Source organism: Dipteris shenzhenensis, chromosome 2, assembly GCF_047967505.1.
Source record: "Dipteris shenzhenensis isolate YYH24624 ecotype China chromosome 2, Dip_SZ_1.0, whole genome shotgun sequence".
Lineage (NCBI taxonomy): Eukaryota > Viridiplantae > Streptophyta > Polypodiopsida > Gleicheniales > Dipteridaceae > Dipteris > Dipteris shenzhenensis.
The window spans coordinates 62959894-63068843 of NC_141597.1; the positions used below are offsets into that span (position 1 = coordinate 62959894).

A 108950-nucleotide genomic window follows, 5' to 3' on the forward strand; every position below is an offset into this window, starting at 1 on the left:
ATGGAGGACTTATACAAATTGTTGAAGGGATGATATGCCATGCAAGTGATGTGCAAATATTGTTTGTAAGTTATAATTTTCCCATTGATGATGTATAAAGGAAGAGGAACTTCACTGTATGCATTGCCTCAAAATGTATAAAGGAAGAAGAACTTCACTGTATGCATTGCCTCAAAATGTTTTTGTCATGCCTTCTCTTGCATCAACATAATTTGATTTGCAAATAGATTTCATTTTGGAAGCATTGGCCATTGAGTATGGGCTATATTCTAGTAAGTTTAATTTGCTTCCTATGTTATCTCACATTTGTGGAAATTTATAGGAAGAGAGAGTTTAAGATTTCCAAGAAGCAACTTGGCTTTTGCAAGGCTTTGAAAGTATGGTTTTAGTTATTGCTTGGGCTTAGTTTGAATGGTTCAAGCACATTCTCTTTCATTTCCTATAGTGAGGAAAGTGGGGCAGTAACCAAAAGACCAACATCATGTCTTTGAGAGACCTCTCCAAGGAAAAAAATTTAGAATTATTTTGTCGGAAACTCGTTTATCTATATACTCTCTACATATTCTTTTTATTAATTGTATTTCTTTTATCATCGTGGTATGTGGTAGGAATAATAGAAGTAGAACAATGAGCATTTGTGGTGGATGGCCTTCTTTAGGTAGGACTAGGATGAATGATTACAAACCTTAACCAAGCAAACTAGCCATAAAATGATTACAAACCTTAACCAAGAAAACTGGTTAAGGTTTGTAATCTCAAAGTAGTGGGCACATATTCAAGGAAGAGTAGACTATCAAGACATCCATACATAGATTCAAGAACAAGAAGAGATCCCAGAAGTAGTGGACCCATATTCAAAGGGAGAAGACTATCAAGAGATACAGGGTGGATCGTTTGTAAGAATGAAGCCTACAACACCCAAGGTAGTTGGTGATGGTGGCCATGTGTATAGATTGTGAGGCTATATGGTTTACCAATAGGCCAATTGAAAGGCTATGCATTGCTACTCTTGTAATTGACCTCCTCCACCCTTACGTGCATGTGTGTGTGTGTGTGTGTGTGTGTGTGTGTGTGTGTGTGTGTGTGTGTGTGTGTGTGTGTGTGTGTGTGTCTGTGTGTGTGTGTGTGTGTGTCTGTGTGTGTGGTGCACATGCACATGTGAGTGTGTGTGCACTCTATGCTTGTGATAACTCTTGTGCATGCATCATGTGCTTGTAGTGGACCTCTATTTTAAGTTTCATGTTTTGGAAAACACAATGCATTGTAACAAATCAATAGAATCCTTATGTAGAGAATTGTAACATTTTATTAAATTTGGAATGTTAAGCCTTGTCTAAGAAATTAAATTTGACATTTTTGGTGTTCTTTTGAGAGTCAGCTTTCTGAGATCAGCTTCTTTGATCTTGCATCAATGTGTCCATCATTGTTGATCATGTAACAAGTAATATAGGGAGGACTCTATTCAATGGTATGCCCTCCAAGAAACCTTTAGTTGTAGCTATGGTTTGCCTCTTATAGATTGAGACATTGATTTGTTTGTTTTAACTTTGTAAGAGGTGTAATTTACAATGGATGCCATGTTTTAGATTGTCACAAGGCTTCTCATTTGCCAAGGACTCATGAACAAGAAACCACCTTTCCCATGTGCTTCTTTCATCCTACATTCTTTACATCCATTTGCACTTTGTTTCTTTCTTTCCTTGGGAAGGTAAATCCCTAGTCTCATGTTTCATTCCTATATAATGCTATTAGACATGGATCTAGTCATGTTTGTACATATCTATCAAATTTTGGTAATGTTTATACATACCTATCTATGGCATTTTTATGCATTTATCCTCAATTCGGTAACACTACCACTATGCATTGGGCACTATAACATGAGCTAGTCGAGTGGAGTGCCATACTCACCCATGTTCATCAAAGATTAAAGACTAGGAAATAGCTAGTGGAGACAAGTTCCTCCACTCTCTCAAGATTTAAAATATAGTTGTCATTATATGGCCTCATTATTGGAGTTGTGTTGTGTGTATGTGAGCTTTCCTCCTTCCTCCTTTTGTGATGACCTTTTGTGGTTGTGGTTCAATCTTCACCACTTGGCGTATTGGGCTTTTAGTTGCCCGTTTTGAAAATTGCACCACTTCGAGCCATGAATACAAAAATATCAAAAAAGTACACATTTTACCTTTAATATAGAAATAAATTTACTTGTTAATGTTTATCTATATTAAAACCATTTTATGTTAATAGAAATTATGCATACATTAATAGAAATGAAACACACAAGATACCTTAATGTACAAAATCATACATAAAATATTAAACAAAAGAAAATGCCTGCACAACAAGTAAATATGACACAAAGCTATATATCATTTACAAAATTGGTTGTAATAAATGGATATGAAATGTCAAAATGCTCTCATGGATGGACACCCATCATCCATAGATGAGAAATGGAACTATAAAATATTATCAAAGAAAAAGAAGAAACATCCAATAAATGATTTTACATATACTGTGATAAAAAAACTAAAGCTTGGTGAAACTAGAGAAAACATATAATCATAATATATGTAAGCATGAACTATCTACACACATTGTACAAACACAACAAACCCACGAAATAGGAAATATATGTGGCAAACAAGATGTGCATCTATAGGATCTACAAGCAAAGAAGGTATGCATCTACTTTCATGAAAGGATCATCCATGATGTTGGATCACTAGAGATAGGCTTGATCATCCAATTGGAGACTCTTTCCCAAGTGAAGGATATATTTTTGGAAGGCTACTATTAGTAAGATTGATGTGTTGGTTTTAATTGAGTAGCATAGATGAGTTTTAATAAGTCAAGTTTTAACATAGAATTAGGATGATTATGATTTGATTTTACACTGCAGACCAAAATGACTAGACACATATAATGTGTAAAATCTTACATATCATCATAAATGATGCAAATTCTTGAACTAAATAGATGAGGCTTAGGAGGGACGATGTTATATCTATAGCTAACCCTGATTACCTAGTGACTCATTGTAAGCATGTCATGTTTATTATCTAGAACAATCTGGTCTCCCTTCTCTTTGTTGCACATGCTTAGGCAAAGTGTAGGGCCTTAAATATTAAAGCACAGAGATAGGTTGCAATAGAAATTTATAGGAGCCTTTGTGATTCAACATAGCAACCAGTAGCAGCAAAAGACAAGGTTCAAAATAGCCTACAACTATAGGGGGCACATTCTGGTTATAGTATGTGTGACACCTGAGACCATTATAGGCTATTTAGAATAGCCTTGGTCTACATAAACTACTACATAAAGTAGTATAAAACTACCTTGAATTCCCTAGGACTACTAATACCATAATTGGTTGATCTCCCTTGGCTTTGGTAGGTCTCACATGGGCATAGCTTGATATTCAATTGATTTGGGGACTTGAAAAGCATAAGAGGCTCATGAGCATTAGAGGCTCTCCTACATTGCTTGAAGAGTTCAATGTATAATTAAGAGGTAAGTATTAGCCTCTCTATTATTTGAATTCAAGCTTACCTCTACAGTTTCAATTTCTTTGCAGTTTTTTAAGCCTCTGTAGCAAAATAAATTAAAGCTTATCTAAGTTTTAATTTCTTTCAAGTTAAACCTCCTTTCTCTCTTTCTTTCGGTTTAATTTTTATAGGAATAAACATGAAATTTGTTTTGAATAACAAATTCAATCTACCATAAAGAAACACAAAAATCATATTAATTTACATTTTTCATTCTCGTAGAGTGAAATGTCAAACAATCAAGAACATCCCGAGGATGATCTAGAAATCAAGGAAAAAGAAGAGCATACTAAGATTACAAAACTTAAAGCAGAAGGTCAAAAACTAAAAGAAACGATTACCCTTCTTAATGCTAACCAACAGTTGCAAGACGTAGTTGGCAATCCCTCTTTTGTCCTAGCAATGTATGGCATGGAGAAGAAAGAGGACATGTAGGTCACATCAAGATGTGGTTGAATAGATGGATGAGTCATTTTGACTTGTACAACATTAATGAGCAAAGGAGATTAACCATTGTGCAAGGGTATTTGAAGGGAAGAGCCCTTAGATGATGGTAGGACTCAAATGCTAAATGTCTCACATGGGATGAATTCCAAAGAGTTCATCTAAGAAGGTAATGAATTCTATAACTTTAATAAGTTAGAAGGATTGTAGATGAGATCATAAGGCTTGGATCATTATATCTAATAGTATAGAGTCATGAATGCTAAGGGACCAAAGATGGATCCACTTATGATTTGAAATATGTTCATCATACGAGGGATTCCATAGGATTACCCAAATGAAATCCAAATAAAATATCATCATTAAAGTGATGCAATACATTTTGCAAAGATTTATGCTGATATGATTGTGACCACCTACAAATCTTCTAGTCCCTTGAAAGAGAAAAATAATGGAGGTTTGAATAAAAAATGAAACTTTTTCTCTATCTTCAAGAAAGAGAACTCGAACACTATGCATTTGAAGGAAAATTTTGAGTTTGCAAAGTTTTATAAGGCATACAAAGGGGGATTAGGTTTTTGATGTATGCAATGGGGATGCAATGCAACCACTTGAGTAAATACTGACCTACAAAGGGTAGTAAGATTGTTAAGATGGTGGAAGTCATAGCAGCAATAGTTGAGTCGATGATTTCTTGAGTTGGAGAGCTTCATTTAGAGTCTTCCAATTGTTATGTTTGTATGATTAGTCAATTTTTGTTATACCTTATGATTTGATCATTGCAAAATTTGAGCCAAGTTCCACTCATAGCTTTAGTGATCATAAATTGGTATAGGGCATTGAATCCTAGTTATCATTGGTATTGTGCAAATGGTGGCATCAGAATTAGCACAACAATTTAGTGGGAAACTTTTTAGACTTTTGGGTTTGCTTAGTGACATAGTCAGTGATTGAAACTCGAAATGTATTGGACACTTGGAAAATTTCAAGAAATTGGAAACTAATTTAAGCTTGATGTTGGTTAGGAGAGGTACCTCCCAATAATGGAATTTGCCTGCAATAATACTAAGCTTTTGGCTATAGGTTTTATTCCATTTATGTTTATGTATGAATACCAACCTATATCATTGATCACCTTGGGCCTTAAGAATATGAAGGTACTGATAGGTAGAGATTTCTTGACAAATATGCAAGAAATGTTAGCACAAGCTAAAGATTCCATAAAAAATGTACTCAAGATGATAGAGAAAAATTTTAAGTGGATCAGAATGGTACCCATAGGATTCTCAAGGAAGGCACGTGAGTATAACTAATAATTCTAAAAGATTATAAGAATTTGAGGACTGGGAAATTTCTGAAGATCTCCCACATGTATTGCAGTCCTTTTTTTACATCATTTAAAAAATCAATGATGCATCTTATGATTTAGGACTCCCTTCCAATGTCACGGTTCATCCAATTTTCCATGTGCGACTCAAGGAGAAACTATGGAAACACTTTGGTATGTCCTAAAGAACTAGTAGAGTTAGAGGATTTGACCTAGATGAGCTTGAAAATGTTCAAGGTAAAATGCAAAAACAACACAAGAATAGGATTATCACACTGAGCATTGTATTAAATGGAAAGATAGGCTATGAAGATTCAACTAGGAAGAGAGTTTCTCATTTAAGGGAAAGCTTCCTTGGTGTTATTTTTTAGGGCATAAATACTTGAAGGTGGGAAGAATGCAACAATCCTTACTAGCCCCATCTAGCTGGTCACCCACCTATGGGTTGGGGTAGATCCTAGTACATGGAGTCAAGAGGTTAGGATGAGTAATCCTAACTAGAGTAATATATATGGATGGAGGTCTAGAAGGGGATAGGGGATATATGCAAATCATGCTAGTACCTAACCAACTAGTTTGATGCATCCCTTTTGGTGGGGCTTGACACAAGATTAGACCATGTGTCTTCCCTATGACCTCCAATGCTTGGGGATGAGTGTATTTCTCTATGGTTGGGTGATTTGTTCCACATGATGCAATCTATGGTTCGGTTCCTAAAACATGGTTTGGTAAAGATGATATTTGTAGTAGACTCAACATAGGAGTTGTCTCAACCGAAATATAAAATCATGCACATGCATGCAACAAAATCCATCAATGGAGAAGGTTGAGATATAAAAATGTGTACACGCATGTGGAAGACATTTATTGTGCATTCACATTGTGATCTAAATGTAAATCTACACATAGACACACTTAGCAAAGCAAGAAGAATCAAAACACATAGACTCATCCCCACATCATTTGCATAGAATTTAAACTTATGTATCTACTCTAGATTATCCTTCAAAATTTGAAATTTTAGTGTGATGTCTATTTGACAAATGGCCACAAATGGAGGCCATTGACAAACGGCTGCCGAAATGTTGGGGGTTGATCGACGGCCATTCTTGAGTCTCTCAAGAACACCATCGCTATCTCACATGTGTCTCCTTACTCTAGTATTGCATGTGTGTTGGTGCAGGGATCATGTCCTCTAAGATAGAGTATGACTTCTGCATTTTTATGGTGACCATTAAGTCAAATGGGATATTTATGGAGTGTCATGAGATGATGGAAGCTACAGCCTGGCTGACAGTATACATAGCCCAAGCTTATGGTGCAGGGCTTTCAAACATTGTAAGATAATGTTGGATCACTAGGTGGTGCCTGATATTGAATGTAAGCCTTCCATGGATTCACACAGCTCGTTTTGATTGATGTAACATGGCCCACTTGGATCCCAACATATCAGTGCGTTATCTAGAAGTAAAAACAATAATATAGATTAGTGGTCCAAGGGGTAAAACTCGTTCATTATATGTTTCGCCATGACCTAGGCAGTATATATTGGCATGAGTGCTTGGGCCATTGGTATTCACTTATATTGTAGATCTTGGCCATTGATGTCTATGGTATGGAATGTGGATGTCTATTGGACTAGGGTCAAGCCATAACATTTCTCATGATTCTATGTGCTCAAGGCTGAGCTAGAAGAGGTCTATGGTTGGGAGGTGAGTTTCTATGGTGATTCATGCAATTTGGCTCTCTAACTTTATGCAGATGATCATGGTAGCTAGCTCAAAAATGGAGTCATCTCAATGGCATCAAAGTGGAACTTTGTCACAAGAATTAAAATGGAATAGATAAAGCTTTATAGTTGTGAGTGGTTGTGTTCTTATTGGTTGTTCTTATGCTTTAAGAACGGTAAGAAACTTTGAAAGATGTGCTTTTCCATTATGTAGTTATTTCTTGTCACCTTATTCGTAGCCATGAAGAAAAGGGTAAACATGCAATTTTTATTGTTTTGGTGCATATTTCAAACAAGCAGTCTTGGCTTTGGTTGCAAACCTATAAATTTCATAATAGTGGCTAGGCTGCACATGAATAGCCAACAATCAACTACGTAGTCTAAACACAAATCAAACCTCCAAAGCCACAAAGCCTTGGTAGTCTATACGTGTGATATTCAAGGAGTTAATGGAAAATAAATTGTTTCACACCTAAAGATCACATGGCATGTGCTTGTAATAGAAATATTTTATAAGCTTTGGATACTTGACTATTGGTGATGACATTTACTATGTCATAAATAGTGGAGGTAGGGGCATTTATGAGGAGTCTACATGCATGGACACTTGATAAAGTAGTCTTAGATTACATGACCCTGTTGTCTTGACACCCAAAACCTATGCAAGCCACGTGCTATAAATGATAGACAAACATCAAGCAAAATAGCATATCCATGAGCTTTAGAACTAGCAAAGATTGCCAAAGCTTAGATATGACCATGATATAGTATGATATTGTACAATAAAGCCCTTGTGCAATAGATAAGCACATTAAGTCTTTAGATCCTAGAGATATGCAAGTTCAATAGAAGTGATAGGATTGCAGATTATAGGTGTGCAAAGGGCACAAAACTATAGGCATCCAATGACTTTGTGTAAGGTAGAGTGGTAGTGTGGTTAGCATCATCGTATGTTGCGTGACAGTAGTCTTTTTTTAGCCACAACCGTAGCTTCAAATTGGACAGACTATGGGATCAGAGAACTAGATATTATCCTATGCATGTAGAGTCTAAACTTTGGGTTCTTCAAATTTTTTATAGAGTTTGAGCATAGGTAGACTATGCAATTGACATAGCCTAGCACAAATACATGGGAAAATTTGATTTAAATTGGAGCATTGAGACTATAGTTGCTATGCAGTTGATTTAAGCAGTCACACCTTTATTATTATAGATTTTGATTGAGGACAACTAGGAGCCAATCCGACAGACCACTTGGTAGAGACTAGATTGTGGTTCGGGTAGCACATAAGATGCCTCAAAATCTAGTACAAGCCTATTAGTCTAGTAGAGTAGAGGCTAAAGCATTATAGGATTTGAGGTGGATTTGATTTAGGTAGGATGGAGCCTAAAAGTTGTGTGACACCATGGAAAATGACATGGATAATGCTTAGTGGACTATGTGAAGCTTTTCAAAGCAAATGGTTAGAGTTGCAAATAAGCTAGAGTGATTGGAAACTATGTATGTTAATGCCTTAGATGTAGATCTTGTAATGTAGCTAAAAGAGTCTTGAGATACATCAGAGATACAAGAATAGGAAAGATCACCACCTTGCTCCTGCGAGCCTCCCCTCCCCCCCCCCCTAGCTCTACCTCCCCCCCCTTAGCTCCTCCTCCTCGCCTCGACCACCCCCACCCCCTGCCTCTCTGCCCTCACCCCCCCCTCACCCGCCGCCTCACCTCACCGTGCCCCTCGCCTCCGCTCTCACCCCCCCTCGCCCCCCTCCGCCCCCCCTCGCCTCTCTGCCTCATCCCACCCCTCTCCGCTCCCCTCCCCCTCGCCCCCCCTCTGCCTCACCTCGACTCACGCCGCCCCCCCCTCGCTTCACCTCACCCCCCCTCTCGTCGCTCTGCCTCACCTCCCCGCCCCCTCGCTTCACCCGCCCCCTCACCCCCAATCCGCTCCTCCCCCGCCCCCCGCTTCACCTCCCCGCCCCCTCGCCACACCACCCCCCCTCCCCTCCCGCCCTCCGCTCCTTCCCGCACCCTTCACCCCGCCCTTTCGCCCCCGAACCTCCTGCCCCCTCACTCCGCTCCGCCCTGCCCCTCCACCCTGCCACCTCCTGCCCTCCCGCCCCGCCTTGCCTCTCCCCCGCTCCCGCCTCCTCACTTCACCCACTCTCCGTCCCCACTCCCCCACCCCGCATCACCTCCGCCTCCCGGCCTTCCGCTTCGCCTCCTCTGTCCTCCGCCGTCCATTCTCCCCACTTTCCGCCTCCGCAACCGTCCTCTTCACGCCCAGGCTCCACCCTCCCGCTTCTATCCTCCCTTTTTTGGGTGGCAGCCTTTTCTTCATTGGAAGCCTCGCAGTTTGTCTTGGCAGTATGGCAGCTCCCTGCCTGGAACTGGAGGCCCAGTCGGACCCTCCCTCTCCAGATGCCTACCGCGTTATCCTGACAGAGCAACAATCATCTCAGGTTCAGGAGGTTGCCAATGACTTTGCCCGTACCTCTGTTTACGGCAGAGTCATTGGACACTCCCCCTCCAGATCAGCCATTAGGGACTGGCTCCAGTCCACTCTCATGCTAGAGGATGGCCATATTGAGGAGGTGGCCCTTATGGGAAGGGGCATCTTCTGGCTCAAACTCTCCAATGCGAAAGCTGCGAGCAACTTGATTGCTGGTTCCCCCACGTCGGTGGATGGAAAGATTATCATGATAGTCCCGTGGTACCGTGGATTCAGCGCAGCGGATTTTGATGTTCAGTTCCATATACCTCGCCATCCAGTGACGCTAGTTTTTCCAGGTCTTGCTGCTGAGCTGCGGCCGATTGTCAGGGACCTGGACTCCCATTTTGGCTGGGTTCTGCACGACACTTTCGCCGATGCGGTGACTATGGCAGGAGCCCCCCGAGTCCGTGTGGCTGTGGCGGATCCTGTGAATCTCCCTGTAGTGATCGAGATCATGATAGATGCCGGCAGTATCACCCAGAGCATGGTAGTCACCGGACAGCCAGGCCAGTGCCTGAGGTCCACGGCTTTGGGCACTTGGCGGCTGCTTGTCCACGTTTCGCCAGCTCTTCTCGGCCTCCCGCCCCCGCCCCCGCCCCTCCGCCCCCTCCCCCCCCCTCCGGACAGCCACGTCAGGAGGAGCTGAGGCAGCCGGAGTCCGGTCTAGAGTTAGTGGGCGGTTGGACTGAGGTTAGAAGGAAAAGAGGAAAGAACAAGAAGATTTCTGATAAAGGCAAGGAGGCAGAGGTTACCCTTCCTGCAGCAGCACCTTAGAGACCTGACAGGCAGTCGCCCCAGGGACTTGGGAGAGCTTCTTCTTCGACGGTAGCCCACCCTTCATAGCCTCAGATCCCCCTCTCTTCCGCTCCCCCGCCCCTTTCCACTCAGTCCCAGCCCCTTCCCCAGTTTCACCCCCCTTCTCCCGACCCACAGCTTCAGCCCCCGCCTCTTCCTCCTCAGTCTCCTCCTCCTCCTTCTCAGCCTCAGTTCCAGATGCATCCCCATCCCCCTCCCCCCGCCTCTCTCGACTCTCCTGCAGAGTTAGTTGCACCGACGGCTTCCCAGCCGAGGGCAGCCCCCACTCCTCCTCCTCCACCTCCTCCGCTAGTCGCCTCTGTGGAGTCTGAGTCGCCTACCCCCCAGCCTCCTCCCCCCCCCCTCCACTGGCAGGACACCCGGAGTCTACACCACCACTGGAGTAGACTTCCCTGTCTGCTAGCCCCTCAGTGGCAGACTTTGATGGGTCTCAGCTTCAGGAGAGAGAGCTTCCTTGAGACTTTTGCAGATCTGGCCCCTGGGACTACTTGGATGTGGCCGACCTCGGGACCTTCTCGGCTTGTCTCGACATCAGTATCTTCTTGCTCCACAAAGGGGCGGATGGGAAGATTGCCGCCTTGGCCCCTAGGGATGGCCCTAGCTTTGCTTTCATGTTCCTCAGCGACGGCACCGAGACCTGGATAGACGACTCGGTCTGGGAGGCTCTCAGAGAGCAGACGCACACTCAGGTTTGCTCCTGGATAGGACCGTCCGGAGGGCAGCTTCTCAAGACTCAGTGGTCCGAGGGCGACGTGCGCCTGCGATGGTGTTGCGCCGCCAAACGCTTTCGACTGATTGTGATCCTCAGGCCCCCCCTGTCATGGCCCCTACCCCAGGATGTCAGAGCCTGGTCCCCTTAAAAACTCCGAGCCTTCTATGGGATGACTACTTCAAAGATCTCGAGCTGGCTCGAGAAAGCATTTGCTCATGGCACCAAAGGCCTCTCGCCTTTGCTGAAGGTGTTAAAGAACGGGTAGGACAACCCCGCCTCCCCCTCCAAACCTTCTCATAAGCGGCAACGCCTCCACTCCGAAATGTCAGCTTCTTCATCGACTTCGACCGCGAGCAGACAGTTGTTCGCAGCCTCCCAATCCTCACCATGAGCCTACACCTTGTATCCTGGAATGTGAACGGGTTTCATTCTTCTGGCACCCGTGGTCCCAGGAAGCTCATTTTGCGACAGGAACTTCAGCTAGCAGTGATTGGTCGTTTGGATGTACTTCTGCTCCAGGAGCACAAGCTTTCTGCGGCTCACTCCCATAGCTGCGGAAAGGTTCTCCCTGGACGTTCCCACACTTATTGGGAGCCCTCGATCGGCGCACAGGGGAGGAGTGGAGGTGTCTGTACTTCCGTGTGCGAGCAGCTAGCCCAGGGAGTTTTCGGTCATGGCACGTTGATCCCAAGCCGTGCCCTTTGGGTAGGCCTGGAACTGGAGGGTTCCAAAATAGGAATCCTCAACATTTATGCTCCCACAAACCTCCGGTGCAGAGCCACCTTCTGGATGACACTTACAGGGATTCTTCGAGACATGGATTCCTGGATTGTTGGAGGTGACTTCAACAATCTGGAGACCTTGGAGGACCAACAGGGCAGAGGTCCGGAGTTTACAGGTATGGCTCAGGCAGAGCAGTCCGCTTGGGACTCTTTCATCTTCACGACAGGAGGTAGGGACAGTTGGAGAGACCCGTCCTTCTGGCGTTGGCACGGGAGCCTGGACTTCTCGTGGGGCTTCCGCAGGGAAGGAGGCCGACTCCTAGAGAGGCTGGATAGATTTTATGTCAGTGATTGGGCCATTAGTAGAGGCGGTCAGGCGGGGATAGTTTCAGGGACGACACTTTCCGATCATGCGCCTGTGCTCCTATCATTAGACTCGGCAGTCCAGGCCCTTCCCCCCCGTTCATGCCGGATTCCCGACTCCATTTTCTCGAGGGTGGACGTGCGCAGCAGTATCTGCAGTCTATGGGACAGAGATTGGGGCGAGTGCGTGGATCTGGTTGATTCGGTGGTGCAGGCTTTGCAGGAGTCCAGCCAGATTTGCCAGCTCGCAGCCCTACACGTTCGATAGGAGTGGTGGGGCAGAGAGAGAGCTCTTCGGAGGGACCTCGCCTCCATTCACAGCGACTCCAGCAGGCAGCAGCCCCGAGCTCGGAGGAGCTTCGGATCCAGGCCCTTCGAGCCAGAGCCCTTCTTGAGGAGACCCTCCAGCGCCAATCAGAGTTTTCCTATCACACCTCTCTCTCCTTCTGGGCTCGAAAGGGTGACCGGATGAGCAGGGAGTTCTTCAGGACGCATGGCCAGAGAGCAACAGTGATCAGCTCCGGAGTCTCAAGACAGCAGAGGGGCACATTGTTACGGATCCGGGTGAGGTCTTGGGGTTGGCTACCGACTTCTATAGGACTCTTTTCCAGCAGGAGCCGCTTGCCCCCCTCGCACTCGACGCTCCCGAGAGGAGGTGTGGAGGCACATTCCATCCCTGGTCCAGCCCAGCATGCAGGCGATGTTGTTGGCACTGTTCACTATGGACGAGATGCTGGAGGCCTTGATGGCCATCGACGGGCAGAAGTGCCCTGGCGAGGATGGGCTATCCCGGGCATTCTTCACCTCCTTCTGGGATCAGATCCATCAGCCCCTCCTAGCAGGTCTTCAGAGGATTTTCAGCAGCGGTTATATGCCAGAGAGCCTCTCCTCGGGATTGATTTGCCTCATCCCGAAGGGAGGAGATAGACTGGAGATCCGTCAGTGGCGCCCGATCACCCTATTTACCACTGCTTACAAAATCCTTGCCAAGATGATCAGCGCCAGAGTTCGGCCTCTACTTCCAGACCTCATTCATGACAATCAGACAGGCTTTGTCCAGGATTGCAGTATCCTGGATAATGTCTTCACCTTCTCAGAGGCAGCGGAGTGGGCTCAGCACAGTGGGTCACACCTAGCCATCCTACTTCTCGACTTTGAGAAGGCCTACGATCGAGTGGACTGGTCCTTTCTGGAGGGGACTCTGGAGCGACTAGGTTTCCCAGCAGGATGGATTCAGGGTATTTCAGCGTTGTACAGGATAGCTTCTAGCAGGGTCATCATTGGCGGCAAGATGGGTGAGCGTTTTCGTCTGGAGAGATCAATGCGTCAGGGCTGCCCCCTTGCTCCTTACCTGTTTCTCTTCTTCGCTGAGGCTATGACATACTACCTTCGGGCGAGATCTACTGGGCTCAGGGGTGTTCGCCTCCACTCCGGGAGGACACGGAGCTCCTGGACTCGGAGTACGCGGATGACACAGCACTGTATGTCCAGGATGATGAGATGATGCTGGAGAGGGTGAGGATGGCCCTAGACATCTTCTGTTCGGCTGCCGGTGCGAAAATCAACTGGAACAAATCAGTTGGTTTTCTCACAGATCCCGGGGCGTGCTCTCAGTGGGGGAGGTTTTTGGGTTTCAGGTGGATTCTGCGGGGACAGACAGCTAGATACCTTGGTTTTCAGGTCGACCTGAATATCATGCCAGCTCAGCAGTTTCTCCCGGTGCTAGATTCCATCCGACGGAAGCTGGCTTTCTGGAGCACTGCTAAGCTCTCCCTTGCAGGTTGTGCCCTGGTAGTCAACCAGGTCCTCCTAGCCATGGCCTGGTATGTGGCTTCCTGTTGGTGTTTCTCGAGATCCAGCATGGCACAGCTTAGGAGGTTGGTTCAAAACTTCCTTTGGTCCGGGGAGGATGGCCTCAGAGATACCAGAGCCAGGGTTGCTTGGCAGACAGTCATTATTCCGCAGGCCGAGGGAGGCCTGGGGGTCATCGATCCAGAGCTTCAGAGTCAGGCCCTATTAGGCAAGCTAGTCATCCACGGTTTGACCCCGGGGGGGCAAACGTGGAAGATGTTACTTCAGCAGGGGGTTGGTTCTTGTGTCCCGCGCCGAGGTGGAGAGAGTGGCTTCCGTCCCTCAGGTGGATCTTCACTTCCGCCCCGCTCACTCAGCCCCGTTCCCCACTCGTTCGTAGCCTCCTCATGGTGTGGAGGCAGCTCTCGCCTCAGCCTCATTCAGTCCCCTCCTAGCGGTCAGGAGGAGATCGATCGCCAGCCGCTTATCTGGAACGATCAGGTCAGAGATGCCGAGGGCCTTCAGTTGGGGGAGAGATCACACATCAGGTGGGACGGCTGGATGCGAGGGCCAGCCCGGTCCCTTCGAGTTTGGAGGGACACATACAGACATTTGGAGACGGCTAATCTTGCAGATGCAGCTGGAGGTGCCCGTGGAGCCCAAGCGAGATGTACGGAGATCGACGGCGCGATTCCAACTGATTGGTTGGTTCCACCTGAGCTTCAAATCCTCATGCCAGGTGATGACCGTTGGCTGGGACAGTTCACCCCCCGTGGCATCCCACTGGTGGTCGTAGGGCGGATGGACGACTCCTCTGTTTCCTTCTTCGCGGTTTTGGGGGATGGGCGACTTAGGAGAGAGGATGTGCTCATTGACCCCCTACTCCCATGGCAGAGGGTTCGGGTCGTAGGCCTTGTGGGGAAGGTTTGGCGGACCGACCCTTGCATAGAGCAGGATCAGCTGCAGCTTTGGCGTCTCTGGCTCTGGGAGGGGCGGGCCTTATCAGAGCTTGATTGGGACCCAGGAGAGTGGAGATGGCCAGAGATTGCGACAGGGGCCGACCTCCTTCTTTGCCTACAGCACGACTTTCGGCAGGCGAGTTCTAGGGAGGATGCAAAGCCGCCCTCCCACCCAGCGGCCCAGTTGGTATGCACAGGGTATTTCCTGGTTCTTTTTGCAGGCCTTCTGGAGGGCCTTGTGGGAGAGCTGGCGGCCGCGGAAGATCTCCTACTCCCTATGGCTTCTTGCCCACGAAGGTCTTCCAGTGGGGAGCTGGTTGCGGGAGATTGGCCAGGACGAACGTTGCCAGATCTGTCATGTGGACGAGGAGTCACCAAAACACTGCCTATGGAGTTGCACTCGTGCCCAGGAAGTGTGGAGGTGGACTTTCGAGATCCTTACTCGCGCAGAACCGGAGCTAGGATTGATCACTTGGGGCGCGTTCTACTGGTGCAGCACCGCACCTGGTTTTCATCATTTATTCGAGGCCTGTCAGTAGGACCCCACATTCCTTATTACACAGGGGATGTGGGGGCCGCTCGAGAGTATCCCGCAGCACCTGGCAGAGGCCGGCACAGGAGCTCAGGAGAGGCAGCCAGTCTGGGAGATTATCAGCAGCATTGCAGGTTGGCACATCTAGACCTCGCGCTGCGTGCAGATCCTCGGTGGCACCTCCTTATCGACTGCCCAGATCATGACTGACATCTGGAGTGAGATTATACATACCCTCAAAGGCCAGTGGGACCAGATACAGGGGGACTCCCGGGCTGGTCGGGAGAAGCGGAGACGCTTCCTCCGGGTGTGGGACACACAGGGCCTCTTCTTCGAGCAGGCTTCGCAAGGCCTTCGGTGGCGCTACTCACCACCTCTCTGGCTGTTCATTCACACTCGCCTTATCCCTCCGTGAGAGAGAGCTTTACTTTGTTATCTTTTTGGGCTGCGTCCGATTTGTGAACGCAGCCCGTCAGCTGCAATGCTGACCTCTTGTATCTTGTTTTCGAAGTAATATAATTAGCACTGTTTTTTCGGCAAAAGATGTAGATCTTGTGCAATGAAGTTTCAAACCCCTTAAAAAGAGTTGTTTTTCTAAACTTTTTTGAAGAATGATGGATCAATTACATGGTTCCATATGTAAATATGGATAGTTTTCCAAAATTCCAATGATTAACATTCACGCTTTGCTAATGTATGACACTTACCACAAATATACTTTCATGCATTGTTAATGTATGACAATTACCACCTATAAATTATACTTTCATGCATTGCTAATGTATGACAATTACCACCTATAAAATATACTTTCATATATAAATGTAAAAATAGTGGCCACATGGAAATCAATTCTTTTTTGCTAGATCAATGAAACAAATTTATGGTAAGGCTCAACCAAGAATCCTATAGATTCCTAGACGTCTATCTCATGAAGAATTGTGCTATAATTGAGGTAATTGAATGAGTAAAGACTAACTAATCATCCATAGAAATAGACTTATTAATCCTTGTTGTGGATGGGGTACCATCAAGATACATCTCATTCATGTCTATAATGAACGTAAGAAGTTTATGATCGTTAAATCTTGTCCTTGAAATTTTAAGGTATTTCTACACAAATCAATATGGAAAAATAAAAGCAAACTTATAGGATTCCAAAAAACACCAGTCAATCATATTCTCCTCTAACTTAGGAGATTTTCCAAATTTATAAATAAGGAAATTCTTCTACTTTAACTCTTTTCAACAACATAACTGTTCATTGAGCAAGCTTGTGAATTCATCTCCTACAAGTCTTGAATCCCTCCCATAAGCAAATCTCGAGGCCACCCTTGTTTTTATCATTAAAAAAGAATGCCCAAGCTTCTCCATCATCCTTTGCAATTTCCCCTTTCTTCCCATCACCATTCCTTCACAATGAGGAATCAATCTGCTTGCTAGAATCTTGAATGGTGACTCTAACCAGCCATAAATAGCCCTTTTCTAAGCCCTTGATTTACTTTCCAATTATATATAAAAGAAGTCAGGGTCTTAGACATATTTCTATCTAAACATGCTAAACACTTCATTCTATTTAAACACTTCTCAAATACTCGAGGATAAATTTCATTCGAGAACAATAGCAAAGAGACATATTACAAGAAAAATAACACAGTTGTTTTTTCATTCCAAGATTACCGTAGGCAATTTTCCAATGACTCCACAATCTCAAGTCCATGAGCACTTGTATGTCAATAAGTACGTCAGCTTCCTTTACTTTTGATAGCTCTTTGTGCCTCCCTTACTTGTATCTCCTTTTTCTTTTTCCTTCTCTTATGTTTTCCCAGGCATTTCCACATATGTGGGCCCTTGTCTCTCAACGAAGGATTGCAAACTCTCAAATGCATCCTCTAAGATCTCAAGATCTGTGTAATATTGCTCCTTTGGGTACATGTTAGTGCTTGGGATATAGGGGAAAGATGTGCCCCAAGGAGCATGTACTATGTCAACCTTGCCATTCATGGCCTCATAGTATTGGCAGTAAATGTCACTCAACTATGCTTCCCAAGCCACTTTGGTAAGGGCCATTGGCAATCAAGATGTACTTGTGAAATTGCATGACAATGCCACGAAATTACCTAACTATTCATTCAATGTTGCACAAAATAGAATGGGAGAGGGAGGGAAAGGAGCTAGGGAAGGAAGAGTTCATGACACAGAGAGCAACAAAAAGTAGGAAGTGATTAAAAATGCAACAATTCCATACTTTTGTGAAGAGATGAAAATATGTGATCATTTGCACTACAAGAAGGAAAGCAATGTTGATTAGAGAAGTTCTCAAAAGTATAAAGAAGTTTAAAAATAACCTTAATATCATATGCTTGAAAAACCTTAATAAAAAATTTACCAAGTCGATCAAAGGACTATAACCTTCTCCTGTAGTCTCTATAGGTAAAAAAATTGTGCTTCAAGGAGTAAGAGGAATCACAAGACACATGATGCATTAGTCTAGAAGTAGTTCTCGGGCATAGCTATATTGGAAATGCTACAAAAATAACAAAATTCCAATCAAAGACTCTTTTTTATGAACTTTCCTAGTGCTGCTCTAACATGCTCTTTAAAATAAATGAAAGAAGTACGATACATCTGGCTACATGAAGCATACTACTACTATGAATATTGTAGATAACATAGATTACTTGGGAGGTATGAATGGACCTAAGAGGTTGAGGGTGAAAAGGCGTTTACTCCCATTTTAGAATCCTTATATTCTTATTTGTATAATGTGTACTAACCAACATCAACTTAAAATAAGACTGCCCAATAGAATCTTCCCCAAAATCATGAAATTTATTCAAATTCAATGTAGTTAAGAAATCCAATCTATCTCTATATGGGTTTCTCACTTGTCTATAAGCAAAACAATGGGCTGAAGAGTCAAAAGAATGTACAATTAGAAGTTATAGAAGTCATGTCTCAATTTTTAGAAGTCAGGATGGTGTTTAGTGCTAGTAACTAGAAAGTCAAAATTGTGTAGTTTTGGGGATCGAAAAACCTTGTCAAAACTCAAAGAACTATGTAAACTAGGGAAATTTGAGTATGTTGTGTTGCGTATGAGAACAATGTAGTGTTTTAGTAAATTGTCATAGAAATGTGATGAGTAGAAATCATAATGACTGTGGGGAGTGCATCAAACTAAACAAGGTAAGCGATAAAGCTTACTCTCTACTAACAAGGTTAGTGAGAAAGCTTAATCTCTAATAACAAAGATTAGTGAGAGCTTACCTAAGTCCTTTACTCTTGGCCACTCAAGGTCTTTTCTATTGTTGAGCTCTCTACGGACCTACAAATTGTTGAGACTGAAAAGTGGGTTGGTAGAAGGATAAAATGGGAGGGATGGAGAGGATGATGAGGATGAAGTTAAGGAAGATGACGACGGAGAGTTGTTAGAAGAGCTCGAGTGCACTAAAAGTTCGAAAAGACATGCAAACTTTAAAAAACAATAATGTCAAAAAAAGCACTAGCAAGTTCCCAAAAATAGTCAAAAGCATCTATATTGGCATCGAAAATTATTTCTAGTAGCTATTTTGATGCTACTATTAACGTTATCATTTATCGACTCAAATAGTTCTCTATATTGATGGTTTTTTCAATGAAAATATCCATGATTATGATTTATTTTTGTTCCTCTAAAAAGGTACGTACTGATAAGAGTGAAAATCCAATCCAAGGGTGTCAATGCATGGAACATCCATTGGAGCTCCTTCATGCAAAGTTTCATCTTGACTAAACATCATTAAGCCAATTTACCCTATAAAAATTTTGGCACTTTGCATAATATGACACATCACTAAAGAGTTTTGAATGGATAAACAAATTTTAATGATGGTGGGGCATTTCATGTACCACTAATTGTGTGTGGCATTTATTTATGTCAAAAAGTAGCCCGTACGAGAGAAAAAGATTAGTCCAAGTGACAAATGCATGTCACATGGAACCATATGATAATAATTTGTATGGTTCTAAGTTGCCTCTTTGTGAATACTGGGGGCTTGTATATATTTTAATTGTAGATATTGGACTTCCCTTGGTCTAGCTCGATTTGTTAGCATTGTATATATCCATAATATTATAGGTCCTTCGGGTTCAAACCATATCCAACAACACATAGTAGTGTCTACAAATGATCAAACCAAGGTGATTATAAAGGCCCTACCATGAATTTTTTAACCAAAAATTTAGGTGGAAGCAAAGTCAATGGACCCTAAAATGGGGTCTTGCATTGAAAATATCACAATTCAGAGGAGCACAATGCTCACAAAACACACCTTTAATGTATTTTACTGGTTTGAATTGGCAAGAGCCAATTGAAAATCTACTTAACCTTGGCTTGAACGTTCTTTTTTTCCCCATTTTCATTAGATGACTAATACCCTTTGACTTCATCCATAAGCATTTGGGTTGAAAGGGTCTTCCTTTATTTATTTTGGCTAGGAGTCCAAAATTTGTGGGTGTGTGTCCTCCTCTTATGTAAATGAGAATGAGGCCCCATATAAAAATCAAAGAAGATTGAAACATCTAAACACAAACTCATGTGCCAATGGGGGTCCTCTCTCACGGGATAGGGAGGCAATCATTGGGTTGCAAAGGTCACGATGAAAAGGAGGATACATGACATAGAGAGTTCCTTCCAATGAGTGGGGAATGTGTGTGCAAGGGTACTGTGAGTCACAAAGAAAACTAAAGCTGAGAGGGCAATGAATAAGAAGTAACAACCTTGTAAGGTGGGAGGGGATGCTTGGTCTTAGGTTGGTTACACATCGTGGGGTGGACACACCTTCACAAAAAAAGACTGGGCGTGGTGACCGGGCGATGGACATGTTTCATTCAGAGCGAGCATTTGATGCTCCCCATGCCCTCTTTTCCTTCTGAAGTGGGTGGGGAAGCTCCCTCGCCCAACTCTGTCAAGCGTTGAGCCCATCAAGCAAGAACGGCATCAGGTAGTGGTGGGGGGTCCACTCTTGCAAATGGTACGGGGAGTGTGCAACTTGCCCGCAAACACATTTGTGGAGCTTGGATAGGGGCAAGTGCATCTTGATGGCGAGTGCCTTGTACTGGTAAGAGATGCTCGCTGAGCAATTTGAAATGCTGTAACTCCAGTTGTGCGTTGGGGGGCGGAATAGTGTGCATTGGAGAGGCGGCCCTGGAGTCCGTGGGAATTCTGGGTCGTCGCCGTCTGTGTCGTTTGTTTGGCGAGCTTCGGCCAACCTTCTTTCAAGCCTCATGGCGATCCTGCCCCCCTCATCTCCCCCCATCGCACCTTGACCTCTCTCCCCTCTGCCGGCCGGCCTTTCGCGCCCACCTTACATCTCCCCCCCCTCTTTCTTTGCCTTGATTTGGGAGCTTCCGCTCCCGCAGCACTTTTCTTCCTGATCCCCATCGAGATCCAGCTCGGGATAGTTTTGTGCCAATGAGGATATTCTTAGCCCGCAGTAGACCTCAACCCAAGAACGGCGGTCTTTTATAAAACGACGCTTATTCCCTTAAAGAGGTAATCTATAGTCCCCCTTGTTCCAAGTGTCAGCCGTGCATTCTCGTACGACATAGATTTGCAGGCTTCACGTGAGGTGCCATCACAACTCCCCCCAAATTTCCCAATTTGTTGGCTGTTCGGCGGAGAATTACCTGCTGGCAGCCTTAGCTGTATAATTTGCTGTTCTGCCATCAATTTGAAGAACAAGCAGTGATACTTTTATGCAAGTATATGCAAACAATGCCTACAGGGTACAAAATGAATGCAAGAATGCTACCGATGCTTGAATTGCCTTGCCGAGACGATCTCTAGGATATTTTCACGAGGCATAGAACGGTGAAGTCGATGTGAGAGGTGACTCTGACTTTCTCTTACTCTAGGGATGTCATGGTGCAATTGGCAATGTCGATGCTTTTGGATCTGCTATCTCAACCATGATTCTATTGCCTCTCCATGACATGGAAATGGGCTAATATACGTTTTATTGGAATGGTAAATATATTCCTCACCAGCCGGCAGCTTCTAGTATGGCTTGCATTTCGTGACACACTTCACCACATCTCTTCAAAAAAATTACGTCCCCGCGTGTCCTTTTTTAAACGGCCCACAATAAGCCATTAGGGAGCTTGAATTCAGGATGACCCTTGGCCAACATTTTTTTGAAAGACGAATTTTAGAAAATCAGGTACTCATTTTGGGTTAGGGGCAACAATGTCATTCAAATTTTTCTCGGAGAATGTATGTGGATCCTCAAAAGGTAGCCAAACTTTGCCAACCTCTTATAGCAATCCAAATGGGGTCGTGCTACATGCTGAATCAAATGGCAAGGCATGATTTACATGAATATCGTGTTTGTTGCATCATTTAGTAAAGTTATAATTTATATTTAGGAAATAAACATCTATGAAGATATGTCCATCAAATTTACGACAAGGTCACCCATTTTAGGCGGTATTAAAAAACAATATCACCGATCCTTCTATGCCAAGTCTTGCAAGTTTGAAATCATGGATGTTTTCCTTAAATTTTGCATGTACTTCTTTTGAAATCCATTTATAGTAGATATTGGCAATAATAGATAATGTGAGAGCCCACATTTGGGACAAGGCATTTGTAGCCAAATTTTCTTTGCTATCCCTATAGTCAATGTGGAAGTCATGGTTGTATTGAAGCCATTGAGCTTTTTTGCTTGGTTGACAAGTTGGTCTACATAACATCTTGTGATCTTTCTTGAACATAGTGATGCCACTTTTTGAAGGGATGTAGGATTACCAACATTTGTTAGTCATACCATAAGAAGCTCTTACGTCTACGGAACGGAGAAGTGTTAAGGACTCCATGGACTAGACACACAGAGAGCCAGAGTTGAACAACAATCCAAAATGCGTCTGTTTCCATTAATGTTAGGTTCATCCTTTTATCATCCACAATCCGTTACATCAAGAAGGGAGCGTGCCCTCCAACAGTCATCTGTTACCAAGAATCGATGACTGTTGTAAAACTCAACTGCTGACTGCTTCGGCGCCACCCGTTGGCGGTGATGCTGGTGAGGGCGGTTGATGTGGCCTTGCTGCAACTGATGTGTCCCGTAGATCGTCATGTTACTACCCCTAGGAAAAAAGGCAAGCCGTGCATGGAAAGGCTTGATTCTAGAGTTGTGGGCAGTAGTGAACGTTTTTTCCCGGCCCGTTTGACATCGTTGAAGTGCGTATGTGGTTTTTCCCACGGGCTTAAGGACTTGATAAGGGCCAATCCATTTGGCCAAGAATTTCTCGGTGAGTCCCTTTTGATGAGTAGGGTAATGGACCATGACTAAATCACGGCATAGAAAGATGCTGGCCTATGCTTCTGATCATACAGGATGCGTTGACGTTGTTGCGCTTGCTTGAGGTGAGCAGTGGCATTCTGTCTAATGAATGATAAGGCATCTTTGAGGAATTCGGCCAAATGCTTGGCATCTTTATGTTTGATTGCTTCCGGTGGAATGGTTCCAATCTCCGGAGGGAAAGTCGGAGGGCGACCAAAGAATGCTTCAAATGGGCTCAGTCGGGTGGACTCATGTATGGCAGTGTTATATGCAGCAACTACGAAAGGTAAAGACACATCCCAGTTGGAATGCTGTGGGTCAATGTACATGGCGAGCATGAGCTTTATGGTGCGATTGAGCCGTTCCGTTTACCTGTTACAATTTGGGTGATGCGGGCTAGCGAACTACTGCTTAACACTTAGACGATCAGTCACAATGTTTACCACTTCCGATTTGAAATTACTACCTTGGTCTGACAACAATTGCTCACGACAGCCATGAGGTAAAATGAGGTGGTGGAGCAAAAATTCTGCGACTTCGGATGCGTGTGCGGATTTCAAGGGCTGAGCAATGGTCCGTATAGTGAGGTAATGTTAGGACAATGATGTATTTGTTTCCCATAGCAGACGCAAGAAAAGGACCTGTTATATCATACGCCACGAGCTCAAAAGGCTGAGAAGCAGAGATGGACTGCATTTGTCCGGTAGGTTTACGAGTGGGAGTCTTGAAGGCTTGGCAGATAGGACATGATTGCAGATAATGATGTAGTGATAGACGCATGCGTGGCCAATAAAATTTAGCTTGCAACTTTGTGAGCACCTTAAAAAAACCAAGGTGTCCGCCAAAAATACCATCATGAAAGGCCCAGAAGTAGTTGTCTCGGAATCGGGCTGGGATGAATAGACGAGGTTGAAAAGGCAGCTTATGGAAGTAAAGGACATTATTGATGAGCTTGAGATGAAGCGATGGTTTGGGCGAGTGAATCTTGTTGATGATGGTCAATGATTCGGGTTCTACAGTTTGCGCCTCGTAAACTTCCTGAAGAGAGGGTAGGGGGGGCTGAATGGGAGGAAGAGGCAACGGGGTGTGGTATGCCACGGGGAGCGAAGCATCATGCTGAACTGCCGAGACATAAGATTGAGAGAGGGCATTGGTGACCTCATTGTCTTTGGTTGAGCGATAGGAGATAGAGAAAGAGTAGTCCTGAAGTAACAACATCCATCGTGCAAGGCGACCCTGGAGATTTTTTAGAGTCAGAAGACCCGTAAGTGTTGAATGGTTAGTTTGGACCTCAAACGTGATACCATGCAAATAAACATGTAATTTAGAGAGAGCCCAAACCACCCCTAAACATTCTAACTCAGTGGCCATATACCGGGTCTCGGGGCTTGAGAGCGAGCGACTGATGTAGACAATGGGTTCAATGACCTTCGTTGTCCGGTTGGAGGTGAATGGCACCCAACTCATCCTTGGAAGCGTCCATTCATAGGAGGAATGGTTTATGAAAATCCGGATGTCGAAGCAAAGCATCTTCTTGGAGGAGGGTGCGAATTTGATCAAATGCCTTTTGACATGCATTGGTCTAGTGGAATTTAGACTACTTGAGTAGTAGTTGGCGCAAAGGAGCCGACAGTTCCGGCATGAATTGGGAGCAGAATGCCGTCATGCCGTTGAATCTTTGGAGCTATTTGATGGTTTGTGGTACTGGAAACCACTTGATGGCCTGGACTTTGAGAGGGTCTGGTTGGATGCCGTCGCTAGAGATGATGAAACCAAGGTATTTCAGTTCAGGTCAAGCCCATCTGCATTTTGCGGGATTGAGGCGCAAGTTGTACTGTTGAAGGAGCTGTAAGACTTGCTCTAGGACGGCTTTATGGTCTTCCTAGGTTTGAGTATGAATGAGAACATCATCCAGGTAAACCAAAACAGTTCCTTGAACGATTAAATCGTGCACCACAAAATTCATTAAATGCTGGAATGTACCGTGCGCATTTTTCAAGCCAAACGGCATGACATTCAATTGGTGAGGGCCAAATGGAGTGCGAAAAGTTGTCTTCTCACGGTGCTCGGGCTTCAAAAGAATTTGCCAGTACCCAGTCTTGAGACCCAAGGTGGTGAAATATTTTGAGTGGGCCAATGAGTCGAGAATATCATCGACCCTTGGCAACGAATATTCATCACGAACAGTAATGGCATTGAGTGGACGGAAGTCGACACAAAATTGGTATGTTCCGTTCTCCTTCTTGGTCAGGTGCGCTCACACTTCTAGGGACTCTGAGAATGGGAGATAATCCTGTCACGGAGCATAATATCAATGTGTTGTCGCAAAATTTGGACCTCATGAGTTGAACGTCGCGTTGGGTGGTTGAAACCTACTGAACCTCACCCGTGGGTATTTCATGACAAACAATCGCTGCTGTTGTAGTCGGGACCAAACTGGCAAAGATGGTCAAGAAGTCTGCTAAAAACTGCTAGATATGGGACTGTTGAAGAGGGTCTTGATGAAGTAGAGTGGACGACATGTGAGTTGGTGCTGCCATCCTCGAATATAGCCATGGTATCGACGTTGCATGGCCCAGATGAAGAGACTGCGTTTTGAAATCAATGATGGCCTGGTGTTGTAGTAACCAGTCGCAACCCAGGGTGAGGGGAAGATCTGATCTGGAAGCACTGTAGTAGAGGTTGAACCACCCATGGTTGGTTGGATATCTGCACCGGAGGTGGAGAATGTTGTTGCCACATTATCACCGAAAGTAATCTGCTTAGGGGCAAGAGAATAGAGTGGGATCTGAGATCTTGAACAAAAGAGAGATGCGAGGTTGTGAGTGAGCTACCCGAATCGACCGCTAAAAGGATGGGTTGCTTCTGGATCAAAGCTTGTACGATGAAGGCGATAGGAGGAGGTCGAACGGCTTCTAGAGTGAAGGCCTTCTTCATGGCTCCAGGTGGTCTTTTCTCGACACTAGGGAATTTGCAGTCGTGCCAGCTTGTGCGTTTTGCATGGGTTGGAGAAGACAACAATGCTTCTTCACATGGCCGTATCAGTTACAACCAAAACATCGTGGTCGTCCATGTGATCTCGATCAAGAAGGTGTTTGTTAGCAATGGTGCGGCGTGAGGTCGAAATGGGGGCTTTTGGTAAGCTTGAGCATTCTGAGTTTGGTCAATTTCCATCGGCGTTGGACCAGTAGCGTACGTGGGGGATTGGGAGCAACGGAGGCAGAATTGGTACCTTCGTTCCTGACTTGCCAGAGGCAAATTCAATTCGCTGAGCCACCATCAATGCTTCTTGGAGTGTTTTAGGGCCCCGATCTTAAGTACGAGTTGAAATATCGGGGCGTAGACGCGGCCACAAGAAAAACAACTTCAAATCTTCGATCATATTCTGGTCCACTATGAGCAGCAGATGCGTGAGCTTTACCCCGAACCGAGAGACGGTGTAAGGGCATCCTTCACAGTAATGGTATTGCCAAACACGGTTGTCAAGGCATGACGCAGATGGGGCGAGCTGTGCTTGACATTGTCGTCCAGCTGGTGATACCAAGCTGCTGCAAGGCCCTGAAATGAGGGCTTGATTTCTTCAATCTTCTGAGCGTCCATTGACTGATGGTAGTCAGCTAGATTGGAGAAGTGATCGAGTCACATGTAGATGCCGTCATCAGAAGAACCATTGTAAGGCTTTGGGCACACCTTGGAATCATGGCCAGCGGTATACGCTTTGCTGGACATCAGGTGGGCAGTAAGATTTGCTACATGAACATTGGATTGAATTAGTTTCGAAAATAGAGTGGCCAGGACATTGTTCGAGAGAGGACGTTGAGGGGATTGTTGCTCTTAGCTTGGGGTTCAAAGTCCATCCCGGCGTCTCCACCAAAGACGTAACAAGCTCTTACATCTATGGAACGGAGAAGCGTCAAGGAGGACTTGATGGAGTAGACACATAGAGAGCCAGAGTTGAACAACAATCCAAAGTGCGTCTATTTCCATTCATGTTAGGTTCGTGCTTTTATCATCCACAATCCGTTACTTCAAGAAGGAAGCGTGACCCTCCAACAGTCATCTGTTACCAAGAATCGATGACTGTTGTAAACTTTAACTGTTGACTGCTTTGGTGCCACCCGTTGGCGGTGATGTTGGTGAGGGTGGTTGATCTGGCCTTGCTGTTGACGTGTCCTGTAGATCGTCATGATACCAACAAAATTAGGATTTTGTTAGTCATGTCATGGTATGGGAACTCTTTGTCATTGAAGTTTGTGCTTTCAAAAGCTAATAGAGTATGCTATGAGTCAAAGCAAAGTTCAAATCTTCAAAGCTGACATATGCTTCCTTTATCCACAAGAAGGTCTTCAAGGAGATCTTGTTAGAAGCGAGGGCTTCTATGTGGGTGTGCTTGCCTTGGACAGTAGTAGATCGTCTCTAGGTTAGGGGACTGTCTGTGACCAGATTTAGGAATGTTGTTTTCCCAACGGCTGGGGACAGGGATCAGTGGTGGTGAAATACGCCTCCAGGGTTGGTAAGCCCTGGTTGGTTGACCCAGTCAACTGACCTGACTTGGGTCAGTTGACTAGACTTGGGTCAGTTGTTTTGCTACCCTTTATATAGAGCCCTCCTCTAGTTGCTCGCCGTGAACCAGACGTTCTTGACCGATGCAACATCAATCGTCCATGCGTTCATCCGCTTTCGCACACACACCCGTCGCCACGCCCATGCCATGAGTCCACCACGTCGTGCTAGTCCAGTCGCTGCCATCGCCTGTCACTGTCAGGCCGTCCTGCTAGTCCTGTCGTCGTTAGCCCCTACCTTGTAGCCGGTCCGTTGTCTGCTCTCGCCACGCCCACGTTGCCACTGTGATGCCGCCGTCCGCTTTTTTTTCACGCCCCAGACTAAGGTGTTCATAGTTCGAAGGTTAGTTTGACTTGGGTTGGTCGGGTAGATTAGGTGAGGTTAGTAGGTTAAGGTTAGGTTAATTAGATTGGGTTAGTTTGTGGTTAAGGTTAGGTTTAGGTCTAGTTAGGTTAGTAGGGTTGGTTAGGTAGCTTGGGTTTAGTTAGAGGGTTAGGTTAGCCTAAGCTAGTGCCCTAACACTCTTAGTAGTCTTAGGTTAGGGTTGTCATAACTGGCGACTTAGGACCCCTCCCCTCCTCCCCCCCCCCAAAAAAAAAAAAGGGAGGCAAAAGTCAACTTTTCTAGCCTCTTTAGGGGCCTCTCACAACCCTGTTTGGAGTCATTTTGGCTCCGTTTTGAAGCCTTTTCATCGATCTTTCTCCCGAGCTTTGTAATCGGCCTTTTTCGAGGTTCTACTCACTATATCAGTCACCATGGCACCCAAGCGTGCCCCTCGTGATACATTGTATGATAGTGATGACGCTGCTCAACATGAGCAATTGCCTTCCACAGTGAGTGCATCCACTGGTGGTACAGAGATCCCTACAACTCAGTCTCTCTCTCCTGCAACTCGAGAAGCACATGCAATGCCGGCATAATTTTTGGATGCCCTTGCTTCTATGCCCCAAGGTGCTTTCCTCTAGATTGGACAGGGTTTCAGCCAACGGCTTATCACGGCCATGGCTATGCAGGACACAGCTCTTGCTCAGATTGGACAGTAGATTGGTCAGCAACTCAGATCTGCCATTGCTATGTAGGATAAGGGTAAGCAGCTCACACCCCAGCATGGAGATCAGTTAGATAGCCACACTTTTAGCCAGACGTAGCTTGTGCATCAGGTGGCTGAGATTACTATGCAGCAGAATGATGGAAATGGGCAGCAATTGACCACGGATGATACGCTTTCAGATGCCTTACGCTCTGACATGGCTTTGCCTGAGGATGTGCGTGATGAGATGCCTTTTTCTCAATATGTGAGCCTTAAGCGTGACACAACAAGAATTATGCAGCCAAGGAGGTGAAGGGTAAGCTCTCAGTCCATAAGTTAAAGGGGACACTCACACTCCCAATGAGTTGGAGGAGTGGCTCACGAAGCTGGAAGACTATTTCTGCTTCTACCAAGACTGATGAGGAGCGCATCATCTTTGCAGGTATGCATATGCAGGACTATGCTCACACGTGGTGACGGTATATGAGGGATTCACCTCAAAGGCCAACCACATGGAGGGGTTTTAAAGAGTAACCATCGTATCCCCACTCATCTTGGATCAGTACTTGGCTGAATTCTATGCATTGTCACAGACTAGTACAGTCCAAGGGTATTTGCAGCGCTTCTGGAGGCTTTCCTTGTTTATATAGGACGTATTTGAGAAAGGAAAGTTGCTGCGTTTCATCCATGGATTGAGTCCTTCCCTGGGTATAGATGTGAAAGCACATAACCCTATTGAGAGGGCAGCCCAGCTTGCAGAAGTATTTGAACCAAAATATTCCACCAAGTATAGGAATGTAACGGGCAGCATGCATGGTACTGTGCGTGAGGCTGAGAAGAAGCCTAAGTTGGGTGAGAAAAATGATAGGAAATCTGCAGCAGCACCCTTTCGACGGTTTCCTACTATTTTAGGGAGTAATATGCCCTATGCCAAGCCATACATGCCATCAGATGCCAAGCCAAGAGCAAAGCCTACTGCTCGAAATGAAAAGTCAGCAATTCAGCAGTATACCAGGGTCATAATGGACAATAGGAAGAAAGCCAACTTGTGCTTTAAGTGGGGAGAAATGGACCCTTGAGTATCGGGATGATGCAAAACACGGGTTCAGCTAAGCCTAGGACGATCATTGAATTCTGTGATGATGACGATTTGGCCGATGCCACAGATTCCTTGGATGCTGAGATGGCAAGAACACATGATTCGGATGAGGCTCCTGACACTGGAGCCATGAAGGGAACTGATTTTCCTTTTGAAGGGTACCGATCATGATGTTCATGTTATGCAATCAATTGACATTCAGCCCGCTCGTGGCATGCGAGATCATAGGCCTTCATCTTTTCTTGTGGAGCTTCAAGTTGCTATGCCTTTTCATGCACGTGAGGATGCTAGTGGTAATGCTCCTATGGACGAAGAGGAAATTCATTGGGATGCCCAGCCAACACTCTATGCAATCTCCCTTCATGCTTTGATGGGGTGCCAAAAGTGTCGAAACTATCAGATTGAAAGGGATGATTAATGGCAGGACTGTTCACATGTTGGTGGATAACGGTAGCACTCATAGTTTTATTAATTGCAAAACCTTACAGAAGGTGGGACTGATTGTACTGAAATAGATCATGGGCTGAGAGTAGAGGTGGCAAATGGACAATATATGATCAGGAGATATGTTTGCCAAGATGCAAAAATCAAGTTCTCTGATGATTATGAATTTGCAGGTGATCTCTTGGCATTGGATATGGGCCCAATAGATGTTGTCTTGGGTTGTGATTGGTTGAAATATTGGGCAAAATCAGCATGGACTTGAATGCTTCGTCACTCAGCTTTGTCCACAGTGGTAGATGTGTAACATTGCATGGTATTGCAACGCCTAAATTGCAGGTCATTTCAGCAAGGCAGCTGGCAAGAGAGCTTAAGAGGGGAGTGTGCCATCTATGGCTGACATTGTCAGTATGTAAGAGGGTAGCATTCCCCGTGTTGAAGATCGTGATATGCAGAAATTGCTCGCAGAATTTGCTGATGTGTTTGCTGATATGCCTTTACAGTTGTCCCCAAGGAGAGATGTTGATCATGCCATAGTCCTAGAGCTAGGCAATAAGCCAATTTATAAGGCCCCTTACTGTCTTTCTAAGGTAGAACGGGAAGAAGTGGCAACACAGGTGCGAGAATTGCTTGAGAAGAATTTTATGTCTCATAGGACTTCTTCTTTTGCATCCCCAATACTCCTGGTAAAGAAAAAAGATGGTTCATACCACATGTTGATTAACTACAGAGACTTGAATAAGGCCACTATCAAGAACATGTTTCTGATCCCTAGGATTGATGAACTGTTGGATGAACTTAAGGGTGCTCAAATTTTCACTAAGATTGATTTGAGGTCAGGCTACCATCAAATCAGAAAGAAACAAGGAGATGAGCACAAGCTAGCCTTTCGCACAGAGAGAGGTTTATATGAGTTCAAAGTGATGCCTTTTGGATTGACCAATGCACCGGCGACTTTCTAGGCTCACATGAACAAGATTTTGCAGCCCCTTCTTTACAAATGTGTGCTGGTGTTTTTTGATGACATCCTCATTTACAAGAAGGATAAGCAGGAATACATTAGACATGTCAAGTAGGTGCTGGAACTTCTGGAGTTACAAGAGCCTTCAAGCCAAGGGCATGCTGAATTTAAGCTGCATAATGGGCTGTTGTATTGCAAGGAAAGAATTTATCTTGTGCCAGACTCCAAGTATAGACTGCTGGTTTTGCATGAAATGCACTTATCTCCTATGGTAGGACATGTGGGTATCACTAAGACATATGAAAAGATCAAACAGAGCTTCATCTGGGATGGCATGTGGTGGGATGTGGTTAAATATGTCACTGAATGCTTGCCTTGCCAGCAGAATAAGGTGGACAGCCAGCTACCCGTAGGTCTTTTACAGCCATTACCTATTCCAGAAGGCAAATGGACTCACTGAGCTATGGATTTCATCACAGGGTTGCCTTCTACAGAGAGGGGATGGGATAGCATTTATGTGGTGGTGGATAGATTGACAAAATAGGCTCACTTCATACCCACTAAGACTCGATATTCAGCATCACAGGTTGCTTGGCAATTGATTGAGCATGTTTTCAAGCATCATGGCTTCCCTTAGGGAATTGTCAGTGACAGAGATGCAAAGTTTACTCGTCACTTTTTGCAGGAATTATTCACAGTAGTGGATACTCTCCTCACACCTAGCACTGCTTACCACCCTGAGCTCGATGGACAGAGTCAGAAAGGGGGAACAAATGGGTAGAGGAATATTTGAGGCTCTTTTTTCATGAGAGCATATTTGTGTGAGAGCATATTTTTATACTATGGTCTACCCCCACTGTTGGGTGCTGATGACGTCAGTGGGGATGTCATAGTAGCTCGTCCTTGCTATGTGCGATGGAGTTTATGGTTTTCAACCTTGTAAGTGGCTATCATGAGATTGAAACTGCACTATGTTGTGTTTTTAGAGGATGAGTTTGGGAATGTTCGTGGAGTCATCTAGGTATATGCTTCTGTTGTATTAGCGGACATGCAAATTTCACTGCGTAAAGTTTTCGTCCATGTTGCGACCTGCTGGTATTGCGATAATTCTTTCTATCTTAAATGGTGCGTTGCCCTATCAGCTAGATTTAGATGCTCGTTTGGGAGAGACTAAAATGAAATCGATTAGACTTCACAAGCAATTGTAGCTGAACGACGAGATTTTGGACTACTTTTTGATTAGCCTTCTCCTTTAGTGCTAGCCTTCATCATGGCTGAGTCTGCCCTTCACCTTTGGAGTGCTGACAGAAACTCAGTATGAAGACTTTGTATAAATGGATGCTCAAGTATGTGTGGGTGTGTGGATTTGTATGTGTGAGAGCATATTTTTATACTATGGTCTGCCCCCACTGTTGGGTGCTGATGACGTTAGTGGGGATGTCATAGTGTTGTGGTTTTAGAGGATGAGTTTGGGAATGTTCCTGGATTCATCTAGGTATATACTTTTTTCATGATACACAGAAGTCCTGGATAAGTGGTTGGCTCTTGCTGAATTTTGTTACAACAGTACCGAACACCTTTCTATTGGCATGAGCCCTTTTGAAGCAATGTATGGATGCAAGGTTGGGATGCCACCTTTTATTTCAGACATGGCTGTGAAAAATCAGCAAGCGAGAAGTGACTTGGAAAGAATGGATACCCCTCTGCAATTGGCTAAGAAGAATATGCAGGATGCCCAAGTTAAGTAGAAGAAGTATGCGGATGAACGCATGAGGTATCTGTCTTTTGAAGAAGTTGATTATGTGCATTTACGCCTCCATAAGAACCATTATGCCTTGCTGAAAGGTAACACCAACACGAAGCTTGCTCACAGGGATTACGGTCCCTACAAGATCATCCACAAAGTTGGAGAGGTGGATATGAGTTGGAGCTCCCTAGTACTTCCAAGATTCTTAATGTTTTTTATGTCTTTGCTGATGCCGCATGTAGGACAATATGTCCAAGTTCTTCCTAAGCTACCACCTATGGATGAGGATGGTCACATCCTCTATGTCCCGGAGTGCATCATGGGTTTCAGAGACCATGTACTCCGAAACAAGGTCTACATAGAGTATCTTATCAAGTGGCGGGGACTCCTTGAGGATGCGAATTCATGGCAGCGAGAAAGCATTGTCGAGGACCACCCCTATCTCCTATCGGGCTGATTAATAGTTTTTGTTTGCTGCACTTTTTTTGGACAGCCAGGATGTAAAATTTTGAGGGCAAAATTCTATGAGAAGGGATGGCTGTAATGAAGGGGGAAAAGGGCTAATTTAGAGGCCCTTTAGAGACCTTTTAGATGAGAAATATAGAAGGACTAAAAAGTCCCCATCCACCCCTCGTTGTACACTTTTTGATGTGACATTAATCTTATCTCCCACCTCCTTCCTCCTATCTGCCTTCACTCTCTCTCCCAATCTCTCTCTCTCTCTCTCTCCCCCCTCACCCTTCTCTCTCTGTCTCTCTCTCTCTCTCTCTCTGTGTCTCTCTCTCTCTCTCCCTTTTCCCCTTTCACTCACTTCTCACTCCTTCTCCCTCTTCCTCTCTCTTCCCTCTGCCAATTCTATCCCCTCTCTCCAAATCAGCCCAGCCTCCTTCACTACAAAAAATCTCTTTCACACACTGAGAATGGCGTTCCAACGGGGCCACTGTCACTTGTGCAAATAATGCAGCGTATCCCGTGAAAGGGATTGGTCAAGTGATTGTCACTACAATGTTAGGTGATACCATAAAGTTTTATGTGTTCCAGGTATAAAAAAGAATCTGATTTTTATCTCAGCCATGGCTTCAGAGTTCTTTTTGACGGTTATCGGTGTGCCGTTTATGATAATTGGTATGAACTATATTGTATTTAATGGAACACTTGATAGAGGGCTATATCATCTTGACATGTATGTACAACAGACTGCTATAGAAGCTAATGCTGTGGCTGAATCTGTAATTTTTGATACACATCTATGGCATGAGAGATTGGGAGATCTTAACTTCAAGAGTTTGGTGAAGATGAATTCACATGACATGGTTATAGATCTTCCACACATGCATGCACTTGAAAAACATGTATGTGAGGGCTGCTTGTTGGGCAAAATGCATAGGTTTCCATTTCCCAAGGACGGGACGCTTGGTGCATCCAGGAAGTTGCATCTCCTACATAGTGATGTGTGTGGACCGATGCGGACAGCATCACTTGGGGGGTACTATTACTTTGTTACTTCTATAGAAGCTGAAGTCAGATGTCTTCTCTTGCTTCAAGCATTGGATTGCCTTGGCAGAAAATGAGACTAGGGAGAAACTCTTGACCTTCCGCACTGACGGGGGGTGAGTACATGTCTTGGGAATTTTCTGTTTTTGTAGCAGGTTGGGGTATCATTCATTAGTGCACAGTGCCATACACGCCGCAATAGAATGGGCTTGTAGATGTAAAAATAGAACATAAACAGAAATGGGCTGGTGCATGCTTAAGGGAAACTCTTTGCCCAATAAATTCTGGTTGGATGCAATTATGTGTGCCAACTATGTTCTCGAATCTCAACCGAGCACCCACTTGGGCATTAAGGACCACGACTCCCTTTGAAGCACGGACAGGTCGTAAGCCTATCATTTCACATGCGGGTGTTTGGGTCTCTTGCGTATGTGCATGTACCCTCTCAATTGAGGCATAACCTTGATGATAAGGCTGTCAAGTGCATCTTCATTCGCTACAGCTCACAAAGCAAAGGTTACAAGTTGTTTTTGCTGAGCATGCCCCTTTACCTTAGCTGGACTGTAAAACACAGCCTTCAGTGGCAGCCTCTGATGTGTTTGACTCTATTCTGCCTTTCGTAGATACACATGACACAGTGCAGAGCATTGTGCCACATGCTTCTAGCAGCACTAATCCTACTCCGGTTGCTCCTGCTCACCCTGATTTTCCACCGCCAGATGGCCATGCTATCGAGCAAGCAGTTCAAGAGGAGAGGGCTGTCAGCCTGTCATGAGACAGCAAAAAGCAGTCCCTCGTTGGCTTTTGGATGCCGTTAGGGACAGCAAGCAGGTTGAGTCTTTGCTTGCCCGTACTAGAGGTGCGCACAAATAGATGCAAGCCAATTTTTTGGCTGTAGCTTTGATTGCCACTACCTGTAATGAAGAGCCACTATGTCATAAGGATGATTTTGACAGCAGAAATGGATTTTGAGGCTGTTTGGCATGCCTTACACTTGGGACCATTTGTTACGTGATGTTGATCTCCCTATACTGACATAGGTTGCTATATCCATCTTGGACAAATATGTGCAACCATAATATAGTTTCTAGGTATACCTGAGATGTATTCAGGATACTTCAGCCGTACCATGGGGGGGGGGGGGTTGTTAGCACTTAGCCCTGGTATGGCCTTGTAGGCTAGTCTTAGGACTCAGTCAACCCTTAGATCGACTTCACTGGTTAACCATATGGTTGACTTTGGGCCATATAGGCCACCCCTTTGTACTTCTCATTATCCATTTGCAAGTACTCGTGTTCCTTTAGCTTGTTGTCTTCTCCCTTGCACTCCACTCCCATTCCCTGTACCCAACAATTAAAGCCTCCTGCTGTTGCTACCCGTCCTAGTGATGCTTCCATGCCAAAGTCTGTACCACACACTCGTAGTTTAGGGAATGCAACTCCGCCCCCAATGGTTGATAAAAGCAAAGCCATAATGCAGGGCTCGAGTTCCAAGGTAGTGGATAAAATGCCAGTCGGCGAAAAAGCCTCTTCATCCAATTGACGGTCTCTTAAAAAGTCTTAAAGCCAAGGACAATGGCCAATAGAAATTGGACAGAGAATGCATTCCCTTCCAAGGACACTCAGGCAGTGGTGGATTTGGGGTTGGCAGGCTTTGGTCTGCTGTGATGCGGGATGATCCATTGTGTTTTCCACCTATGTCAGCCATACCTTTGTATAATTTTGTTGCCTCTCTTGGTCATTTTTCTAATGATGAACAAGGTAATACCTGTCAAGAATATGCTGGTTTGCCACAACTTGGGGCGGTCATGCAGGAATAGCTTTGATGCTAACTATTTCTCCCTTGTTGTAAATTGTATATACTGATCAAGTGCTTTACTTACAATATACTAGGCCTCTGCAATACAAATAAATGAAGGCTCCTTTGGAATGACATCACAGCTCACAAGCTACATATTGTTTGTTTACAAAAACACAATCAACACTCCTTTGCAGGCCATCAAAGTTGCTTTACAGGATTTCACATGTTTTATGTTGGTCAGGCTTCCTTTTCGGGAGTTGCTATGCTCATTCATCATGATTTACAGCCGCGGATGGAATATAATGACCCACATGGTCGATATTTGATTGTTCGATGCTTGATTAATGGGGACACCCGTGAATTTGCTTCAATTTATACTTCTTCCACTTTTGCTGTTTGGGTGATATGGAGCACTGTCTGGCAGAATATTCATGAGGAGGTAATGCTTTCATAGGTGGAGACTTTAATAATTCTCTTGGCACGGAGGACAATAGTACTCATTGATCTCATATGATGCGCAGAGAAAGGGATGCTTGGACATTTATGTCTGACACTCTGCATGATTGTGATTTATGGCAACAGCTTATGCGTGATACGGATTGGGTTCACTTTTCATCATAATGAATTCACTCAGTATTGGGCTCGTTTTGGTCGATGGTACATGCTTCATGCTGCACAGTTTGATGATTTTACTTGTGAGATGGCCTTGGATTATACTTTGTGGCTATTTGCTCACTTTTCAGTCCATATGACTTTGCATTTTGGTATGCCAGTGCGTGATACACAACCACCTTGCAAAAGGATTTTATTGGTTAACAATTCGTACCTAAAGCATCATGCCTTCCAAGTTATGGTTTGGTCTCTTTCTCGAACTGCCTGAATTCTGCTCGCGGGGCCCAAAACGCGCCCGAAACGAAATATGATTGATTTTTTTTCAAAATTTGGGATCAGCTTAGCCTTGTTCTGCTACACATGATTAATCATGCTTGGATTTCTGGCTCTATGCGGTGCATTTGATTCCAAAAAGCCTTTATGCCAACATTTATTACATTGGCGGCCCATCACACTGATGCCTGTGGTATCTAATCTCGTTTCTAAAATGCTTGTCTTACGCATATCACATCTCTTATTCACTGGATTGCATCCTGCTCAATGTGGTTTTGTGCCATTAAGACAGATCATGGACTACATTGCAAATGCTTAGATTGGCATTGAATATGCCAATACACCCATCAAGATGTCTTAATCATGCAAGCGGATATTGAAAAAGCTTTTGACACTCAGATGGGATTTTATTGCAGATGTGATGATGTGGTTGGGCTTCGGTCCTAAGATGCAAAATGTTGTTTACTAGCTTTATGAAGACGGCACAGCTTTTTGTTTTTTATTCGATGCCCTCTCTTCTTCTTGGTCATTGGGCTGCTCTGTCCCTCAAGGCTGTCCTCTTAGTGCCTTGCTTTTTGCGATTGCTACTATATCAATTGTTGATGCTTATGGATGCTTTAGTTTGGCAGGGATGCTTGCATGGTATAGACTTTCTTGGTGGCACGACATTTGTGAGCAAGGCTTGTGCAGATGATTCCTTTTTCTTTCTACCAAACTTGGATGCAAACATTCGGTATCTTATGCAGGCCTTAGATCTTTTTGGACTCGCAGCTGGGCTTTTGCTTAATCAAAACTTTTGCCTTTGCAGGAGTGTGATTGGCATTGTATTTTGTTGCCAGGCTTCTCGCTTCCTCCTGATCAGGTGGTGCATCATTTTGGGTTATCCTATTGGCCAGCATATCTCCCTACCTTAAGAGCGACTTTGGGTGTAGCAGAAACTTTTTTATAAGGTGGACTATTGAAACTGTCGCTGCATGTTCGCCATTGGATTGTGCAGTCTATCCTTATGGCATATGTGTAGTATTATTTGCCGCCAATTCCCTGGTCATCACTTGACATTCAAAAGTTTATCACTAGGATTATGAGATGCCTTTGGCATACCAAGCGTCTATTCGCCCAGGATGCATGACAGTTTGAATATTCTTAACATCCACATTCATATGTTGGCTCCTAAGGCCACCCTCTTGCTCTCCTTTTTGGAGCAACGTTAGCCATGGGTTGTTATGCGTTCCTGTATGGTTGCTCTCTTCGTAGAGATGCTTTTGGTTATTGAATTACAGCTATTTCTGATGTTATTTTTGGGCACATGGGTTGGCGTATTCTTGGTTGCCCCTTTTCCTCTTGCTTGATACATGGTTGGTTGTAGAATCTGGCTCATTTACAATGGTCGGGTTGTCTTCCAGATCCATGCAATACCCTCCGTTTGCCTCGTATTCATTGGAGCAGGGTATTTGATTGTCCCTTGGCTAATCTCCAGCCCAGAAAGGCTCATTTCCTGCATCGCTTGGGTGTTTCAACAGTGCAAGATTTGGTGGATGATTGGGCCTGCACTCTTTCTATTCCGCAGGCCAAGAGATAGATCTATTTGGCACACAATTACTACTATACTGCAGCCATTTAGCCTGTCCTCCATCTATTTACCTCTCTTCCTCTATTGATTGCAAGTTTGATCGGGACTCTCTACGCTGTACCTTTTCATTTGCAGATCTCTCTGCTCAGAAAACTTATCATCTCTTGCTTCCATTGTTGTGGATTCAACAGCATGGGAATCTCTTTTGGCATCTTCACAAGCCTCTTGCTTGGTGGAAGGCTTTTCTTTGATGCATTTGGAGTAGCAAGCTTCCTCTCAAACATCACTCTTTTTGTGGCGTTGTTTGGAAGGGGCCTTACCGAGGGGTTCATTATTGGCTGCTCGGCGTTTTGCTTCCTTGGTTTGCCATACTTGTTCACATGCGAGGGAGATTGTGCTGCATCTCTTTTGAACCTATCCTACTGCTCGATATTTTCTTTTCATGATGAGGACGGATCTTCAGGCTCGTTTTTCTAGGATTAGCTTTGGCAGACAGTTCTAGTTGTTTGGTCGATATGCTTCTAGAGATGACTATGGTCATTTGTTTTCCTGGTATCGCTTTTGCTCTCTATGGTCCTTATATCATGCTTGTAGCATTCGACTGTATGTCCATTGTTCTCTTGATGCTTTTTCTTTCGCTCATCCTTGCTTAGTTTTCTCTAGGATGTGCATTTTCTTGGAGACCTTCCTCTAGCTCAGTTGGAAGTTTTCTAACAGTGTTTCTAGTTCTCTGTAGTAGCTGCTCCGCTTTGGGACAGCTATGAATGTACATTCTTCTTAATGAAATGGTTCTTTTACCCAAAACAAAAAGTGCGCGCGCGTGTGTGTGTGTGTGTGTAAAGGCACTGGATTGGGTGTTGGGGAAACTGAAAGGAAAGCAAAGAGTGGACACAAACTCAGAATACTTGCATTACTTGCTTGTAGAATGAAGAAGAGTGAGGTCCTTAAGTAGGCACCTCATACATGCTCACTGACATCACTGATGACTTCAGAGCTCCACAATCATCTCCTCAATCTGCTCCTAGATTCTCTCAATCATCCTATGTGGCTCTTCCACCACCTAACTGTGCTTGTGGGCACCTAACTGTGCCTCTAGCACTCACACATAGAAACATAAGGTGTGCCTGAGGCATACACCTTGAGATATCCCAACAAACCCCCCCTCAAGGGAATGCCTCAGGCTATGTCAAGGATACATCTAGTCTCATAGTTTCTCATGCCATCTCATGGTGGTCAAGGATAAATCTATGGCTAGGTACTCATGCTAGCAAGGGTTCCCTTGGGTGTAAGGTAAACAAAAGGGATATAAAAAGACCTTCCAATGGTTATCTCCCCTGCATGTACATGCACACAATGTCTGCAGGAGGTACCATGGAACAAAACATACACATGGCCTACATCATAAGGTGACCAGAGGTGTTTACAAAAACACACAAAACACAATAGTTTATTTTCATTCATTTTGGAGGACTATCCAGGCTGAGCACCTTGACATACAGAGAGATCTAGAGCATACATAGAGATGATTTAAAATGCATAATCTTCATGGGATGCCTCATCTTGTGGAGGCAAAATATCCATGTCAAGGCAAGGTCTTACCACATGGGCAGTGTCTAGTGCCTTATAAGATGGTACTATGATAGAACAAGTGGATCTGGAAATCATATCCTTCAAGAGAACAATTATCTTGTCATCTCCATAGTTGTGTAGAGAAGCATATCTTAGGTATCTGACCTTCATCTTTTTCTTGTACTTGGAGTCAAATAAAAGTGCCATGAGAGGGTAGATCTTTGGCTTTGTAGTTGCTTCCTTTTTGGAAACCATTGTTTTGGCAATCTTCAACAAGGAAGTCAGATTGGCATTTTCATCCTTTGTAGCATAACAAGACATTGCTTTATGTTTTGGCTTTTCACATATTTTGCATAAGCAAGCCATGAGAGGGTCTAACCCAGGTATTGGGCAGTGTCTTCTCTCTTACAGGGCTTAGAATAACAACTGAAATGCTTCAAAATATAAGCATTTAATGTAGCAAAGTCTTGTGACCAAATTTCAATCAATGATGCTTCTTCTTACATGCTTCATAGAAGAGGCTAAAATGAATACTTTCCAATCAAAACCAGGTCTAGCAATTCAAAACAAAACTGAAGCCACACTTGTACTGAAGTTATTGAAAGTTTCAAAAAACCAGAAATGCTAGAGTAGCATTTTATGTAGCATCATCTTCAAAAACTTGTCCAAAACTGTCAAAACCAAAAGGCTAAACTTGGAGGGCTTGTAGCTCACTCTTCAAAGCAAGGAAAAGAGGGCTTTCTGAAGCAAAAGAAAGCTCATATACCAGAGAGGGTCCAGCACAGAGGTTGGACGAAATGGTGCGCACTTTTGCCCGGGAGAGTTGCTACAGGCTGAACCTGAGTTTTGACGATTTCTCCCTCGTTACTGAACCAAATGAGCTGAAAAATGGCTCAAAATCTTCGTCTTGAGGTCGCCCATCTACTCCTAAGAGGGCTCAGGCAATGGCGGAGCAGGTAGGGAGTATTGAGCAGTAGAAGAAATGGCGAAAAATGCGCTGTTTGGGGAATGGCAGCCACCACAGACGTTTTTTTTTCAATTGCTTGCAGGTGGAAGTTCGCCCATACTAGAGGAGTTTCCAGCTCAGAGGGTTTGGGCAATGGTCGTTTGTAGGTGGAGAACCAAGCTCTCAAAGATTTTGGGAAGAAAGAGGAAAATGGAGAAGAAGAAGAAGATGATGATGTGGCAGAAATGGGCTCAAGGGGGATCAAAGGGCTCTGATACCATGTTGGGGAAACTGAAAGGAAAGCAAAGAGTGGACACAAACTCAGAATACTTGCATTACTTGCTTGTAGAATGAAGAAGAGTGAGGTCCTTAAGTAGGCACCTCATACATGCTCACTGACATCACTGATGACTTTAGAGCTCCACAATCATCTCCTCAATCTGCTCCTAGATTCTCTCAATCATCCTATGTGGCTCTTCCACCACCTAACTGTGCTTGTGGGCACCTAACTGTGCCTCTAGCACTCACACATAGAAACATAAGGTGTGCCTGAGGCATACACCTTGAGATATCCCAACATTGGGCACTCTAGACTCTGCGGAAAGACAAGAACCATCAAGTCTTTAGAGAGCCTACTTTTTCCATGTACTACTATTTCCGGATGTCCATTAGGCAAACCTTTTGTGATTACATGTCTGTTGGTTGGATAGATTACGCTCTCTACTTGCCTTACGAGGAAATTTTTTGATCTTGTATTTGCTGATCTCCACTTTGGGGACAGCCTCTTGTAATATAAAGATACATGGATTTCGCCCCCCCAAAAAAAGTGTGCGTGAGTATGCCGCGACTCGTGTGTGTGTGTGTGTGTGTGTCTTATGCATATGCTTATAGAGCTACACAAAGTTCTGCTCCAGAAGCGGCAGCATGCCAGTGTGCATGCATTGCTGAAAGGAGGTGGAATGTGAAGGAGGAGGCAGACAGAAGCAGTGATTGTGCGTGCAGCTGGAAAAAGACATAATGACGGCATTGTGAGCTGGTTTGCAGCTGATTCTTCAACGGAATGCTGTGCACAGAAGAGGAGCTGGGGCTGTGACATTGCTGCGCACAGTTGAGCTACAGCAAGGGACGATTAATGCAGGTGGCGTCACATCCAGATATGAGCGCAGCAGCTCATGAACAGATTTTCCGTAGAGAAGAGCTGGTCAGCCAGCAAGAGTGAATCAGGAAGCTCCTCAAGAGGTGGCGTGCTGCAGCAGGATGGCAGGTGGATTCCCTGCTCTGATACTACGATAGAAAGCATGGTTGGAGAGGGTGAGAGATAGCATGCACATGATTGAGACAAGAGGCCCAATGCTCATGGGACTGATGAGATTTGGAGCAAGTACAATGGCCTCCTTTTGTAGGCAAGGGGCTTGCCTTATCATCTAGACACTCTGCATCACATGTGATGTCAGGACCTCACAGATGATGTCACACACAATAGAATCAAATTTAGGTGTCTCCACCTACAACACAAGTGGCACTAGGTAGATTCCTTATGGACACTTCACACCTACATAAGTGAGGGACACTCACTCTCTCTAGGACTCTCTAGGACTCTCACACTCACATTGAGACTGCGATATCCATACACAAGAGGCAGCAGGAGGAGGTCGCAGCAGGGAGGGCTTTCTTACCATGGTATGAAACAACTAAATCGTTCAAGAGATGCTTCAATACCACTGTCATGCAAAGATACTAAAAAAGCAGCATGAGAATCCGCATGTGAACCGAGTACACAGATAATTTAAAATAAAGGGTATTGCATCATGATGATTTCTCTTGCGGTAACATCTAGAATTGAAAAGATTAGCCTGCTTGATGAGATGGAGCATGGAGCCACCTGTCCCATGGCATGAGTTGTGTCCTTCCTAAAGAGCAATTTGGTGGGAAGACATGCCCTTTAATGAAGAGTCGTATACTTCCAGGAAGAATCAGACCTGTTGCATGCTTCCTTTAGAGGCTTAGTTTGGGGGCACTTTTGGGTTCATGTAGATATGCAGGTGTTGTCAAGCAATCCTTAGGGGAAAACTGACAGATGAGTTATCAAAGGAGTCTCCACATTTCTGTGTTCTGTGGAGCTATTCATTGCATGAACTTTGGATTGGATGCTCATGTGATGATGCTGGCTAAAATCAAAGTTATTGATCCAAAATTTGTTTGAGTCTGACTTTTAGACTGTGTGTATAAGAACAGTTCTTGCAGCCAGCATGCTTTATTGATGAGAGGAGTCATAGGAAAGGGCAAAATATATTATTTCATTGCTTTTTCCAGAAGGTCTCATTCCAGGATTGGTTATTTTCATATGTCTATCTCACTCACAGCTTGAAGATGAGCTGAATATATCCCCTCATTTTTAAGTCAGTTCTTCTGGTGCAGGTGCTCTGGCATTGATTTGTTTGGCTTTATAGGAGTACTCGCTCATTGATGCTCTGATAAAGTCGGATTGATGAATACTTCTCTACCACTGGGTGTAATCATAGGAATCTCTATTGGTATTGCAATTGGAGTATTATTGGCTGGCTGCCTTCTTCTGTGCTTTAAAGTGAAAAGAGAGCACAATGAGCTTCAGGTTGCTAGTGAACAAAGGGGTTTGACACTACCTATACGGGTGAATGGCATTGATGCGAGTTCAGTCTTATCAGATACGACAACTGATCGTGATTCTCCTCCTTCGGGCAAGGAACATGGACTCCTTTCGTCATGGTTTGGAGGAGGCGAGAAGAATTCAGTTCTTTCACATTCTGGACTCCCAAGTTATCCTTATAGGTGAGTTTCATATAAGGCATTCCTATAAGCATTTCCGATTTTAGTGCGCTTTTTTAATTTGTGGGGAAAGATTGGATAAAAAGGCAGAGAAGGCAATGAGCATTGAGTTCTTTTGCAAGTCTTGGATTGCAGCAGTACTTTTGTGTAATAGAGTTAAAATTTAACATACAAAGTCATATTCGAACTAAAAAGAAAAGTAAAAACTTATTTATCTCTTTTACTCTTAGGTTTGCTTCATGTCTTTTGTTCTTTCCTTGTCTGGTTTTCTCCCTTCTTTTTTCTTGTGCACCTTTATAAAATCTAATTTCTAAGATTGGATATATTCTGGTCTTATGAGGAAATGCATATAGAGCCACATTTGAACTATTTACTTATCACAACGTACCTTTTGTGTGTACCTCAACTTCCACAACCCTTCCATCATTTAAAAACAGCCAAATATCTATCAAACATGAGAATGCATGCCCAGGCTGCTCAAATCGTGGGAAGAATGAATCTAAAGTGGATAGCTAAGGGGCAAGTAGGCAGAGCCGTATAGACCAGAGCACGATGTCATAAAAGGCTAGCAGCAAATAACCTAGTTGGGGGAGAATAAAGCCAATCAAAACCTTGAGCACATTGAAAGAAAACTGAAGTGGACACATGTCTAGAATGAAGCGTCCTTCACAGGTAGGATAGGTGCACGCACACGCGCGTACACACATGCCAACGCTGGATCCAATGGAAGCGTACAAATGAGTGTGCAATAACTAACTGCAAACACACAATGAACCTCAAACATATAGCAATCCCTAGCTGAGGAGGTGAGGAGAAGCTTCCATGGAAGCTTGCTTGTGACTTCTTACAGAAGCTAGGGCTTCAGCCCTATCATATGTGGCCACTCACACAGTGTGCCCAATCAAAGTGCATCAAACACATGCCATAGATGTAGTATTTGCATCTGCTGCCCTAGAGTGATTGACATGTTGAGTGCATGCTTGTGTGACACATGGCAAGGCCGTATGAGATAGACCATTGGATTGGATTCTTCATCTACGATGGATGTATGTGGAAGCTTGCAGATCATGTGGCCCCTTAAAGAGCTCTAACCCTTGTCCATGACATAACATCATATAACATCATGGATGTCCTAACAACAAAAATATTGATTTGTATGATTGGATATATTCTAGTCTTACAAGGGTATATATATGGATGTCCTAACATAGGATTAAAGCTCTTCCTACCACTCTTTTTGACCTTTAATTAATCCTAAACCAAAATTACCCAGGGTAATTTAGTGAACTAACAGCTCCTCACTTTTTCCATCAATCCTTTTTTATAAATAATGGATCAGGCTTCATGCCCATAAAGGTGGGAAACTTCTCTTGGTTAATCAAGGCAAGAGGTTTGTTTAGGATATCGGCTACCTGATCTTGTCTTGACAATAGATAAACTCAATTTCATTGCTCAGTATCTTTTCACATATAAAGTAATGTGCACCTTAATGTGCTTTGTCCGATCATGAAATATAGGATTCTTGGCCACGGTCGATAATGGAATTGTATCTTTTTGATAAGTCCAATATCGTTTAAGATCTTCTTGAATGAGATAGCCTCATGAGCTGCGTTAGTGGATGCTCTATAATATATATTCAGCTACAATGGAGGAATGCCAAAGTACTTTTCTTTTTTTTGCCCCACCATATCAAGTCAGATCCAATGTGGTGGCAATATCCAAAAGCAGCCCTTGTATTATCTAAGCACCGTGCCCTATCACCAAAGCTATACAAGTTGGTCATGGTGTAGATATTGGGTTATCGGTCGATAATGGAGTTGTATCTCGATGGAGTTTCTAAACCATGGATTTTGGGTAGAGTAGGATAGAGAGTGGAGCTAGTCGTGGATAGTACAAGAAAGCTGACTTGCTATTAAGAAATGGCAAAAGGTTTCGAAGTACAACGCCTAAATGAGGTTATATATCTCTAACATAAAGACCTAACCCTAGCAGTGGGGAAACTCTTCTAATTGAACATAAAAAATGCCCCAAGGGGTGTTCACACCACACTACTCATTGCCCAATATCCAACAATCAATAGCATGATCATCATGTGGCTGCACATGGGCGGCTATGAGCTGCTACAAGCATTTGGAGTCAGATTCTGCGAAGTGTTGTATGAAGCTTGAAGGGAAGTACGGCATCAAATACATCAGAGGCTTCAGCAGATGGCTGTTTTTTGCAGTCCAGCCAAGGTAAAGTAACATTCTCAGCAACAACATCTCTGCTGATGATAACCTTGGAACTGTGCTAGGCTGATACAACCAATGTCCTTTGCTCTGTGAGCTGTAGGCAATGAAATTGCATTTGATGGCCTTATCCTCTAGCTTATGCCTCAGCTGAGATGGAACATGTGCATATGCCAAGGACCCAAACCCCGCCTGTTGGAAATCACAGGCTTCCGGCCAGTCCATGCTTCATAGGAGTAATGGTCTTCAATGCCCGTGTGGGTACTCTATGGAGTACATAGTTGATGGCATCCAACCAGAATTTATTTGGCAAAGACTTGCCCTTAAGCATGCATCTACCCTTTTCCATTTGTCAAATTTGTATGCTCGGCAAGCCTGTTCTGTTGGCGGAGTGTATGGCATTGTGTATCGATGAATTATGCCCCGGGTTGCTAAAAAATCAAAAAATACTCACCCCCCCTGTCAGTGTGGAGAGTCAAAAGTTTGTTCCCACTTCCATTCTCAGCCATGCACGAAAGCGCTTGCAACAAGAGAAGACATTTGACTTGGCCTTCATGCCATAAGCCCAAGTGAATCCGGTGAAGTCATCCATAAAAAATGGAGAAGTATAAGTCACTCCCTAGTGATGCTGTCCACATCGGTCCACATACATCACTATGCATGAGATGCAACTTCTTGGATGCACCAACGGTCCCATTGGAAAATGAGAACCGATGCATTTTGCCCAATAAGAGCCCTCACAGACATGTTTGGCAGGTGCATGCATGGGTGGGAGGTCTACCACCATATCCTTGGAATGCATTTTCACCAGACTCTTGCAATTCAGATGCCCCAATCTCTCATGCCACAAATGTGAATATGAAATGACAGATCGAGAGACCAAATTTGCTTCAATAGCTGGCTGTTTTTCATAGGCATCAAGATGGTACAGCCCACTGGAAAGTGACCCAGTAAGTACAATGCAGTCATCATACCGGTTGTCATACACCGCACAATGATAACCATAAAAAAGAATCCTGAAGCCATTTAGGGAGATAGCTGAGATAGAAATCAGATTCTTTTTTATAACTGGAGCATAAAGCAGTTCGAGAAGTGAGACTGTATCCCCTGAGACAAAAGTGACCTCAACCTGGCCAATCCTCTTCATGGAATAGGATGCATTATTAGCACAAGTGACAGTGCCACCATGAGGAGCAGCCCCCAAGGATTGAAAGAGAGGTTTGCAGGAATTGATATGCCTAGATGCACCACTGTCAAAATACCAATCTGAATTAGAGTCTGAAACAAATAAGGCTAAAGCATGCTTCTCTGGATGGTATTGACATGTCACAACAAATGCCCACTCATCATGAGCCATGTTTGCTGCTGCATGATTAGTTTAGGGGCAGCAGGAGCAGTTGTGACAGCAAGACCTTTATGCTGTTTTTTCTGTTATGAAGCAATGCGCTTGCGACATTGTGAGATGTCATGACGGGGCTTCCTGCAATAATTACTGTGCTTTGATTTTTTCTTCCCATAAGAAGTAGATGAGTGCCAAAAGGTTTGGGCTTGCTGAAATTCTTGCCCCTTTACCTTTGCCTTTGTGATGCAGCAAAAGCTTGATTTGCATGAATGGAGGCAGCTTGATTGGAGCGGCTATGCTCCTGCTGCAGTAGTAGGGCAACAAGGTGATTGAAGCTATAGTGGTTGGAGTCACCCATGGCCACCAGCCTTAGTGTCCTAGCGAATCCCTGGTATGAGTCAAGCAGCCGATCAAGTGTGGTAGACACTACTTGTGAATCTGGCACAATCTCATCAACATTGATGATCTGCTCTCTAAAATCCTTAATGTTGGTGAGATAGACATCCATGCTGTCCCCTTTGTTCATCTTAACATTATCCAGCTGCTTGCGTAAATAGGCAATACGGGTCTCATTGCGAATCCGATAAAGACTAGCCAACGTATCCCATGCATTCTTGGTTGTCTTGTAAGACCGAACATGAGTTATAACCTCCCTCTTGCTAGTCATAGCAATCACTGCATGTGCCTGTGCATCTTTGAAACCGGCCTTCAGAAAACCAAAGGGTAGTGAACCTCTACTAAGCTGTCAAGTGCCTTAAAAATAGCCACAATGCAAGCTTCAATAACTTCAATCTCTTAACAACACTTAGAAATAAACTCCAACAACAATTATGGGGAGGCTAGAATGCCCCTGCTCAGTGAAAACAGTACACAATACACCCACTGACCCCAAATGCCTTGGCGCCCCTTTTGGTATTTATTTAATGCTTCTGAAGAAAAATGCTATACACCAGGGGCTCACCCTTGTAATGTTCCTCTCTGCAAATCCTCTGATTATCTTCTCGGCATCTATTCCACAGTGCACCACTAGAATCCAACTGGCAAGGCAATCTTAGGCATCCACTTCTGACTTGACCCAACTGAAAGGCATCCAAGCATCCTCCAAACCACTAGCAAATGATGCCTAAGCAGCCGCAAGGCTTTCATATGCAACACACTAGCCCTCTGGCCTTTCCCTAGGTACACCCTTTGCTTTTGAGTGCTTGCTTAAGCTTGTGGGGACCAAAACAGGGATTTCAAACAGAAGAAATACATTGTAGATAACTTCAAAATAAGAAATGACAATCAAATGGAAGACAATAACCAAATACCCACTCTTCGTGGCAGAGGGGTGAGCTTTGTCCTCGCACCTATCCCTTGTCCAAGCTCCCAGCAGGGTGTAGTTGTCTTCCAGCCTCCAGGAGAAGAAAGAGAACAGATAGAAGATGGAAGGAGGGCAAGAAAAGAGCTGAAGAGGCTATGGTCCACAGATCTGCCCCGAAGCATCTGCCTCTGGATCCGTGCCAAAAAAATCTACCTTGAGAGCGTGCTAGCCTCCAAATGCTTGCCAAAAACTCCTCGAAGTGTGTGCTTGTCTTGAAACACGGGCTAGAAGTCTGTACAGCAAAATCAGGTGTCCATATAGCTACAACAGAAAAAGAGCCTCAAAAAACATGCCAGTAATTCATACACTGTACGGATTGCCTCGACCTGCGTGCAGGATTAGAACTAGGAGCTAAAGTAGCAAGAAGTGTGTGTAGGAGCAGCAAATGCTGGTAGGGAGAGCAAGAACATGCAACGAAATCAGCTTCTAGAGCACTGTAGACTGAGGATGCTCCAGGAGGGCGAGGGAGAGAGATGGTAGGTTGGGGGAAGCACATGCATATGCATGCATGCCACTTGGCCCTTCATTAAAGTCCTAACCACCACACCAAGGACAACGTTGGTTGTCCTTGGGCCCAACTTTAGAACCCCTCTAAGATGCCTTTGGCTTGCCTAGTGGGTGCAGTTAGAAATTGCCCCTAGGGACTTCTAGGAAGTCTGCACTTTCTCTAGCCAGTCCCTCACGGCCAAACCATTACTTGACGTAACCACGGTTAACCTGGGGTTGAGTTACAACAAACTATAAATCACTTTTCACGTCCCCGTGACATCTTTGATCCCGACAGATCTGTTTGGGTGTTGGAGGGTCTACGATAGGCACTATGGGAGTAGTGGTAGGTGAACTAGAAGTTGCAGAAGTAGCTGTAGAGGCAGGAAGTGCCTGTTGTGCAAAGACAAGTCTAGTCTCTGATCCATTTACAATACCCCAAAAGTTATGGGATACCAACAAGTGGCGCACCAAGTATGATAACATGGGGTAGTTGGTACCATCAAGTTTGTCTTCATGGGAAAGCATTCCAAGAGACTGATGGTGAGCCATTGCAAAAGAGAATCCCCAAATGACCTGCAAATGTCAAAGCCTCAAGGCTATCATTACAAAGAGCTGGCTGCTCAAAGTATCTGACTCCTGGCTGCAAATGCCAGATAAGAATTAACAGCAATATCTGCAAATGTGAATGCCAAAAGTGGCTGTGAGCAAAATGCACAATCTGTCCTCAAAATCCACTGCAAGAATCTGTCCAAAAAACGTTGGCTTGCAAAAGGCTGTCTTACAAAAGTGACCAGCCCAAATGAAAGGGCGAATACCCGCAAATCTGTCCAAAGCAAATCTGAGTACAATGCGCCCACAAATAGTAGCTAAATGTCCCGGCAAAGCAACTTCCGGGGCACGAGAGCCAAGTGGAGTGCACGGGAGGCAAAAGCCCCAAATTCTGAAGGCAAAGTACCCAAATCAAAGGACAAATGCAAAATCAAACCCAAATTTGGCTGTATCATGCAAAAGTCACTGCAAGTAACATCAAATCTCCAAAGCTCCAATTTTTGAGAGGGAAAGTATGCAAAAAAGAGGGCAAATTGGTAAAAGCCCTAAAATAAGCTATAATTTTGCAAACATGACCAAATCTGCTACAATTTCTTGCCAATGTCACTTAAAAACTCTAAATTTCAGATCAAACCTTTCAAATGTCACTGCAATGAATGCAAATGTGGCAAAATAACCTGCAAATCTGAAAATATCCTGCAATCTGCCAGCAATAGACCCCAATTCCGAAGTGGAATGGAGTCAAAAGAGTGCAAATACTGCAAAATCCCCAAAATGTGACCAAGAGGAGCAAATGTCACGGAAAAATCTGCAAATGTGACACAAAAGCCCCAATTTCTAGAGCAAAGTCACCTCAACAACACTGCAAAAGCTCAAAAGCCTCAAAGTACACGCTGAAATCTGCAAAAGCACTTCTGCAACAGCAAATGGTGGCTGAACCGGAAGAAAAACAGGCTGTTTGGAGCTCTACAGAGGTCCAAATTCACAAAAAACTGTACGGATAGGTATCCAGAGGCTGTACAGATTATGTACAGTTCAAAGCGCAGATTTCGTACAATTGTAAAGACATGTGTGGACATCTATACGGACAGCAGCGGAATGGTGTCATTTTTGCAGAAACAAGTCAAAAACTGCGGACAAATTCGAAACCACACCTGAAAATGTCAAAAAAAAGTTCTCCGGACTGTTACTCTTTCCTGCAGTCAAGGCTGCTGCAAAGTTGTTCCAACGCCAAGGAAAGTCAAAGTAGATGTTGGGTGAATGTTTGGAGCAGGTTGAAATGCAAGCTAGGTTTAAAAACGAGTTGTAATTAGCAAAAACGAGCTGCTGAAATGCAAAAACAAGCTTGCACTGTTGGCTGGAAGCTGAGCTGAACTGAAAGGCCATACCAGGGCTAAGTGCTAACAATCTACTCCATCCAATCTCCTATTTTATTTCTCTGTACCACTCTTCTTATCACTCATTATTATTCTAGTGCTGCTCCATGGGACTGCAATTCTCAACACCTCCCCTTGGTGCCAACACGACTACTGCAAGGTGGTCGGATGTGCAATTACAATTTATAAATTTCATCTTGACTCTTCCTTTCTCTACTTACGTGTTCAAGCAACTTTTTCCTTGTAGCTACTTTGACTCTTTACCTTGAGTGCATCATATGGCTCATAGGTTGGAATACAACACTTTTTGTAGAGATGAAAGAGGTGAAACATAGAATAGCATCTTTCTTCTTTCTTCATTTGCTAAAGTAAGGTGATGAGGTATATGAGTCTTTGTGTCTGCTGTTCATGTCGTAGTCGTCGTTGTTGAACTTTGCTTATGCATCGCTCTAGGTTGATATGTGCTTGTCCAACGTGTTCTTCCTTGTAGTGCTCTTGTTAGTTGCTGTAGCCGCTGTTGGTCGGCGGTTGCTTTGTATGTTGTTGCTTGTGTGTTGAATGCTGCTTGCTGTAGACGTCCGACGTCAATGCTGGCCTTGCTTTGCTTGTATATGTTTCCATTTGGTCGTAGCTAGGTTTTTTGCTATGTAGTTAATGTCTTGAAGTCTTGGCTGACCCGCGTCTTGTGTAAAGAGTAAAAGCTCATTATGCCCCTCTCTTTCTCTCTCTCTCTCTCTCTCTCTCCCCCCTTCCCCCCAAGGGGGGAAAAAAAAAAGAGTAGAAAAAAAGATTCTCTCTAAGAACTTGTGTCACAGATTCTCACCTTAAATCTCTCAAATCTCAATGGAAGAATCTCTCACTAAAGATGATGAATGTGCCAAATTTTTTCCCTCTATGCAAAGATTAAGACAAACACTTCTAAAACAAACCTAGGCTAGGCTAAACTTGTTCAAGAATGTGAGATCGTGCTAAGCCTAGTGCACACAAGATGAGTGTAAGAAGTAGGGAGGCTCAAACTCCATGAGAGAGAGACAAGATGGGCACACTCAATCCATTGTATTCCAATGTTCAAGCATATTGTTTAATAGCCTCAAGGGCTTATCTACAATCCTCACTTAGGTCCACATGTCATCACCACATTCTTGCAATCTACTCCACCAGTCTCCTACTTTCTTTCTTTATACCACTCTTCTTATCACTCATATCATTTTAGTGCTCCATGGCACCACAATTCTCAACGTAGACCTTAAAGGAGCAAGGTTTGCTGCAGAAGAACATAAACTTACTACACTTCCAAGGCTGAAAAGGGATTACTACCATCGTCATGTAGAATAACAACTTCTTTACCTTAATAAAACCTTTCATCTTCAAAAGAGCATGATAATTATACTTACCTTCACCTTCAGAGTGGCTTTGCATCGTGTCACCCTCTTGCTTGGCTGCGTTGTCCTCGATCATGTATACTTTTGCAGTTGGAGTCCCCTTTCTTTCTGGACATTTAGTCGCTATATGTCCCACCTTGTTGCACTTGTAACATCGTATTTCTTTCTTCTTGAAGTTTCTGCCATTGGTCTTTGGTGGAGAATCCATTCTCAGTGGCACAAAACCAGGTTTAGATTTGAAGAAAGATTTTTTTATTAAACTTTCTCTTTTTATGGAAGGGCAGGGATTGGTTTGAACTCTTCCCTTCTTTTGGCATTCTATTCGTCCTCTCATAATCTATGGCAAGTGAAATGGCAAAATTTAGTGAACAGGGATGGAATATATTGATCTCAGCTCTCAATTGGATTTTAAACGTGTAGGCCATCTTCTTTCGGTCGTATTGATGCCCTATGGGTCCTGGTATGTGCCTTGTAGGCATAGTTATAGGCACTTCAGTGTTCTAGTGCCTTTTATGCCACATAGGATACTTAGTCGTGTGTGACATCTAGGACACTTAGTCCTAGGGTCTCTTTCATGTACTTTGTACTTGCTTTCTTTTCAACATTCTAGGGAGACAGCTTTTGCTTGCAGTGTCCTTGTACTTTGCTTCTCTCTGCACATTGACCCTATAGTGGTATCAGAGCAGGACAATCTTCTTTGAGCCTACAGCCTGTGCTCCCTATTCGTATCTGTGCAGCTCTGAGGCGTCTGTATTGTGCCTTCTGTACCAAGCGCGCGTCATCTGCAAGGGCTTGCGTTGCGCCAGTCACACGTCTGTACAACGTTGTACCAGCGTCGTACACCTGCCTGTACACAATGCCTTGAGCTTGTGAACTTGCACTGCCTATCTTTTCCTGCATGCGTGGAGCTACCGTACATCTGCGTCACGACCAGCTGTACAACGTACGGTAGTACCTGTGCATACGTTGTACCTGCAAGTGTCATTCTTCCGTACAGGTGCCACACGAGCGACCAAGCAGTCGTCTGTTGTCCTGTCTGTATGTACATACCTCCGTGTACTTGCGCGCTCCGTATAATTGCATCAAACGTACTCCTTTTTAAAAGGTTCTTTACATTTGCAGATTGCATATGGGGCATTTTGTTTTTGCAAACATTGCAATCAATTTGCAGAATCTACACCAAAATTTGGGGCTTTTGCAGACAAATTGGAATTCTTGCAACATTTGGGGCTTTCATTGAATTTGCCCTCTTCTGGTTGCAATTTCCCTCAAGAAATTGGGGCTTTTGCATTTGGGCTACGATTTCGCAAGAGAAAAGGTATTTGGCAGATTTGTAGGCAAATTGCACGATACTTTCAGATTTGTAGTGAATTTGGCAATAAATTGCAGGCCATTTGATCACATTTGCAAATTACAGCTTAATTTGGGGCTTTTCCAGATTTGGACAGCAAGTCCTTTTTTTTTTTTTGCAGTTGCAAGCCTCGAGGCTATCTTTTGGGTCACTTTGCCAGTGCATTTTTGACTTGTCCTATTTGCGATGGTTGGCAACAATCATGATTTATTTGGCATTCTTCATGAAGATGATAAGTTGGATGGCACCAACTATCCGATGTGGTCTTATCTCATGAAACATATTCTTGTTGCAAGACATTTTTGGAACATTGTTTCTGGGATTGATATGAGCCCAGCCAATGCTGCAGTAGCTGCCCCTAATGCTGGTCCCTCTGCAGAGGGGACTCCTCCTGATGCTTTATCCTCTAGCACCCCTGTTGCTGCTCCTCCAACTCAAGAACAAACAAGATGGGATGCAAGAGATGCAAATACACATTCCTGTATTGCTTTATCATACAAGGGAATCATTATTCCACACATCCGGTCATGCAGAACAACAAAGGATGCTTGGGACAAATTGGCTTCTCTTTATCAAATTCGCAATGAGGCACGTGTTGCATATTTAAGAAGGCAATGGCAGGAAGTTAGCATGAATGAAGGTTACTCTATGGATGCATACTTGACAAAGGTCAAGGACCTCATGGAACAACTTGCCAATATTGATGAGGTGGTGCCAAATTCTCAGCTTGTCAGTACCAGATTGAATGGGCTGCCAGATACATACCAAGAGTTTGCTACAACCCTTCGACTAGTGGCCATGGGTAATCCAGACCACTACTCCTTTGATCAATTAGTCACTTTGCTTTTGCAGGAAGAGCAAAGTCGTGCTAATAGGCAAGCTACTGTTCCTGATCATGCATTTGCTTCACAGCAGACAGGAAAAGGCAAGGCTTCCAAGCCTATGGGCAAGCCTAAATATGTGCCTAACAGTGGCAATTCCTCCAATGTATCTCAAAATACAGCAGATAAGTCAAAGAAGAAAAGATGCAACTATTGTCGCAAGCCAGGGCATGAAATTTCAGAATGCAGGAAGCGCATTGCTTCGGAGAAAAAGAAAGCAGGATTGACAGTAAATGCCTCACATGCAATTGAATCCCATGAGTGAGCAGATGCCTCACATGCACATGCTCTCGGGCATGGGCTGTCCATTGCTCCTTTGATCCCTCCAAAGTTGATGCATTCTTTACTGTTAATGATGCTCAGTCTTGGTATTTTGATAGTGGTGCTTTCAAGCACGTCACCTTTTGCAGACAGTTGTTTCATTCCTTAGCTAATGCACCTCGAGGGGGGACTGTCACATGTGCTAATAATGTTTCCTATGCTGTAAAAGGAATTGGAGATGTGCAGCTCACATCCATTTCAAGCCATCTTGTCACTTTGGCAAATGTTCTTTTTGTGCCTGGAATTGAAGTCAACTTGATTTCAATTTCAGCAATTGCCACTTCAGGTTTTAGAGTGATTTTTGATGGATACATATGCCTAGTATATGATCTTCGTGATGACAATGCCATAGTTCTCACTGGCACTTTGAAAAGGGGGCTTTATCACCTTGATTATCACTCAGCTGCACTTTCTATTGAAGCATTTGGTATTTCAGTTTCACAGCTTGCTGAAACTCATCTTTGGCATGAGAGAATGTGTCATCTTAATTATAGAGCTCTTGCCAAGTTACATTCACAGGGCATAGCAAATGATGTACCTCAAACTCACACAGTTTCCAAACATGTGTGTGAGGGTTGTCTTTTGGGTAAGATACATCGGTTTCCTTTTAAAAAGATTGTCCGAAATTCTCACAAAGGAAATTGCAGCTAGTACACAGTGATGTCTGTGGCCCAATGAGGACAAATGCCATTGGAGGGTATAAATATTTCATGACTCTAATTGATGACTTCACAAGATATTGCTGGGTATATGCTTTAAAAGCCAAATTTGAAGTGTTCTCATGCTTTCAGAAATGGCTGAATATGGTTGAGAATGAATCAGGATGCAAGCTTGTCACCCTAATACAGTTGGGGGGGAGAGTATATGTCAAAGGAGTTTGATGCATTTTTGGCTTCACAGGGCATTGTTCACTGATGCACTACTCCTTACACTCCTCAGCATAATCATGCTCCTGAAAGAAAGAACAGGTCCACTATCGAGATGGCCAGATGCATGCTTAAGGCCAAGTCCTTGCCCAATAAATTTTAGCTTGATGTAGTGATGTGTGTCAACTATGTGCTGAATAGATCACCTACAAGGGCATTGAGGACTGTTACACCTTATGAAGCATGGAAAGGCAGGAAGCCTTCACTTTCACACATGAGAGTTTTTGGGTCTCTTGCATATGTTCATGTACCATCTCAGCTGAGACATAAGCTTGATGATAAAGCAATCAAATGCATATTTATTGGTTACAACCAGGAGAGTAGAGGGTATCGGTTGTACCAACCAAATGATCGGAAGATTATTATCAGTAGAGATGTAATCTTTGTTGAACATTCAGCTTCTCCTCTTGTGGACTGCAAAGCTAAGCTAGAAGTTGACATGTTTGATGCCTTTGACTCTTGGTTACCTCTTCTTTCCTCAGAGGGGGACTTTGACCAGCAACATGAGCCTCCTGTAGGCCCTCCAACAAGCAATGCTCAGTCAGTACTCCATGTTGATTTGTAGGTTCCTCTTCCAGCACAAAATGATCCCACTATTCATGGTGCAGTGATTGAAGAAAGAGCTATCAATAGACAGCAAAGGCAAGTTCCCAGATGGCTTCTTGACACATTGAGGGACAACAAACAAGATCAACCTCTTGCTGCTCGGACAAGCTCAGGGAATAGACATATGCATGGTCACTTTCTTGAGTTTGCACTCCTTGCTACAGCTTGCAATGAAGAGCCTTTGTGCCATAAACATGCTTTTGACAGCAAAGAGTGGATGGATGCAATGAGAGCTGAGCTACAATCTATTGCCAAAAATGACACATGGGAATTGGTAGATCTTCCTCCCGGGAAGAATGCCATTGGTACACGGTGGGTCTACAAATTGAAAAGGAAATCTGATGGCGGCATAGATCGGTTCAAAGCCCGCCTTGTTGCAAAAGGATATGCTAAAAAACAAGGCATTGATTTTGAGGAGACCTTTGCTCCCACTTCCAGGATTACCACCATCAGATGTGTCATTGCCATCGCAGCCCACTGGCATTTTCAGGTGCATCAGCTTGACATTGTCAGGTGCATCAGCTTGACATCAAAACTGCCTTTCTTCATGGCTTTGAGGTTGTTGGATCTTAAAACAAGGTATGCCGGTTGCGTAAAGCCCTTTATGGATTGAAGCAGGCACCCAGGGCATGGTATGCCAAATTCATGCACACTTACTGTCTCTTGGTTTTCAGAACAGTTCTACAGAGCCCACTCTTTATGCCCGTGGGAGTGGTTCTGATTTTTTGATGCTGATTTTATATGTGGATGACATGCTGATTACTGGCCCCGATATTCAGCATATTCCAGATTTTAAGGCTGATTTGCAGCAGTCATTTGAAATGTCAGATCATTGTCATGCATGCTTACACGGATAGTGACTAGGCAGGTTGTTCTGACACTAGAGTGTCCCACACTGGTAATTGTTTTTTGCTTGGTAACTCATGCATCTCTTGGCTCAGCAAAAAGCAACGTACAGTTGCCACTTCCAGCTGTGAGGCTGAGTACAGGGCAGCCTCCACTGCTACAATTGAGTGTGTCTGGTTTCGATAGTTACTTGCAGATCTTGATATGTCAAGCATCCTCCACTACTCTCTACAGTGACAGCCAGCGTGCTTTGGCTATTGTGCGTAATCCAGTCTTTCATGCGCGTACCAAGCACATTGAGGTTCACTATCGTTATGTTCGAGAGCGCTTGTCAGTGGGAGACATAGAGTTATTCTACATTCCGACTGAGGACAACTTAGCAGATCTGTTTACAAAGGCACTTCCTTGTCCCAAGTTTGAAGCTTTTGGTCAGGCTTTATACTTGGTTCCCTTTGTTAGCCCTGCCTTGTACATTCATAGGTGGCTATATCCCTTGGGATGAACATGTGCCACCATGACCAAAAAATACCAGGTATTCTGCGACGTTTCCAGGATACTTCAGCTCATACCATGGAGGGGGGTTTGTAAGCCATCTTCTTCCAATCATATTGATGCCCTATGGGCCTTGGTATGTGCCTTGCAGGCATAGTTATAGGCACTTCAGTGTCCTAGTGCCTTTTATGCCACATAGGACACTTAGTCCTATGTGACACCTAGGACACTTAGTCCTAGGGTCTCTTTCATGTACTTTGTACTTGCTTTCTTTTCAATATTCCGATGAGACAGCTTTTGCTTGCAGTGTCCTTGTACTTTGCTTCTCTCCACACTTTGACCCTACAAAACGTGCCACATATTTTCTTCATTGATCTCGCTCACTCACTTTTTCTAAGGATTGTAATTGAAGTAAGATTTGCCAAAACCTATCAGTGTATGTAGAGATTGTTTCTTTATCAAATTGTCTAAAAATGTCCCACTTTTGCCTTGAAATGCGCTTGGAGGGAATTTTTTTGATAAGCCTCTGAAAATACTTTGAGGTGTCGAGTCGTCTTTTACCGTGCTTAGTGACGTTCCACCACCAACATGCAGCACTCTCAAGAAAATGATTACTCGCACATTTGATTTTGTCTCTCTCAGAGAATTTCTGTCTGGAAAAATAATAGTCTAGTTGACTAATCCATGATAAAAGAGTGGGTGCATCTTTCTTTCCATCAAAATTTTGGAATGTGAAAGCTTTTCTACTTATTTTGTTTCCTTTGTTCGACCTCTGTGCTTTAATGGTGGCTTTTACTGTTTTTAGAATGCGATCATCGTCAGAGTTAAAGTCAGATGACTCATTATTGGATGAATGCCTTTTCCTCTTCTTAGGCTTGACTTTCCTTTTCAAAATTTCCCTATGCTTACGCTCGTGTACTAATTGTGTCTAGAGTGCATCTAATTGCTCTTGGAGCTTGGGTGGATGTAGTTGATCTCCCATGATGATGCAATGAGTATAAATAAAGTGGGACGAAGGCAAGCAACGATACTAAGTGTATGAAAATATAAACGAATGAAAGATTTTTATGCAATTCAAGTGTATGATGAAGAAACGAATGGTGAATGAAACCAAGTGTATGAGGTATAAAAACAAAAGAAATCACTTATCTTGCTCGTGAACGGATTGAATGTGGACTAGAGTAGGAGATTTGTTGTCAATTTGTGTCGCTTGAATTGCTTTTGTGCCCAAGTGCTTTTCAATTCACTGCTTGGTAGCTTTATGGCTAAAAAATTCTTTCTTGATCTTAGTCTTAAGATCGATTGCGCTTTTCGCCTTTGTCTTTATACTCTGCATAATGCCAGGTCGTCGTTGCGAGAGCAGCCTTGGATTTTTTTAAAAAATAGGACCCCTTCTTTTCTTTTTGTGAATCTGTGGTCCAAGGTTCTCTCTTAGAGTGCTATAAAAGGCCTTTGGACCTTTAAACTCTGTATCTTAGACTTTAATGTAGCTTTGACTTTGAATTCGTAAAGAAAGAACCGCTTCTCTATTGTGGCGACGATTTTTTGTGAGACTCTAATGCCAATTGGCAGACCACGCTTGCAATAGGCCTCTCAGATTCCAAGCTTATAGACAGCCAATAGAGCTGGTGCACAGAGACGTGAAGGCTATAGGCACTAGAGAATGCTTCAGCCTGGAAATGACGAGCTTTGGCGCAGAAGACTGTGAGGGTGGCAGAAGATCGTTGATGAGTAGAAAAGATTCCCAAGCCCGATGTTGCAAGCAGCAGATGGCAAAGCTGATGATGTTCAATTGCGGCAAAGCAGGCAGAGAGTTAGTAAGGACTGTAAGTCACTGCTCATGCAGGCGCAGGTAGGCTGCGTAATGCAATTGCAGTGCTAATCATGTCGATTTGAAAACTCGGTTTGTGGGCGTCATATTGTGGCGGCCAAGGCAGAGTAAAGGCTAGCTGTGTGAGAGTGAATGCAGTCAGGCCGAGAAGCGGGCATATTGCTAGAGGCGTAGCATGATGTAAGCCACAAATGCTTTGGCAAATTTGTGCTTGCTGGGCCGGCGCTATAATATATGCGAATGAAGATGGCCGATTGAATGCCCAAAGACCAAAGGGTCGTCCGGATATTGAATAGGAGGCCATGGGCGATGGACAATACGTGCAAGTGGTAGCAGGGCAAGACAGAGCCAAATGGTATTAAAGAGCGCTGGTAGTCTGATAGAGAAATGGAGAGCTTGCAAGTTTGACAAAAGAAGGCGCACGGGTAATAATGTTGTGAAACTGGAATTCCTCCTCTCAAGACTCTCGTGGCTCGCCAATCGTTTTGACTCTCCCTTTTTTACTTGTATCACAATAGTACAGAACCCATAAAACCTACAAGGGATCTTTCATCATCAACTCCTCAAGAGACCTATAATACCATTGAAACCAAAAGGGGATTTTCTTAATCCTCATAAAACGCTACTTGAAAGAATTGAATTTACTAAATTAACCACGGCACACAAATGAGATAGCGACAACCAACTGGGTACAATCCCCCCCCTACATGTGTGGCTCATGCTTCCTCATCTAGAGTATTTATAATATTGCATTAAAGTTCAAGGACAAAAATTATCCCTCCTTTCCAAAAAGTAAGGGATTACATTGAATTCCTTGTACAAAGCCTCTTTGGACTGATGTTAGGATCACGCCCCATTCTTTCTACAAAGCCACTTTGGGCTTGCTTTATTCAAGAATAGTTTATGCCTTCTTTCTCAAGAATTATCCAAGATTTACAATATCCATGAAATATAAAATTGGCCCATGGCCATATGCTATGCACCGTGCGACATCTTAATCGGTACCCTCGCACTAATTCCAATCCTCAGCACCAGTTCCATCACTTGTACTTAAGCCACCAATTATATCAGTTGTTAACAATCAATTGAATGAATCACCGCTCAAAGTACAATAATCAAACATAACACCAATAAAACTAGCGACATCAATATTAACATGAAATCACCCACAATACCAACCATCTAGCATGGCAAATCACATGCTAGTTAGGCGTCCCCAACTAAACCACACAAAGCATCCACTAGGACTCCCGCCGTGTCCGGTGTGCTCCTATGGAATACTCTGCCATAGTCACACTTGACTAAAATAAAATAATATCCATAGCAAGAAATATCAAATATACAATTTCTGTAACAACCAATGATGTGTGAAGCTAAGACGGGTGTTCCCATGAGATAGGCAACTATTGTGGGCCTCCTTCATGTGGAAAAGCAAGTGAATCCACTAACGAAGGCTATTGATCTGGTCCATTATAAATGATGAGGTCATGTATCCTGCCTATGTCCAAGAAAGGATGCCCATATGAAGTGATAGGGGCTCGTCTGTGTCCAGATACTTGGGACATCCTGCCTCATCGAGGTCAACATCAAGAAGGTATATAGAATCATCTCAAAAAAATCAATGAGTGGCATCGGACGCATAGCCGTCCTTGCATTGAAGTCCCTGATCCCCACGGCTCAAAAAATCCATGATGTCTGGAGACACATCTGCGTATGGTGAGGTCTTAGCCTCCTCCCAAAGGAGATCCTCTAGGAGGAAAGTAGCACATTGCCCTATAGGAAAATGCGTTGGATCGAAATTTGAAGGTACTTGGCATGTGTAGTGTGTCTTTTGATTGAGATCGCCCCAATGAGAGATGACCTCTATGAGACTACTTTGCCTCTCGATCCATGAACTCCACCCGTCTCTAGTCTTATGACTATATGATGTCTCCCATATGTATCTACAAACTAAGGGTAAAGGGCGCTTTGGGCTTTGATGGATCTTTGTGTAGAAACTTGAAAGCAATATCTCATGCTATGTAAACTCCCTAGATCTGACCATAAGGTACCATTATATTTCTAAACAGTGCAGGTCCGAGTCTTGGGGGGGGGGGGGGCACTGGGTGTTTATCAGGGTCCTATCAAGAGACAACCGTCTCGAAGTATTGTCCACTGCCCTTCCTTGCAGGCGACCTCCCGTTGTTGTAGGATGGTACGTTGCTCCTCTACTTCTAGGAGTGTGAGATCCTCATTCATGTAAATTTGGGGATGGTCACGGATTATGGAATGTCTAGCTAGCAGTGCAACGCAAGTGTGGGTGTCTCTAAAGTGGATGACTAGACCGTCACTAGAGACTGATCTTGAGTAGGATCGTGGCATATGCGCAATGCTCTCTCAACACCATGCTCCTGGGCCCCCAAGGTGGAGGGTGGCATCCTCAATAGCTGTGGTAGAGGTTTGTGGGATCACTTGGACTCTAATATTGAGATCCTTCCCCCCTCCTCCCACCCAAAAAATAAAAAAGTCCGTGAACTATAGAGCCAGAGTAGATCCCCCTGTATGATATTTTTGATCTCATCTCATGGGAGAGGGGATCAAGGGCATCCAAGCTATACTGGAAGAGGGGGAGGTGGTCGATATGAATACCCTAACTGGCAAATAATTTGGATATGCGTGCGTACGAGGCCGTGCTAACCCCTCCCTCGGCTAGTCATCTGGATGACTCTACTGCCCATCTTGGTAGTCTCCAGCTAGGCAAGTATGTATAGTTTGGTGAGGGAACGAGGGCTTACTCCGAATCATCTTGGATCCCATAATCGCTGGAAGCCTCTTGAATCTCCACCAATTAGTTGCCAATAGGTCACTCCCCTAGAAGGGTGCTGCACACATGGCTATCGGCCTCACTAGTGTATTGAATAGCCATCCCTTCGTTGGAGGGTCTTGGAAGTGTGCTTGAAAGCACTGTCGCTCAAGTCGGTCTAGAGCTTTTTGCCCTCGTGTGAGGTGTGCCCTGCGTTATGAATCATTGTGAAATTGGCCCCGTGAAGATTGCTCCTAGATAGGTGTATGACTGCACAATCTCCCTTGGTAAGTGAAGCTATGTCAATGAACCATTGTCCGTGAGGTATTGAAGATCATAACCTTGGTCTTGCCAAGATTGAGAGTCAGATCTCTTTCCTTGCAAAACACCTCTAGGACCTCTAGGTGTCTTTTGTAGGCATGCCGCTGAAGAGGATATGAGGACTCAGGGACTGTCATCTATGCACAGCAGTGTCTGTGTCATCAAATCAGCAAGCAAGGATCCCTCCCCTCCTAGGCGATCAATGAAAGTCGTGATCTCATGAATGTAGAGCCAAAGAGTATCGATGAGAGGGGACATTCTTGATTCACTCGGATCGTGCTCCCAATCCAATTTGGTAGGCCTCTAGGGATGCAAACTCTCCCTCTGATTGTCTCATATAAGCTCATCACCCCCTGGATCATGTCTCCTGGGATCTATTTCTCCTAGAGTCTGCTAATCATGCAAGCTCATGGGACTATGTTAAAGGCCTTCCAAAAGTCTACAAAGAAAACGAACTTTCTAGGATCTCGATCTTGCCTCCTCGGTGACGGCACGTAGGTTGAAGATGTGGTCAAGAGTTGAATGCTGCCTTTGGAAGCTAGCCTATCCCAAGGCCCGCTACCGTGTGCCTCTATGTATGAGCCGATCTCTCTCTCTAGTACTGATCCATAAATCTTGCCAGTGTGTGGCCAATCATGAGGATGCGGTAGTTCCTTGTGTCCATGGGATTTCCTGCTTTGTGTATCGGCACATGGGTGGTGGTTCTCAAAGTAGGGGAAGCCATGGCAAATGGCATGGTTGAACATTTGTGCTAGGATCGGAGCCAAGACCTCCTGCGCATGTGCAAAATGCTCCGTCCGCAACCTCTTGTGGTCTTGGACTTTTCGGTTATGGAGACAGCGCAGTGCGTCTTGCACATTCTGTGCTGGGCCTGGGCAAAGAAGACATATTAGGTAGTGCTTGGATTGGGACGTTGTATAGTGAGGTCGCATACGCGTGCTAGACGCCCGGATTTGTGATGGGGTTGGGTGACTTATCCTTAAAGAGAAGCCCCCATGCAATAGTGGGATCCCTCCTCAAAAAGCTCTGATTCTCATCCATTTACGCGAGTGTGAGTGTGAAGAGTCTTGAGGCCACTTGTGCCACCTCATGTGGTAGGTGTGATTCCTCCCCTAGATTATAGGATCTAGATTCTCTTGTGTGTGACCTCATCTATGAGGTGTCTGTGTGGGAAGATAAGGCTTGCCCAGCCTATAAAAGAGGCTATGTACTTGCTGTGATTAATCGATCAATCAACATCAGCTCGTGCCTCAGCTCTTGTCTCCAATCATGTGTCTCTCACCCTCTCCCCATTTTCAACAGTTGGTATCAGAGCAGGTCTTCCCTGACTGAGCTCTTGCTGACCCGAAGCTGCCCACGCTGCTGCTCCAGCTCTTGCCCATGCTGCAGCTCCTGCCCACGCTGCTGCTCCTGCAACAGTCGCCATTCAGCCCGAAGCAAGCAGCGAACAAACCCGCCATCCTGCGGATCTTCTGCCCGCTCCTCTGTTCGCTCTTCTACCCGCCTTTGCTGCCCTACCTTGTAATCCTACCCGCTACCTCTCTCCTCCGCTGGGCCACTCTAGTTCCACTCTCTTCTCCTCTCCTTCCTCGAAGCACTCCCTCTTCTTCGTTTGCCTCTCCACATGAGCTCCTGCTCTTTAGCCTCAGCATCAGTGTACAAGAGCCCGTATCAGCCCGGACCTATGCCTCTCCATTGACCAGCAAACAGGCCGTACAGCCGTACGGACTGTACGGACGGTTGTGCCATACAAACAGGCCTACTGTCCGTACAGCCGGCCTTGAAATGTGCGCTATCTTCTGCAAACAGTCTGTCTGAGATATTCTGCCTGCTCTCATGCGACTGACGACCTTGTGAGGGCCGTGGCCATTGACTTGCACGTTGCAGCTCTTCTGGTTTGTAGTTCACGCTTCCATGCTGATCTGTGTTGCCCACGCTTCAGCAAACTGTTCCGCCTTTTGCTCAGCTTGACTGCCCTGCTGTGAACTGGAAGGTATGCTGCACTATCTTGCTGCCCGTGTCAAAATCGCCGCCGCACATTTGGAGGGGATTCAGACCGATTTGAAGAGCGGCTTGTTCCAGCCCATTTCTGAGCTCAAAACCCTAAATTGTGCTTTTCAAGAATTTTGCCTCATTTTGGGTGAATTTGTTGGGGCTTTTATGGTCTGAAGCTTCCCTAGTATTGTTAGAACACTATGCTCTAGGAAATTTTAAAAAGCCCCAATTTTTTGCAAACCCTAATTTTGCAGCAATTCTAACCCAAAAATTTAGGGCTTTTCTGTCCTGTGTCTTCCTTTGGCATAATTGAAGCTTCTACCATGTAAAATTTGGGCCTTTTTTGAAATTGGAGTAAACATTGTAAGGGATTTAGACACTGGTTGTAATAACAACTAAGACCTTCCCACCAATGGATAGCATAAAAAACTCCTCGTTCATTGAGAAATTCTCAGGGAGCAATTTCCCAACTTAGCAGACGAAACTCCGGCTTCTTCTTATGCGAGAAGGGATATGGAATATCACCAATGGCAAGGAGCCAAAACTCCAAAGTGATGATGCTAGAATCAGTTGGCGGGAGAACCAAAATGATAAAGCAATGGCTATCATTGGCCTAGCTTTAGCAGACAACCTTATCCACCATGTGGATTTTGATAAGACTGCAAATGATGTTTGGAAAAAATTAGAGAATTTGTTTGGAAATAAGATCAATAATTCCAAAGTATTTCTCAAACAAAAACTCTTCAAGCTCAAGATGAAGGAAACTGAAACCCTCAATGAACACTTGAGCAATCTTGGGTCAATTCTCCAACAATTATCTGCCATCCGAGCCATTGTTGAAGATGATGATCAAGTTGCTGTACTTCTCTCAAGTATTGAAGACATTTCCAAGTACAATGAGATCCTTTCGTCCTAAGAGTCAGCCGCAATATGAGCTTTAAGGATATGGTAGCTCATCTCATTGATGAGGACCGTAGGCTTACAGAGAAAGCAGAATCTTCCTTCCAATCTGGCAAAGCATTCTTTCTCAAGAATAAGCCCAAGAAGAAAGGAAAACCTCTTAAATGTAATTACTGTCAGAAACTTGGCCATCCAGAGGATCGTTGCTTCAAGAAGATGTCAAAGGTACAAGCCAATTTGGTTGCGGAGCAGAGCGAGGACGAAGACGATGAAGCTACACCTTCTGGACCTGAGGAACAAGCCTGCACCGCTGCTGTTTCTGGTCTATCCCTCCATGAGGTGATAGATGAAGAGTGGGCTTTCTAGAGTCATGTGTGTTAGGTACTCTGCCTTGGGTAGTCCCCCTAGAATGATGTAATAATTTGTCATTTTGTGTGCCTTGTGACACCTAAGCCATGAGAGTGCTTGGTTCAACCTCTGAATTATGCTCAGCTGTCAGCCTCTGAGATTGCCTGGGATGCACAGTCTGGAAGATGTCATAGTTTCTCACCCTAGCTCTGAAGGGGGGTTTGTTGGAATCGGAGTCCTAGTGTGTGTGGTCCTAGAGTCCTAGGAGTGTCCTACAGTTGTGTGAGTGTGAAGAGTCTTGAGGCCACTTGTGCCACCTCATGTGGTAGGTGTGATTCCTCCCCTAGATTATAGGATCTAGATTCTCTTGTGTGTGACCTCATCTATGAGGTGTCTGTGTGGGAAGATAAGGCTTGCCCAGCCTATAAAAGAGGCTATGTACTTGCTGTGATTAATCAATCAATGAACATCAGCTCGTGCCTCAGCTCTTGTCTCCAATCATGTGTCTCTCACCCTCTCCCCATTTTCAACATTACGGCATGTCAAGTGATTGTGATATCCGCTGTGCCTCAAGCGTCATATGATGTGACATCTCATCTCTTGGCACTCATGATCAAACCATGGGTTTTGGGACATCTTCCCAAGGGGGTGTGCTGTAGATTGAGTTGTGGGGAAGGATCTGGTGGCGGCATCTTGAACCAATGATACTAGAGTGTCTAAGGCATGGGTGAGGTTTGCGTCATCTCCCAAGGGGGTCGGTAGCTCATGGTTTACATGAGCCCGGCTCATGTAAACCGCATCAAGGGCTGTATCTGAACACAGATATGATTGTATTAAAGTCTGGGCGAGACCCTTCAGGATCTATGTGACTGGCGATCACTATTGACTAATAGTGACCCAATACATCCAGTGAAAGAAAGTAATACAATCTTGCTATGTAATGAGCACTCATCGGGCTAGCCTGTGTGCTAGTCCTAGTACCTTGTTGTGGTGTCCCAAAACCTCTTTTAAATATCTTCCTAGCCTTTTGGCTGGCTGTTCCAGTAGATTTTTTAAATTGTCAAAGGGAGAGTTTCCAAAGGAGCGACCCCCTCGACTTTGGCTTCCATTTGTATGTGTCCATCTGTTGACTTCATCGTGTCTGTATTTTAAATATTCTATCTACTTGCCCTAATATCTTTTGTGGAAGATTCTGAAGGTGATGGGAAGGATCAGCTTATTGATCATTTCTGTGTGTTACAATAGCATGCTGTAAAGGCTGACTTACAATCTGCAATCTCACAGTACCTATTATTGATTGATGTCTGACACTTGTCGCCATTGATGAGTATGTATGTGAAAATAACACAGTAATACTGGAGTTAATTCAGTATAAGTGTGCTCTGCAACTATTTGATTGCAGATAATGGAGGTCTGCTGCTCGACATGCTGCAGCCATGTGCATGTTCCAGCCACATGTACATGCTGCTGCTGACCAGTACATCCCGTTCTGCATATCTAGCTATTGGCACCATGCTTCTTAGCATGCAAATGATTACGTTGTTTTACATCACATACATACAAACATGCGTGTGCACACTCTTTTTTTGGTGAAACCGGGGATTCAAATTAATTAATGCAATTTACAATCTTCTCCACCAATATGGCACAGGACACTTGAAGATGAAGTGCTCCTCTGTCTCAACCTCCTGCATGCCACACAATGTGCATATGCGCCTCTCCTTGGGTAGTCGCTTTGCTCTGCCACTCTCGATACGAAGTCTATGTGAAGAGACCCGGAACTGGCCAAGAGAGATCCTCGTCACTGTTCACTGGGACTGGAACGTGCAATATAATACTGTATATGAATGGACTAGGCCAGGAACTGTTGCCACCTATGTTGTGGGGGAATCTGTCTGATGTAGAGCCTCCTCTTAGAGAGACTGTAAGGCCAGACAAGGCTTTCTCCTGTGTGTATACCCATAGAGCATGTAGCAGTTATTTAAAGGAGCTGTAGGAATTTAGGTAATTAGAAATATGACTGTATTCAGTATGGCCAGATTTGCTAGTAACACTACTGCTATTGATAGATCATTAGATCGGCAAATTGTCTTCGTAATGGTGTGAGACTTTGACCTGGGGCTGTAATATGCATGGCAAGAAAAGTTATTGTCTGGGAATCCATTTCTTTCCAGAAAATACTTCTAAGGCCAACATTACTTTTTCTATTCTATAGGGACCTGCAAAAGGCAACTAATAACTTCACAACCAAACTCGGCGAGGGAGCTTTTGGTCCAGTTTTTAAAGCAGTAATGCCACAAGGAGGGACTTTTGCAGTGAAAATGCTTTCCTCACAATCGAAACAAGGAGAGAAAGAATTTCTGACAGAGGTAGGTGACCCTTCTGTGCTATGCAAAGATTGTCTACAATTGCCTTTTGAGGTTGCCCATTAGAAGGTAAATGAAATTAATTGCAAGCAAATAAGAAAACTTAAATATGCTATGCGTGATGGAGTTTCTGGTTTTCAACCTTATGAGTGACTATCATGAGATTGAAACTGCACCATGTGTTGTGTTTTTAGAGGATGAGTTTGGGCATGTTCCTGGATTCATCTAGATATATGATATTGAAAGGACTGTTTGCTTTGACGTTCCTTCTAGCCTTGAAGACATCTTTGGTACATAACATTATACGTTTTGCCTTGTGATTTCATTGGTAAAAGCTTGCTGAGAGTTTTCCTTGAAGACTCTGTATTTATTGATTTGTTTCAGATTTTAAGGCTCCTTGACACCAGTAAGAGAATGCAAATACGTTTTTTTGGTACCAATTTCAAGGAACTGTACATGTTTCTCTGTAGCACGTGGCAAGGACAAGCACAGTTTTATGGGCAAAACGTGAAAATTTCGTGGCAATATCAGACTTGAATTTAAAGGGATGGAGTGATGTTATAATTACCCCTTTTTTTTTTTTTTTTGGAGCAATTTAAGTGGCCTTAGTAACCATACGTAATTGGTAGTCACTTTACCTAAGATATAAATGTTACTTAGCAACTGGACCTGATAGATTAGATAGAGTTACAAACCAGGTTCCTTTTGCGTGACTACCAGTTACCAGTGCTATGTGGAAGACATGAACTCCTTGTTATTAGCCATTCTAGACTGTAGTTTTCTAGATGGAAATTAGAGCCAGCCTTTTGTGTATTGCTCCTGAGTTGTTGCCTTCACATGCGACTCTAGCTTTAGGCTCCAGCATTTGACTGCTCATCCCTCTTCTGTGCTCTCCACTCTGTTTTCTCTCTCCCTCTTTTGGATGCACAGCTACAAAGATTGTTCTTTTCTGGGTAGCTGGGTTGAGCTTTTGACATCTGGTATCAGATGAAGGTCGGGCCTGAATTTGAAAGCATTATAAGAGCAAAGGAGAGGATTAGAGGTTCAATTTCATTGCCGGTTCTTCCTGGAACACCTAGAATCTGCCATGCATCAACATGGAGGTGGTTTTGGCTTTGATCCGGCATGCATTTTGAATTCCAGAGTATGTTTTGGTTAAATTTTTAATCAACCTACTTTCATTGCTTTTCTACTGCAGAAAGTTACTTCTCAAGCAATATTGCTTTCTCTGATTTTCCTTGCTGATTTGCCCTCTTGTCAAAGACGTCATGGAAATCACAAAGATACAGGATTGCAGGCGGAGTTGATTCATTGCATAACCCCGAAATGATTTCTGCCTGTGCAAACATATTTCTGAAGTCACCTTAGCAGAAGTCAAAGGCAGTCAGCTCACTCATATTGTTTATCTGCTTCATTTTTCAATTCATGGAGTTGGGGTTCTCTTTAGTGTTTTTCCTGGAAATGTCCTCAATATTTCTATGCTACTTTCACCTTTAACCTTGTCAAGGAAGGCTGATGTATATCTTTCCATCGAGATACTTGTGTAGGAGTTCCCAGACAGGCTATCTCTGGCAAAAGCTACCAATTCTCTGAATGATACTCATCAGCTTACACTACTTCATTAGCAAATTTTGGTCTTATAGCCGTGCTCTTTCTGTATCTTATAGCATGGCATATTGTCCTAGTCAGTCTGGTTGGGGGTAAGTGCAACTTTATATCTCCCACCTCTTAAAGGCTCTAGGTTTTATACATCTTACATAGACATTGGGCTATTTGCAGTGCAAGAAATTCATATGAAGACTACTACAGCTTGTGTAATTCACTTTGACACCTTTGGATGCTCTGCTGCTGTGCAAACTATCTATTTCACATTGGATGTTTGTGAAAATTTTTAGTTCTGTAACAGCCAAGAACTTGGATTCCAACAATTTCCATACGAGCCTCTTCAAGAATTTTATAAGAATATCTAACATCTATTTGTGGCACATGTGGCACCTACATCAATCTTTCTACACTCGTGGTTGATTCTCGACCATGTGGCAAGTATACCGTCATTAATGGCTGCTCCACCCCTTACAAGTTTTGCTTGAATGCTGTCTCAGTTAAAGCACTGATTTGGGACGAGCGAGTATGGTAAGCTTGTGTGGGATCTTTTTGTAGGAGCATGAGGTAGTCCCACATAGATTGCTAGATGGCCAATGTGATTTTGTCGTGGACCAATGCTTGAATAAGAAACTGCCTGGAGCACTGGGTTCTTGGGATTAGCGCTTCCCATTGGATTGGATAACCAAAAGCCCTCATCCCTGAGCTCTATCCTCTAGATACTCTGACCCTGTATCCGGTAAGCAGGAGAGACCTCATCAATCTGGAGTGCGTGACCTCCCTCAGTCAACTAGGCCACCATCCCTGTAGTCCCTCTGAAGTCTCTGCATGCGGGTCATAATCCTGAGGACTTCCATCCAGATCCTCACTGCGTTGCGACAGCTCCAGAGGCAGTGAGGGATTGTCTCCAGAAATCCAGCAGAGCAGCAGTAGTGACACTGCTCCTCCACCTGCATCTGCTCCAACCACGGGCCTATGGGCAACCCTCCGTGGGCGGCCAGCCAAAAGAAGTAGGATATCTTCCTTGGCCACAAATTGGACCATAGACGCGTCCAAAACCTGGAAGACCTCCTAGGGCGCCCTGTGGGCTACCCACTGCCTCTCCCTCGAAGGGATCCAAGTCGAAGAGTCCAATTGAAGCCTCTTGCCAATCCGAGTGGTATACGAAAAGAAAGGCACCTCATCCACCAGCTTGGCGAGGCCTCTCTTGAAGGGCAAAACCACTCTCCCGGAGCCCACTGGACCTCCCTCAGGGGCCTACCTTCCCAGAGCCACCCATCCAGACTCCCGTCCAGCTCTCAGTGAGTGCCTGGAGTAGGCCGCCAGGTCCTAGAAGAAGCTAGGCTGCGTGCTGCCTCATTGAATCATCATCCTCAATGGGACACCAGTCCGAGAAAATTGACCTAACCATCTGTTGTCCATCCACACGCGGAGTCCCTCCCACCAAGACTCGGGAATGGCTAGGTCAATCTTCCTCATCCGCTGCCCTGCCCCTCGCATATGCGCTATGGCTCCAAGCCTCGCCTCTGCCTCCATTTCATCTGCCAAAGGAACAGGCTGGGCTACTGTCCCACTGTGCCCATCCAATGTGTGTCGGTGTGCAAGCATACGTCCATCCTAATCCCTGATCTTCGGGTGCCAAATGAGGGGCTGGTGCTCGAACTCCTCTCTGCAAACGGGGCTGAGCCTTGATGAGGCCCTCTGCTAATCTCTGCTAGACCCTATGGAGGCTCCTCATCACCCTTCCCCGTAAGGGGGGACTTTGAAAAGATCCATCTGTGTGAATGCTGCCACTGCCTCCCAGTGCATGGGGTGTTCGTGAGAGGCCCTCGCTGCAAGAGGAGCTTTCAGGGCTCTGCACTAGTTCTGAGACCGCAAGAGGACTCTACTTTGCATCTCTGGATCTATGATGCCCAAGCCTCCCAATGCTTGCGACATGATCACCGTATGCCAGCCACTCGAGCTCTGGTATTCCTTGTGCCGTTTGATCTTGCCCAGAGGAAATTCCGAACCAAACATTGGAGCTTTCCAATGCACCCTCTGTGAAAACACCAATAGGAGGCAATGTACCCTACCGTGGCAAGGACTTGGTTTGCCACTAAGGCACGACCCGCTAGGGAGAGTTTGGTCGAGCTCCAGTGGAGAAACTTGCGCCGAACACTCTCGAGGACCAGGGCGATCTGCTGCTTTGCTGTAATATCAATACCCTACTTGGCATCCGAGGTACCTTGCTATGTGGCCCTATGGAATCTAGTGGAAGTCAAAGGCACTCCCCCACTCTAGAATCTCCTGTGTCTCCTCCGAGCCTGTGAAAAAACCAATGGATTTTTTCGAGTTGATCCATGCACCAGAGGGCTCGCAGTAAATAGCTAGGGCTCCCGTGACTCTCTCCAAGCTCGCTGTGGTGCCCTCTACGTACAAGGCTGTGTCATTTGCAAACTCTAAGTCTAGCATCTCTTCCTGTCTAATTGGGAGCCTCAACCCTGTGAGGCCTGCCACTTGCGATCTCAAGCAGTAGCCCAATGCCTTCGCCACAAAAAGGAAAAGAAAGGGAGCTAAGGGACAGCCCTGATGGATCGAGCGGGAGAGAGGAAAAGCCTCGGCCGTGTGTACACTGACAAGCATCTAACTAGAGCTTCCCACGTAAAGTGTAGAGACTCCTCTAGTCCATCTGTCTTAGAAACCCAACCTTTGCATAGTGCCCTCTAGGAAAGACCACTCCACCTTGTCGTAAGCCTTCTCAAAGTCCAAGAGAAGGATGGCGAAAGGTTGTGACCCTCCCCGGTCCAATCCACTTTCTCCCAGAACGTGAAAATGTTGTCCAGAATGCTGCGCTTCTGAACAAAGCTAGTCTGCATGTCATGGATGATGTTGGTGAGATGAGGCCGTAACCACAAACTCAAGACCTGGGCTAGGATCTTGTATGCTGTGTCAAGCAAGGTGATCAGTCTCCATTGCCGAAAGTCTAACTTGTCTCTCCCTTCGGGATCAACAAATACACCCCGTGCTCAGGGACTGAGGAAGGAAGCCCGTGTCGAAGATCTCGTGGCAAGCTGAGCGAAAAGGGGTGGAGATGATCTCCCAGAAGTTTCGGAAGAAGGCTGGAGTCAAGCCATCTTCGCTAGGACACTTCTGGGTCGGGAGGCCTTGAGGGCTTCCCAGATCTCCTCATCCGTGAAAGGCTCCTCTAGACTCATGTGCACAACTCGCGAGACTACCGTCGGAACGTGGTCCCAAACTCTCTTGGGTTACAAGGCAAGCTGGAGTCATCCTCTTTGCCTGAAAGAGTTGGTTGTAGAAAACCGTGGTCAGCTCTAGAATCTCTTGTGGATTGGTTTGCATAATGCCCTGTGGATTCTGTAAATGTTGCAACTGCGTGCGTGCCGATCGAGGTCCAGTGGTATGAAAGAACTGCTTCGTCATCCTGTCCCCCTGCTGTACCCAACGGGCTCGGGTGGAGTGGTAGGAGAACTCAGCCTGCCCAACATCTGTGTCCTAGAGCCCAAGGCGCGCGCTCTCATATCTGTCACTAAGCCATTGGGATCCTGCATCCTGCTCCCTAAGCCTCTCTATGGAGGTGAGGTCTCGTCGCAGTGCACGCTCGCGCTCCTCCATCTAAGGGCGTGGGACTACAACTCCTCACTACTACTCTGAATTGCATCTGCCACCCACGAAGCCCAACCCTCGTGAGGTGCTGATTCTGACTGTTGCCAGATCTCTGCCATAACCAGTTAAATCTCCTCATTCTGCAAGAGGTCCTCTGGAATGCGGTCCTCCTTTTGGGGAAGATCCCGACGGGGCTGCTCTAGGTAGAGGACTGCTAGAGAGTAGTCTGACATCGTGGTGCCTACTAGAATCCCTATAGAGCTGCCTCTGTGGAGTGCCCAGTCTTAACGTAGAAGCAATCCAATCTCTCAAGTAGTCCATGTCTCCTCTGGCCGAATGAGAAACGGAGGCCGCCAAGTATCCTGCTGAACTTTGGCTCTCTCCACGGGTCTCTACCACTATCATGAAGATGAATTGCTCCCATGTGCTCCGCTCTGAAGCTGGCATCTCAGAAAAGGAGGCACCCCCTTGCTTGTCCTCCCCAAACTCCAGGTTGTTGAAGTCTCCCCCAACGATCTAGGAGTCAACATCTGGAGACCTTAGAAGGCCGGACGGTGCTGTTTGCATGCCGGGGCATACACATTGAGGATTCCGATTCTGGACTCTCCCATCCTGACTCCATCCAAACTGCTCACCCGCCCTGGGATAAGCTCACCCTAATCATAGACCTTTGGAGCCACCGCCTAGGAGACTGAGATATAGACCCCTCCACTATGTCCTACAGCAGGAGACCATACCTCTGCGCCTCTCCCAGGAAGAATGTGATGGCGCGGTCGGATGTCTGATACTGAGAACATGTGCTCCTGTATCAAAAGGAAGTCCACTGCTCGCCCTACCACTGCCCTCTGCAATTCGTGGCGAAGGGTCAGGTACTGTGGCTGGCCGTGGAGCCCGTGCAACTTCCAACTCACTATGGTCCAACTCATAAGGAAGGGGCAACAGGAAACCAGGCTTGCATATGAGTGAGCACATGTTCTAGAAAAACTGCCTTTTGTGACTTTGAGGGGGGTTTGGAGGGCAAGTAGTCCGTGTCCATGCGACGGCGTACCAAGGTGGACACGGGCTCTATGCCAATCTTCCGCGCCCACTCTAACATGAAGGAGACATCCACTCCGAACATCTCGGCACACTTCTAGAGTGGCCAGTAATGTGCTGGATCAATCCTTGCCTCAGGCGGCAATCTGATAACCCCTACTGTGAAACCATAGATTGGCTTCTCCCGTGTGAAGCTCAATTGGAAGTTCACTTCAGCACCATGAGTGTGCCAAAGATCAAGTCCCAGTGGACCCATCCACTCGTCCATCATGCATGAGATATGATCCCCCATCATAGCATCGAATACCCCTAGGGTCCACTTCTCCAACCCTGTGGAGGTGAATTGGAATCGCTAAACTGGATGTGTCTGGAAGCTCACTACGCTGATCAAACCCCCTTTTTGGGGCTGCAAGATCATGAGCGTCACCTCCAGTGGTAGAGGGTAGGAATCCGGGATCTCCAGGTAGTTTTAGTGTCCCAATCTCCAAAAGTCTCTTGGGAGAGGGTGCCCACACTGAAGTTTGGGAGCTACTGATCGGGAGGACAAGCCCTTTCCCTCTAAACCCCCCCCGGAATAAGATGGCTGAGAAGGAAAGGGGACAAACCGTTGAGACAAGGAAGCGGAGGGGGATGCGATCGTGCCCTTGTCTACGGGAAGGGGAGGCGAGGCAGGATTGATAGGGGGGCTGAAGAATATGCTATGGAGGGGGAGGCTCGAATGGAGGGGGGGTGGGGGGGGGGGGCAAGGAGGCGGGTAGTGAGGATGACCATGGCAGGAGTGACAAGGGGGGGAGGAGGGGGAGGGGGGAGCTCGAGAGGAGGGGGAGGGTTCGGATGGGGAGGGGGGTGAAAAGGGACAGTCACATACCCGCCCTGCTGATCAGGCACACCTGGGCTCTGAGTCCCCTTCTCCTCAGCCACTGCCTGGCTACCCTTTGTAGCTTCTGCCATCGCAACGTCAGGAGCTCCGGAGGCATGTTGCTGACGCAAGGGTGACTGTTTCTTTTTTCCTACCTGGGTCCATTCTCCCTCTGAAGGTGTCTCCCATGGGGTCTTGTCTAGAGGGGTGCTGCCCTGCTCACTCTGCCTATCTTGCGGGGATGGGGGTGGAGGAGTCAGTCCCGGACCACGAGGGCACTTTCGGGCTAGATGGTCCATCTGCCTGCAACGAAAACACTGTCCTGGTAGGCCGGAGATCTCTACTCTCTAACGAAGGATACCCGCTCAAGGGTCTCGAGGAGGATGAGCTTTGGGAGGGACTCTAGGCTCTCTACCACATTTCTAATCCTGGGTACCCCGTCGTCTGCTACCACTGAAGCTGTCGAATTTGGCGGGGAATCCAACACCGTGCCAAACGCTCCCGCCAATGGAGGGAAGGATGGCTCTGTATTACTTTGGAAGCCCTGGGAAGCGGAGCATCACTGGGAATCGAGGAACATGGTGTGTCATGTCCATGGCCTCCACTGTGAAGCCATGGGACCAAGGGAAAAGGCAACCAGATGCGGGCCAAGGAAGATGGGGCTCTACTCCACAATTGGCAAGGCGGTAGCAGGAGAGCTCAGTTGGATGAGGAAGACGCCTCTTTCGTAGATGGTGACCTCCTGGATGCAGTCTCTTTCTAGTGTCAAGCCTGCCTAGATTGGACCTAGATCCAATCTCTCACCTATCTCCTTGTGGGAGTGAGGCCCACAATTCTGCCCACGACTGTCTTGTCCTGAAGTGACTGGACTGGATGCTGCATCTATTGCTTATCTGCTGGAGAAAGGATAATCTTGATGGCTTTGGGATTCGAAGGTGCTGCCATTTGAGCCCTTCTGGCCAGACAAATGTCACCACCAAGCTTACTTTCTCTGAGGCATAGGCTAATTAACCTGAAGCTGCTCGGGACGAAGAAGAGGGGTGGAAAAAGTGGAAAAGAAGAAAGCTTAAAAGACGGTCAAGAAGCAAGGGTGGCAGGCAGGAAATGGCGTAGGAGAGGAGGAAGAAAACGAAGGATGGGGGGAGACAAGACGACAGGGGAGGAAGGAGCAGAGGTGGAGGGGGTAGAGGCAGGAAGGAAGCAGGGCGGGGGGCAGTGGATGGAGAAGGAGCGGGGGTGAAGGAAAAAGGCGCGGGGGTGGAGGAGAAGGCGCGGACGGGGGGCGGAGGGCAGCCGGGGGAGGAGTGGGGGAGGAGGAGAGATGATAGATCGCGGGGGTGGAGGCGGCGGCGTAGGGGGACAAGAAGAGGCGCGGTAGGGGAAGGAGGTGCAGGGGGCGGGTGAGGAGGAGGTGCGGGGGGGCAGAAGGAGATAAGAGGGGGACATGAAGAGGCGCGGGGGAGTGGAGCAGTGCAACGGGAGGAGTTGCAAGGGGGCGGGCAAGGAGCGATGAGGGAGGCGGAGGCGGGCTGGAGGGGAGGCTAGGCAGGGAGAAGCAGCTTCGGGAGCAGGGGCAGCAGCTCACTCAAAATCGAGGTGCCTATGATCTAGGCCACCCTCTTTCCCACTCTCCGTGAGCAGCTTATTAATGTGGGTGAGATTGTATCAAATACACAGGTCGTTTCCATGACACGTGATAGGCTCCCTAGCTCATTCCAGGCATTTGCTATGACATTGAGGTTAGTAACTATGGGTAATCCCAACACTATTCCTTTGACCAGCTTGTTTCCCTACTCCTCTAGAGGGAACAGAGTCGTCAATATCTGGATGCTTCTATTCTTGCAAATCAAGCCTTTACTACGGATCACAGGGGCAAAGGCAAAGGGGGGGAAAATTACAGCAAGCCCAAACCTTTATCTGGCACCTCATCCTCTTCTTCCCTTGCTGATGAGAAGAACTTGCAGTCACAAATGCACCAGCTGCCCATGAGCACACCCATGAGGTAGCACATTTTTCTCATGATAAGTGGGCATTTGTTGTGACATGCCATTATAATCCGTCATTGGATGCTTTAGCCTTATCACTTTGAAATTCTAATTGTGACTGGTATTTTAAATAAGGGGCTTTAAAGCACACAACATCCCGTAGAAATTTATTTCAGACATTGAGTGATGCTCCAAAGGGGGGCATTGTGCAAACAATGCCTCTTATCATATAAAGAAATTGGACTTGGACAGGTTGAGGTTATCTTTGTGTCAGGGAATATAGTCACTTTCTAGAAGTGTTATTTGTTCTCAATATCAAAGCCAATCTGGTTACGACAGCAGGAGAAAGATCATGAGAACGCCGCAACACCATACATAAAATTTCACCTTTTACCAAAGCTTTTCTATCATGTCTCAAGAATCACTTAGACAACCTGTATTGACTCATTGTAGTTGCCTAATGAACCTTGTCCATGACCCAAAAGAGTCAGACGCTACCTATTGCAGTTTAATGCCTTGTTCCTTCATTCCAGTCACCACTTCTATTTATGCCTTTGCTCCAATCAATGATGCTGATTTCTTCCTAGTCTACTTTACATTTTAGTTATGAGATCCTTTCTTCTTCTGATATGTATCTTCATTTAGTTTCTTGAATAAGGAAACTACCTGGCATATTCATCAGTCGAAAGAACACCTTGATCCATTGCATGCAAGCCAATTGATGAGTAAAAAAGACTTTGTCATTAGTGTTGGATTTCTCTTAATGGAGGGAAAGGGGCAACCAATTGACGCAACTCCTACACGGAGTCTGCTACCAACATCATCTTCCCCAAGCCATGTTTCAGGAGCGAAACCACAGAAAGCATCATCTCGAACTCACCACCTAACCATGGAGCAAGTTGCTCCCGCCTAAGCACCGGAGGTCATAGGGAAGACACGCAGCCCGACCCTAGGTTAGTAGACCTCAAGCGCCATCCAAGAGGGATGTACCGGCGTCCCCTATGCCAAATATATAGCACAATCCACAACTATAATTGACATCTAGGTCCTATTCCCTTCTAGACCTCCATCCAAATACATCACTCTAGATAGGATTATTGTTCCTAACCTCCTGATTCCTCCTAGTAGAGTCTCTCCGACCCACTAGTGAGTCCTAGCTAACCAGAGTTAACTAGGGACATATGATTCTTGCCCCGTTAAATTATTTAAGTTCTCCAAAATAAAGCCAAAGAAGCTCTTCTTTTAAGTCGGTCCCTCTTCCAAGTTGAATCTTCATGTGGCCTATCTTTCATTTTATATAATACTAAGTACTAACCTATTACTGAATTGTTTTTAGTCTTTCATCTAGAATCTTTTCAGGTTCTTGTGGAACATAGGTCAAATCCTCCGACTCTATCAGTTCTTTAGGAGATACTAGAATATCTCCATCTCCCACTTTCTCCTTGAATCTGCTCACAAACAATGACATTGGAAGGGAGTTCCAACTTATAAGCTGCAGCATTGAATGATGCAAAAAGGACTACAATACTTGTGGGAGATATTTGGATACTCAAAGTCTTAGGATCTTTTGGAATTCTAAGATACACCTACATATCTTCCTTGAGAATCCTAGGGGGATGTTTTTGATCCGCATAAAACTTTGGTTGATCTTGGGCACTTTTTATGGAATCTTAAGCTTGTGCTAGCTTTTTCGCAGATCTATGTGCTTCTTGCTTAACCAAGAGATGCATGAAGAGACAAGCATGAAACAGTTGCCACTGTCGACACACATGTGTCATAACAAGCTGCCCAGTCACTGTTCGTGAATGTTCGCGAAACCAGTGGAGATTGATCACCATAGAACAGTCCCAAATTCTATGTGGCCAACCCGTTCCACTGCTTGCCAATGTTGTGTGTGGGGCTTTTGCATGTACTTGCTTAATTAGGAAACAGCATATATTGCAGATCAGGCCTGGTATAGCTAAACAAGGCAGCTCACAGCCTGCTATTAAAGAGTGGCATCAAATGGGCACTCCCATCGTTGAAGGAGAAACCCAGGTTCCAATGGAGTGGAAACCAGCTTAAATCCTTGAATTGGAAGCGCTCCAAGAGCTATCCAATATATTTGGATTCAGTCATGATTATGCCCCCCTCAACATTAGCAAAGTGGATGCCCAAATAGTACTTGTAACCTGTCCATATCTGACATTGCAAATGATTTCGGCAAATCAGCTTTGAAATCTACAATTTTATGTGTATCGTGCCCAATAATAAGCATGTCATCCACATAGAATGTGTTTGTGACATACCATGTCCGCAGTGCCCGCTTCAAACCATAGAGGGTCTTTTTCAGCCGGCATACCTGACTTTCAGAAATTGCAACCTCAAATCCTGGAGTTTGGGTGACATAGACCTCTTCCAATAAATCCCCATGAAGAAAAGCATTCTTAATGTCATGCTAGTGTACTCCCGATGTCTGTTGGGATGGAAGAGCAATAACGCACCAAATGGTCGATATGCATGAAATGGGAGCAAATGTCTCCTAAAAGGCAATGCTATGTTGCTGGGCATAGTCTTTTGCAACGAGGGGGCCTTTGTAATGGCGAACATTGCCATCAACTTTGTGTTTCAATTTGTAAACCCACTTAGTGCCTATGACACGCTTGCCGGCACGCATGTCACAACTCCAAGTGCTATTAGCATAAATGGAATCAAGTTCAGTTCTCATGGCCTGCATCAATTCATTACTTACAAATGCATCTCGATGACAGAGAGGTTTCTCATTACAGGCAGTGGCAATCAATGCAACATCAAATATATTGCAAAGAGTCTGTCTTTGTGCACCTTTGGTGCAGGCAACCAACCTTTTGCTGTGTAATGACAGCCCTCTCCTCTTAAACTGCCTGATCAATTGCAGATGCATCATGTGGCTGCAAATCAGGCTGAGCATGTGGAACCTGATGCTACTAGAAGCATGTGGAGTTCGACCCTGCAAAAACTGAACTGAATCTGCAATAGACTGAAAGAGGAGCAAGGTATCGAACACATCTGCGGCATCCACATTAGGCTGTCTTTTGCAGTCCAGCCAAGGTAAGGCTGCGTGTTCAGCAAAAATAACATCCTTGCTGACAATAACCTTCCTTGTAGTGGGTTGAAACAACCTGTAACCTTGCTTTGAGTTGTAGCCTATGAAGATGCATTTGACAGCCTTATCTTGCAATTTATGCCTCAGCTAAGAGGGAGTATGAGAAAATCCCAAAGATCCAAACATCCTCATGTGAGAAAGCACCATCTTACAACCTGTCCATGCCTCATTAGGTGTAATTGTTATCAATGCCTGAGTAGGTGCCTGATTCAGCACATAGTTTGCACACATGAGAGCATCTGCCCAAATTTTATTAGGCAAAGACTTGCCCTTGAGCATACACCTTGCTATTTTCATTAAGGACCGGTTCTTCCATTCTGCAACAATTCTGTTGTGGGGTGTAAGGACTTGGAGTGCATTGATGAATGATGCCCTGAGCTGCCAAAAAATCAGCAAACTCTACTCAACTCCCCTATCTGTTTGGAGAGTCGGAGTTTACATCCACTTTGATTTTCGGATATGGCTAAAAAGGTGTTGATGATGTGGCTTTTACTAAGGTCTTGTAGACCTTAGATGATGTGGCGATTTCTTGTCTGCAAACGATAGAGGACGCGCTCTGTCAGAGAAATGCGACGCGATACCAATGTTGCATCGACCGGTGCTTTATAGAGAAGTCATTTGTAGACAAGAAATCACCATGTCATCTAAGGTCTACAAGACCTTAGTAAAAGCCACATCATCAACACCTTTTCTGACCCTTTCCTCGGCCTCACGTTCTTCCGTTTGACTAAGCCTATAAGGGGGTTTACAAATAGGGGTAGATCCAGGAATTAAATCTATTTTATGATCTACCTCTTGAATCATGCAAAAAAATCAGACTTGGCCTTGAGAACAGACCCACGTGTGTCTGGTGTAGTCATCTACAAAAGTGACATAATAATATAATAATAGAAACCCCCAAGAGTTGTTGTCTGTATTGGACCACAAACATCAGTGTGCACTGAGTGCAATTTGTTGGATGCACCAAGGGTCCCATCTTTTGGAAATGAGAACCTATGCATTTTTTCCAACAAGCAGCCCTCACAAATGTGCTGTTTAAGCGCATGCATTTTTGAAAGATCCAAAACCATTTCCTGTGAATGCATTTTGACCAGAAGACTTTTATAATTGAGGTGCCCCAACCTTTCATGCCATAAGCATGTCTGAAATTACAGATTCAGCAGCATAGGCAAGTGCATTAGCTTCAATAGCTGGCTGTTTTTCATTTGCATCTAGTTGATACATCCCACTAGAAAATGCCCAATAAGTACAATGCAGTTATCATGCTAATTGTCTTAAACGGCACAACTATAACCATCAAAGACAACCCTGAAGTCATTGGTAGAAATGGCTGAAATGGAAACTGGATTTTTCTTGATGCCTAAATCAACTTGGTGATCTCCTGGATGAAGTTATCTCAATGATTTTCATTCCAAGGTTTGAATAACGTGTAAAAAGCATATTTCCTGTTTTAGCACGGCTATAAATTCCATAATTTCCTTCCCTGTGGCCTTAATGTTGTGTAGCATTTTGAGCTGCTGCGGATGAATTTTTCTTTTTTCTTTTTTCTAGGTACCAACTGGACTTTTTTTGGGTTTTGTGTACTGGTGTCATGGATTTGTGTCATGCCATTACATGCTGTTAGAAAGAGTTTTCGAAAAACAGAGGTGCTATTAAATGTTTTTGAGGTGACTGTAGAAATTAAAATGATAAGGCTTGCCATATTAACCCACTTTTTTGGCCATATCTCTTGATTTCTAAGATGCATATCCTCTTTGAAACTCTTCACTCATGGTACCAATGGGATGTGCATTTGTTCCACCTGTCTTTATTGTTGACAGGTTTGCACAATTTCACTATGCTGTTCCTAGAGTTTTTTTGTGCATACCTGAATTGTAGGGGATGATGGAGAAATGGGATGCTTTGTGGGCATAACATACAATGTCTACACAATGTAGTTGTTTAGGTTAGCCCACTTTTTTTATTGCATCATGCTGCAGTCCACAATTAATTATTTATGTTTTTATTTACAAGTATAGGTCCTGATTCTCTTTGGTGCTGTTGCCCAATATATCCCTCTCCCCCCCCTCCCAAGTACCTACAACACCAACACCCTCTTCACCACCTGCTTCGCTTTGCTTTGATTAAAATCTCTATATTCTTAGGTTTGTGTAGAATAACTTCTTTGAATTATGATAGGTCGCACTGCTAGGAAGGCTTCATCACAGGAATCTGGTCAATCTTGTGGGCTATTGCGCTGAAAAAGGTCATCGAATACTGATCTATGAGTTCATGAGTAATGGGAGCTTGGCAGAATTGTTATATGGTATGTTCTCCAACAGCACTCCTTGGCTTCTCTCTCTCTCTCTCTCTCTCTCTCTCTCTCTCTGTGTTTAAAATCAGGCACTTGTTTCCTTTATTCATCCTTACTTAAGATTATATAGATAGGGTTTGCGACTTGCAGACAGAACTCTAGATAGGATAAAGCCAAGAGTCTTTGCCACATGGGTATTTTTACTGGCAAAAATCAGGCTGTGTGTTGGTTCGATCGTGATGGCTTGGAGTTTCATTATATTGCTTAAAGCTTGCTCAGTTTTTTGAAGCTTGATTTGTGCTAACTTATGTACTTACATTCCCAAGGACTTTAATGGTTTACAAATTTTGCTAACTAGTGTCTTAGCTTAATGTCCCCGAGCTTACTTTGGATTTCGTACACTTCAAGGATTAGAACCCTGTTTGAAAGCAACACACAGCTGTTCTGTTTATGTTCTCTCTCTCTCTCTCTCTCTCTCTCGATATATATATATATATATATATAGAGAGAGAGAGAGAGAGAGAGAGCTATATCTCTCCGTGTTTCTCCTCCACTGAGCAACAGGAGCAAATATTTCCCTCTAGGAAGATTTTGGGGGTACGCCTGTATGGAAAAACTGCACATGTAACTTCTAATAGCATGCAGGTGATGATCATGAACCATTGTCTTGGGAGTTGCGAGTACAAATAGCTCAAGATGTCGCAAGAGGAATTGAGTATCTTCATGAAGGGGTATGCCTAAAACTCACCTGGCTGTCTACTGCCCTTTCTTATTGACATCACTAGGTGTATGGGATTTCTGCTTATTAAGTTTTGAACTGCCTCAACTGAAAAACACATATTGCCGGTGGTACAAATTATTTCTGGTCATTTAACAGGCAAGTCTTCATGCTCTTTGTTCAGTTGCTCATTTCATACTCACTTTGTTTCAGGCAACACCTCCTGTGATTCATCGTGACATAAAATCTGCAAATATATTGCTGGATGGTACTTTGAAAGCACGGGTATGTGTGCAGGAGCAGAAAGTTACATATTTCTTGGGTGTCACTGGGTAAATTATATTTGACCAATTTTATAATAAGTATGCGAGAAATAATCCGGTGGGATCTCCTGTGAACAGTTGGATACTATGATAAAAAAGGGCCTCGCATGTCTAAAAACTCTGTAATAGAATCTTGTTATAAGAATGCAGCGTGATGTGAAGCCTTATATTGTAACCTGTCTTGTCTGTTCTAAGGAGCAAACTTCACAGAATCGTTCTATAAAGCAGGCAACCAACATGGCATTTGCAAATTTTCTATTTTGAAAGAAAATGAGTCACCATTGAGGCTAAATAAAGTCACCCGGCCCCCTAACCAGCCACCCACCCCTCACCCCATCAAATCCTTTTCTCTCTCCGTGGCCACTCAAAATGATTATCTGTGTCGTATTGGTTGTACCAGGTTGCAGACTTTGGGTTATCTAAGGAGGTCAGTGCAGATTACCCCAACTCCGGTGTAAGAGGGACCTTTGGTTATGTGGATCCAGAATACATCTCCACAAACCAATTCACTCTGAAAAGTGATGTTTACAGTTTTGGAATCTTGTTGTTCGAACTGGTGACGGCCAGGAATCCACAGAAAGGACTTATGGATTATGTTGGGCTGGTAAGCTGCTTCATGTAACATTTATTCAGCAATCTCTTTTTGTCATGTGAACTCATGTCCTATGTTGGGCTGGTAAGCTGCTTCATGTAACATTTATTCAGCAATCTCTTTTTGTCATGTGAACTCATGTCCTTATGATCACTGCTTACAGGCATCATTGAGTGTGGAAGGGGAGGAAGGATGGGAGGAGATTTTGGATGCAAGGATTAGTGGAAAGTGCAATTTGGCAGAACTTGGGGCCATGGCAGCCCTAGCAAAGCAGTGTGTGAGTTCTAGTTCACACCATCGGCCAAGGATGAGAGAGGTATCACAGCAACTGTTGAGATTGGGGAATAGGAGAAATAGCAGCCGCCATGATAGAAGCAAAGTTTCAGCTGATGATACAGTCCAAACAGGTAGGGATATTGAGCTTACACGAGTTGATTTAAGTCGACTTGCCAGCATACCTGAGCGGCTAGAAGTTTGAAAAGAGCTGTGTCTTGGCCCTTGGTAATATATGTGGTCCAGTTCCATATTTGGATAATGTGCTGTTCTGGCATTTTGTTTGCAATTGTAATTTAAGGTGATCAGACATGCTGATATAAGCCATTCAGGCGGATCGAGACTCCTATTTATTCCCTTCAAGAGTTTTGCTTTTAAACCGTCTTCCTTTGGGGGTGGATCACGGTCGTGTAAAGATATCCCCACCTGATCAATTTTGAGAGAATTATGTTTGTATGTACCATTAATAAGAAGCGTTCGGGCTAATGACCAACAAAGTTGGTCTTTGCGGTCTCTTTTGTGATCAAAGCACTGCTTTGTTCAATTGCAAATATTCCCAATACATTGCAGGGAGTACCAAGGGGATAAGATGTGAATTTTTAGACTTCAAAAAATTTAGTAGGCTCTCTATTCATTAGAGGTCTCTTTTTAACGCTACTTCAAAGACTTTTGACTAAATCCATCTCTACAAGTTAATAAGAGTAAGCTGTCCAAGGGTTTCCTTAGTCTTCCACATTGATAAGACCTTGGTCTTCCACATCAATAAGACCTTTAACCATCATAGTCCTAAAATTTTGTTGAAATACACATTAGAATGCATGCTCTTGTTCCTTTGTCTCTTTAGCTCTTTGTTTTGCACACGAGCAAATTGGTAACAATGGGGACGTCATTTAGTAAGGCACTCGAAATGCACAATTCTCTAAGCATGCTGTGATTAAAGTAGGGGTTAATGAATCACAATGGTCAACACTAGTGGTTGTATTGATGGCTTTTAGAAACCTCTAAGCATTAAGTCAACTTGATTGCTCTATTAAATGAGTAGTAAAGAGCACACCATAGCACATAGGGACACCAAGATACACCCAAACAAGGTGACTCCACATTTAGGTTAGGTTTTTAAGATACCAAGGTTAATACTTTTGGGGATCTTGTTGCTCAAAAATAATTTAAAAAGCTTGGAAGGGAAGCTCATTAGGAAAAATCAAGGTAATTAGTTCACTGTCATAATAATACAAGAACAAGCTAAATCATGTGAATTGATTATACAAGGTCAAGGCTCAAGAATAAGCAAGTAAAGAGGAAGGACACAATTATATATGTCTTAGAATGTAATGGTTCCTCTATATAAAAGTCAATGGAAACATTGATGGCCCACACAATGCCTAAAAGGGACAAGACAACGCATAAAAGTGGAGTGTGAAGTTTTGAACTCTTCCTCAATGATTAAGACTTCCAATTGCCTTGATGTAAGCCTTCATTTTAGTTTTGCTATAAAATTTTGAGTTACTCATTAGATGTGAGTGAAGTATGTGAGCATTTAAAAGTTTTTCAAAATGTTTGTTGCTAAAATGGTAGCAAGTCTAGTTAGTAGTAAGTCCCCAAACCCTTGCTCCGTTATAAACAAACATGTAAAACTCAAAGCAAGAGCCCTCCCTTTTAATACTAAATATGAAAATCATCAATTGGACTTTTTAAAAGTTAAGGGGATGACAAAAGGGAATGCATTTTGATTTTTAAATGAAAGACAATCAAATTGAAACTATTTGGTATTTAGAAAACTAGGCTACAAAGGTCAATAACATGAGTGTCGAGCCTTTGAAAAATAACCATGTGGATGGTGTTTGTCCCAATCCAAAAGAGAGGTTTCCCCATGTTCAAGAAGAGAGCACCAAAGGCATGCTCTTCCCATCTCTGCTTAGAGGGGTAGAACCATGGATATTGATCTAGACATTACATCAAGGACTTTAGAATCTCTGGTGTCCACAAGCATGTTTCCAAAGCACCATGGAAAGAGAGGTTTATTGAATCTAAAATTTAGAGGCCCCATTGTAATACATGACTTCAAGATGGTGGAGTTTGGCCTACACAAGGTTGAGATTGGACAAAAGACATGTAGGAAGTTGAAACAATAGATTGGTTTGATTAAATATTGGATTTTAAAAGTAGTTGAATGAACCAAAGACACACCCACTTGTTCCAATAAGCAAAGTGAGAACAATAGAGACATGGCCAGGAGGCTAATGTCTTCATAGGAATAATTATGGGATTAAAGTGTTTGCTGGTATCAGAATAAGTTTAACTAATCACATCCCATTATAGCAAAAATTGATGAAAACACATGTTTAAATCTATCCATAGAAACAATAATTTCATTTTCAAGCCTATTACTTCCCTTGGGAAAGAGAGTTATTCAAACTATGCAAGAGCCTTGGAATTCGTAACAAACAACATAGCAAGCATCATCAAGCTATAGAATCATAGATTTCATGTAACAATTACAAGGGGGTCAAAATGAAATTTTTTCACAGAGGTCAATCAAACCTACGGAGCTTAGCGTGGCTTAAAGGATATACAAAGAAGAGAATGTTAAAGCCAAAAATATGATTTTTTGAGAAGAACAAAAGGTGCCAAAATAAATTTGAAACTTCAATGGGTCAAAGATGCATAGGTGTTCAAAGGTACTTTCCATGTACAACCTTGTAAGTAGATCCCAAAGTAGACTTTTGAACATATAGAAACATGTTGAGGGCATCTCCATTGTTATCGTAGGCCATTGAATTCATTGAATTGAATTCATGGTTGGACATATGTAAATAGAGATACTCAAATCTATCCTTGACCCCTTCCAAAATGGGAAGTCCTTAGTTATAAGAGCCTTCCCAAATAATTATGTAGCAAAGTACTAGGATGCTAATAGTGAAGATCTTACTAGGATGGACAATGTTGGCATCTTATGAGAGAAGACATACTAGAATAGCTACACTCCCTACTATGATACAATCTTTCACGCAAAGTCCAAGTTGGTGCTAGGCGCTCTCCTTACTGCTTCATAGTTGTATCAAGGCCAATACCTTAGAGAGAATCATCACAAACATCAATGCATTCCAACGAATGTTTTCTTATCTTAGGATTGTCTCAATTGGAACAAAGGTTTTAAATAAAGAGAATTCATTAAGCTTCCATTTTAAAACAAGTACGAAACAAGTTCAATGGGATTTCTTGATAGGAGTTCTAAAGGGACTTCACCATGTTGTCATTGAATTTGCATCCTTTTGGTCCATGGTAATTTTGACGTAACAACTAAAAGAGAGTCAAATATTTTGTTATAAAGAGTTCCAAATGTATCAAGTGTCCTCTATATCAAGAGCATTATCCTCCCAAAAACACAGAGGTTCTTCTAAAATAACATGCATATGCCAAGTGGGGAAAGAATAAATGAAGAGAAGGATTATGCTATAATATAGGGGAACTGCATGTCCTTACTTATGAACGATGGCAAATAATTAGCGGCGAGGACATAAATTTGATGAGCATAAAGGGTTTGAAATTATACTGAGGAAACTCAAAAAAGTGTCTTAACTATTGGGAGATTGAATTCAACCCATCAACTCGATACTATGTTCTACCCTTGTCTATTTTGTAGCAAGATGGTTGCTTCTTTTAAAAATAAAATTTGATATAAAGTTGTTCTTTATTTCTTGTGGACAAGGATGTCAAAAATATTGGGCAAAAGTTTTGCCCCAAAAAAAAAAAGGGCAAAAGTTGCATGGGGTTACAATGTCAAGCAAAAGTAAGGCACCATTAATTTTAAAGACAACCACATGCACCTAAATATCATGTGATCTTTGAAAACTTTACATTTTTACTGTTTATGCTTTTGAAAAATGACATTAAATCATCCGCTTTTGCATATTTTAAAAATTCCTTAAAAGTCTCTTTTGGAAGCTTTAAGGGCATACATTTTTAAACAATACTTTGATCTTGGAAAATCACAATATTTCTTCATTTCATGATACTGACTCCTTAGGCTACTTAATGATGACTCAAAGAACCTTCCCCTCAACTCCACTCATGTGAATCCAATTCACCTCAATCGCTACTAGGACATTGACCCACCTTTTTCAACCAAATTGGACCTCAATTTCTTGTGACTCAAACTGGTACCTCTACCTCCCAATTTTCTTATTACGGTATTGACCAGCTCTTTGATATTGACTTTAGCAATTCAAAAGGGAATAATCTTTGCATGACAAAGACAACCCATATATTGCTTACTACCCTTCAAATTATCAACTAATTCAAAATTGTATTGAACTATTGACATATTTTCTTTGTTTTTGTTCTCCAAGATATAGATCTCTTTCTTTCCTTGTAATATTTCTTAATGCAACGTGTCGACTAGTATATACAACATTAAAGTGGTAATTAATTATTTTTAACATCTCAACACATAGCTATCCTTTTATGGCCCTATTGAGTCTACATAATATTCTTTATAGAGAAAGGGATTTCCCTTTCCTTAAAGGTGAATACAAGATGCTAACGCCCATTGCATTATCCAAATGCACTAGTTTTTCATAAAATGAGGGATAGTAGGATCCACATGGTGTCAAAAACCAAGTTTCCTTTTCTTAAACATAGAAATGATACTTGCAATCTAGTAGATGCTCCTAGCAGCCAGCTCCTCACCATGAGCAATTGATATTTTACTATCCCATAGATATGGATATTTGGCAACAAAAGATTTGACTTATCTAGTAGGACCATTTCCTTGATCCCTAATATAAGATCTTAATGAACCAAAACCATAACTTTACATAGAAATATGATACGCTTTAATATATAGTGCGGTACATATGTATTTTCATCAAAGTTTTATAGTTGTTTTTAATTTTATATAATAATCTTAAAACATGATAGTAAAGTATTATGTTATTGAATTTATTATAAGGTTGTACAAGAAAGCCAAAGGTAGATAAGAAAAGGAAATTGCATAGAGACCTACTAGATGCTATCATCACCATATCTCTTTGTTTTACAAACTAGAGCCAGATTGATTTTGAAATACTACTAAAGTTGGAGCTTATAATGTCCTTAGTCTTTTAATGTGAGTGAAAGATGAGTTGTTAGTATTGCATGACTCTTTTAGAGGATGAAGTCAATACAAGAAAACCTCCAAAATATTTAAAAAAATATCCGAGTTATTTTGTGAAAAAGAGGTTTTTTGATTACAATAACTTGCTAACAATGGTCCAAATTATTTACATTTACTCATAATTTCGTATAAAAAGTAGACTTTTTGTGAAGTCACAAACCATAGACTACCACGTAGAGACCAAGATGTGCAAAGGCCACTTCAGAGGTAATACCCCAAATTGAATTTAGGGCTTACAAGCTCCTTGAGACTCCCCTTCTATTGATTAAAAATCCCCCCACATCCACATATGCTCTCATAGGACTTTTTCCCCCAATTTAAAAGTTGTATGCAAGTGGACCACATATGGAGCCCATGTTCCCATGAAAGATTGAGGCAGAATCCTCTAATGGTTTTGGCATTTGAAAGGATGCTAGTATCCAATATGAAGGCTAGCCGCTTGTCATGACAACAAAGTTTGAAAAAAACTTATTAGATTTTGTGGATGAATCTTTTCATGGTTTGAAATGAACTTTTCAGAACACCATTGATGCTTGCATCTAATATCATCTTAATCAACTTTTTGTGGGAGATTTGTAGGAGATGGGGATATGTAGAAAGAAGGCTCCATAAACATGCAACTTGGCACTAATTATGCCAAAGATGAAGGCTCCAAGCACTTAGAACTTAGATTGAGAAATAGCATGTGAGACATGTTGCTAGCATAATTACTGAGCCTCAATTCAATCAAATACTAGTGAATCCAAAAATACCACAAGCATAATTGGAGGAAGAAACATTGGCTATCGTGAACATTTGTCTTAATAAGGCACCAATAGGAAGATTTTGAGAAATTGCACGATAACATGCAAAAGTTCAAGGTATGGGTGGAGATAAAAACGACTAGGTGACTTAAACAAAGGATGACATGTCATTTTGATTTGGATACAAATATTACACCAAGAATGTAAATATAATGTATAGCAGGAACATGCGACTCATATATCAATACGATACATGGGAATTTCTACAATTGAGATCACACTATTTCACATAATGCTTGTTGGCCATACTTATTAAAAGCCATTAGCAATTGTAGAAACCATGCCACTTGTTGAATTAACACATATGAGAATTGCACTATGATTTACTAGTGAACGTGGATCTACTATAGATTACCTTAGCATACCAAGTCTTTCTAGGTAGGACCATCACTAAGAGAAGCATATGTACTTCATAACTTGGAATAGATATATTAACCATTCAAAATAAATAGATAACAATCCAAGTCATCTTGGAATGCAAAAAATGAAATCGATTAATCCATTAACAATCAAAAGCCTTATGGAAATAGTAGGAGATATAAAGAGTGACATAAATGATCTAATAGCAGAACTTAGACTAATTGTAGACTCAGAGCCCAATGCTTCCAAAGGTGAGAATGATACAACCCTTGGGGATACTTTAGGATTAAAAGCATGAATAGATAGAAATTGGTACTTTTACGATGGACATGGAATGCACCATACACATTGAGATTCAATATCACTTTGTGTACAAGTTCATCATGGATGGAGAGGTTGAGCTGGTCTATTCTCCAACTTAAACAAATGGTGAAGAAGTCTTCATGAAGGCTCTTGGGAGAGATTTGATGGAGCAACATGTTCATCATCTCAGCATTGGAAGGCATTGAGTAGCATGGATGCCTTGTAGGTAAAAGTTGAGATATTGGATGGAGGCCCACTGGAAATCAAGTGTGGCCTGACGGCAAGTAGACAAAGAGATATGTATGCTTGAATTGATATCCATTTTAGTGAAGTTACAAAGAGACGGAATTTAAATACCATTTAAAACAATTATCCATACTCTTACAAAACGATTCTTATTTATTCTTTACATCAAATCAAAACTTGGCACTTAAACATTTATGTGAACAACATTTAGTGGATGAATCTTCATGTACATTAATTATATAGGCATAGATTGTGAATGCACCAATTATCATTTATACAAAAATGGCTACCTACAATTTGCTTTATAATTATTTATATGAATGCCCTATAAATTTGGTAAAATCAGAATATTGTTTTTGAACCTTAGTGATGCTAAATGTTCATGAAGTGTACCAGGTTGGGCACGGGTAAGACAGAGTATTAGATAGGAAGTCATGTGTTGGATCTTGTACATGAGTGGGTTTTGGGAAAACAATGATGGAATGCTTTGATTGAATAATATACTAGATGGTAATAAGAAGAAGAGATGTTATATTGAATGTGTCTTAATAAAAAAATTCAATTACTTAAAGACATCAACAATTCATTATCTCAAAATATATAAAGCTCAGCAAAAATAGTGAATAGTTCTCAACAAGATATAGCCAAAGACATTGACAATTCATTTTTCACTCTCTCAAAATATATAAAGCTCAACCAAAAAAGTGCATCAGCTCTCAACAAGATGCAATCAAAGAAAATAATGAAATCATATGCAAGGAGATCAATGTATCATGGACTTTTCAAAGTGCTAAAGGATTAATGACAATCCTCAAGGGAATTACCATTAATCATTTGTTCATCATGTATGGGTTATTTCAATAAGTTAATTGTAAAGGCAAAGAGCATTGACATTTCATGGAGAGAATCATGCAATAGATCAAGGTACATCATCAACATCAACAATTGGATTTCTTAATGTGCAATCAACTTCAAGTGATATGACAGGAATTTTAGCATGGAATTAGATCTGGAAAAGGTCATTCCAAGAAAGTTAGCAATAGACACTTAGGTACATCAAAAGTTTTCCAGGTGCACAAATAAGATTTCGTAGGTTTTTTTCGTTCTCAAGCAATATTTTATGGTGAAAAGTTCTCCAAACTACATCACTCTACTTCAATGGTGACACACTCATACATGATCACATAACAATAATCTCATACGATACTAGCAAGGTTAGTCAAGTTAGCAGACCATTCATGGATAGAGTCGCATCTTCAAGTCATAAAGAAATTCCAAATTTAGCTCAAAAGAATTCAACAAATGATTAATATTTTGTTTAAGAGGAATAGAACTTCAACAACTAATGGACGAAACTCTACATACAAAGCTGCTCAAATTGAACAATTCTTAGCTTCATCAATTTTCATCCATAAGGTTTATTATGTCATTTCTTCTAAATCTCACATAAAAGGCTTCATAAACAAATAAGGATAATGAGTTACTGACATCTCCTAAAGACCATTTTCCCTTAACAAGCTCAACTCTTAAGAGGAGGGATGATGGCTAGGTTGTACTTCGTTTACATTGTTCCACTATGTAGTAAGTGTGCTCAGCCATATACTACTTTGAATTTTTCATTTTTCGAGTTTTCAATTCTAGAAATCCATTTTTTTTTTGTTATGCATGAACCTAGTGCACAACAAAAGGAAAAAAAGAGGGTGTAATTCAAGAGGGCGTGCTGAGAATGGTATAAATTGCACCATATACTAAGGTCTAGTGAGGATCTTAAATAAGGACATGGGTGTTCTCATTTTCTTTCATTTGCAATCTAATGTAGTCAGCAGATTGTGGCCTCCTCTTCAAGAGATAAAAAACACAAATATTTGATCAAATGTACTATAAGATTATACATGATCTCCCTTCCCACACTCTCCCTAATTGCTATCAATGAGTTGTTTATACTAATGATGGTTATTATTATAAAAAGAGTGATCATAGTCTAGTAGCTCAATGGTGATTTCTAAGCCGACTTGGTAGCGGTTTGTGTTTATGCAATTGAAATTGCTTCAAAAAAATATGGGTATCCTCCCCCTTCGTCCACTTCATCTTTCTCATCCTGTTCTCCCTCCTTTCTCCACTTTTTGAATTTCCCATTTTCCCCCATCCCCCTTTTAAATTTCCTAGTTTCTCCCATCCCTCTTCTAAATTTCCCATTTTCCCCATCCCCTTTCTTTTTTTCTCCCCCTTCTAAATTTCCCATTTCCCCCTCTTCCCTATACCTCCATTGCCCTCTTTATCCCCTTCTTTTTTTCCCCTTTTGCTCTCGCTTCTTTCTCCCATTGCCGTTTTCTCCCCTCCTTTCTCATCCATTTCTTCCCCAATTCTCATTTATCCTTCATTCACTCCTCTCATGCATCAATCCTATCCATCTCATGTCCTATTCCCCTCATTAGTGCATGTCCATCCTTGATATATAGCCCTTCCAATGCATACATATCCCCCTTTCCACATTCATCCCCTTGCCCATATTCAGCCCTGTGATATTCAGCCTCTTTAATAAACTCATCCCATCCTTCATATTTAGCCCCTCTCTCCATCCACATTCAGCCCCTCCATATCCATCCTCTCCCACAAACTCAATCTATCCTTCATATTCATCCCCTCTCGAGCATCCATATTCAGCCCCTCCCATGCATCCATACTCAACCCCTCCATATTTAGCCTCTCCCATAAACTCAATCCATCATTCATATTTAGGCCCACTTTCTCCCCACCTTATTTCCCCTCTCTCTCCTCCTTCTTTCATGTTTTTGAGATTTTAACTATTTGTGAGCACATTCATTTACCCCTATTCCTTCATTTTTATGCTTCATATTGATAGAGCATCCAAACCCTCACCAATCTTCCTAGAATCCCAACCCTATTGTCAATTTCTTGATAATCTGGGACAAGGATTCCTTACTATCTCATGTTCGAGAGAACCTCGACTATGATAAACTTCAGATCAATTATAAGGTGGCCGTGGGAGAAGATTCTTGGACCCCACATAGAATATGATTTGAGAGAAACACTTGGCAACGAGAAAACAATGACATAAAACACTACAATTATGTATGGCAAGAGCAAGAGAGATATGATATAGACAAGTCAACCTGCATAGATTTGATCACGATTGATGTTCATGAATTCATGGATCGAAGATACATGACCCAAGAAGAGTACAATTGGATTCATGAACACCTAGAAGAGAGTGTCAATAGTTGCCCTCTGAGAGATGACAATGAAAGCCCTAGTGATAGTGATACCAATGCTAGTTATTAGTAGATTAATGTATATCTATTTGTACAAATATTATAATCTCTTTTTACTTTGATAGATATTTTGAAAATTAGCTAAGTATTTTCACATCAATGAGATTGACAAAGATGCCATTTTAAAATCCATTTTTATTTTGTATCATTAGATTTCATATTGTGTTGTAGCACTTGCTTTACACTTCTTTAGGGAGGAGAAGCAAGAGAGAACAAGAGGCCTCCTCTTTCACCTCGTCTTCTCCCTTTGGGGTTATGATTTTCTTTTTTAAGTACCGTTTTTATGCTTTGGGTTTTGTAGCATTCTCTTTTCCATGTTTGGTTTTATGCTTTTCCATATTATGTTTTGTTTTTATGCTTCATGTGGGCTAAAGACCTTTGGAATGTAGGATGTTAGGCGGTGACAACTCTCATGGGAGAAAAAGGGGTTTCTTCCACCACCTTGGGTATGAGCAAGGAAAAGGTGAAAAAGTTGTTTTGCAGGTTTAAACCCCTCCCAAAGGGATAACCTCCTATGAGAACTCACAGAGAAGAGAGAGAAGAGAGAAGGCATACAACCTGACTCCATCTTATCTCTCAAGGGACCCCCAATACCTCAACTGGGGAGAGAGAGAGTTTTTGTTGCAAATGCTCTTCCACAAGGTGTGGAAGTATTGGTGTGCAAAAGCTAGATCCCAAGCTTCCACAACTCTCCCATACTCAGTTGATGCCCATCAAGGATACAAAGGGTAAAAGGGTAATCAACCAAATGCATCGGCTCTGCAGCTCAGCATGTAAGAGAGTCATGGTGGACTTTTCACACCAGTTCTCTTCATGCTTATAGAATCCGTGTTGGATATGATTGATATACATGCTTACTCTTTTTGTTTAGATTATTGGCTTTGCATGTGGATGGGAAGGTTGTTATGGATTGCCTATAATACATGCTTGTACCCACATGCTTCCTCATCGAAAATGGTTGTTAGTAATTCATCGTTCCTCTACATGCATTGCTATATACATTCATGTCCTTTACATGGTTTCGCATTGATATGTTTTGGATAGTTTTGTATGGAAGTGTTCATGCATAGGAATGTTGCGTTATTAACTTTTGATGCTCAATTGTTACATGTATATAAATCCATGTATATAAACCCTAATCCTCATTGTTATCGCTTTGTTGACTCATTTTGTAGATATAACCAAAAGAAGTGTCATGCCACCACTAGAAATTAACTAGTGTAATCGTGTGACTAGTTATTGTTTTGGATGCCATACTTTTTGCATCTTAAAAGTATCTTTTCTAAACCATTGTTTGCTTCGTCACTAAATTTCTTCATTCTCACAAAAACTCGCTAATAGATGCTCGCAAAGGGATGCTCAACAAAACATGCTCATTTAAAAAACACACGATGGAATAGTCATGCTTGAGAGTTTCCTTTTTTCATGATGATGCTAGCATAGGCTTGCACTTGAAAGCCATTAATAACACATCAGTAAGTCATCAGTGAATTGATTACTAGATGAATCCTACTTGTTCCCTTTCTTGCCAAAGATGCCAAAATTTTAGCACTTCTATGTCATGAAATTACGAAGGAATTTTTTAAAGAAAATGGTCCGAAAGAGGAAAAAAAAAGGAAGATTTTAAGAGTAAATTTAATAGGAAAAAAAATATCTTTATTAGAAAAAGCATGCTAAGAATTTATGAATAATGTGAATGGTACCACACTTACAAAAATGAAAGTTTAATTAAACAAAGCATTTATGTCTTGGATTATTGAAGTATCTATTTTAAGGCACACACTTGTGGCAAGGTGTTATCATATCTTTTGAATAACTTGTTTGATGTGTTTCGAATTTCCATTGTAAAAGTGAGTGTAATGTTGTACTAGTCTACATGAGGGAGCTTTGTAATGTTTTTGAAATCCTTGTTATACTTATGCCAAGCGAGTTTCTACTCAGATTTATCTAGATAAATACCTATGGATTATCAACCGACATGCATCGCCCTAATAGTCCTCCTCAATGCTATGAACACTCTTTCCATCTCTTTGTCCTCTTTCTTTGGTAGAGACTATATTTTTTGCAAGCACAAGTAATTAAGGAAACTAAGTACAAGCACCTTAGGTGAATTGGAGGCACAAGTACAAACATTTACTATCCTTCTAGCTTGGTCTTAATTACTAAGTAATGAGATAACCTAGAATTTGAATGATAATATGCTAAGGTCCAAACAACATAATATGATTGCAAAAGGAGGTATGCAACACATCTCAATGAAGGTATAATTCTCATTAATTTTATATTGAAGAATATATTGCAAATAATCTCAACAATATCATGAAGCTTTTTAAGTCAAAACTAAACATTATTTACTCAAAAGTATTTGAGTATGATATATTAATCAAAGTGATTTTTTATTTTATCCATGCCTCTCAAAAGTATCATGGTAGGATATGGTTCATCAAAAACCTCCACGAAAGAGATGGAGAAGAGAAAGTCAACCACGACTACACTGTCAAGGCAGCAAGCCAGATCATAACTAAGGAGACATGGGTAAAGGCCTAAAAAATCTAGCTAACAAAAGGCTCCAGAAACACAAGGTATGGTAGCACAAATGTTAACATGAGGACGAGACAAAGAAATGCTTACTAAGGTCATGAATATGGCTCAAGAGAAAGGGTTTCCCTCAAAATGGTAGCTTAGTATTGTACCAATCCACAAGGAGGGAGATAGCAAGATGGCAAAGAATTATCAATCGAAGGAGAAAGCTCTATAGCATTAGCCCTAAGCAAAAAATCAACAAATGGATGGAGGAACAGGGAGTTAAGCCCTATCCCAGGCACGATTTTGCCCCAAATACCCTATGGTAGATAACTTGGTCGACATAAGGACTACAACAAAGGGAGCCAAGAATACGAAAGAGGTGGTCTATTGTTGCTTTGCAGATTTCAAAAAAGCCTTTGGTACAATTCCATGTAAGAAGCTATGGGAATCAAGTCCCTCAAGGACTCAAAGAGGCCACATACCGATTCTATGAGATAATTCTAACAAATTTAGCACAGCCACTAGTGGATGGATCGTGCTCCAATGGGAAAGGTGTCATAAGTAGTGACATGGGTCAAGCAAAGTTGCCCCCTCTAGCCAACTCTTTTCGGCCTCTATCGATGATTTGATGAGAATACACATCAAGGAGGGTGTCCAAATTGTAGGATATGCCCTCCTATTGCTTATCTACACAAATGGCGTAGTTTTGTTCGCAAAGAGCAAGGAGAATTGGCAAGCACATTTAGTTGCACTGATGGATTTCTATAGACACTTAGGAATGCAAGTCAATATAAACAGGACAAAAGCAATGCTAATGTCGCCTTCGAAGAAGAGCCCTTGGAAATAGCCAACACATACAATATCTAAGAATTATAGAAGACTACAAATGGAATGCATGTGCGGAGATGAGAATTATGGGAGGCTTGAAAGCTTCCCAAATAAATGACATCTATGGAATTGGGGAATGAGAAGTTTCTATACACTATGCTTGTGCAAACAGTATTCCTTTATTGGTTCCTAGCTTGAGCACCCAGACTCTCTAGGAAGAATAGATACTTTACATAAACGTTTCCTAATAAGGAAGTTAGGGAATAACTCACAAACACCTAATCCTATCCTAGTTGCTGAGACAGATATGATACCTCTAGAAGGGGAGGCATTATGTCAATTGATGGCTTACCTCAACAAAAATTGAGAAGATGGATGCCAATAGGATATCCCACAAGGCAATGGAAGCTAAGCATATCACAAGATGGCACAAAAAGGAAATGAAATGGAATAGTGGGGTATTACAACTACTGATATACCAAAAGACGCATGTGACATTAGGGAGATCGTGACATAGAAAATGCAATAGAAAGTATGGCAAAACCCAAGGACAAAGATACACTTCAACAAACAAGAATTAACCCAATGGACAACTAGGGAATGCGAAAATTCCTCGAGAAAGACATATCAATGCTTAAAAGTCAACTAATTTGCACAATTAGTTTCAACTTACATGATGTAGCACTGGAGAGGTGGCAACTGGGCAAGACCCAAGGTCCCCAGAGAAGAAAGGACCTCCAAAATCTATCTGCCTCACAAAGGAGGATGTATTCCTAAGATGTAGAGTCGACGCACACATCAAAGAAGGCTAACAAAGATGATTCGAAAAATATGCCAAGTCAACCAACCAAAAAGCTAGGAAGCTACTTAAAGAGGGTTTGGAACACCGCAACAAGGTACTAGAACTAGCACACAAGCTATCCCAAGACTACTCACTACATAGCAAGTTTGTAATATTTGCTTTCACTAGATGTAAGGATCACTTTTAGTTAACAGAGCTCACTAGTCCCATAGATCCTAGAGGGTATCACGTATACTTTGATACAATTATATCATCGTCGTCATCTCTCTCTCTCTCTCTCTCTCTCTCTCTCTCTCTATATATATATATATATACATACATACATACATACATGCGTGTGTGTGCGTGTGTGCACACGCACATTATACACAAAATAATGTATATAATGTAGTTATACATTATCTACAATAAAATAATGTTTTAAGTTATCACAACCTAAATCGATTGAGAAAAGCATTAATAAAGAATCGTATGATGAATAACATCTCAAAATACATGCACTTGAGTTTCATTTTATATGTTGACTCCAATATATAGGTACATATAAACACATGGAGAACTAAAGTCAAAATATTGGTCATGAAATAAGCAAGTGAAGGTATGGAACGAAGAGAGAACCACCAGAAGATGGCCTACAAACCCCCCTCCATGGGCTGGGCTGAAGTACTCTGGAAACGTCTCAGAATACCTGGTAGTTTCTGGTCATGGTGGCACATGTTCATCCAAAAGGATATAGCCACCTATGAATGTACAAGGAATGTCAGATCATGTAACAAAGGAAACCAAGTGTAAAGCCTGTCGGAAGACTTCGAACCTGGGACGAAGAAGTGCCTTTGTAAACATATCTGCGATGTTGTCCTCTGTGGGAAGATAGGACAACTCTATGTCTCTTGCTGACAATTGCTCCCGAACATAATGATAGTGAACTTCAATATGCTTGGTACGCGCATGAAACAATGGGGTTACGCGCAATGGCCAAAGCACTCTGGCTGTCAGTGTAGACAATAGTGGAGGATGTCTGGCAAATACTAAGATCTGTAAGTAACTGTCGAAGCCAAACACTCTACTGTAGCGGTGAAAGCTGCCCTGTACTCAACCTCACAACTAGACGTGGCAACTGTCGGTTGCTTCTTGCTGAGCCAAGAAATACATGAATTGCCAAGCAAAAAACAATTGCCAGTATGTGACACTTTGGTGTCGAAACATCCTGCCCAGTCACTATCCGTGTAAGCATGCATGGTAAGTGAACCCTGATCACTGTAGAAGAGGGCTAAATCCTGAGTGCCTCTGAGATATCTGAAGACTCTCTTCACTGCCTACCAATGCTGTGAACTGGGCATGTGCATGAATCTGCTGAGCTGAGATACTGCATACTGTAAGTCAGGTCTGGTGTGACATAAATAAATAAGGCATCCAACAGCCTGCTGATAAAGAGTGATATCACATGGTGGGCTCCCATCATGAGCTGAGAATTTGAAGCCAAGGTCCACTGGAGTAGAGATTGGCTTGCAATCCTCAAACTGAAAACGATCAAGGAGCTGTCCAATATACTTGGACTGAGACATCATGATACCCCCCTCAACATGAGCTAACTGAATGCCCAAATAATAATGGAGCCGTCCCATGTCTGACATGTCAAAAATCTCCTGCAAATTAGCCTTGAAAGCTACAATTTGCTGAGTATCTGGGCCCGTGATAAGCATATCATCCACATAAAATCAGCACTAAAAAATCAGATCCACTCCCACAGAAATAAAGAGTGGGTTCTGTGGGACTATTCTGAAAACCAAGGGATAGTAAGTGTGCATGAATTTTGGCATACCATGCCCTGGGCGCCTGCTTCAAACCATAAAGGGCTTTTCTAAGCCAGCATACCTTATTTTCACAATTAACAACCTCAAAGCCAGGAGGTTGAGTGACATAAACTTCTTCCTGCAGATCCCCATGAAGAAAAGCGGTCTTGATGTCAAGTTGGTGCACTTGCCAATGATGATGGGTTGCAATGGCAATGACACATCGAATGGTAGTAATCCTGGATGTGGGAGCAAATGTCTCCTCAAAGTCAATGCCTTGTTGTTGGGCATACCCTTTTGCAACAAGACGGGCTTTGTATCGATCTATGCTGCCATTAGATTTTCTTTTTAATTTGTAGACCGGGAGATCTACTAATTCCCATGTGTCATTATTGGCAATAGATTGTAACTCAACTTTCATTGCATCCATCCACTCTTTGCTGTCAAAAGCATCTTTATGGCACAAAGGCTCTTCATTGCAAGCTGTAGCAAGGAGTGCAAACTCAAGAAAGTGACCATGCTGTCTATTCCCTGATCTTGTCCGGGCAGCAAAAGGCTGATCTTGTTTGCTGTCCCTCAATGTATCTAGAAGCCATCTGGGAACTTGCCTTTGCTGTCTATTGACAGCTCTTTCTTCAATGACTGCATCATGAGTAATGGGATCATTTTGTGCCGGAAGAGTAACCTGCAAATCAGCATGAGGTTGTGGCTGATTATTGCTTAGAGGAGGGCCTGCAGGAGGCTCATGTTGCTGCTCAAAATCCTCTTCTGATGATGGCAGAGGTAACCAAGATTCAAAGGCATCAAACATGTCAATATCTGGCTTTGCTTTGCAATCCACAAGAGGAGAAGCTGAATGTTCAGCAAAGATTACATCTCTACTGACAATAATCTTCCCAGTATTTGGTTGATATAACCGATACCCTCTGCTTTCCTGGCTGTAACCAATGAATATGCATTTGATTGCCTTGTCATCAAGCTTATGTCTCAGCTGAGATGGTACATGAACATATGCAAGAGACCCAAAAACTTTCATGTGTGAAAGTGAAGGCTTCCTGCCTTTCCATGCTTCATAAGGTGTGATAGTCTTTAATGCCCGTGTAGGTCATCTATTCAGCACATAGTTGGCACACATTACTGCATCAAGCCAAAATTTATTGGGCAAAGACTTGGCCTTAAGCATGCATCTGGCCATCTCCATAATGAACATGTTTTTCCTTTCAGAAACAGGATTCTGCTGAGGAGTGTAAGGAGTAGTGCATGAGTGAATAATGCCCCGTGAGGATAGAAATGCATCAAACTCCTTTGACATATACTCACCCTCCCTATCTGTATTGAGGGTGACTAGCTTGCATCCTGATTCATTCTCAACCATATTCAGCCATCTCTGAAAGCATAAGAAAACTTCAGATTTGACCTTTAAAGGATATACCCAACAATACCTTGTGAAATCATCAATGAGAGTCATGAAATACTTACATCCTCCAATGGCATTTGTCCTCATTGGGCCACAGACATCACTATGTACTAGCTGCAGTTTCCTTTGTGAGAGTTTTGGACAATTCTTTTGAAAAGGAAATCAATGCATCTTACCCAAAAGACAACCCTCACACACATGTTTGGCAACTGTGTGAGTCTGAGGTACATCATTTGCCATCTGCTGTGAATGTAGCTTTGCAAGAGCTCTATAATTGAGATGGCTTATTTTCTCATGCCAAAGATGAGTTTCAGCAAGATGTGAATCTGAAATAGCCAATGCTTCAATAGAAAGTGCAGCTGAATGATGATCAAGGTGATAAAGCCCTTTTTGCAAAGTGCCAGTGAGAACTATGGCAATGTCATCACGAAGATCATATACTAGGCATCTGTAGCCATCAAAAATTACTCTGAAACCTGAAGTAGCAATTGCTGAAATTGAAATCAAGTTGACTTCAATGCCAGGCACAAAAAGAACATTTGTCAAAGTGACAAGATGGCTGGAAATGGATGTGAGCTGCACATCTCCAACACCTTTTACAGCATACGAAGCATTATTCGCACATGTCACAGTCCCCCCTCAGCTAGAGAATGAAACTGTCTGCAAGATGTGACATGCTTGGAAGCACCACTATCAAAGTACCAGGACTGAGCACCATTAGCAATAAAGAGTGCATCAACTTTGGAGGGATCAAATGAGCAATGGACAGCCCATGCCCAATCATCCTGAAGAGCATGTGCATGTGAAGCATCTGCTGGCTCATGGGATTCAATGGCATGTGAGGCATTAACTGTCAATCCTGCTTTCTTTTTCTCCGAAGCAATGCACTTTCCGCATTCTAAAATGTCACGTCCAGGCTTGCGACAATAGTTGCATCTTTTCTTCTTTCCCTTATCTGCTGTATTTTTAGATGCATGGGAGGAATTGCAGCTGCTATGTGTAGAGGAATTGCAGCTGCTGTGCGCAAATTTTGGCTTGCCCATAGGCTTGGAAGCCTTGCCTCTTCCTGTCCGCTATGAAGCAAATGCATGATCAGGAATAATGGCTTGTCTGTTAGCTCTACTTTGCTCTTCCTGCAAAAGCAAAGTAACTAGCTTGTCAAAAGAATAGTGGTCTGGATTACCCATGGCCACTAATTGAAGGGTTGTAGCAAACCCTTGATATGTATCTGACAGTCCATTCAATGTGGTACTGACAAGCTGTGAATTTGGCACCACCTCATCAATGTTGGCAAGTTGTTCCATGAGGTCCTTGACCTTTGTCAAATATGCATCCATTGACTCACCTTCATTCATATTCACTTCCTGTAATTGCCTCCTCAAATATGCAACACGAGCTTCATTGCGTATCTGATAGAGAGAAGCCAATTTATCCCAAGCATCCTTTGCTGTCCTACAAGACCGGATGTGTGGAATAATGATTCTCTTGCATGATAAAGCAATGCATGAATGTGCATTTGCATCTCTTGCATCCCATCTTGACTGTTCTTGAGTTGGAAGAGCAGCAGCAGGAGTGCTAGAGGAAGAGGCATCAAGAGGAGTACCCCCTGCAGAAGAACCAGCAGTAGAAACAACCACTGAACAATTGGCTGGCCTCAGATCAGCCCCAAAAACTATATTCCACAAATGCTTTGCAACAAGAATGTTTCATGAGATAAGACCACATCGGATAGTTGGTGCCATCCAACTTATCATCTTCACGAAGAACTCCAAATAAATCTTAATTGTTCCTAGCCATGACAACTGTGATACCCTGTAAAAGACCTGAAAACCCAAAAGCCTCAAGGCTATCACTGCAAAAAGCTGACTGTCCCAAAAATGACAGCAAATATCTGACCCAAATCAAAGGCAGATCTGACCCAAATGTGATTGTGACAGGCAATGTTCACTGCAAAAACAGCAAATTTGGCAAAAGCCCCAAATTTATTGAGGGCAAATAGGCCAAAAAGAGGACAAATGTAGAAAAGCCCCAAATTTTGCTGAAATTTTTGCAAATGTGACCCAATGTATGCAAATCTGACTCAATGTCCTGCAAATGTAACTTAATGTCCTGCAATCTGACCCAATGTACTGCAATCTAAACAAGAAATTGCATAACAAATCCCAAAACTCCAATATTCTTGCAAGAAATTGCAATCAAAGGAGGTGTAAAGAATTGAAAACCCCAAATTTTCCAATGTCCTGCAGATCAGCAAAAGCCCCAAATTTCAGACGGTAGCTGTACATAAGTACAATGGCCGTACGGTGTACGGTGGCTGTACGGCTGATCTTTACGATGATATCACTGTAGGTACGACCCTGCGTACGGTACGGTGTACGTAATAGCACGATGTACGGATGGAGTACGACGCAATGTACGGTACACTCACAAAATAACGTGATGTACGGATGAAGTACGCGCGTAGTGTACGATACACGTACGAAAGAGCGCGATGTACGGATGAAGTACACGCGCAATGTACGATACGTGTACAATGATGCAGATACAACGATGCACTTCTGCTCACATACGGACTGTACGACGCAGATCCTGTAGGCAGTACGGGATACCACTGAATGTACGAAAGGGAATACACCTTTTAAGAGGTTGTGGAAGCTGGACGCCTGAATCTTGGACAGCAGCTAAAGAGCCTCGAACAGGCTGGGAATGTGTCGACCAACAGAGCAGAAAACTCCCAATGAACAATGGAGGACTCGAGGGCCGAGAAGAGCTGGAAGACTAGAGCAATACCTGCTCTGATACCACTGAAGGTACGGAACGAAGAGAGAGAGTGCAGGTACAAGCCGAGTCGATAGATCAGTCACATCAAAACTTAGATAACTTGAAAACATAAAAGTACAAAGTACTTGTACCTAGACCTAGGACTAAGTGTCCTAGGTGTCACATAGGACTAAGTGTCCTAGGTGTCACATAGGACTAAGTGTCCTATGTAGCCTAGAAGGCACTAACTTTTTTTTTTGTGAGAAGAAATCTTTTATTTCTATGGAATAATTACATTCATACCTGCTTCAAAAACGAAGTAGCTACTACTCAACAAAAGATCTCAGTATAAGCTGTATACACATCCTAATCTATCAAACGAGTCTGAAAACAATCGTAGAATGATTGTTGCAGAGATCGTTTGAAAAAAAGAAAGGATGAAAATAGTGGATCACCAACGACTCTATGATTTCTATCCATCCATAAAGTCCATAGGGTCCAATATCGCACCCATACAAAAAACCCTGTCTCCAGGGATGAAATCCAAACCACCAGAAAAATCTGCCAAAAGTAACAGTAGGAAATCGTTGTCGAAGCCTCTGTCTGATGAGAGCAATGAGATCAGAAGTGTTTGGACAGGACCAAAAGATATGGAGCACTGATTCAGTAGAGTGCGAGCATCTGTGACAAACAGCTGAAGCAATATGTCTGTGTGCGAGTAACTGTCCAGATGGAAAAATGACAAGGAGAACTCGCCATAGGAAAAGCTGTTGTCGAAGAGGGACTTTGTAATGCCAAAGGAGACGCAGCCTTTTTCTCCACCACTTCATTGGACGATCCATATGCCAAACAGTATTTACTCTGTTGGAAATCCAAGGTGGAGGTGATAACACTTTATATAGTGATGACACTGTAATATGTGAAAGCTTCAAAGGACGCACATATGAGGAAGGAGAGCGTAAAATCCAATCCTCAAGCCGATGCTGAATTTCTAAATGAGGTACCGGCAAGTACGGTTGGAGCATTGCTGAAATTTTATGCCATAAAGGACGATAATGAGCTCCCAAGCCATATTTGCGAGCAGCCAAAGAAAAAGATAGAATTGTGCCATCATCCTGAAGTACATCCGCCACAGATGAAATGCCTTTGAAGGAGAGAAAATAAGAACGTCGGGGTTCTTGTATGGCCAAAGGTGGATGGAATACTTTAGACCAAAAGAGATTCTACCCTCAAAGAGTTGCCCGAGAGAGAGTCCCTTCCTTTCCATTCCAAGTGGGATAGAATATGTTTCCAATCAAGAAGTAGAGAAGAGACAAAAGGGCATCCTCTGATCTTGCCTTGGATAGAGCCAAATAAAAATTCCCACTGAGTAGGCTGCCAATTCCCAAAAGCAGATGTATGAAGATGTAATAAGAGAGAGCGGATCATAAAAGCCCAAGGCTGATCTCCTTGTAGAAACTGCATCATCATTTTTCCCCTGTGAGCAAGCAAATGCATTTGAATATTGAGAATGTTCAAACCCCCGTGCATCTTTGGAGAACAGAGACGATGCATGGAGAGTAATCTGAGACTTTTCTTGCCATGTTTTGAACGCCAGAAAATTTCCATGATAGCTGACATAAATGAAACCAAATCTGCCTTAGTGAACATAGTGAGAGGCAGATAAAATTGTATGTTTGCTATCAAAATGGATTGTGTAATTCGCAGACGAACATGTAATGGCCAAGTTGCAAGCTTCCAATATTCAAGTTTTGCCCTTAACTTTACTAGCACCCAATCAGTTTGTTGTGAACGGGTGAGTCCCCAGCCTAGAGGATAACCAAGATGTCGAATGAATTGAGAAGCAGGGACAATTTCCCCAGGCCACAAAAGATTGTGCCAGTCCTGTGCGTGTAAAGGCAGCAATTTTGATTTTTGAAAATTTACCTGAAGGCATGCAGCCAATCCATATGTAGAAAGAGCATGCATAATCATGGACAGATCAGCCCGAGTATTTTTTGGAGTAAAGAAAGAATCATCAGCATATGCTTGAGCAATCATGCTGTGACTGCCAAGAATCTCCAAACCGTGCAGCTGGTCAGTGTCCAAGAGGTGATCCAGATATTGAAGCAGTGGATGAGTGGCTATGGCAAAAAGTAAAGCACTCAGTGGACATCCTTGTCTGACAGAGCAAGCAAGAGTCCAGGATGGAGAAATATCTCCTGAAAGTATACAGGCAGCTTCACTATCTTGATATAGCCAATTGATGAGTTGCTGCATTTTTGTGCCAAAACCCAAAGCCTGCATAGTCGATGAAATGAAATCCCACTGAACTGTGTCAAAAGCTTTGGCAATATCAACTTGCAATAACAAAACATCCTGCTGTGTGTATTTGGCATATTCAATTCCAATGTAGGCATTGGCAATGTTATCGGTGATATGCCTACGCGGGACAAAGCCATATTGTGCAGGATGCAACCCATCATGTAAAAACCCCTTTAGCCGAGCAACAATCATTTTGGTAGTGACTTTGTAAATTACGGGCATAAGAGTGATAGGTCTCCAGTCTGCCAAAGACTCACAAATTTGTTTTTTAGGAAAGAGTTTAACAAGACCTCTCTTCCATGTGTCTGGCATTTTCTGATGTTGCCATGCAGCATTCACCATATATAGTAATGGATGCTTCAAAATAGGCTAGTACGCTAGAAAAAACTCGACTGTTAAACCATCCCATCCGGGGGATTTCCATCTGCCACATGATTTGATTGCATCTGACAGTTCCCTCTTAGTAAAGGGTTCCTCCAATTCCAAAGCTTGAGTAGGAGAAATTATTGGAGAAACATTTTGCAACAGTAAATTCCGTGCAAGCAAAACATGTTGCGAGGGCGGAGCTGCAGAGCCAAATTGCTAGGAGAAGTGATGCACACAAACAGAGGCAAGCTGTGACCGTGAAGTAGTCCATGATCCATCGGGCATAAGCACTCTACAAATTTCTGTTTTGATTCTCCTCTGATGCAAACTCTTGAAAAATTCTTTGGAAGAGCAACCTTTATCTGTGAAGGCTCTTTCTCTTGCTCTAGTCTCCCATTTTGCCAGTTTCCTGTGATCATTTAGTTTAAGACAATGTCTAGCCTGACATAGTGTGGTTTGCTCATGCATGGACAACGAACGATGATGACTGAGTTCAGTGAGGTCTTGACAAGTAGACTTGGCCTGAGTAATGGTTGCCCTCAGAGTCTTCATGTAAGCCTTGCCATAAGCTCTAATCACCATTTGCATTTTAGAAATAAAAGAAGCCCAGGCATCATCAGCATGAAGATAGCTGCTAGAGGAAAGACAATGAGCTGCTTCAGTAACCATTGCCCTGAATTCAGCATGTTGCAAATAACTATTGTTGATGATTAGATGTCGCCTTTGTGGCAATCTATCTTCTGGCATCTTATGAAAAGATAAACGCAGCCATAGTGGTGCATGGTCTGAATGCACAAAGGCATAGTCAATCCACATTTTGCATGCGAAATCCCCATTTTGTTGGGGAGCGACACTATACCAACGATCCAGTCTTGCCTGATAAGCGGAAAGAGCATTATGTTGAAAAGTGTAGCCCGGTGATAGGCTACAATTCCTTCCAAAGGTCAACCAGATTTAAATGCAAAAGTAGTTGAGACCATGCATGCCTTTCAGGAGATAACATATGATCGTGGCTGGAAGTGTTGTCTCCCTGTTGTGGAGCATTATTGAAATCCCCACATATGTTAGCATCCCAAATTACAGTTCTGTCTCGAGATGACTGAGGTGCATGCATAAACTGAAGCAAATCCAAACACCTCTCCTCTAATAATGCATTGGAGAACAAGCCATCTGCCTTTTTTGTCATTTAATGCAATGACTGGTTGAAGCTCATGTTTGATCAG

General features: G+C 43.3%; 1 protein-coding gene across 2 annotated transcripts; it reads left to right on the forward strand.

Moving 5' to 3' along the window:
• Nucleotides 1-20512: 20512 nt before the first annotated feature.
• CRLK1 (Protein kinase superfamily protein) lies at nt 20513-85402 on the forward strand. Of its 2 annotated transcripts, none has more exons than XM_087390431.1 (8): nt 20513-20533; nt 43280-43669; nt 68211-68364; nt 82751-82877; nt 83511-83596; nt 83797-83868; nt 84307-84510; nt 84662-85402. In XM_087390431.1, exons 2-8 carry the CDS (start codon nt 43350-43352, stop codon nt 84974-84976), a joined length of 1278 nt encoding a protein of 425 aa, XP_087246557.1. In that variant the 5' UTR covers nt 20513-20533; nt 43280-43349; the 3' UTR covers nt 84977-85402. The 2 variants fall into 2 exon arrangements, with proteins under 2 accessions (XP_087246557.1, XP_087246547.1); XM_087390421.1 differs by lacking the exon at nt 20513-20533 and adding an exon at nt 20563-20967.
• Nucleotides 85403-108950: the final 23548 nt, after the last annotated feature.

Excerpts from the sequence above, each read along its gene's own strand:
- CRLK1 (XM_087390431.1), top strand. The coding sequence starts at position 43,350 with ATGAATACTTCTCTACCACTGGGTGTAATCATAGGAATCTCTATTGGT. Across the intron at positions 43,670-68,210 it reads CTCCCAAGTTATCCTTATAG|GGACCTGCAAAAGGCAACTA; the intron begins GTGAGTTTCATA and ends TCTATTCTATAG. Across the intron at positions 84,511-84,661 it reads TTATGGATTATGTTGGGCTG|GCATCATTGAGTGTGGAAGG; the intron begins GTAAGCTGCTTC and ends CACTGCTTACAG.